The sequence below is a fragment of the Gadus morhua genome, chromosome 7 (genome assembly GCF_902167405.1).
Source record: "Gadus morhua chromosome 7, gadMor3.0, whole genome shotgun sequence".
NCBI lineage: Eukaryota > Metazoa > Chordata > Actinopteri > Gadiformes > Gadidae > Gadus > Gadus morhua.
Genome location: NC_044054.1, coordinates 22,415,801 through 22,550,800, shown reverse-complemented (window position 1 = coordinate 22,550,800; position 135,000 = coordinate 22,415,801). Strand labels below are relative to the sequence as shown.

Genomic DNA, 135,000 nt, shown 5'->3' with positions numbered 1-135,000 from the left:
GGATACAAGGTTGGTTATATATTGATCCTTTAGGGCTTTATTTTGTGATGGTTAATACAAGTACTCTTGAACTGTGTATCCTCCTTGTGAACAGGAGGAGACATATGAGGAACGTTGCACAGTGTGCAATAAAAACACAACATATTACTAAAGAATCAGGTTTGGCACAGTGGAAGAGCAATATGATTTATTTAGCAAGTGCCTCCTTTTTAATGACAGGGACAGCAGGAAAAGAACCGGAAGCATCTAATCCCCCTTGTATATCGGCCTTTTGGCCTGTATATGTCTGCCTGGACAGTTATCATGCAGTATGTCACCTTATCCATCCATCCATCTTTTATACTGTTTGTCCAGATAAGGGTTGAGTTTGACGATAGACCAATTCAGGTATAGCCTTTACATTCACAGTCACAAAAGTCATGGTATAATACGGGTGTCTTTTATTTTATTCTAGAATGGTCTGTTTTCAATTAACAAACACATAGGTAGACATTGACAGATTGCTGATGCAGATTGCTGATGTTTCCCCAAAGCCTTAGAAATCTTTTTTCACTGTAGCTTATTTTTCACTTTTTAAAGAAGTGTTGGAGACAATGTAATCGTTAAGACATTTCACCCAAGTATCTTTTCAGAGATGCATGTACATTTTATTTTATAAACACAAGATGTAGTTGTTCTTTGAAAAAAACTGTTCACGGAATTGTCTGTGGTGAGTCAAAAAAACTAAAAATCAGCTGAAATACCAAATCTTACCTTGGTCTGATATCTGATTCCAGGCAGCCCGTTTCAAATGTACAGAAAAAAAACTGATATATATCCTAGAGACTGTTATTTTCCAAAATGCGAATCACCATTGCCAAATAATTATCTCAGAGATGTTTTTTTTGGTCCCCAGTAAAGTATCCAAGGATCTCTCCCAACACCGGAGCCCTGTATTATTTGCTGCTTTTTAACCATTGTTTTCCGTGGTTTTCTTATTCAGATGAAAGAGGCTGAGCTTTCAAGTACAGAACGCAAGCAACAGCGGGTGTCATGGAAAGATGAGTGTAGCATCAACACATGTGAGGCACAACATGAAGGCCACAAAGAGGAGGAGTAGGGGAGCTATGAGAGATATTAAAAGCACCCCCTGACTGAAAGGACGATGGGTAGTTTGTCATCTGCGTGAAATTATTCTGCCCAGCCGGTGATGAAAAGATCATTAATGGAGGGGGGGGAGGAGGTAGAGAAAAGGGTTACAGAAAGAGCGCCCTGCGGACAATGGCAGGAACTTATGGATTTCATAGGTAACCCCATCAGAAGCACTGGGAATTGATGCAACCAAAAGAAAATCGCTGATGGATTTTCATAAAGCCACGTTTGTAAGCTCATAAGCAAACACTCCACTATGCCCCGACAGGCAAACAGGAGGAAAATCTACTCAAAAAAACAACCAAAGAATGCTGCACTGAAGTGAGTCAGAAAAGGTGTCTTTTCATTTGGAGTACACCACACAAAACCCAGCGTGAGGTGATGGATGGATGTGCTGGTGTGCATCCATTTGACCCATATGGTGCGAGTGTCACTCCTTCACAGAGGCTGGTCCTCCCCCTCCTTTGAGTTGGTGTCATATTAGAGTTCACCGTTTGCTGTTGCCGTGCCGTGCTCCGTCTAATGGAATGGGACCCGGAAGGCCATAGTGATTGCAACAGACCCCTGCATGTCCCTCACTACCAACAGGGGAACGAGGCAACACAGAAAGGTTGAATTGATGAAGACGAGCACCTGGATTAGGACTCATCCAGCCCTGAATCAGATCTTTCCAATATGGAACAACAAATCTTTAGCAAAAATCTCTTCCTCCTGGATTCTAAATAACGGGAGGATAAAAAAAGAAGTATTTCTGCAACTGTCCACACCGCTCAAACGTCCCAACAGAAACTATCCGTGTTATGATTAGAGCGTGTCTGTAAGCAGGTCAGCTGCTAGCAGAGAGGAAGCTACAGAGAGTCTCTTCCGCGTGGTAGGTATTCTGGCGGGAAGGAAGCAAGGATGCTTACCACACACGTCGTCCTCAACGGGGGAATCCACAACATTGTTCTTGTCACCGGCTGGCTCCCTGGGGGTTTCCCTGGGCTTGTGCTCCCATCGACGCTGTAATCTCCGCTGGGGACTAGTGGTGCGGGTGGGGGTGCGGGTGGCGGTGCGGGTGGCGGTGCGGGTGCGGGTGGGGGGGACAGGCCCCAAAGTGAGAAGTTGCTGCGTATCGTAGAATGTTGTGCTGCTTTTACTACTGTCCGTCGGGGGATGCACCCCCTTGGAATAAACAAGACCCAAACAACCGGGCATTATCATATGTGTCAGAAGTGATTGTGTGTCAGGCACGTACATCCACACTTCACGTCTGGGGTTTCCCAGAGTTCAGACCAGGGGCTTGCTTGAAACTCTTCACAAATAGAGTTTCAAGTTCAAGTTATACATTGTAAAATTGCTCACGTAACATGATATTCACTTCCATGGCACACAGATAGGTAGCACACGTGTGCAGTTTTATTTTTTGTTCTTCAGCATAAAAAAGACATCTACTGTTAGATGAGGCTGCCTCAAGCTTGACCTTGACAACACTGAAACTGCCTTTTCTTTGTTTGTTTCCACCCTTGGCAAGATCTTTATATGACCGCCAGCCACTCCGGTACTATCAGCCCCAGCACAGAACCAAGAATTATGGTGGTGTGTTTGTGTGTGTGTGTGTGTGTGTGTGTGTGTGTGTGTGTGTGTGTGTGTGTGTGTGTGTGTGTGTGTGTGTGTGTGTGTGTGTGTGTGTGTGTGTGTGTGTGTGTGTGTGTGTGTGTTTTTCTGTGTATGTCTGTCTGTGTGTGTGTATGTTTGTATGAGTGTCTGCATGTGTGTGTGAGTGTATACGTGTGTGTGTGTGTGTGTGTGTGTGTGTGTGTGTGTGTGTGTGTGTGTGTGTGCGTGTGCGTGTGCAATCGTTCATATAGTAGACACATTTGTGAGGTTACAGTTACAGTTAGAGGCTGATGCTTTTAGCTTTAGGTTCCTTTAGTGGTCAAACATTGTGTTTTACACAACGTCCTCGCCTGCAAATCCATCAATAAGTACTTTTGTTGTTGTTGTTATAATTTTATGTTTATTTTTTTGCGGGGGGAGATTTTATCTCTCTGTGGTAAATGTCAACCATGGCCCACATTGTTCACATAAATGCAGTTGTAAGCAGTACTCTGCCCTATTTATGTATGCAGATTCAAATGCTGCTGACACAAACAGCAGTCATTCTCAGTCCCACGGCGATAAAGTGATGTTTTTTTTGTGTGTTTTTTTTGGGGGAGGGGGGGGTTGTTTTCTTTGACATCAGCGCTTGTTTTATTTCACAGGATGTAATTGTGAGGCTGCAGTGAGACAAGGGGAGAGAGTCAAGTCAGCTGTGGAGGCCCATAAGTGTGTGTGTGTGTGTGTGTGTGTGTGTGTGTGTGTGTGTGTGTGTGTGTGTGTGTGTGTGTGTGTGTGTGTGTGTGTGTGTGTGTGTGTGTGTGTGTGTGTGTGTGTGTGTGTGTGTGTGTGTGTGGTGTGACAAGGGGCTTAGACCAAACAGCCTATTCAGACTGCAATACATCTCTGCTCGAATGCTGCTGACTTACAGATAATACCAGATCACTTGTGTTAGGTATACCGAGTACAACCTCCATGTCAATATTTGCAATTGATTGTGTGATCCATTGCATTATCAGAGAAACCTATGCATCTGATATTGAGTATTCTCTTCGATTACTCTCAGATGCTATGAATAAATCCAAATTTTCAGTGTACAAACCCAATCAAAAGTAAGAGCAGGCCAGATTTGGAATATAAAGAAATGAAGAAAGAAATTATGCTATGAAGTTTATAGCACCACTTTCCTCTAAGTTGTAAGTGAGTTGGAAATTGGTAACCCTTAACAATAAGGTTTAATTAACAATGAATTACCATTAGTTAATGCAGTAATAAGTATTAACTAAAAGTCATATGGTAAAAGTTAATGGTATTCATGTTTACTCATGGTAGTTATGTTATCTAAGGTATTCATTTATTCATTATTTAATAGGGTTAGGGTTAACTCCAGCCCCTGTGTACTATATAATAACCAATGTTAATTCCAAGCTCATTAATGTTCCCTTATTGTAAAGTGCTACTTTATTAAAAAAAAACATGCAAAAAAAAAGAATAGGATGCTTGATATTTCATTACCTCAAATTCATACTTAACAAAAATGGTAAGCCAATTACCCATTGAACCAGTGCTGAATAAATTATAATTACATAAGCCTGATGAAGTGGTGTCAGTCCATTAGTGTCTGTACGGTCAGGAAGGAAGCTCAAACCACCACTGTCTCCTTGGTGCTCCAACAAACATCAGTGAAACAAAATGGCTACACTTGCAAAGCAGCTAAAAGCTAATGTGGCAGAGAGGGCTACAGATTGAGTACAAACCACCTTTTCTCTCTTTCCAGTTTAAATCCCCCACTTGTCATACTTTTTTCTTTGTTTAATAAGGTTGTTATTTTTAATCCTTATTTTCAATCCTAATGCAATCACACATTTCTCCTCAGTAATAATACGCAGAGCAGGCTTTTTTATGACCGAGCAATAAAAAAATGTAATCCCCTATTTCATCAGCAAGAATCATCTTTCAGGAATATTTAAAGGTGCTTAAATCCTATATTAACATTGATCATATTTAGATAAGCTTGCATGTTTTGCAACTGTGCAGGGAGATGTGTTATTCCCCAACTGCACATGCACATCAATCAGTGAATTGAATCGGCGGTATGAATCTGGAGATCATTTCCATATTAATCTTCTGAACCAAAACCGAATCAGTGTTTCAAAGTTATTTCCATATTTTGTGCGTGTCTCATCTAATTGCAGGGATATACTTTACATGCTGCACGCCAAAGGGATTATTCACAACATTTACAAACACCAGGCCAGTGTTGTATTGGAAATGTCTAGATTCTACCTGACAATACTGTTGAAAAGACATCAATATCCATGATGTGTATTCTCTAGCCTTGCCATTGGGTTGTTGGATTAGCCAGTAGTAGGCTATAGCAGTAGGAATAGTCACGGTGGTGTATTAGCAGTTTCTGTAATAACAACAGCAGTGGAGCTAGTACTGTAGCAGTTTAGTACAGCTTATCCTACTTTACTGTGCTTTTAGCTGCAGCAGCAGTAGTAGTATACGTTGTAGTACTAGCAGTAGTATAAGTAGCTTAGGAGTATGTAATACCTCAGAGGGCTGTGAGGAGACACACACTCAATATGTGTCAGAGAGTCTGGGGACCCTCTAATGAGAGCAGTGTGTTTGTGCGTGTGTGCTGTTTGTGTAGGTGTGTGTCTCTGTGTGTGCTCACATGTGCGTGGGTGTATGTGTGTGTACGTGTGCGCATGAGCGGGGGTGGGCCGGGGGTGGGGTTGCTCCCCCAGGGGGATGAAGGAAGTTGGAAGGAGATAAATATGAGTAGAAGTGTGTGAGGAAGAGGGTGGGAGGGTGGGTGGGTAGGTAGGGGGGGTGGAGTGGAAGAAGAACGACGGAGATGCACATCCGTTCAAGAGACACAGATGGAGGGTGGCCTGCAGCCCCCTGACTGGAGAGAGAGGGAGAAGGAGGGGGGAGGGAGGGAGGGAGGGAGGGGGACAGAGCGCCAGCAGAGGGGGAGAGAATGAGAGAGGAGAGGGGGGGAGAGAGAGAGAGTAGGAAGGAGAAAAGAAAACGAGAGAGAGCCCAAGAAAGGGAAGAGGAGGAGTTAGCTAATGCTACTTGTCGAAGATATCACACCCTGATTGATATGGGAAATACTATTTGTTTATATCTTCTATCAGTTTGTGTGTGTCTGTGTATGTGTTTGTGCGTGCGTGTGTGTGTGTGTGTGTGCGTGTCTGTGTGTATGAGTGCGTATCTGTGTGTATGAGTGCGTGTCTGTGTGTGTGTGTCTGTGTGTCTGTATTTGTCTGTGTGTGTGTGTGCTTATGTGTGTATGTGTGTGTGTACCTGAGCATTTGTGTATTTTTAGCGTCCCAGTCACTTTGGGCCAAAATACTCGGGTGTTTGCTTAATTAAATGGGTTGTTGTTTTTTACGGCATGTGTGCATGTTTTAAATTTGGACTTAAAAGACTATACTGTAATTCCCCCTGATTCCTTTAAAGTCCAGCCATGTCGCTCTGAATATTTTAACTGCTCCCATAGCCAGACGGTTGAGGTACTCATATAGTTGCTGATATTTAGAATTAACTTGGACATTTCACGTTTCATGAATTATTAATATTTATGTTTTATTGGTGCTCTTAGAAACTTGGAAAAGACTCAGAATCCGTTCAAATCTTTCACAAATGAAAACAATTTGAACTGTTTATTTTTACATACATTTATAAACAGTTTGGTGTACAACTTTTACATGTGACAAGATTGAAGGTAATAACAAAATTGCAATTTTCTTTTTTTAACCATTAAGGTTGAATAAGTGGAAAGATAGATGGTACATTTGTCAGACATCTCAAAATGTTGATCCCAGTGGTCACGAAAAAAATATCTTGTTTACTTTACATCGCAGAACTATTCAATGGCCAACTGTCATTGACCTTTGACCTGTCTATCGGAGACTAACATAAAAAAAAAGCTGTTAGAGGACTGAGAGCTCATGATTACAACTAACAACAATAAAAGAGAAGGCCATTTTATTCTAAAGAGCCAAGTCTTGCAGCCACTTTGTCAAATGACTAATGGGGAGAGGATATTTTTTCAAGCCTAGCACTTAGGGTGTATTTTGATGTTCGAGATGGATTGACTGCTGAATATATTTATTCTGTGCCCAGTGTCAGAATCTGTGGCTATGTGTTATGGTTATTGCGGAGGGTTGAATAGTGCGTCTTCACACGCTTCATGAAGATGGGTAAATTAGGCCAATTATTGATCTCCTTTTACTTCCATTCAATTATTTTAACGCTGCCAATTAACTTGATGAATAGCACTAATCAATGAATATTGCTTTCATGTGTCTTTTGTACTTTTGTGTTCGGTATGTAGTGGAATGGGCGTTGATTGAGGTTGGAAGGAGGGTTGTGATGGTGGCTCGTGGTCAGTGGTAATGGGGTAGTGCTGGCTGGAGGTGGTGCTGTGTGGGGATGGTGGTGGTGGTGGTAGGGGTGTTAGTGAAATAATGATGGTGGTGATGAAGGTGGTGGTGGTGGTGGTTGTGATGGGTGGGGTTAGGTGGAAGTGGGGGTGGGGGTGGAGCTGGGGCTGGCACGGGGGGGGGGGGGGGGTGCTGGTGCTGGCTATGGTGGATGTGGTTGTGATGGGTGGTGCTGTGTGGTGCTAGTGGTGGTGGTGCTGGGGCAGGATATTCCCAATGCAAAGCTCACATTTTTTGTGATACCTTGCCCATTAAACTCCTGCGGTTGGTGGATTAAAAAGAAGGGTGGGGGATCCACAGCGGGAAAAGCGTCTTGGCACAGTGAACAGATATTCATGGCTCCAGCTGATGCCTGTGCTGGTCCCTTGTTTCCTTGATTTAATTAGGACTTGCCCATCTGAACAACTGAAACGACTATTAGTCGATTGGCAGAGAGGTCGGCAACAATCTGTGGGGAGTTGTGTGTGCAAGATCCAATATGATTTAGATAGGAGTTCCCGGCTGGGGGCTCTGGAAGGCTCGCAAAAGGAAGCCTTCCCTTAGGTGGGGTGTGATGCACATCTTGGTTTGCATCTTAATATTCTTTAAGCACTCATGAATAGTGTGCTTCACAATGAGTCTATTTGGATCGGTGTTGCATCCAACCTATGTCAGCAGATGTTATAGCCGTAGTCTCCCTCTCTCTCTCTCTCTCTCTCACTCTCTCTCTCTCTCTCTCTCTCTCTCTCTCTCTCTCTCACTCTCACTCTCACTCTCTCTCTCATCCTTTCTCTCTCTCTCTGTGCATAAGAATGCGCATAAGCATGCATGTCTGAATTTATGCAAGCTATGTATGCATGCTACGTGCATAAATAGATGATGACAAGGCCCGTAAAGTTTCTTCATGATGTGTGGAAGATGAATGGAACAATACACCGTTCCGAACGATAAGAGAACCATCACCGAACATAAAGGTGCACCAGGAAAATAGCAAAAAAGCACTGCGCAAATTATTCATGTTTGAAATGTTAACACTGAACCACTGAACTGGATCACAGAAGCATCCACGTTGGAGGCTCTGCATATGTGGGGTCCTATTGATAGACAGGACTGTTAAAGAGGACTGTTGTTGGACTGACTGGGTAGAGGGACCCTTTGAGGGGATATCATTGTTAATATTAAGATTTTAATAGTGAATTGGGAAAAAAATATGTTTGTCATACAATCTTCATCCATATTAAAACAGTACCAGACTACCTGAGGGAAGTTTTTTGGATAGCCCTTTATCACAGTTAGTCTCACAGGGCTTCACACATGATACCAGATGCCCTAACCCTAAGCTATTTTAAGGGCAAGAAACCTTTCGAAACACAGAAGAGGTGAGAACCCTCCTTTCAGGGACGGTTAGACGTGCAATAGGTGCCGACTAGACAGACACATGAAGGTAGCATAAAACAAAGCACGCATAAAGGTTATGTAATCTTCGACTGGACCCTTTTTGTTCTTTCCTTTGCAGTCCTGTTACCGAACATGTGTAGTTCGCATCCTGTGGTTGAGTCTTCGTCAAAGGAGGCTTGACAAAGGCAGAAATATTATTGAATGCTTGATGTTTGCCCGCTGGACTTTCATCCATGATGACCAAAGGTCAAGGCAAATCTGAATTCTAATTGTCAAAGAAATTGGAAAACTTTTAGGTTCTCTTACTTTTTATTTTCTATGCTGAATTGTAAGGCTTTAGAGGTAAAATAATGAATGAGCTGAGTGGAGCAGACGTTGGCTCTAGGTGAGATGGAACATGGTGGTCATGTAGAGCACTGTGTTCCTGTGAATGCAAGCCAGCTCCTTCCTGTATCTATTCATATTAGTCGTTTTCACACTGCTTAAAAGTGCTTGATTGCAATACACGTGTGTTTCATGAATTAATTCATCTTACATACTGACATCTAGTAAAAAGGCTTGTGTACCGAGAGGGTAAAGTGGTGTAAACCAGAAGGCTTCGTTTTCTTCAAAAGTTATTTAAAAGATGTTTTCTTGTTACCCTCTTGCTACATTAGTTTACACTGAAAGCACGTTTGTTATCATGATTACACCCTCTTAAAAATCCCAATTACTTCTGCCTCACTAACGAGCAAGGGAAGGGAACCCATGTAGTTTTAGGCGAGCGTTGCATCCACAAGACTTCAGCATGAGATTGCCATCTAGTGTTCGTGAACCAATTGGAGAGAAAAGGTTCAAATAGAGCTTGGAGAGGTGAGAATAAACTAGAAGCTGCATGCTGTCTGTATCTGTGGTCTCAAGGCATCTGTATCTGTGTTTTCTCTCTGTTAACTACGGTACTACCTTCACATTTACATTTAGAGAATTTAGCGGTCTTTTTTTTTTTTCAAAGGGGCTTACAATACGTACATTTGTCAGAAGAATCTAACCATGAGGTTTACTTTTCAACGTCTGCCACGACAATGTATGTCATTTGACCATGGTGGCACAAGTAAAATAATACTTTTTGATGCAGTTGGTTATCTAGTGGCTGGATTAAAAATTATTTCAATTGTGTTTACTGCTACAAAAAGGATTTGGTTTCTCAGATGTTCTTTCGTATAGCAAATGTCAAAAGGAGATGGAGATATTTGCCTAAAACTACTTTGCTTTACTGTTTCCCAAAGTGTACTTGCTTCTTGTTTGAAAAAAAAACAATTAAGTGCTTTGCAGTGTAGACTGAGTCTGAGCCAAGCTGTCTTTTTCCATTCAAGCTCTCAATGTCGTTTTATGGTTTTTAACCTTTAGGGGGCAGGATACGCATCATAAAGCTGATTATTGTGGACTTTTAAAACCCTTCAATGAAACCTTCATCACTGCTGTTAGTCCAGAAAACGATGGCTTAAACTTTAACCCTACGCCAAAGAAAAGCACTATCAAACTGTTGTGGGCCATCCATAACATACATTTGAGAACATAACTTTTCTTGATTCATTTCATTCTTAAAGGTTTGAGATTGTTTGCCAAGGTTTTATCTGATAATATGGATTATCTCTTTCTTGGTATACACCATTAACATTGCTTTCGCTATATGTGCTCCCCAGAATAAAGAGCTGTGATTGCAAATCTCTTCCAAGTCACTTAGTAGAATAATAGCCTAATGTATTTTGGGATATATAACACAGTTGCACTTTAAATCTATTCAATTAAATGTAAAAATCTATTCAATTAAATCTACCCCTTTATGCCGGAAAAAAGCCTATAGCCCACTACTGGTTGTGGGCAGTGTTTTGTCTAAACAAATGAGACGCTTTCTACAGCTTTCCCTTTCATTTTACACAGAACCATCCTGCTTGGATTCCCCTCCCTGTGAATCAAGAAGTAGGCCCAAGCTTTGATTTGAAAAATGTCAATTAAACATTCATTAAAAACAGTACTAAAACACTGGTCCTCACCGCTCCACAGTGCTATTATTATTCGCGTGGAGGCGACCTGCCATGGGAGCGCCTTAAATTGGCGTCACGCGGCGCATGTAGGCACCAGCCGCTGTCCAACGTTAGCGTGTGCTAATGCAGAGGCAAATGATTGGTGTTTGGCCGCAGACCCCCCGCCAGAGAGCATTTAGCGGGACATTTTTATTCATCTATGGGGTTTCTTTATTACAAGCGCTCCCTTGTCTCATTATAAACAGAGCCAGCTTGCAAGACATAACTTGGAAATAATACCCGGTGCCACAGAGGAAAAGTTTGGACCTTGGACTCAGAACTTTCATTCATGGCTCATTAGCTGAAATTTGATTGAGTTTGACCACGTTGGAAGTACAGAAGAACAGAAAGGCAGCGCTGTATTCCTAGTGGTCGGACTGGGATTAAAGCATCAATGTCTCAGTGGGACTCCCTTCTGAGGAGAATGCAGTGTATATAGACTACATTGTAATCAACTGCCAATGTATGTCATTCTCCATGGTGGAAAATCAATTTTTTTGTCAGACATTTACACATAAATCAAAAAGTAGATACAGCCTCAAATTCATATTCCCATTGTACGGTGCTAATGGTATTGCACTTTTTGATTTACTGTATATTGGACAGGTAGAAAATTACATTTACGCATGCAGGCTTAGAAATTACATTTGATCTGGCAATGGGAAAGCTATTTTGCCTGACTGCCTGAGGTGAAGCGCACACACTTTGATTTGATACTAAAAATGAGGTGTGTTAAACTTATGCACACTAAACATCCCTGTGTACAAAATGTGATTTGAATTATTTTAATACAAAACAATGATGTTTTTTTCGCCCCACTGGAAAAGGCTTCCAGCAGGGGATTGCAACACTTGAAAGAAACAAAAGAGAGAAAGAAAGAAAAAGAGAGACAAAGAGAAAGAGACAGAGAGACAGAGAGAGTCAGAGACACTAAGAGAGAAAGAGAGAGACAGCAAGAGAGAGACGGACAGACCGACGAAAAAATGACCATGAAAGACACGAACAAAGAAAGATGAAGAGACAGAAAGGAAAAAGAAATAAACACAGGTGAATCCAAAAATATATCGTAACAGATGAACGGGAGTGATTAGTTAATTGTATTGAATCTGCATGATCCTGTTCGAGGGGCACTCATTATCCATCAAGGAAGCAAAGTCAATGTGAAGCAGAGAAAGTGAGTGATTTATCAGTCAAAACAGTCTGCAGTGCCAACCATTTCTGGGCTTGTTGCATTTGCATGGGATTAGCATTTTCAGAGGCAAGCTTTTGCCGGGATCTAGTTTGGACCCTCAAACACACTCATACATCTATAAAAATTGTAGCGAAAGACTTGTAAGACATGGGTGGGGTGGGGGGGGGGGGGGGGGGGGGGGTTAGAGCCGTTGTCTAATATTCTTTGTGTATAGATTACTTGTTAAGAGCATAACATGTTGTTGTTGTTCTTCACTGTATTCTCGAATTGCAGAATACATTAAACTGCAACAAGATTATTCTAGGCTGTGGATGTTGTGTGAGTGCGGTTAGAAAGGGGTAGATGCATGATTTTATTGAGTGGCTTAGTAACATGTGAGCAAACTGTAAGAAGACCTGTATCTTCACGAGGGACAATGTATGGTGTTTGAATAATATGGAAATTACACAAGATATCGTGGTGAGTTGAGAGCTTTTACTGGAAAACTCTAACTGATGTTGGGATGAAGTCATTATGTATGCGCTCCTCACATCGGATGGGCCTAAAGTTGCTGAAGGTACGATTGGAGAGCAGAAAAGAGCACAAGTTGAGCAAGATAAAGGAAACTATAAACAGCTGATATCTCCTCCCCCTTCCTTCATACGTTTCTACTACACGAATGAGTGTAGTAGAATGAGTGTAGAAAGTGTTAGAATCAATTAATAGGCGAGTTTCAGATCGTCTGCATTTGCGCGCATGCATGCTCGAGACTTGAGAACATCCGCCGGAACTAGTCAAAAATGAGTCAAGTTCCCACAACGTCAAGTCCGTCAAGTTCTTGTTGTTTGAACAAGCATAGTTTGGGAGAGGGCAAGCATCTTTGAAAGGAGATATGTCATTTCAAACTTGGGAAATTCCACGTGGTAATTCCAACCAGCCATAGCAACATTTTGATATGTTGAGAGGAGTGTCTTATGTCCGCACTTATTCGATAGCAAATGGCCAGAAAAGCAGGCGGAAGTTGTTTTCCTGAGAGTTATCACAGGTATTTCTGAAGTTTTTCATCCCAGAATGCATTCTGACGCATGGCAAACAAAGACGCATGCCTCATCAAAAACAAGCCTATTCATTCAAATGGGATTCCCCCGTACTAATCCCAGAAGAGAATCCAAGATTGGTCAGAAGGACCCCGGAGTGGTCTAAAAAAAAGAAATGGGCTCGTAGAGGAAGGAGCAATCCAATCAAAACGTGTATTCTCACAGTGTGTTCCACTCTTTATAGCTGACGGATGGCTTTGCCATTTCAAACAGATTACTCTCGAATATTAGGCTACCTCTCAAATCTTACCAAAAGCACCTTTATAAATTCACCAGGCTTATCTTCCCCAAGTTGCCTTTTCTTTTAGTTTTGTCTTTGCTAGCGCTTACAAAAACAACGTCTTTCCTTGCCTTGGCAGCCAGTTGCCATGGCTAGTGAGTGTCCATAGCTGCCAGAGGCTCCATGTTAATTGAATGTCTGCTTCTTCATGGGCTCTTCGGGTAATGAGGCTTACTTACACAAGCTCCACCTGTGTTTGTCAATCTCGTTGCGCACACCTGCTGCTGGTGGCGCTGAGTGCTAGCCCGCGCCCCCGAAGCCTCAAATCCGGCAGAACAGCGTCTCCAAGTAACAATAGTAGCGTGCTCACATTTTAATTGGCTTGGCTGCTATTTTTTCCGAGGCTAGATATTTTTGATTGGTGACAAAAAAAAGTTTCAATTTTGTGTAGGAGTTAAGAGGAGTGTGCTTTATAAAAGTCAACCTTTTATGTCATTCGGCATAATATACTTTTTACTTTTTTACTTTTTACTTGCATATAACAATTGTGTCGGTGTGAGCCAAACAATTCCCATTGAAGAACTTGTTATTCAAACGTTGTTTCTGCTTGACATTTCTCTATTGCTTTATCAAAAAAATGTGAACTGTGTCTCTTTCTGTACGCCTGCACAGAATTAGAGGCATACCTTAATGTGCCCCTATAATAGTTTTTTTTACTACACATTTACTAGAAATAATCCAATTTATCCGCTACACTTGCACATAGACTTAATGCATGCAACAAAATAAGTGGGCCAAGCAATGAAAAGCAAGCTATATCTTCAAATTTTCACTGGCCAGTTCTTCTTTGGCTTATCTTTGTGTTTTACAGTGAGTTTAACCTTATGCTCCACCACACTTACCTAATTCCTGGAGAAACTTCGGAGTTAAGATGGCGGTTCCCGTTGTAATTGAGCAAAAGGATTCCTACGTCGGTGACGTGACCTGTCTACAAACGTGAGTGGTACTTCAGAGTAGAACCCAGTCACCGTTAATAACACTTGAAGGAATAGGGTTCCTTGAAATGTCTCGCAATGGGAATTAAAGAGCTTCTCCCCCCCTACCCCTGCCCCCCATACGAATCCAATTACTCCCAATTAGACCAGAGTACCTGTAATTCCTCCCTGTTGGCTATGACTGCGGGAGGCGGTTCAAGAGAGTTGTTCAACCTGATAAACTCTCATTTCGATGATTGAGGCGCTACCGGGGATTTTAATTTCTTCTCTTTTCCTTCAGTCGAGAAAACACAAGGTGAAATCCAAATGATAAGAAATCAAGGATGGCTTATAAAAAAAAGAGGAATGGACAAGACCGCAGCCGTGCGGAAGCATGTGGTTTGGCTAACCGTGGGTTTGTGCCATGTATCTATTTCAATAGATTCCTTGAGGCAGAGTTCCGCTGTGAACGTTGATGTTGTTTCACACGTCAATGTATTTGTGTTGTTTGTTTGTTTGTGTGCGTGCGTCATGCATGTGCGTGCCATACCCCGCCCCCTTGTCCCACCAACAAAAAATGTCTACAAATATATGCGCTTGATGTGTTAATCCAAGCAACGTAGAGATTGGGTTTTTTTATGCATTGAATTATTACTAATATTTAGCAGGTCAGGTCCTGCAACCTGCTCAATTGCCACCAATAAGGTAGAATGCAGACATCGTGCTTCAAACCAGGAACCTTTCGGCATGGAGTCAAACACTCCAACCCCTAGGCTATCCTACTCCCTGGGTTGCATTGTGCAGGCAGTCCATCTCTCACCAACGCACACATACAAAGTACCATTCAATATTTTGTTTGTAGGGTGACAGCCTTCTCCTCTGGTCGGCCCCTCTCAATCGTTCTGATCTCATCCATATTAATAGGCCTGACTGCTGAAGGCTGGAGCGCTTGTGACGATGTCATTACCTTCGCCTCAGCCCCTCCACAGCAGCCCAACTGGGGCCCGCCAAACTGTGTTTCCCTTATTCACGTGCATGTGCTCCATGGCTCAGGAAGCGTTCCATCCCCAGAGGACCCTCTTCGGAGGTATTCCAGAGTCTCCATGGAACACAACAAGCGTGCCAAACGTTGCATTCATGCTAGCACTTTCTTTGTGTCGCTTTGAGAAAAGTGGCCTCGGGGTTAAAGGTAATTTATGCAGACATGAAATGGCCATTTGCAAACATATCTGCTGGAGAAAGAAATGGTTCAAACTGTGTGTGCATATAGCCAGAGGTATAGTGGGGTGCTTTTACCATGTTGGGTGGGGTGGGGGGGGGGGGGGGGGGGGGGGGGGGTGATGTTATCATAACTTAGTGAAGTCAAGTATAGCAATCCTGCAACTTATTATGTAGTTAGACTTCACTTTCGTCTAGGTTGCTTTGAAGTCACTTTAAAACAGATTCTCCGACTACTTTTTAACCTTTATTTGAAGTTATTTTCAGGACGCTTTCAATTTAGACTTAAATAAGTATCATTAATGGATCGCCACATATATTTAGCAGACACTCATTACTGTATGGCATTGCTTTTTCCTTGACAACACTTAATCAAAGAAAGTATGGGCTTTGAATCAAACCACATCCGTTAATCTTTTACTTTATATGCAACTTGATAATTACAATTTTTAAATGAAATCATTGTCACAAACACATGTGACAATGTGTGTGTGTGTGTGTGTGTGTGTGTGTGTGTGTGTGTGTGCGAGCGTGTGTGTGTGTGTGTGTGTGTGTGTGTGTGTGTGTGTGTGTGTGTGTGTGTGTGTGTGTGTGTGTGTGTGTGCATTTGTGTGTGTGTGTGTGTGTGTGTGTGTGTGTGTGTGTGTGCATTTGTGTGTATGTGTGTGTGTGTGCGTTTGTGTCTGTGTGTGTTTGTGTGTGGGTGTGAGTGTGTGTGTGTGTGTGTGTGCATTTGTGGGTGTGTGTGTATGTGTGTGTGCGCGCATGTGCATGTGTGTGTGTGTACGTGTGTTTGTGATTGCGTGTGTCTGCGTGTATGTTGGTGTGGGATCGAGGGGGTTCCCTGCCCCACTGCGCTCCTAAATGTCTTTGCATATCTGCTGAACGAAGAAGTTAATTGGAGTTCCTGTTCTTTGCTCTTGGCCAATGCATTTGTAATTCCATCTGACTGCTGCTCTTAAATCAATATTCTGTTTAAGTTGCTTTCTCCATTCTACTGCATCAGTGAATTGCGTTGGAGTGATTAGCTTTTTACTGTCCAAATGATGAATTGTGTTTGGCAGCATTGGCTGTACAATGCTCTAAAAATTATATTGGCAATTTGGGATTTCTTTAAACGGCCAACATTGGGATGGTGACTGTAATCAAACTGTTAATGCTGTTAATAACACACAGATTACATAAAACTCTAAATACTTCTGTAAACTGAACGCAATTGGTGCCTTCTGTGCAATAGTCTGTTGTTGAATTACAGTGTTTCTTTTTATCCTTCTCAAGAAATGGGTAAGGAGCACAGACAAGAAATAAGTAATGAGCCAAGAGCTCATTTGTGAAGCTCTTCCACGGACATACACATTAGACTTTGCATGAACATCACCAACGCTCAAAATATACATACAACTCAACCGGTAATTTAGATTCCAAATTAATTAAGTTTATCCAACGGAATTATAACATGCATGTATAATGTACTTGCATTGCAAATGGCAGATTAGTCAACCCAGACGAGTTTGCAGGGTAAAGGATCATTTTCTCGCCTACTCCCCGAAGGAAGCAACTTAAAATCGTGTGTGCATGCTGCCATCTGGTGGCAGATGAAGTTTTTGCAGTAAGATGTCAAAGAGCAGTGTTGATAAGCAATAATGCAGGGAGGGAGGGTTTTATATTGGGACAAAAAAAGATAGGCTCTCGCATAAAAAAAAAAATGAATTGGATTAAGTTAAATTAATTAAGGGACTTGTCGTCTTCTATAGCATTTACAATACAATGAATTGAGAAAAAGGCTCATTATCCTGAGTCTAAAATGATGTTGGAAATTATATAAGAGAATAGCTTATCTTTGCTAATTGCCTCAGAAGGAGTACTTTTCCTCTTTGTAACACATGCTTTGCATACTTCCTCCTCGCACCTTGCTGATGCTGCTGGTGTCATAATTCATCATAACATATAAATGGAAAATAGGAGCAGAATATTGTGACTATATGCCAACTTGGGAGTATACATAGCAACAGAAAACATTTTTCACGACATGTTTGTCAAGAATCTCGTTAAATTAATCAGGGACCAGATGTTGATGTGTTTAGCTTATATTCAAGTCCGTAAACAAAACATACACAAAAGTGTTACTGGCATTTCGATGTGAATCGAGGTCATGTGATTCACTGACTTACTGCTGAGCCCATTCTCACCTGGCAACTATGATTATGAACTTAGTTAATCGTAATAAACAATAATAATAAATTATAACTAAATAATGAAAAGCTAATAAAAGTCAAAGAGTAGAGACTTCATCTGATCAAACAGTAAGCACACTAGAATCAAAACTATTGAAATGGGGTTAAATGTAACTCTGAACTCCAGGGCTCTCTGTTCCTCAGTCAGAGAGCTAAACATGGTTCAATGAATTGCAATCACTTTGGCCAAAGTGGGGAGATGGAATTGGAATAATAAAGAGGATAGCAGTCCTTTCAGGAAGACTTGAAAACGGTACTTTAAACTCCTTTATAAACACCAATCATCTTTGTTCAACTATAATGTTAAATAACCCATATTGTTTAAGTGAAAAGTATAGGCAGTAGGGGGAGAATACCCATCAGAATAAAAAATATTTAAGGAAATGTTATTTAGGAAGGCAAGCATTTAACTAATAGTAGCCTTCTGTGCTCCATGTCTGGTTCTGGCTAAATATAACTGCATAGGTGCTTCAAGCAAGGGGGGGCATGGGACACATGAAGTAGGCTATAGGTCTGGAAGGGCTTCTACAGCTGTATCATCACTAAAGAAATGGTTTTGCTATCAAGACAATGCAGTCAATCCTTTGGCTTTAATAACGTCAGAAGAGACCTCCCCCTATAACAGAAATGCCCTTTGGTTCAAGACATGCTTGAGTCATTTAAATGATATTCATAACACCGGAATTACTCCTTGAACGCCAGCAGCCGTTAATTAGCATCCATGTGCTAACAATGAAGATCCTCGTGTTTGTCGTTGGGAAGACAGTGGTGGTAATGATAGGCTATCAGAGCTGGTGGGGAGTTGGTGGGGAGGAGAGCCACATTGTATTAGGACGCGGGACTACAATATACCCCTCACGTTGACACAAAGCCCCCCCTGCCAAACAACCAGAAATGGGCTTAGACAGGAGCGAAATACTGCTAATTATTTTGAACCATGTTTTTTATTCCTGGGGATTTCCAGACACTACATCAGAGGCTCTGACTGAGAATAATGTGACTCACACATGGATGCATAACTTCGTGTTACTTCTTTGGGAAGGCCATTTGTAAGAATAGAGTTATACCGGGAACATATCAGTGATTCAGATATTAGTGATTAACCAAAACTTTTGAGTCACCATCTTCATAAACCACCACTGACATGAAGATAATCCACGTTGATCATTTATTTTATCTAAAAAACTAAGGGTTCCATAAAGAAATGTACAGCAGTATAAAACTGAGAATACAAATGAATGGGTAAAGTAACAATACAATATTTTTATTGTTCAATTGTTGGGCCAAACAAAATATATTATATATATATATATTACCAGGAATAAAATTAAATCAGAAAAAACAAATCACTAACATTTATTTTTATTTGCTCACTTCTTTATGATCATCCACATACTCATAGTCATATCCTACTTATACTTAACCGGTAGGCCTATCTCCAGTTTCCCGGTTCAGCTGTCAAACCTGGAATCATCCACAGCGACCAATCGCCCCTTCCCGGGATACTGCGTATGAGCTGCCCTGACCAATCACATCGTTCATATCAAGAGTTATCGCTGGAAAACTCCATGGTATCCAAACCCTGATTGGCTCCGCCCACCCTTAAGGACGAGATAAAAATCATACACGTTTCCGTTAAACCCTTTAATCTTAGAATTTTCAAATGTTTATCACAAACTGTGTCTACGTTTACTGTCCAAGCTTAAGGTGGAGACATATTTTGATTAAGAGAGTAACTGCCTTCGCATGTAGCTGGCGACCAGACACTGTTCCCATCCCTCCCCGCCCTTTGTTCTGTCTAGTCAGTGGGTTGAGTCAAACATTGGCTTTTTGACTCACAAATCAAAGCAGTGTTTCTAATAACACAAGCGAATGGCTTCTACAGCAGTTATTTAAATCATTAACATCTAACTGTCCATTGCAGGATATACATCGGAAAAGTTCGGTTCCATAACGTCACCGGTACTGGGTTGGACTTTTAAACGTGGATTGGACCCGTGTGCAGTGTTGTCTAGTTTTCTACATAGTGGTCAATACATTTTTCCCCCTTTTAGAATACACCTCATAGCAACGAAATGACAGACAGACAGACAGGCGATCTGTGAAGTCGATCGCTGACAGACGCTGGTGTTCGCATCATCCACCTCACTGATCCCCACTCTCGCTTTCCAGTTTCTCGGCTCAGCATCCATATTTGCATCCCAGGGAGTGGCTCAATCCACCCGAACCCATTTCCTGCAGGAAAATTTAAAGTTCACCGGTTTCGGACAACCACAGACGCTCTGTTTTCTTGATCCGTAGAGGTGAGTGTTTAACGTTTTTCTTTGCATGAGATATTATCTGTGTGTTGAATTGAAGGGCAGTCTCTGGACCACGTTGCCGCAGTAGCTACAACAATGGATCAAACTAGCGTTGTGATCAATTGTTGAGGTGCGCATTATCCTCCCAATGCCCTGTATCCACTCCGAATGAAATGCGTTCCCTTATTCTAATCTATTGCTGAATGCAATATTAGAGATGCTAACAGCAATGGGTCCTACATTCCTGTTTCCAGTTATGTTACCGGCATGTCGGATCCTTTTAAGATAGATAAGGATAGGACTGATGCTTTCTATATGGGCACTGCTCAGCTTTATTATAGGATATCAATTGATTCAGTGTAACAACAACAAAGCATGGATGATAATGCAAGGATATTTTGGTGTTTGCCTGAATAGGGCCTCTGTTGTGTTTTGCAACATGCTGCTTATAACATCAAATACAATACAAGGCCTTTTGGGTCTTTGGTTATAATTGGGGTACGGCCATTTAGGCATAGGCCTACGCAGGGTTTCATTCATGAAATTAACCTGTTAAATACACTAAATATCGACCAGCAGTGGCTTGAATAGATAACGATAATGATGATATCATTATATGCACTTCACTAATCACTAATTTGATTATTACCTATCATGAAATTATTTATTGTTTAAAATAATATGATATTACAAAGCAAGATAATGAGTATGTCATACATAGGTTATACATAGTAGCAGAACAGGCTGGATGAATGATTAGCTTAAAAAAATTATAAAAACACTGTTTAAATGTGGAAACACTTCCAGCAGAACTCAGGGATAATAATTAGGTTCAACTCACACTTTTAATCTGGATCATTACTTGTATTACTGATTTGTGAGAGGCTAATCTTAAATAAGCCTGGTTTAAGAGCACTGTGTAGTTCTAGATGGCATGGAACTAATCTCTAAGGGGCCCAAAGAGACAGGGGTTCTGATAGTCTGTAGGGTCTTCTCAGGGGCCCAAAGAGACAGGGGTTCTGATAGTCTGTAGGGTCTTCTCAGGGGCCCAGAGAGAAAGGGGTTCTCAAATGATGAACTGTCTAAATTCACTGACCCATCTTGTTTACGCTACAATAGCAACACAGAAAGGTAACACAACTGGTGTGTATAATACTTATTTATCAGGGTCAAAGGCTGAGGCACTTTGTTTCTGGTTTAAAACTGTAGAACAGCTAAACTCAAGAAGGACAAAAAAGTATAAGGCTGGTGCGATGAAAAATATATGTGCCATTTTGTAGAAGCTTTTTCCCAAAAGCCTTTTAAAGTACATTGAGTGGCCTCTCCAAGCATGGGAGGCCCCAGTGGGAAAGAATTCCCAAACTCTCCCAGTCTTCTGCCTGCTCTTCCAGTTGATCTAGATAGAGACCAAACAACCAAAGAGCAACAATGTGAATCTCTTGCAGACCAGTATCATCCTTCTAGCAATAAGCATATATGCAAACCATTTGGTGCAAAAACATGTATAACAAGCAAGAGGCGGACGTGTTAACATGGTCTTCCATGATCACAAGTCCAACACACCAAATATTCATCGTGGATCAACAATGTTTTCTTCTCCTCATATACCCAGATGTAACTACGGTGGCCTGAATGTCATTTCTCTCTGTTCCTTACACCTGTGTGTGTGTGTGTGTGTGTGTGTGTGTGTGTGTGTGTGTGTGTGTGTGTGTGTGTGTGTGTGTGTGTGTGTGTGTGTGTGTGTGTGTGTGTGTGTGTGTGTGTGTGTGTGTGTGTGTGCGCGCGCGTGTGTGTGTGTGTGTGTGTGTGTGTGTGTGTGTGTGTGTCTATGCCTCCAACCTCTCCCACTCCCAACAGCTAAAACATGGAAACAGACGGACGCCATTCCCACATCTAGTGCCTGGGATCCACGCGCCTTACAACAGGGATACCAGCTCGGCCTCGGCCTTAGCCCAAAACACCCCGCCAGTCTCCCTCCGACTGTCGTTTAGAATGAATATGCTCAAATCCAGCGGGCTGAAAATCCCTGGCAGGGGGCCAAAGCATTCCGGCCCAGTGGGGAGGACGTCAGCCGGAGCAGTGTCCGGCCCCGTCATCCCTAAAGACAGTAAGCTAGCGCTTCCCTCTTTACAATATAAAATACCCGTGACGTTATCTTGTGTTACGAAACCATACCATCAGCGTATTGGGGAACAAAAACAAAAACGTTCCGTTTCCGTTGAGCCAGGCTGTGACGACTCCCCAGTGTGAACGCATAAATAAATGGAAAGTTAATGTTGGTTGCAAACCCATCCCGTGCATGCAATGAGGCGCACAGCTGTATATAGTATACTATACTGCCAGACCCACTGCATAGTGTAGTGTGAGGCAGGATGGGGAAGTGGTAAGGTGTTCGACTCCAAGGCGAAAGGTTCTTGGTTTTAATCCCAATCTACCTGTAGATATCCCTGAGCAGTATACCTAACCTCTACCTGCTCCATAATGACTTCTGTCTACAAAGGTAATAACTAAATAGCAACTGTAAAAATAATGTAAAGAGTACTCTCTTAAAATCAATTGTTCTAATCGAGGAAGTTTATTATCAAGGTTCCTCTATTAAAACAGTAGATTTGAATCAAGCAAATGTAATTATAAACTTCCTCTCTGCAAGTCCACTGTTTTAATTGAGGACGTGTATTATTAAGGCTATCCATTTTAGGCCCGATAGCACAAGCCTATTTTAGATTGCAAACAACAATATTGTTTTGTGTTAATACACTTAAAGCTGGAATGCTTTCAATCGGCCTCTGTTTACAAAACTGTATTTTTTGGAAAACACTCACAGCTGGGATTTACCGAAGAACTCTGCTTTATATCTGCAGAAAGGGCAGATAGTCTATGCTCCTGTGGTTCTACAGGGTTAACGTTTGTACATGAATGCAATTCACAAACATAACTTTGAATTCTATAAACATGTCTTTTGCAGTGTACTACAACTCATTGCTGACGATTTAAATCTATTTTCTTTTATCAAAAAAATCCCTGATGTAGTTACATTTCTCTATCTATATATATCTTGAGTATAAACTAAAAATGTACTTAACAGTAGAATACAAGCTAAATTGTAAATTAGTTATTATGTTTCCTGAGTGACTTCGTTTTTGTAATAAGTAATCAACCTGATAAGAAAAGCTAAACATTCACCCCCCACTGAAGGAGACCTGCTTTTTCAATGTAAAACAAATATTCCCATGAACTTCCGTGACACTGTCCCGGCCCCGCCAGCCCCACCACCTCCGCCTCACCACCACCCATTTCCGTCTGGCCAGCTTGACGTGGGCGGCGGCAGTGCACTGAGTTGCAGCGGTGGGTGTCACGCTGGAAGACCGCTGCAGCCTTCTCCACTTTCTTGCCAGCTGTTTCAGATCCATCGAGGAAGTTGTGAAATAGTTTGAGCTCCCCTTCCCCCCAAGCCCCCACTTCCACCCACTGTTCCCGCGCCCTGAGCATCTCAATGTATGGAGAACTGAAATAACATACAGTCATCCTCCTTCCACCTTCAGTAATTTGCATTGCACAGAAGTCACCTTGCTCCAATCATTGGCCCATGCCCTCTTTGGTCTTTATGTCTACCTGCCATAAACACACTTGCCAGCTGTACCGTGATCAGCAGTATTAGCAAGAGAGATCTCATAGGGTGAGCTAAGGGGCATTCAAACACATCCTTGAAACAGGATGATTAATTGTATGTTGATTATATGTGGGAAAAAGGTTGAGATTTCCCTTGGAATGTTTTAATTTAGCTATCTCTTCAGAAAATAAATAAGACAAAGTCATTATTTTTCATATAAATGAAAGGGTGTTAACTCCTATTATTCTCACAAATGCAGGAGCAGGGAGCCTTGCCCTATTAAGGAAAATTCGTCAAATTATGTGTTGTTTTACTCCTTCTCTGGCCTAAGGCACACTTATTAAGATTTAGTGTTATTTAAACATTAATGCAAATTTCAGGTTATGGCAGTCAGTCTGTAGTGTCAAGTTCTACCTATAAGAGTTAAGCGTGACCTCTTTGTTCCTTAAAGCTGTTGAAAACCCAAATGTCGATGGTGAGCTACAACCTCACCCCCGTCAGTACCATATGGATCAAGCAGCCTCCATTTTTAGTTAGCAGGCAATGTGAAGAGAAAGTCCAGTCTCTCTTTCTTTCTCTCTCTCTCTCTCTCTCTCTCTCTCTCTCTCTCTCTCTCTCTCTCTCTCTCTCTCTCTCTCTCTCTCTCTCTCTCTCTGCAACAGATGTGTATGAATGTACTGTGGGTAATAAAGATAGGGTGAAGAAGGGGAGACCCCCAGGGGAGGGAGGAACTGGAGGGGAGAGGGAGAGTTGAGGGGCAGGCTAGGGCTCCCAGGAGCTGTGCGGAGCCCATTGTGCACATCCCATGAATGGTTGGATTGAGCCGGCGGTGGTGATGGTGGTGGTGGTGGTGGTGGTGGAGGGAGGCGGCAGCAGCAGGGGCCACAATGGTGAAAGTGAGGGCTGTGTTCCCGGGCCTTCCTGCACTTCTGCCAGGGTGTCTTTTGCCCTCAGCACCCAGCCCCCACCCCCCTTCATCACCACCACCACCACCCCTCCCTTTCTTGTTCCCTGTCGCCCCAGCAACACCGATCACGGGTCTTGCTTAGTTGTAGATTTTTCTTCAGCACCGGCACACTGATGATGTGCTGCCAAAAAATAGGCTTTTCTGGTCCTTTTGTCCATCCTTCTTATTGAAGTTACCCTAGTTGCCGATGCAAAGTGTATATATGTGAGACAACCAAGAGAGCTAGCTAGCATTGTTGTTGCTTAAAAGCCCACGATAACCTCTATAAACTGTTGTTTTGCACATTCAAACTTTTCTTCTTTAAAACCCCCCACCACTCTCACAACCTTTCAGTACTTCATAAGCTGTCGATGGACTGCAATACATGGAAGCCCATTCACTTCCAAAGGCAACACATTACACAATGACATTTATTTCCTGCTATTAGTGAACATACATAAAAAAGGAACTGCATCCCCCCCATATCTTAAATCATGTTGGCATAATCGCAAAACCTGCAGTTCTAAACAGGAAGTTAGATAACTACATTTTCTGGTGGTGTTTTTGTATTTGTTGTTGTTGTTGTTGAATACATGCATAGTATCAGGATGTGGAAATGAGATAACAAGGCAAAGAAAATGTTTTTTTTATAAGTTGTCATGAATTTCTCTTCATGTTGACCCAGTCTCACAGCCCCTGCATATGGGAGCAATCAATGCATGAGACAGAGACGGATTCTGGGCCCATTCTCAGTGTGCCAGCTAGACCGTTCTGGCATTGAACTCCACCAGAACCGGAAACCCACCCACACATGCACACAGACCAACCAAGCTCCATTTCCCGGCAGTATGGCCTAGTATAGCAGCGGGAGGCGCTGTGTGTGCTGTGGTCACCCTGCCTGGCCTTCAACAGTGTAAAACCAGTGGCGAGGCAGCCTGTCAACACCACGTCAAAGACAGCTCTGTCACTCGTCTCAGAAGCCCGGGTCGGGTTTACATCACAGCACAGCACAACAACACTCACACACACACACGCACTCACACACACACACACACACACACACACACACACACACACACACACACACACACACACACACACACACACACACACACACACACACACACACAGGGAGAGACACACGGCGTAGATCTCTGACCCACTTTAGCAGAAGGGTGAGTGGCGCCGGATAATCTGGCCTGAGCTCCGCCATTGTGCTGAATGCCATCACATAAACTTTGGAGCAGATAGATGGGTTGTTCTGAGGGGGCGGTCCACATAGGCTTGGAGTTCGGAAGGGGACACAGGGATTCAGTACATGACCTGTTTTTTACAAAGTCGTTTGAACAGAGTTTGGAGTTTGGAGACACGATAGCTGTTGTGTTACGCTATTTTTTATGTTTTTTTGTTAACAGAAACGATCAATTTAAATTCAATCTGTTCATTGCTTTGGCATTGGGTGCATTAAGTTTCTCCTATTTAAACAACGATGCCAACCAATGACCTCCCTCCATCTCTCTCTCCTCCGTCTCCCTCCGTCCCTCTCTCTCTGCCCGCAGACGTCCCTCTGAAGCCCATCACCCCCACCAAGCTGTCGGAGGTGGGCGACGACGTGCTGGGGGACTACGTGGTGGGCGAGCAGGTGTGGGTGAACGGCATCAAGCTGGGCGTCATCGCCTACCTGGGCGAGACCCAGTTCGCCCCGGGCCAGTGGGCCGGCGTGGTCCTCAACGACCTGGTGGGGAAGAACGACGGCACGGTGGGCGGCGTGCGCTACTTCGAGTGCCAGGCCCAGCAGGGCATCTTCACGCGGCCCTCCAAGCTCACCCGGCAGCAGGTGGGAGACAGCAGCGACAGCCACTCCACCGACTCCCAGGTGGCGCAGGGTCACAGCACGCCTCACGGGGGCGGCGGCGGCGGCGGTAACGGCGGGGGGGGCGGCGGCGGGGGAGGGGGGATGGGTCCGGGAGGCCAGCGCATCGTGGTGCCCCTCAGGGAGGGCCTGCTGAACAGCGTCGCCAAGACGGGCAACGAGTCGGGGTCCAACATGTCCGACAGCGGCTCGGTGAAGAAGGGCGGCGATAAGGACCTGCGAGTGGGAGACCGTGTTCTGGTGAGTGGCAGGGGAGGGGGCTTGCTACAGGAAGGGATGGGGGATATGGAACTAGGGTGATGCCTGAAACAGACGACTGGGTTCTACTTCCCGAATGTCAGATATTACCTCTGGGCGTCCATGAACACAATTTGCAACCCCTACCTGCTCCTATTATGTATCTGAATTCAAGTCTCTTTTGAAAGAGGTGTCTGCTAAATGACTGTTTAGTAAACAGTGATCTAAAAACACTAGGAAAACAAATCAAGACTTAAGAGATAGCCCTAGAGCTTAACGACTTCAAAGAAGATTCCTTTTTATGTGATTCAGTTGATATTTTAACTTATGCACTGAGACCATTAATTGATGGCTATAAATCTTCTGCTCGGATGGCCTACGGCAAGGCTGGTCGCTTGTCTCGCGAGGCTTCTATAACCTTGGTAAGGTTGGACGGGGAGCTGTGGGGTCGTTATTGTTGTAGTGAGGGCAATCAGCGCACTAAAAATAGCAAAGAATAAATCACTACTATTCTGAATTACAATTCAGATCCAGCGGATGGCTATCTATGCTATCGTTTGGATTTGTGATTTTGCTAGATTGAAGAGGCAGGGCCAGTAAACCAACCATAACATGATCTTCCCTTTAGCTTTATGTACAGACTAACATTATGCAAAGTCAGCTTCGTTTTCTAACCTGGCTTCAGGCATTTGTCTAAGTTTCAAAACTGCTGAAATCTCCCCAAAATCAATCTTCCCTGGCACTAGCATTCTCCTGTTATCCGAGCTGCGCATGCTGCTGATTCCTCATCCTGTCTATGCGTACCACTGGAAGGGCATGTCATTCTGGCCATAGTTTGGTAAAATGATCCCTTCCTCTTTTTGTGCATTTTCGCACCCATCCCCAGTGGCGCTCTTGAGTTCATTCTCCCCTGTGGTTTATTGGCCATTGGGTCGTGTTGCCTTCTGTTTATTGCTGCATGGGCACCAGGGACCCGACTACACCGACCCTGGGTATTGGCGAATGGGTGGCGGCGGCAGCCCTGTCAATTTCTCTCCTACTGGTCAATATTGTAAATCACCCTGGATTACTTTTAGCACTTAGGAAGGGAGAAGCAGGCCTGACATTGATCAGCGCTATGCGTCTTTCACCATAAGCCGCTTCCCAATGTAATCTATCTCTCTCGCTCTCTCTCTCTCTCTCTCCTCTCTCTCTCTCTCTCTCTCTCTCTCTCTCTCTCTCTCTCTCTCTCTCTCTCTCTCTCTCTCTCTCTCTCTCTCTCTGTCTCTCCACCTATCTCTCTCTCTCTCTCTCTCTCTCTCTCGCTCTCTCTCTGTCGATTCCCCCATCTCTCTCTCTCTTTTTTTCTTTCTTTCTTTCTTTCTTTCTTTCTTTCTTTCTTTCTCTCTCTTTCTCTCTCTCTCTCTCTCTCTCTCTCTCTCTCTCTCTCTCTCTGTGTCTCTCTCTCTCTCTCTCTCTCTCTCTCTCTCTCTCTGTCTCTGTCTCTGTCTCTCTCTCTCTCTCTCTCTCTCTCTCTCTCTCTCTCTCTCTCTCTCTCTCTCTCTCTCTCTCTCTCTCTCTCTCTCTCTCTCTCTCTCTGTGTCTCTCTCTCTCTCTCTCTCTCTCTCTCTCTCTCTCTCTCTCTCTCTCTCTCTCTCTCTCTCTCTCTCTCTCTCTCTCTCTGTGTCTCTCTCTCTCTCTCTCTCTCTCTCTCTGTCTCTGTCTCTCTCTCTCTCTCTCTCTCTCTCTCTCTCTCTCTCTCTCTCTCTCTCTCTCTCTCTCTCTCTGTGTCTCTCTCTCTCTCTCTCTCTCTCTCTCTCTCTCTCTCTCTCTCTCTCTCTCTCTCTCTCTCTCTCTCTCTCTCTGGGGCGGGCAAACACAGGGCCCGCTTCCAGTGTTTTGAAAAGGAATCTTGAGTTGGATTTACTTTCATTAAAATTACATTAATTAAAGGCAGGGAGGCAAACAGGGCATGCTTCCAGTGTCAGGAATAGTGTTTTGGAAGGGGAAGAGGAATCTTGAGTAAGCTTAGTTTCATTAAAATGATGTTAATTAAAGTATCTCTTAATCCAGAGAGATAAAAAGAGGAAAGTATTTTAGCTGCAAGACAATCAGTTGGTTGAGGCTTTTTGTTTTTTTTCAGTGGCGCCCCAAGGTAGAATGGCTTTCTACTATGGCTTACCGAAGTTACAACGTCTATGTCCAATTACTTGCCAGAAAAACGAATCACCAGGTCAGAACAGAAAGGGCTAGGTCATGTATTTCCAAGTCACGAAAACCCCATACATCAGAGAATAGTGGAAAAGTGGAGAGGTTGCACAGAGCATAATATATCGTAATACAAATGAACAAGCCTCATCTTAAGAATGAATTAATCTGACTGCAATATAAACAGTTTTAATTGGTATCCAAATAACCAGAGCGCTTGACAACCAGTTAAATCGGGTCCTAAAATGTAATCCGCAGAAGGTGTAGATCATGGGGCTGTGATTATCTGAAGTTATTCATCATGAAAACATGTACAATCAAACCTCAGTGGCAAAACCTGTGACTTCTTGTGCCTCATTTGCCAGCCACAATTGTGGCATTCGTCTGATGTTTTTCTTTATTGCTTGGCTTGAATGTGTCCTCGCAGTTTGACCACAGGGTTCAAAGACAGAGTGAGAGAGATGGATACAGAAGAGAGAGGGAGAGAGATTTTGCTTTTGGATGTGTTGCATATGGATTATATGTTAATTAACTGTAGCACCCGTGTCGTCTTAATAGTCTTAACAGTCACGTTGAGAGGTGGACGGTAGGCCTATCTGCCTACTTCACTCAGCTGCTGTTCAAGCAACATGATTCTCTGTTTCTCCTAAAATCTTCACCCACTGCTCCGCCTAAATAAACCCAATCAGCACCACAGTTTAGAAGACGCAAGTATTTATTTCAGATCAGGCTCCCACTGGCTTTAGATGTTTTTTATTAAACTGTTTGCGACAGTAATGTCTGACAATTAAGGGCTTTTTCCTGTCGTTCAGAAAGAGCCTTTGCACTTGGGTTTATTATTTGTCATTTCACTTCGAGTGAAGTTCCACCACCTTAAACCAATGTATGATCGTTTAGGGAGTCCTACTGGACATCCGTCTTTTTCTTTAATACCCAATGGGTTCAATGCAGTAATGTCATTCTCTGCTGTTTCACATTGTTGATGGAATACGGTTAAGTTGTTTGAAAGAAATGTAACAAATCTTTTTATTGTTATTGTGGTTACCGCAGGAGCAGTGGTTTAAAAAGAAATCTTGAGAGCGAGGGAGCGTGGAAGAGAAAGAGGGGGATACAGGGGAGAGGGTGAGAGAGCATGAACAGGCACCGATGAGACGGGTTCCTCTGGTTTTGAAGGGTGGGAACAACAAACCACATCACATGGGCCGTCTCTTAATAGAGACATACATCACAATGTAAAACCGCTTTTACATAACCATATACATGTGGTGATTTGGAACTCCCACCACTACTGAGGGGACCATGGTAGATCACAGTCTTTGATGAATAGAAGCTATGACTGCGTTTCTGAAGCTTATGGTGGCAACAAACACACACACACACACAAACACGTCAGGAATAAAACACTCAGAATTATCACTTGCTGGTTGAGGTTTAATACTGTATTTGCTTACTAAAATGCTGTTGCATTTTCATCTTATTGAACATTTAAAATAATTAATGAGCATAACTTGAATTGCTTTTTTAAATCTTACCTTTAACACTGAGTGGTTACCTTCAAGATATATATTGGCATATCCATGTAATATAATGGATTTCAAAGGCACACAAGATTGTGTTGTGAGAAACGCTGTCTAGCGTGTCTCTTGTGGCTTGGTAAAAAGTGTTTCCATGCAACATCACACTGTTTGCGGTTTAGAAACTCGACAGCGTAGCAAATGAGGGACAGGATGTTTGTACGATGGTCGATTTAAACAGCTCTTTCTTTTTTTCACTTGTCACAGTCGCACATGTGCTGACCATGTGTCACGGGATGAGAGGCATTCGCTCGCTGGTCATGGTGATACAGCACTATGAGGACGACAGGAAACAGGAAATCCTTGAGATGTATTGTAAACAAAGAGCGAACCGACGTGTCTTGATGGACTGTTTGGTCTAGTTTGGTCCCGATATATAGTCTACATCGTCTTGTTTGTGTCAAAGCTGGAGATTTAGGAAAGAATATGCTGGAACCTTTTTGTCATTTGTAGCAGTATTTGTAGCAGACGTTAAAGTCTGTTGGAGAGTTGTTTTGTTCATTTTCAAAGGATACAGCAATGCTGTATCCTTTGACAAAGACTTCTGTTTCCCAAGTGTTTTTCTTACATAAGTGCATGAATTGGAAGATATTCCATCACATGACAAGCAAAAGGCTATTTTTCCTCCAACTCTGGACATGAGGTGGAGGAGGAGGAGATTGACTGGGAGTAGTTAGTTCCTTACAGGTACAAGCTTCAACCTGTCAAGACCATGACTTTAAAAGACTATATTAACTGTGGACACTATTGACAACGCTGAAAGGTAGTATACTAAAAACCAGTGAGGATCCACTCCATCCCTATGATAATTAATCCAATAGCAAATAGCTGATTAAGTACTTCTCTGAATACAGATTGAGTACAGTAATCACTTTTGTTAAATGGGGATTTTCCCTACAAGTCACCGTGAAATTTGCTCAATATTCTTGGAAATGACCATAACTTGATGAACAGGATGATTTCACCGAACATGGTAGCCAGCTATGTGTTTGCGCAGACAAACACATAGCTGGCTACCATGTTCGGTTATTTTAGCAGCAAGACTAAAATCCAATCTTGAAGAATCTTCAAGGCATTCCTCTTATCTTTTGTTCCACGCTAAACCCGTCATCACATGTTCCCCTGTACTGCCAGAGGGTCGACGACAGCTCTCATGCTCTTCTGTGTAGAACATTTCAAGACAATTCTCAATGTGCAGCTCTTTTATTTTACATATTGATGATATTAGAGATGACAGCTCCACTGGTTTTGCTTTCTTAGGAAGGTTGGTTGTTCCGAAGATGTTGGGATTTCCCTTAACACTTGAGATGACTAAATGATGTGTGTGTATGGTCTCAATTTAATGTTATAGATCTTTTTCTTTTCTTTTTTTTGCAACATAAATGTTTTTCGGAGGAACAGATCTATTATAGTTTGATTAATTTTTTTCCAGGGGTCTTCCTAATCAGCTGACAAATAGCCCCAATCCTTTTCAGATGTTTATACTGTTCACTTTATGAATTATGGATGATCAGTTAACCCCAACAGCTGTTATCCCTGTCCCCCACCGGCTCCAGTCCGTTTCCTCCAGATTGTGCTGTCAGCAGAGCGCTGATAGGTGTGGCCGGTGTGTGTGTTCAGGTGGGCGGCACCAAGATGGGCGCAGTGCGCTACATCGGCGAGACAGACTTTGCCAAGGGGGAGTGGTGCGGCGTGGAGCTGGACGAGCCCCTGGGGAAGAACGACGGTGCAGTCGCCGGGACCAGGTACGCGGACGACAGTGGCACATAGCGATATGCATTCCAGCAGGAATGAACTGGGAATTAGTCAGATGAATGTTATTGCTGTTGAATGCTTGCTGACATGAATCATGTGTCATTCATCATTAGATTGAAAGGACTATCTCTGCACCTTCTTTTCTCATCGTCTGTGAATACGTTTGACATCTTTAATCCACTTAACGTAAAAAGGAAATCCTCATCGCGTGATTTATATCGATGGAGCGTTAACTGCTGACAGTGTTAGTATGTTGTATGCTGAATCACTAGAAGACACTCATTTCCTTAGTTGTTAAACAACTGCCTTAGCAGCATTTTCTGTCAGCAGTTACTATTTACAACAGCAAACGGCAATACCTATTCTAAAATGGACACCACACGTACGTCATACACGTTCATGATAACTTCGTTATTATTTGCTGACAATACAACTTTCATCCGTGTCAAGAGCTGTGGAAAAAAACAGAAACAGCTCATGTCGATCAAGTAGTTACACTTGGCAGATGGCAGGCGACCCATGGGGATTAACTTACTGAACAAAACTTAAACAAGACCAATACCTTTTGTTGTTCTGACGAAAAGCTCAGACCTCACTTAAATTCCTGTCTATATACACTCTATCTCAAACAGGTACTTCCAGTGCCTTCCCAAATTCGGGCTGTTTGCCCCCGTCCACAAGGTGATCCGCATCGGCTTCCCCTCCACCAGTCCAGCCAAGGCCAAGAAGAGCAAGCGCATGGCCATGGGGGTGTCCTCCCTGGCCCACAGCCCCAGCAGCTCGTCCATCAGCTCGGTCAGCTCCGTGGCCAGCTCCGTAGGGGGGAGGCCCAGCCGTGCCGGACTGGTAAGCATAGTCAAGCCCTCATCTGGTTTTGTTTTGAGCCTGTGGGATCAATATTAGATGGACTGCGTTCATATAGCGCTTTTCTAACCTGTGGCCACTTTATAATTAGGCCCTAACATTCACCCATTCATAAACTGACAGCGAGGTCAAACATGCATGGCAACAGCTAGCTGGTTTCATTTCAGGGCATTTGGGTGTCTTGCTCAGAGACACTGAGCTTTGCTTCGACTCACAAGTCTCTAAACGCCTCGCTCAACTGCTTAAACTTAGTGGAAATGATCAGAGAGTTAAAAAAAACTCTGCATTGCAGAACCCATCGATATGAAGGGTGGCCCTTCATATCATGGCAGAAGTCGTGTGTGATTGTAAATACTTGTCATAGCAAAAACGTCTTTCTAGTCCTGGGTAAATTATATTGAAGTCTAATCAAATATTGTACCGTTTCCCAGTAAATCCATGTTCAGTGTTTTAAAAAGCTTCCAGTGGTAACAAGGTGATTCTATACCTCCAAGTTGTTTCACTGCAGAGGGGAGCTCGGGTGAGAGCATCATTTCAAGTAAGGTGTAATTTCTGTCAAACGTAATCGCGGGTGAGTCTGTTAGCTGCGCTATCTTGCTCATAGAAATTCTCAGACATTTGATAGGTGGCAGGGTCTCCGATCATCTGGTAACGCTAGACTACAATTTAGTCTGAACCGGAGAGTGAACCAGCAGCTTTCCTATTGACAGACAGCCTGCTCTACTTCCTGAGCCACTGTCTCCCCACGTCCAACAACCTGTACTCATGGGGAAGTGGAGAATGTTAACAGCGCGTGAGGCTTGGGCTGGTTTTAAACTAATCCATGCCCATTGTTAAAACAATGTTGCCAAAGGATGCCAGGTGTGAGGGAATATATGGTCCGGGCTGATTTGCAGCCATTTTTCTTATATGCCAAGGCTGGTAAAACAACAGTCCTATCTTGAATGCATTTTGGATCCATCGCAATGAGAGTACTACAGTGCACACTTACAGATTGAACTGATTCACTTACCTCTCAATATGGCTTCTCAAATTTGATCTTTGTTTAAGGGTTGTTCTTGGACAGCCATACCTCGGTAGAGGTAGCTATGCCTCAGATAATTATGGAGTAATATGGCATCTGTTTTGCTGCCTATCAGACCAGTGTCCAATACCTGTATACATATGTCTTAGCTCTATAAGGTAAATCGATTGATTTACCTTATATTTGGTGCACAAATAATGAATTCTCAGTATGTATTCAGTGTGTTTGGTAGAAGCATTTAAGAAATACAAAGAAAAATGCCAACCATAGATGTGTGCAGTAATGAATGAAAGTAATGAATTAAGAAATGTAGTCTGTTGTTGACATGCTAAAACAGTTAAGATAACATCAACGACTACTAGGTAATTTTTAGTGCACTTGTGTTTAATAGTTGGTTGTTGTTGTGTTAGAAACAAGAGGAGAACGGCTCCTTAGCTTGTAGCATGCAGGGATCCTCAAGATTGGTTTCAAAGCCGCGATGGCTTCATTTCATTTTGAGGTTTCCAGGCCACACAGGCGTCAGAAAAGCCCAGTTCCCCGGTCCCTCGGTGCTGCTGGGCTAGAGAGCCCTCCTGTGTTCCCTGAACCCAGCCGCTCTATTCAATCATAGCCCGGGCGGGACGGAAGTAAAACCCACCATTTGCAAATCATGTGCCATTGAATTGAAACGATCTAAAAGGTCTGCTACTAGAGTACCCTCTAGTGGCCAAGAACTGAAATACATCATCCGTCAATCCATCCTTTTGCTACCTTGTACAGCCCTCCCAGTCCACTTCTCATTACAACACAGCTCACTTTTCCCCTCTCTTCCACCCACCACCACCAACCAACCTCTCTCTTTCAAGCTAGTGCGCACTCCTTTCCGGCGGCTAATGCGGACAATGCTATGCTGCTGTATGGGAGACTAATAACAGCATCATTATCTCTTTCAGGGTTTTCCATCTAGATTAGGGTGAATAGATAATATGTCTGGGCTCTCCTGATTGATTGAGTTTACCGTTATATTTGCTGCACAAATAAAATATTCTCAGTGTGTATTTAGTGTGTTTGAGAAATGCAAATCAAAGATGTGTGCGGTTATGTGTCTGGAGATACAATGTTATTGTTGTTGACATGTTTAAAATGCTTTATATGTCAACAGTTAACAGACAACATTTACTATTACTAGGTAATAAAAGGAGAACGGCTCCTTAGCTTGTAGCATGCAGGGATCCTCAAGGTTGGTTGCAGAGCTGCGATGGCTTCATTTCTTTTTGAGGTTTCCAGGCCATACAGGCGTCAGAAAAGCCCAGTTCCCTGGTCCCTCGGTGCTGCTGGGCTAGAGAGCCCTCCTGTGTTCCCTGAACTCAGCCGATCTTTTCAAACATAGCCCAGGGGGGACGGAAGTGAAAACCCACCATTTGCAAATACTTTGCCATTGAATTCAACGGATTGAAATAGTCTACTACTGGAGTACCCTCTAGTGGCCAAGAATAGAACACCCTCTTATCTCATCCAACCATTGACACCCTGTACAGCAATCCCCGGGCCACCTCTAATTGCAAATCCACAGTCACTTTCTTTTGGCCCCAATGTTGTATTGCACTTCACTTTGGTTATTTTCCGCCCCTCTGGTCCTCCTCCACCCACCAACACCAACCGACCAACCGTTTTTTCAACCCGGACTGCGCTCTCTTCCTATACTTTGCTGCTGTATGGGAGATGAATAAAAGCAGCAATGCGTCTTTCAGCATTTTTCTTCCAAACCTAGCTGAATCAATAATAATATCCCGGCGCTCCTGATCGATTGATCTCATACGTGGTTCACAGACTATATACTTTGCGCCACCACCACCACCCACCGACCTCATTTAACCCTGGTGCTACTTCCCCTCCCTCAGCTGACGGAGACGTCGTCCCGCTACGCCCGCAAGATCTCGGGCACCACGGCGCTGCAGGAGGCCCTGAAGGAGAAGCAGCAGCACATTGAGCAGCTCCTGGCCGAGCGAGACCTGGAGCGGGGCGAGGTGGCCAAGGCCACCAGCCACATCTGCCAGGTGGAGAAGGAGATGGGAGTCCTCAAGAACCAGCACGCGCAGGTAGGCCCCTTCTGTGGTGTGTGGCGTTCACTATGAAATAGCAAGCAGTGACGTAGGTCCTGATGTATTTACCTGAGGCAGTGAAGTCATCATTACGCATGGGCGTAGGCGTTGATTTCGCTGGGGACGCTGGGGACAAGTACCTGATTCATTTTATACCCAGCGTTAAAACCGAAAACTTGAGTTGGAAACGCTTTCTTCATAAAACGTGTCAAACATCACAGTTTTTTGAATACATTTCATTCATTAGTAAGCTACATGGGTATGCCGCCTTTCAGAACCTTTCATTACCTGGCACTAAAGAGAAAAAAAAGAGTGCATCCTTATTGTACCCAGCACTTCTGAAAATGCACCGAATGCGTCTCTGTCCCCAGCTCATTTCAAACCAAACTGACGCCCATGCTCATGGGCAATGATATTTCAATTTTAGCTCTCAGTTTTACTTATGGGATTTAGGGGTCACAGCATCATCAGGCTTATTGGTTTTGTTTGCACTTGGCTAATTAACATCAGACTTGATGGTAAAATAAGGGACCCTTAGGCTATGTACGGACTTAAATTATTCCTTGACTGTAGTTTAGTTTTATTTTGCTTCTGGAGGGTCTGGTATTCTAAGGGTTTGAATATTGAATGCCATTTGATGTTGAAAAAGAGGTAGATATCGAAAAGTCCCCTAGCGGCCATCATAACAGAATGGGGTAGGTTCCACCGATGTAAAGCACCAAGATGGCCGCTAGGTGATTCAGGCCCACTGAGGATCGCATCACGGCCGAGTTCTGATTGATTTAAAGCCGTCCTCTCCAGTGCCTGGAGAGCAACAGCAGGCAAGTGAAGGCTAGACTGGAGCTAATGAGCTGATTAGCGGACCTCTTTTTTACTCAGACCGCCTGAAGGTTTGTTATTCTCTCAGAACTTTGAGCAGCTTTGAGAAACATCGTCTTCAAACAATCATGTCCTTGCACTAACGAATGCATGTTTTTCTTGTTGTTGTTTTAAACACAGTATGTCTCAGAGAATGAGAGTACCATGCAGCAGGTGAAAAACATGCTAGCCGGCACGCAAAAAGACAAAGTGGAACTGGCCAATCAGCTTGAAGAAGAGAAAAGGTATGCAAGTCACATCCCCTTGGCAACTTCTAGACCGTATATGTTGTTGGCATAGTTACTAGTGTAAGGTTTACCCTTTTTTTTGTTTAGGTCACCTGTCTGACAATTTAAATAGATATATTGTACACATGTTAGACGATGAGATGCACGTCATGCTTTGTGCTAACTACAATATGTTGTTTTGTTTCAATAATTACAATATTCCGTACAAAGGTTGCATTGACAGTGTCATGACAGTGAAGAGGCCAGGAGGTAGACAGGAAGTGGGAAGCTATTCTGTAACCTCACCATGACTTCCTGTCCTCACAGGAAGGTGGAGGACCTCCAGTTCAGAGTGGAGGAGGAGTCCATTACAAAAGGAGATCTGGAGGTATTCTGTCAGCACACACAAACACGAGACACCCGTTTGATCATCCCGGGTGGATTCATGAGAGACAACACAATATTGATGGGCAGACATGGTCTGACTGATAAAAACAACGGAAGAATCTGATAAATATTTGTTTCACCATGTGACACAATGGGTGCGTTCCCATCCAGTCTCTCACATATTTATCTGAAATTCATTGGCCAACATTTGTTCCGGCTGTATCTCATTGGGCAATTTATGTCCAACTTTTTTGTAAACAAGCACAAGTTAGCTTGTGCTTGGTATACTTTGTGTGTGCGCCGTATTGTACCGTGTGTTGTATTTGCGTACTGTTTCCGATATGCAAGCAATGTTGACTTATGAAGGAGGATAAAACAGATAATTGGCAAAGCACCCTAATAGGATGAGGCACGCTATATTTACAATTCAAATTCTATCTGATGGGAAAGGCAGACTCAAGTTCCTATTGGTTGATCATCGTGCCATGGCGCCGTGGCAAAGTGCTATATTCTGTTGGTCTGACAGTATCGATGACATGGGTAAGTACAATCTTAACAAGGAGGACTCTGTTTCATCTTGATTGAGAGGGATTCTGACCTAAATCCTCAATCCAAATCCCTTCCCCGACCACCATCCTCCACCCACTCACTATAGTGATCATCGGGTCTTCACTGGCAGTTCAAAGCCCTGAATGATCCAACATCAACAGCTACGCTGTAGCTGATAATTTAACCCACTGGCAAGTTTTTTCTTTCAATTACCCTGTGGTCTGTATCATTTCTAATTTCTATTTCCAATCCCATGGGATGAAAGGTCTGACAAGAACACAGGAGAAACACGATAAAACCAATTTGGATGTATGCATGTATTTCTTACTGGAACTCACTTATTCCTTTAACTTGGAAGACATTATACATTTGTTTTGAGTAGAGGTAACGCACAACCACATACCCAAGGACATATTCCTACTTTTATCCGATTACAATATCATGGGATTTTCTTCCCTTTTGAACTTTTTTCCCCATGGGATATCTCCTCTATCTGTATTCCGGGTTTCTTGCCCTGCGGTTTTTTGGGTCCTCTTTACCTCTCATACTCCCTCCACCTTTCCCTTTCTCTATTTCTATCCCCCTCTCTCTGTAGACTCAGACCAAACTGGAGCACGCACGCATACGTCAGCTGGAGCAGAGCCTGATGCTTGAGAAATCAAGAGCAGGGGCGCTCCAGAAAGATTTAGAAACCAACAGGGTAAAACCCCCGAGAAGCCCGGTGCTTGTAGCCTCGTTCGACCAGAACATCCTGTTGTTTGGTTGCTTTTTTTGTCGTGCCGTTTCGCACCCATTTTTCGGTTGCATTCGTGGCTACATCATTTCCGAGTGATCATGCACCGCTCTTTTTATTTATCGTTGTACTTTCCCATTTCATTTGCCCCGATTGTTATTGTCTCAGTCTTCAAACGTGTGTTTAAGCATGGAGTAGGATGTCTGTGTAGACCTTGTACAGAATGAAACAACAATATTAATCGTGTCGTTTTTCAAGATTTGAGTTTAAAATCGCTCATGGCAATCAATATTCGTCCATACTTGGTTGGCACATGTGGACTTAGGTGACTCTCCCTTCCTCTGACATTCTAAATCATCCCTCTGTTGAACTCTGCAGACATACAAATGTAAGTTAAAGGAAAAAAGGTCCAAAAGTAAAAAATATGTAAAGTTGAATTCAAATACGGTTTAAACGGCCGTGCCTTGATCATCAACCATGGCACCCAAAGGTTGAGAGATCTCGGAACAATCGACACGTCTATCCAAATCCGTACAAAACAAAAAGGTCTGCTTTTGCCAACAGGGAAGGCCCAGCCATGATGCAGTGGCCTTGAGGTTGGGTAAGAGAACCAAGGTGAAAAAAAAACCTACGCCGTGGCATTGATTCTCTGCTGACTTATCTCATGTCTTGACTTCAAACTGCCCTGCGACGTCGTCAAGGATGTCATACCTTTCGTAGACCTTTCATCTTTTTCTCTCTATCGCGTGTTGGTCCACAATCTGATGCCGCCAGACTCGATCAACACCGCAACACTGCAATGTTGTACACTTTGTGCCCTGGTGGTTTAAATAACATCTACACTCCTTTCTCCTCTCTTTTTCCCTTTCTCTGACATTTGAGTGATTGGTATATATTTTAGGTTGTTTGGTAGTGCCTGTCCATATGTAGTTGGCAGAATTATGCCACAATATTTGATCTTTGCTTGTTTGAGTCTTTCTCCTTTGTTTTATTTCCTTTTCGCTTGGCAGTTGCTAGGCAATACGAATGGCTTGTGCTATCCACAATTCCTGTTTAATAGGCCCGACAAATCTTTGATACAGTGGCACATTGGTTTGTCTTTTAGCTTTGTACTTGCAAAATGCATAATAGATTGACCTTAAAGAAAGACAAAATGTAATCTGATGGTAAAAAACGTTGTTCCTTGGAATTTGAGATATTGTTATAAATAAAAATGTTTTTGCTTAATACATATTTAGTACAGCGGGAGCTAAAACAGAAAACAATCTGCCACTGTTCCGATATTTTGGGGTTGTTACTGATGATGACTCTCTTGGACTGTGGGATTTTCATGATTTATCCACCAGAACATCTCTAAAGTATCAATGTTCTGCTGCTCTTTTTGCTCAAAATACCTCAAAATATGTCAGGGTGTTTCTGCTTTGATCGTGTCACCCTAGCTAGTGTGGCACCAATTCCCCATACCGCCTTTGAACAGGAGGCAGACTATCTCTGCCCCCCCCCCCCCCTCTCCCCTGATACTAGAGTCTTCTCATCATGACGGATCCCCTTGTCTCTCTATCCAGCAAACAACGGTGGAGGAGAAGAGCCGCATCGTGCAGCTGGAGGAGGAGCTGACACTGAGGCAGGCCGAGGTGGCCCAGCTCCAGGCTCAGCAGCTCTCCACCGGCGAAGACGGCCAGGGCGGTCAGCAGGACTTCCAGGCGCTGACGGCCACTCAGCCGGAGGCCGTCCTCCGGGAACAGCTGCTGTCGGCGGGCCGTGAGCGCCTCAAGGAGAGCAGTGAGCTCAAGCAGAAGCACGAGGAGGCTCTGGCCGCCGGCCGGCAGGAGATGGAGACGATGAGGGCGCTGGTGGAGCGGCAGAACCAGGAGATCGGCCTGCTGAAGCAGAAGGTCCAAAAGGCCACCAGGGAGAACATGGAGATGATGGACAGCTGGAAGGTAACATGTGATTTATTTTTTTCATGTAAAAAAAGTATAGCTACCACTGTGTAGAAAGCAGGTCTAAAAAGGGCAGTTTTGTGTCTGCTGAAATCCAAACATCAAATCCTTGTGAAACTGACCTCTCCCATGACTGACAGGTGAAGCTAGAGACCATGGTCAGTGACCACCAGCGCTCCTACGAGGAGCTGAAAGCCACGTTGAGCGGCGACCGGGCCACCCCAGCCGGCCAAGAGCAGGACCCGCAGGAGCTCAGGGCCTCCCTGGAGAGCCTGAAGATGGAGCACATGCTGGAGGTGGAGAACCTCAAGGCCAAGCACAAGATCCAGGCGGCCATCCTGACCAAGGAGCACGAGACCCTCAGCGTGAGGCTGCAGGAGGCCCGGGAGCAGCTGGCCCAGGGCGCGCCCGCCGACACAAGGGGCCTGAGGGAGACCGCGGAGGAGCTCAGCGCCGCCAACGAGAAGCTGCAGAAGGCGGACGACCGGCTGGCGGCGCTGGAGGAGCTCCGGGCGGAGCAGGAGAGGAGCGGCCAGGATCTGAGAGAGAGGCTGGAGCTGTCAGAGAAAAAGATGAGCGATTACAAAGCCCTGCAGAAGGCTCAGATAGAGAGCCGGGAGGAGATCCAGAAGCTGGAGGAGAAGCTCAGGGTGATGGCCAACAGACTCCAGGCCATCCAGACGGACCGCTTCATGTCCCACGATGCCAACGTGGGTACAAGGGGGATAGTCGTGTCTAGATGTTCACATGCTCTCTCAGCTATGGGAAGAGAACATACCCATGTCTGTGCCATTATATAGACAACTGCACTTTCCGCCCTCAAAAGTTGCTTAATTTCTTCTACCATAATGTCATTCATTCCTGTTTAGGTTATAGAGGACAACGCGCTCTCTGATGAAAAGACACGAAGACAGAATATTGAAGGTACTTTGTATTTTATTTATAGAATATAATCAAATATCCTATTTACGGAAAAAGACAAACGGCAAAAAAAAAACTTTTTTTTATTTCAGAAACAATGGAGAAGCTGGTGAAAAGAGAAAAAGAGGTCTCCACTCTCAGTACGCACGTGGATGCGCTGAAATCACAGATCTCGGGTAAACTGAATTCATGTCCAAGTTTGTAATAACCAAATATACAACATCATGTAACATCATAATTATAATGATCACTTATTGGTCGTGTTATCTAGGCTAGCATGACTATTATGATTTATTTGTTTGGGAGTTTATTTCACAATGATTCTGAAATGTTTAGCGAGTGATTGATTTTTATCTTTGCATCTTGAGTGTTGGTTGTAATGTTTAACATCTCATGTAAAACCATGTAAAACAGTGACCATAAACAATGACACTTTTATGGTGTGCCCTTCACATCAGCTCTGGAGGGCAAGGTGCGCTTGGGGGAGAAGAGAGCCGACGCCCTTGCCAGGGACAAGCTGCGCCTGGAGGCGGACCTTGAGTCCATGACCAAAAAGTCCCATGATGCATCTGGGCAGCTGGTTTTCATAAGCCAGGAGCTACTGAAAAAGGAGAGGTGAGCTGCTCAGGCCAACCCATATGTACAAATTTATCTAATTGGACAGCCCCTTTAATTTAGGAATGATGCCTAGATACTCTGCAGCATGTGCTCATTATTTAACACCTAATTTAAAACCAATTTTACAAAAATGAAAACCCACTTTGATTGGTGTGCATCCATATACAGACCCACATAATTTCACGTCATTTTCCAATAGACCAACACATCAAGTGCTGCCATGTCCATTAATGAATAACTATTATATTACAGTTTTTCTCAGTCGCTTTGGTACATTTCTCAGATCAGAATTGAAATTCTCAAAACTACCTGTTCAATCTTCACATCATTGTGTCAATGGTGCACATCAAAAAAGCAGTTTCTCCTTCCTTTGAACAAGTTGCAAAGGCACATGTACATTCATGCAAATGATTATGTACAATTCTCTGCTCTTTCTACATTATCAATTGCTTATGTCATGTTGATCAAAATGTATTGTAATGGGTCTCTATTGAATAGTCTCACCCCCACAACATTTAGGCATTCCGGTAGTTTATTGCATAAGTCTTTACATGCAAAATGGTTGAACAAGTTGTCATAATATGTCAAGCATATTTCTATACATTTCCATTAGACTTATTTTCGAAATCTGTCCTGAATTGGTAAATTGCTACCAGGTGAATCTTGGCTTTGGTGGACCTCCTGAACCATGAACTGTTAAGTATATATATAGCTGGAGCACAACACAATGTTACATTGTCTGACAATGGAAGGACAAGGAATTGGACAGGGTCAACAGCCAGAGAGAAGAAGAAGAGGAAGAGGAGTGAGGCTGGCTGAAAATTTGTGGCCCAACAGACAGGAATGTCAGGACGTGTAGGAAGACTGCACTGTAATTCCTACAGCAATGCATGCACAGTTTACCCTAAGGAGATTTTCCTACGTTCACATTTCTAGCAATGACATGGTCTGTCAACAAATTACAGTACAAACAGTCAAAGCGTAAATGTGAATCTTCTTGTCCAGTCTCTTGCAATCAATCTCCCACATGCAATAACTGTGTAACTGTCTAACGGTGTAACTTACAATTTACAATAATTGTCTTCAAAACTTTAGCCATAGTTTACATCGGAACATCCCTCCAGAGTACACTGTTGTATTGACAACATGACTAAGCAATTTGACTGTCTTATCTGTACACAATGACACAAGGACTTGTCATTGTGATGGCACTGACATGTTCATTGACACAGATATTTACTTTTGAGAAACTAACTAAGGATTTTGAGCAAGAGACTGGCTTTTTCATGAAATCCATGGTGTTTTGCTATTTGTACAAATTGTTTTGAGAAATGCACCTACTGTTTTGCAAATTTCAATTCTGATCTGAGAAATGTACCAAAACGACTGTAAAACTGTTAAATTTGAAGAAGCAAAGGCATGCGTCTATTTCTGGTCTTCGTCAATATTGACAATATTTAAGAATAGTTGAAGTTTAAGTTCAGTCTTAATAAATATAAATATTGATTGTGGTAATTTAAGTTTTTTAGGTATAGCTAAAATGTTAAGGAAACCTTGGACCCTACTCACATTGCCCACAAGGGTACGCGTACCGTTGGTTGGGAACCCCTTTATCAACCATGGTCTTTCTCTTTTATTCCCCACCAGGAGTCTGAACGAGCTGCGTGTGCTACTGCTGGACTCCCACCGCCACTCGCGGGACATGGAGAGAGACCTGGAGCGGGACCTGGGCCGGGAGGTCCACAAGGCAGAGTGGAGGGTGAAGGAGCAGAAGCTCCAAGAGGACATCAAGACTCTGCGTGACAAGCTGCTCCTACTGGTGAAGAGGGTGTGGTTGTAGGGGGGAGTGCTAGGATTGTTTCGAAGGTCCACAGTGTCCTTGATGGTTTTAACCAAATCCTCGAGTGAGGCCTGGGGAACAGCGTCTTGTCTCTGGTGAACAAACGAGTTTGAGTTCATCGATATGAGGGGGTTATATTTGAAGCCCGGGATCGACTCAACTTGCTGGCTTTCCCTGTGGTTGCTCTTAAATCAGACAAAATACAATATCTGTAGTCCATGCATGCAACTACAGATATTGTGTTGAATAGTCTTCAATTGGGATCTATAAAATATAACGCAACCAAACACCCCCCCCAGGGTCGGGAGCGTTCCTCCCCGGACCACCGGAGGTTCTCCATGCTGGACCCCTCCACCTTGGACTCTGAGGTGACGCGGCTGCGCCAGAGGCTGCTGAGCACAGAGGACGCCCTGAGGAACGCCATGGAGCACAACCAGCACGTGGACCAGCTGGTGCAGGCCATGGGCAGACACCCCGACAAAAGCCCCGTAAGACATTGAAGTTGCCATAATACCGGTGGTGTCTAAAACGACATCACCCAAGATAAGCTAGGGTATGAAGGAACAGCTCCAATGGTACACAGAAAAACAAAACCATTGGTATCTTTCCACTTATTTGCATTAACTCCAAGAAGTAGCTCCTAGTTTTAATTATTGTCCGATACTTAAATAGTGCTGGTATTTTATCAGCAGGGAAATTATATTCTTGACAAATTCTATGAAGTTTGGTTATAACTGTTCCAGTGTCCATTCTAACATATATAATTTTTCAACGATTAACAGGTTCATGGGGCAAATTCAGCTAATGGCATTCATCAGCAAGAGGCCGACCTGACCCAAGATGTTTGTATTTCTTTATTATTGTCATTTATCATGGCTGTTAATAATACATGATTACATTCATGCAGAGTTTCTACCTCTTACATCACTCTTTCTTTCCCAGGAACATGCCAGGATGAGAGAAGCTTGAATTGGGTCACACAGAGGTACATTTCCAACATGAGAAAGTAAAGACAATTTGATGTTCAGCCTAATGCTGTGATGGACTCCTGAAGAACTCTTCTTCCGTTTGCAGTTAATACCAAAACAATGATCCTTCTAAACTGAATTTATCTGTTACTGGAAACACCTATTAGCCAATCGCAGACAGAGTCAGCTCAATGTACTATGAAATGTGGATGGTAAATGGACTTCAAGGTGACATGGTATTATCGTTTCAAAATAAAAAAATTGGTATGGGATAGTTTGTGATAGACAGCTTGGATCCATGTGTGTTTCCGAGGGAAACCAACCCTAAACTCCTGAATCTTGAATCTTGTATCCTGAGTTTGAGGACAGTTGGTGGACAATTGGTGGACAGCGACCGAGAAGAACCTAAGGGGTCCGATGCACCCCGCCTCTTTTATTTATTGCTCATACTTTGCTACTATGCCTTGTAACAATGCTCTGTCAAGTCAGTGGTGTTTGGCCAGCGAGACCCCCCCCCCCTCCAACAAGTGGCTTAATCTGAGGACTGAAAATAAATGGATGTTAATTAAATCGAGAGCCCTGCTGTGTTTCCAATGTCCACTTGTGTCAATGGAATGACTAACGAGTCATTTTGTAATGAAGCCTTCCATAAAAACTCAATCAACTACCATTATACCTCTTGCCTCCAGTGATGTTCTCCTACTTTCCCCCGTGTTCCTGTTCATATGACTCCCTTCATACCCCCTTGTGTGATTAAATATGATGCTGAACATTGTGCACATCAAGGCCTTTCTTTTGCGGTAGAGATACAAAAGGGCTTAAAGTAGAAGGAAAACAATGGGAGTTCTTCACCTTGGCTATTATTTTCCAACATGCTACCAAAACCTAAATACTGTAAGTCTTCCAAATGTTGTAATTTCAAAATCACCGCTCAACGAGGATAGGCGACTGACGCTAAGTGGTCCCTTCTGGGAGCCATTGATACAAATTCTTATCAGTATTGGGACTTCGGTCAGCTAATGTTCTGGTTTTTCATTGAATACTTTATAAGATATTCTCCAATGGAAGATTTATACCCTTGATTATTGCTGCAACGGTTTCAGAGATTGAGTCATTAAATATTAACAATGTGGGCAAAGTGTTTTGGTGCTTTATTTCACAGTTTGTCAGTGCATTATTTTTCTCAAACTTTATTCTAATTAAAGCCCAGTCATATTTACATTTTTGACTATGAATTAACTTTATTTTTATTAATAAGGTTCCTTCTTTCTAACAGTCAAATTCATCAAACACAGTATCAGTAGAGGTCAAAGGCATGTGTAGTAAAATCGGGACAAGAAACAATTAATCACAAACAATACAAATTATTCTAGAGATTTAACCAGCCTCTATAAAAGTAAAACCTATCACTATCTTATACATTCACCAAGAACCTTTTCTTCATCAAACACTTTTTGATGAAGAAATTTTTTACCAGATCCTTCCACATTTATAGCGCCTACATTCAGCAAGGAGAACATTAAGTAATGGTCCGTCTTCCAAACCCTAATTATTATACACAAGCACAGTGGTCCCCTTTGAAGTGTTTTAAGCACATTTGGTAGAGTTTTACATCTCTCTTAAAGTGAAAACACATAATTCTCCCCTCACCAACTAACATTTGGATTGTTGTTATCAGCTTGTTTTTCCCAACCACTATACAGAGTTAGACGAATCATCCTAGTCAGTACATGGCTTTCAGGAGACCTCTACTGGGAGGGTTTTGAAATGCAAATAAAGGTTTGGGTTATAATCAATTCAATGTGGGTCTTCGGTGAAGAAACTGGATAGGAGAGAGGCAAGTTATATGAGACTGGACGTTGGATTATAGGTTCATAAATGTTGGAACATGACGTCCTACTTGATGAAATTATAAATATCCTTACTATGCATGCCAAAATGGGTTAATTAATTTTAGTTGACATTGCGTAGGTAGATGTATGTTAATTTAACGCTAAGAGGTAGGCTATAGTATAAAGTTCATAATTAGCCTTTCAGTAAGATCAATTCTACTAATCAAGTGGTCAATTCAGAGAATGTCGGAATGGGATAAGCATCTAAAGAATATTGTCCCACCACTACTTCAGAGATAACGATAGAATTTGTATTAGTTTTGTAAATATAAATAAGTAGGCCTACTTTATTACACATGTATGACCAGCAAACATAGTCAAAGGCGTTTCTGTTTCTAACAAATAAACAATGACCATAGTGTCAGACGATCAGGTGGAACACTGTATTGGCCTCATCTATATAAGAGTGAAACTGTTTAAAATATGCATTCATATGCATCTTTCCATACTTTCAAAGATCTAGTTAATCTTTAAAACATTGCTTTTTACAATTCTAAGACAAGAATGACATTAGGTAATTTGATTACTTTAAAGAGAGAGAGAGAGAGCGAGAGAGAGCGAGAGAGAGAGAGAGAGAGAGAGAGAGAGAGAGAGAGAGAGAGAGAGAGAGAGAGAGAGAGAGAGAGAGAGAGCGTGCGTGCGTGCGTGCGTGTTATTGTGAGATTTGCGTGCCAAGTATTTACACACTATTAGTTGACAAAAGATCTTCACTATTTCTGACTTTTTCTGTTTGATACCTCAATAGGTCCGCATGTTTATAACCGGCTATTTTCGTTTATAACTATAACGAATGCGATGCGGTCATAGTGCATTGTACAATGTAAACGCCACACATCATAATAAACCTGTTTTTGTTTTTTTTACATTACATTAAGGTCAAGTTAAATGTGAGCTTTGTTAATTACATCACGTCTTCAGCCCATTCCAGGTAAATTCCCTCCATTGTTTTCTTTCCCTTCCAGAGGTGCCCTAATCCTATATGTAAATCGCAGCCAATAGATGATGTTGTTGAGTTGGGCTGGGATTAGCAAAAGCGAATGAGTTTCAATTTTACTGGATTACAGAACAAAGAAAGGGGAAAGGATAGACTGCTGCTGTTTCAAAAAAAGAAACTGAAATATACAAATAAACAAACTGGCCTGTGACCGAGTGTGTTGTTGTGATGCCTCAGATTACGGTGTTTGAGCGGACGGCGGCAGTACATTGTAGATGGGAATAGTGAGCGTTTCTGATGGATTAAAACGGGGAATAAACCTATTCCGGGATTGACAGTAGCGACGGAGATATTGAATCGTTAATTGAGGTAAGGTTTTTAAGAATTCATTATGTCAACCAACATGCCAATAGTATGTCTTTGTGGAGCACGTGACTTTTCACGGTTGTTCATTTTGAAATTACAGATTATAACCCAATTCGACAGCGGGGAGGAGATGAAAGCGGAGTGCTAACGTCTGCTAGCATGGAGGCTAACGCAAAGAGGGGCTAACCAGTTAAGATGGCTAGTTAGATAAACGTTCTGAGGAGCCCGTTAATTAGCCTACGTGATTAAACACGCATACTAATTAAGGGAATGACAATGTTCATGACTTTTGCCACCGCGCACAGTCCGTTTGACCCCTCGCTAGTGGACTCACCAGCAATACTATGTTTTGTTTGCAATTCATTTGTCTGTCATGGAAGCTAGCTTTAGCTCGTTTAGCTTTGCGGTAAAGCTCCGAGAGGTAGCGTTATTATCCATGCATGGCTAAACCGCTGGTACAACAAAGCTGGCCGTCGCTGTCATGGTGCTTGCTCTTCTAACGGCAAGCTATCTAGTAGGAGAAAATAACAAATTAGCCACTACAATACTGTAAACCCACCCTCTCTGGAAATACACAGAACCTCATAGTAAATATAACTCTATCTCAGCAGTTTAGTAAGCACAGACCACACACACCAGTATTACTTCGTAATAACTTGGCCAGCATTACAAACTTCAATAGGCTTGTAGAATATAGGGGTTTATTGAAATGAGCGGTTCCTAATGAGATTATCCATGTGTCCTCCGTGGACGTAAACTCTACCTGCAGCTCTCCTGTTTGTATTAAAGGGAAGATGTTAGCCACACATTCGTACACCTGTAAAGTTTCCAAGGAGGCAGTTATTCAATGTAGGCAAGCCTAAGCCTATATATAATTGAATAATTATTTAGTTCATATTAAGATATTGATAGCAAAGTGAAGGGAGCTCACAGCCCATAGCCAACCGAAATACGCAGTGTTACAATGTATCTTCAAACTAGGTGGACGTGATTGATAAAGCACTTATTTTCTATTGTTCATTTATGCCTCGGACATAAAGCCTTACTGGGAATTGGGACTGTTACGCTGTATCACAGATTTTGTCAACTGTCTTGTATATTCTCAAGTCATGTCTAACCTCTTTGACCCTCTGAAGATGTCCATCATTATTGGTTCACTTCCAGACGCTTTGTCTTAGTCCCTTTCAATTCCTGCCCCGACTATTACTCATCGATCAAGTACTATTCCTATTTTCACACACACACACACACACACACACACACACACACACACACACACACACACACACACACACACACACACACACACACACACACACACACACACACACATACACACACACAGTTGTTTAAGATTAGTCAGTCTGGGTTGTTTTCAAGTTGTGAAAATAAACCTCCTGCTTTCGATGTTTGCTTTCTTAAATGTTTTGATAAACGAGTCAGGCAGCACACATGGAACTAGGTTGCTGCTGATTTTAACAGCCCAAACATGTGGTATAACCTAGTATATATCTACATGCTCACATTCTTGTTTTCTTATGAAAGGTATACAAGCCTATGGAACATTCAATTGCATGATGGATGGTCAACGTTGGCACATTCAAGATTACATGAGCTATTTTAGTCATGGTCGCTGCATACTTCCGCTGCCCTTATTCAACCCAAATTCCAATGCTTCTAATCTTGAGAGACATTATAAATATCTATTCTTGATACAAATATAGATATACAAAAATACTATTGCCTAACATATGAATCGATCAGCAGCAATGCAATTTTACCATCTGTTCTTAAAGCCAAATAGTCCCCACAATCATTTTCAGATTTAGTGTCAAACTGAACAGCAATAAAGACCATACCAGCACAAAACATTGCCAAAGCTTCGGTGTGTTTTGTGGCTCATTTGATTTTAATAAACCCTAACCACAGCTGGGAATGCATGTACAAGCTCTCCAGATGCTGATAGTCACAGACTATTCAGAGACACCCTGACCTTCCCTCTATTCCCCTATTTGTTGGTCAAATATTGACATCACCCTAACCCTCAATGAGTCGATATGCAAGCACACATGTGTGCATGCATAATCTTGCGATGGTGCCATGAATCATTTTTCACCTTTTGCCTCTCTAAGCAGCAGTGGTTTAAATGGTTTTCCCTGGTTATTGTATGCATGTTTTAACCACAAGCATTCGGCAACCGCAGCACTTTTAATAGACAAGTGTCTTAATATTAGGAAACCAATGACCAGATGCCAAAGCTTCATTCTAAGTTGTTATCACTCGTTTAACGTCTGGAAGATTTTCTTTTAAGGGGATTTCTTCATAAATAATTGGTAGCAACATCTCTGTTATCATGCTACACATTGAATCCTGTCGGGGAAAAGTCCCACTCTGCCAGGCTTTATTGCCTTCCTTTCAGGGTGGATTTATTTTTCTCCAAACCTAAAGCAGGATTTGCAGATCATTGAACATCATGCTTTATGCGGGTGATGCAAAAATCGTTGAGTTATATAAATGGTAGCTGTTCTTTCATTCTCATTGACAACATTTTAGTAGATGAGATTTTATAGACAGAAAGTCTTTCACGTGGCAGGATCGGTAGAACGATTATCACAAGCTATTTTCCGCCCCTTGGATATGGTTATTACACTGACACTACTAGAAGTTTGGAAAGAGTCTGTCAGGAAACAATTTCTTATACTGCCATACTGTTACAGTTGGGACATTTTTCATCTACAGGAGAAGGGATCTATTGGTAGGCCTTTGCTTGGTCTTGCCTGGGGGTAGATGTATCAAAGGAGATTTTCTACCTCTAGATAACATTTGTGACTTTGCATTTTCTGCTCCTAGGATTTGTATAGTGGTTTGAGGACTAAGGGGGTGGTTTTGAGAAACATCGTTGCCAACCGTTCTTTGAAACCTACGCCTTTTCTGACCATCTCAATTGTTTTCCGATATTTTCTGTATGCCAATGATGTTCAAACAGAATGTTGTTTACAGAACGTCACACAACCTATCTTTGGCCAGTGATAAATCAATGAAGGCAGACTTTCAACAACCGGCAGGGAACGAGTGACTTGTTTGTGAGCCTTACTATTCTCAGGATCAGATTATATGGGTTTGATAAAATAGTATTTTTAATCAGCCAAATTTCTGAAGTCACAAGTGTTTTCCAACATGGATATTTACACCACCATGCAGAGCCTGGTTGATATAGAAAATGTACTTTTTAATTAAATTAAATTAAACTAAGCTGGAACCCAACAGGGGTCCGTTTCAATTCCATGGCACGACTATTGCTGTGAACGGTATTACTGATGCATTATTTAACTTTATTTTTTATACCTGATGGAAGTATGTTTTCTTACCCTATAGAGTTTTATACTTTCTTAATGCATAATTATTAAAAAATATAAATATTTTTTCTTTTATTATTTTATTTTTCTAATATATATATATATATGTTTTCATACATTGGTAGTCAAGGCGGGGCCCTATTGTTGTTAAGGCGGCCTTAACCATACAGTGCTGGGGAAACACTGATTTTAGACCATTCAAGACCCCTTCTGTCATAAACAGGCTGACGACGACATGCACGCATGCCTCTCATCTCTGCTTCCCTTGTTGCTCCCTTTGCTTTCAGTACATGAGTGGAAGGAGGAGGCCGTCTATTTCAAGGCCGTCATCATTTAAGAGAGGGGGGCTAATGTTTACCGTGGCCCCCAGGGAAGGTGGATTTAGACGGGCAAACCGACCTGGCATGTTGCAACCGGTGCAGATGAGTCCCTCCCTCTCTTCTCCATTAAGTCTGTGGATTTTGGTGCTCGCTGGAGGCTAACATAATGGCTCCTAGTGTCTGAAGAGATTAAAGGCCAGACCTGCATTGTTCGAATGCCCAGAGATTAGTTTCCAAGGTGACGGATTTCAGTTGCCATGAGAAAACACTGCCTGGTTTTAGGATGGCACCCTTTTTTTTTTTTTTTCCCTCCCATTACCTTTTTTTATTTTCTGTCTTTTACTATTTACAATTATCAATCTTATTTGTTCATTAATAGACAGTGCTGTGTATTCTTCACATATCCCTTATTAAACTGGTTAATGATATGTCCTCGCCTACAGTGGTTCCACTAGGTTTCAGTATTGTGGTCATCCTTGTTCAATGCCCGTCTCTGCCCCAAATCATGGCTGCTGCAACAACCCAATTCCCCTAAAGGGATTATTGAATTGCAACCTAATGTAATTTAATCTAATCTAATCTCGGTGGTCAGCAGTGCTCTGTAATAGGAGTCATCCGGATACATGGCTGTTCAAGCCAAAAGGCAGATGGGCTTTTTAGCACATTGGATAAATATTGTATTTGTTATTCCTTTGAGAGGTAGGCCTAACTTTTTACAATGTGTGTCCCTTCTCAGAGGAGGAAATCAAGGATAAAGAGAGTGAATCTGGTTTTGCTTTTTATTCAAATTTTTGGAGATAGTATTTGCATTTCATGTAACCTGCTTGATGCGGTCTTGGCTATTTTCTTAAATAAGGCTGTTCATCACATAAACCTCTTATTTGAGCAAATTGCCCAGCCATGTTTATTTTAATTGTTGACTTTATTTATGTATTTCCATGGTATCTAGCTAGGTTCAATCAGTCCTTTCAGATTAGAGTCGATTATTGGGAATCGGATACGTTTTTTTTATTTTATTAAAATGGGACAACAGCAAAGAATAAAGCTACAGGAATATAGAATTAGATAAGATTGTCCTTGGAAGTTAAACCGGTTAAATCTGGGTTGAACATGCAAAGAAAAGTGAGTTGGCTGTATATGTGTTATGCTTCTCTGTAGTAGTATACCTAGAAAAAACACTATAATACTATAACACTACTATTATAATACTCCAACTATAAGTGTGGTTAGCCATTCTTTACATGTGTGCTTATTTACTTTAAATTCTCCTTAATTTGAATATAGAATTCACAAGAAAGAAAACATGAAAACTGTGGCCATGTTTGACGGGCGCCTGCCTGAATATAAACCGCGCCAGAACCCAGTGTTTGTCACCCGCTCACAGGACCACTTGCTATAACATGTTTTTTTCCCTGCCTTTCATAATCAGATTTTTGGACTGGCCATAATAGTCCCACTGTCCTGCACCGTTTCCACCAGATATTTTCATCATATCAACATAAGACGTGCCAGCATCACTACACTAATCCACCAGTATCACTAATCAACCCACATCTTGTTTTCTCTGTCTGTCTGTCTGTCTGTCCGTCTGTATGTCTTGTCTGCAGCGGCATGGCTCAGATACGAAAGTCTGCATGTGAAGGTGTCAGGACAAACTTCCGGGCGGACCATGCTGGCCCGCTGGTCTCCACCAGACAGGAGATCCTCACCAGTCTGGTGTCCGCCCTGGACTCTGTGGTACGTAAACGACGCATCCCTGTTTCAATAGGCAACAACTTTAATCGTCGCATACTGCAATTATGGTCATCGTCTTCGTCCCAACGTCAGTATTCAGCCATGCCGTTCAATGAAGACTATGACCGTAATTCTATTTTGGAGATTTATTGAGGATGAGTTCATAATTTGTAGCTGCAATGACTGTATAGCCTATGAGTGAGCAGGTTTGATTTCTGATAAACTTTCAGCATACACAGCCAACCATGCACATGCTCTCATTGGGATATGTGGGTTACTCTAAAATGTCATAAAATATAGTCCTTTTAGCTTTGTTATATAGATGTAAATTATGTTATTTGGCTTATATTTTCCAGCTCCACCAAGTACAACTGCTAGACTAGGCAGCTGCAAAGGTTCTAGCTCAGCCTGTTATCAAATCCATGCTTGTTTCGATGACTATCATCAGGGCCAAGGACCAGACCTCCAAGTGTACTATCTGGAGACTATGTGTTCCCCCAAACCCATAAACCTACAAATGCTAGAAGTAGCGTTTAGCTTGTTAGGGCTGAGAGCTCACTTCATAAATCGCCAAGCTCCCAGCTCCTAGCTAGGGAGTATGAGATACTAGCTAGAAGAGGGAAGCGCCCCGCTTTCCCCCAGCTATAAATGGAGAGCTTTCCACTCATAAACGCCTGGAGGCATTTGTGTGTGTTATCATGTACCGCCAGAATGCTTTTTAACCAATGGAAAGTTTGAACCGTTTTAAAACACTGACAAAGATATAATGCTAAACTAGATAACATGTCAGTTATTTGTGGTTAATATTTCATTTGAAGTTCACATTATTGTATTCTGAAAGTATAGTTTTAACCCATTATCTAGCCTTAATTTTGCTAATTGCAAGAATCTTGGTGTCAACGGTCAAGTAAGTGTTAGATTCTTCACAGTTGATCAAAAAAAGATGACCCACTTGTGTTATAAGCATCCTAATAGACTCCTTGGTTTCTGTGACGTTTGACTAGTTTTTATGTAAATAAATGGCTGTCCTGTCTTTACAGTGCCTGGCCATGTCCAAGCTGAACGCAGAAGTGGCGTGTGTCACCGTGCACGAGGACAGTGTGATCGCCGTGGGCACGGAAAAGGGCAGGGTGTTCCTCAACTCTCGACGGGAAATCCAGACAGACTTCTTCAAGTTTTGCCGTAAGATCTTAATATTTAAACTTTTTTTTAAATTTATTTTAAAATTAATTTAAACTGGTTAATTTTAGACTATGGAGGAAACGCTGGTTCACATGATAGAAATTAATACGTGTATGCATGGCTAGCATTTCTATTTATGGAAATGATGTGCTGTGCAAACAGTGCTCACTTTCAATCTGCATCCCTTCGTGAAATTAGTTTTCCAAACTAATAAATGATGGGATGCTTGAAGACACAACACATTATCATGGTTTTGGCAACAAATAAACTCCACGCATAGGTGCATTGTGAGTTGGAAAAGTTAACAATATCCTGAGATTTACAATCATATCCCCATAAAATGGTAGTTGAAATCGTCCACAAATGCATCAAAGTGCAGAAACATTATGTGCCCGTGGAGGTACAAAGCAACTAGATTGCCTGTGACGTGATTATTTCTCTAAAGGGAAGACATTAATATTCTTCAAAAGAGGGGACTCTTTTATTATTAAAACTAATAAAAATAATTTCTTAGATATTTTTAGTTAGTAGGGCTCTACAAATTGGCCCAAAAATTTGGAAGATTTTTCCCTCTTAAAAAAACACTTAAGGTTGGATCCATTTGAATATAATCTTTTTACTACTAAGCCCATAAGAGGGCAAACCAATACAAGAGACAACTTGTATCTATATTGGTTTCAACATGAACATGTCTTTTAAAGATCTTCATACCTACACACAAAATAAACAAATAAATAGTGTCCTATACTGTTGCTGTTAATTTAATTTAAAGGCATCTTTCAATGCCTCTGTCTCTGTGTGCGAACCATAGTTGGTGCTGGAGTGAGACCTGAGAACGGGAGTGAGACCAAATAAATGATTTGTTATTGATATCCTCAAGGACAAATTTGTACTGTAATTCCAAAAACTTTTTTTGATTGCTATGAATGCAAATACCCTCTCCCTGCTGCGGAGTCGCGTTGTGAACTCTCTCCATCTTCACCACATGGTTGTTGAATTATGCGCTTGTTTCAGCTTGACATACATTTAATTTTGAATCAATGAAAGTAACGCAGTCTGACTCTTGTCCGTCATGCAGTGCATTCGGTGCATCGGCCAAGGCAGACGCAAACCATGTCATCTTTTTTTCTTTCTCTTTGTATAACATCAGGCGTGCCATGTTTGCAAAGTGCCACGCACGCGCCAGCCAACACACACATCAAAGTCCAGGAGGGTGATGTGAGCAAGAGTCTGGAGGGCGAGACCCTGAAGCAGAGGCCCAGCCACACGTCTCTCTCGGAACCCCAGTCCAACATCTTTGTCCTGATCAAGATGGTGGAGGAAGTCTTCACCGTGCTTTACAGTAAGAAGAGGCCGTGAAGCCTCTTTATTAGGAATAGTGTTATAACATTACCATGATAATTTAGTTTTCTCTTTCAAATAAATACGACAACAAAGAGTATATTTATGAGCACTTTGTGCCGAAAACAGGATATTGTAATGATCCGAAACGAGCATAGAATGGGAAAAGATTAAAAGACAATGAAAAAGGTGTTGGGGCAACATCGGTGGAATGAGTGTGAGTAAGGAGTATGAAAACAATAGAATACCAGACCATACCACAGCTAACATGGCAAAAAGCTGATCTCCTCCTCACCAAACCACAGCAGGCCTAAGAGAAAACTCTCTTTCTGGTATCAAAGTTTTGAGTGTCGACCTTGGCTGGATATACAAGGACCGTAATGCTGCAGGGGCACAGAGGCCCCTAGGAGAAGCTCTGAGGGGAAGAGGGGGATGAGATCTGAAAAATCATTTTCAACTGTGAACCTCAGAAGTGACTGACAGCGCTTCTGAAGATTCTACAACAGTGATATGATATTATCATAATTCCAAGCATGGGGTAGAAGCTGAGCTAATTACCCGGGTTTTTATTGAACCTCTCTTTTGAAGTTGATAGTCACATATGGATACCCACTGCCTCTCCTGCCCCACCATTGTGAATGTGCTCCGTCTAAAGGGAATGATTGAATACTTCAAGCTTATTATTATCAAGCATTCTGAAATAAGCAGATACCTTTAATATTGAAAAGAAAACCAACTACTAACGCTACAGAGGATAATGCGCCGAAATACTTTATTATTATTTTTTCCAATGTACAAAAATCCCCATCAACAAACGTTGATTCCTCCGTATCCCAAAAGACAGTTTTCGGCAGAACTCCTCCAGGTCAGAGCCTAAGGGGTTGCCCTGTTCTGAGAGGGACAGTGGTAGTATTAAGTAGTAGTAGGCGGTCCGCTTCACCGTGACGTCTCCCTGGTCCCTGCAGGCGAGGCCGTTGGACAAAGCAGCCTGGTCCCGGTGCCTTACGAGTGGATCCAGAAAGAGCCCGGCTGCGTGGTGGCCCACGGGCTGCCGGAGGGGGTCTGCCTGAAGAAGCCCTCGGAGTACGACACCAAGACCCTCATGAAGATCCTGGAGCAGAGCCACCGCATCCACTTCTCCGTCAAGCGGTGAGTCTCACGAAACCGCGCGTCAGTGTAACGGCGGGATCGGTTTTAGCTGTGCTGTTCAATGGTGAATTTGAGTGGGAAAAAAATTGCTGATATTGTGTTCCACAGCGCAGAGTGAGTGTTGCTGTTCACAACTGTTTTGAATCGGGCAACGCTGGGATTTCGCTGAGCGTCTGCAGCTGTGTACGCCACCGGAAGAGTCAAAGATTGACAATTTCTGTTGAGTTTGTCGACCGATTTTTAAGTCTTTTGTTAAACGACCTGTGGAAGACACCTTACGATAATTCTTTATTCGTAGCTTACACTGTAACCCCCCGGTTGAAAGACTCCCCGCAATGGCAGCCCTAGTAGCTCCTCTATAACACATACAATGTGACTGGCTCATTAAGGATGAATTACATGAGCTCAATAGCCTCTCTTCATGGCTAATGCAGCCACCGAAACATCCATTTGTTTTATTAAGCCGTAAAAAGAAGAACTTCTGTCCCATTTTGAGAAGATGAAGGCTCCATCTCGCCATTAGCATCACAGATGTCACACGTTCCCTCCCCTACAAACCTAATGTGTTCTTTTCCGACACTGTGGGTAATAGAGTTTAATGTGATTAGGCCGCATTCGACACACTGGCTTTCACAAGGATGCAAAGTCACTCATTACCACCAAGCGAAAAACACTGAAGACAATGTGTGTTGTTTTCAGTGTACTATAGTGTTAGTTCATTATAATGTAGTAGTAAATAGTCTACTATTTAGTCTTCCCTTTGGTTTATAAACCAAGGAAACAGGATTTACAATTTTTAAGATGGGTGGGTAGGATAAACATTTTGCATTCGATTTATTTTCTCTTTTTTTTCTCACTTCCTAAAATGTTAGTAGTATTATGTATTCATTGCGTTTGGTGTTATTAAAGCCATTTTGTCCTTCTAGACAAAATCTATAATTTTTCTACCGGCAATGGCGCTGTGGTATTTCAATCTAGTTTAAAGGGTAAAAATTTGCTATGGCTTCATTATTTGAAGCAGCATGTTGTGAAGGCTAATTCAATCGGGTTCGAGGCTGAATAACTAACACGTTCTCTTTTACATAAATTACATAATTGAGAGCCGGCTAGCACACAGAAAATATAGACAGTGCAGGAAGAAGAGATATATAAGTGACCCTTCCCCTCAAAGACAAAGAGGAGTTAGGGGCAAAAGCAGGAAAGCTATGCCTGGTAAATTGGCTAAAATTAACTTAACTGGAGGCTTTATTCATGGTCTCTCTCTGTGTCTCTCTCGGTCTCCATCTCTCTCCCCGTCTATCTAATAATTAGGTTGTCTGGGCCCCTGCGTATGATGAGCTGTTGATGGAGAAGATAATTGTTTTGATTAGATGAGATAAAACATTCAGATCCCCCTGAGGGGTGGGGGGGGGCGGGTTGAGGGAGGGGGCAGCAGTGGGATATTGATGCACAGGACAAGGTGATATCATTATCCAAGGACACTAGATTATACATCCCGGGCAAGAAGACAAAACCAATTTAATATCAAGCCATGGCTGCTCCATGTTGGAAAAGGGACGGTGATTATGCTGCACGCATTTGCTATCGCAAGTTGGAATCAACCGATCAATCTCTACTCCGTAGCCTGTTAATACATCTTTAGAGAAAGGATCCCATGAAGAACTGTTCCAAAGAAACAACAACGAGTCCCTCAGGGTTTGGATATGAAGGTAATCGGGCTGTGCGCTCTCGTTATAAATGGACACTCACCGCTAGGCGTTCTATTCCATGCAAGGGCAGCTCTCGTACAACACAAGGGAGCTCCACTTCAGGGAAACCAGAAGGAACCCACAATAAGGTTGGATGTGCTCTTGCTCAATGTTTTTTCTGTATTTCCACAGACCGTCGGCGGACTCGCCGCGGGAGTCCAGGCCCGCCGCAGACCTCAACCACAGCCCCTCCCCGGCCAAGCTGTCGCCGGGCGCCCATGGCAACGCCGCCAAACCCCAGCCGCCCCAGGGACCCTCCACGTCCTCCAGCCCCCCCTCCTCTTCCTCTTCCTCCTCCATCACCGCCAGCAACTCGGTGCTTTCCAGCTTCCTGTACGGCATGCCCATGTCCTCCAAGCCCCACCCCCTGGACAGCAACCTGGACATCAAGCCCGTCTGTCTCCTCAACCTGGGCAAGGAACGGGCCGGCGCCATGGCGACCGGGGGTGACATAGGCGCATCGGCCAGGGACGGTTATTGCCAGGGTGAGTGGAAACACTGTAGTGTGTGAAGGCTATTACTCACCTGAAATTCTGTTCCCAAGCCAGAGGGTCTATATAAATGTTTGTGTGTTTTCAGAAGAGATGATCGGAGTGCCCAATGACCTAGGACAGAGCCCACCCGGTGTCCACATCTCCAAGAGACTGCTGTTCTCCATAGTGCATGAGAAATCAGGTGAGAAGAATGGGCCGGTTTTCCAAAGGAATATTTGACGATATCCGCTATATGTATGTATGGGTGTGGGTGTGGTTGGGTGTGTGTCAGTGTGTGTGTGTGTATATTAAACTTTCAGTCCAATCTTCCTGAAAAGTTTGGACTGAAAAAATTAACGATAAACCACCTTCACAAGCCAAAGGAATATACTAACCTCTAAACTATTGAGGGGTAAGCTGTTTAAATGTCAAGGCTAATCTTTTAATACGATTAGACACAATTCTTAGAAAGAATGAGTAGATGGGAGAAGATTAATCCAGAATCGCATTACACGCAGCCATTTTATGCCAATATAGACAACGCTTTCCCCATGTATGGCCCTAGTGATTTAAACCAAGAAACTTTCGCCCCCAGAGAGAAATCTCTCATTAAGTTTGTCTCGTATAGGTATGTTTTATTAGACGGCCCTCCCACCCACTTAAAGGATTTACGAACCATTCCTCCGGATTCGCTTATTAACTGTGCTGCTCTACTCTTCAGAAAAGTGGGACTCGTTCATACGGGAAACGGAGGACATCAACACACTGAGGGAATGCGTCCAGATCTTGTTCAACAGCAGATATGGTGAGCACGTCTTCCACAATTGTATAGCTTCCATAGGTCGCCTGCATCATAGACTATAGGTAAGAACTGTCGGGACCGGGCTCCCATGGGATTCAATAATTTCAATCCCAGGGGCAGGGTCCAAACTCTTTAGCTGCCAGAGTGGAGAACTCTACTGGCCTAGCATTGTTCTAAAGTGCAAACGTGACATTATTTTACCTGCAAAATAGTCAATTAATTGTCATTTAATATTGGACTCTCTGCAAGCATGTCTACTTTCCTAGTGTCAGCAGAAGTGTATTCGTCTTGCAGTCACACAGTCCTGGACTGTCACTGAAGCAATGGCCACAATACTCTTCGTCCCTTTAAAGCCTGTTGCTCGTCCCTCGGGCTCTCTCTCTCTCTCTCCCGATCCAGCGGAGGCCCTGGGTCTGGACCACATGGTGCCCGTGCCGTACCGAAAGATTGCGTGCGACCCCGGGGCGGTGGAGATCTTCGGCATCCCGGACCAAATCCCCTTCAAGAGACCGTGCACGTACGGCGTTCCCAAGCTGAAGCGCATCCTGGACGAACGGCACGCCATCCGCTTCGTGGTCAAACGGTAACGCTTGGACCCTAGTAGTCGTCCACTACTTCAGCAGTATGAGCGTGGACGTGTTCCTAATAATCCCGGTTCACCTCGCAGGAATAGAGCTCTGTGAGACCATTTGCAATGTGTCCCGTAATTCATTACCCGACCACTCCCAATACACTCTCGAGTGCCATTTCTATTCCTGAGCAAAGCGTGCACAGCTTATTAGATGGATTATAGTGGAAAGTGAAAAGGCATCTGTTATCATATTTCCTGAAGAGATAGTCTGCACAATTGATGCAATCAGTTTCTTTGTTACTACTCTGCCCGTTCGCTGCTATATGGGATGATTACAATTAACGGAAATGTGGTTGCTGCTGTGCTGTCTCGTTAGTGTTAGTTATTGTTAATAGGCCACCAATACTGATGGTAATCGGGGGCATTTAACACAGACCTAAACTGTTGCTGTAAGGTTTCTCCCTGTAATTGAATGGCCAGCCCTCTTTCTGTCTTAAGTTAAATCTAGCTCAATTTCCCACATTGCCGTACTGAGATTGAGGCACTATTGTTTACCTACTACTTATGGTAGTGATTACAGCCGCAATGTTGGCCTATGGTGTAGCATTGTCGATAGCTGCAATGCTACTTTAGTAACCTAAACACACACTCAATGTACAATTAGATAAACATTAGCTGTTACTGGGCCTTTAATTCCAAAGATTGCGGTAAAAAGTGTTGCCACAGAAGGAAAAATACTTCTTTATTATCTTCCAAAGGTGTGCAGTTAGGGAAATACTACTTTAGTTTATTTTGAATGCAGCCAAATGTCCAGAGAACCAAGGTTGTGCCCACAATTACTAATAACTATTTGATTTGATTTTTTTCTTCCAGAATGTTTGATGAAAGGATTTTCACAGGTAAGGCTACATTTAATTAACAATTATGCAACATGTATCCAGCATATTAAGAGAAAGTTGCATGTTTTTCCCCTGGGCTTTGAATCCCCGAGGTTGTTACATCATGTAGCAGGGACAGAAGCTTGCAATAGTTGCAATTGGCAGAGCAATATGATGTTACTCAAAACGGACCAGCTATCCACCTACATACGGGTTGTTAAAACAGTTGCTTTGTCTAGGCTATGCTTAAAAGTCTGTCTGTGCTGAACAAACGAGGTGTCAAGTATGCTGCATAAATAGAGTTTAAGCAACACAGGAAACTAACTTCGGCCCGCATATTGGTTTCTTTCTCCTCAAAGAATAATTCAAATGCCCATTCAATTTGTCAATGTTTGCCCAGTTCTGCAGTCCCACAGAAAGCCGCAGATGTGTTTCTCAAACTGGCCCTGAACTCATTATCACTCGGGACTGAATCATAGAAAAGGTGTTATTAAAACAGGACCTTGCGTGGTGGCCAGACAATCGTTCTATTCAAAAGAAATGGGTTTTCTTTGTTAGTCATTTGCTATTCACGGAGTCGACCAATAACAACACAAAAATTACTTTTGATTAACTTTGTTCCCCCTCTCGGTCCAACCTGACCGTACGCCCATCAGAGAATAATGTAAACACACTAACAAAGGGACTGTGAGCTCGCACGTAATCTCCTGTAGAATAATTTGGAGGTCTAAGGGCGCCTCACTTTTTTCTGCAACCGTAGATATGCTAGAGGTTTTATGTTGTGTGTAAAAAACACTCCACTGGCACACAACCCGTCCACCAATAGATAAAAAAGGACCCGTAAATCCTAATGGGAAAACAAGAACGGGTTTATGAGGGGAAAAGATGAAAAACATTTTAACATAGTGTAAAAACCTTCCTTTGCGTGAAGAATTACATAGCTGATAAAAACTCAACCAACTTTTGACATGCCGTCTCGGGAAGCCTCTATGCAAGAGTGCCCTGAAAATGACATGTTGTTGACATTAACATTCAAGTGAATGGCCACACAGCAGTGTGTGTGTGTGTGTGTGTGTGTGTGTGTGTGTGTGTGTGTGTGTGTGTGTGTGTGTGTGTGTGTGTGTGTGTGTGTGTGTGTGTGTGTGTGTGTGTGTGTGTGTGTGTGTGTGTGTGTGTGTGTTGGCTGAGGCTGTCAACTGCTCAACTCGAGCTACTGATCAATTACAGGGCTGCATTTGTGCTGAAAGAACTACAAGCCCCTCGGTCAACTGACTTATTCCTCCGCTTTCCGTCTTCTTCGTTATTTGTGGGGTTTGTTTAAAAAAAAAAAAAAACACAAAGCTGCCGGCAAGATGGCCAAGGAGGACGGGCGCCACGACCTGAGCTCCATGTGCTCCTCGCTCGAGGACGGCCTCCCGGACAGCTTGTGTCTCCCGCACATCCCCGCCGTCGCGTCCTCCTCCTCCTCCCTGGAGCTCATCAGCAACCCTCATGGCAGCAGCAGGTACACACGCACACGCAAACACACACACACACACACACACACACACATGCAAAAACACACACCACACACACATGCACACGCACACACCCGCCAGGCTTGTCTGTTCACAGTAACATGATCTTTTGTTTTTGTTTTTGGTGCAGATCAACCAGTGCCTGTGGCAGTCCCTTTGTCGATTGTGAGGCCGGTGAGTGCAACGAAACACAAATAATGACTTGGTCTCACTTTTTCCTTTGCATCCCATAGGCCAGGGCATTGAAATTCAATCTCGCCAACACAACACCTGGATATCTAAACATAGGCACCCTACACAAACAACCTCTCTTTATTTGGAACCAACGCCGGAGGCCTGCTATTGGCATTGGTAGCGGGCCTATTAGCAAGCCAGACTCAGATGAGCTGTTTGACCTCTTGTGCCACCTGTTTATTTTGCCTCTGCCGCCTGTCCTCCAGGTCCTTCGGGAGAGTGCCTTCCCTTGAAGAGGATCAAAACTGAGCCCTCTGAAGAGGACATCATTCAGGTGACGGTGGCAGGTACGGGAAGGTGCTTCTCATTCCAGCCACGGTGACAACACTTGAAGTGTTGCTATTTCACTGTGGTAAAGGATTCTGTGGTTGACATAATTCGGGGTCACAGGGTTAGTTTTGACACAATGAACAAACTGTAAACACTTCTCTCTAGCCGGCTCCTGAGGCAGTTGGAAAGTTGACAATAATTGCAGAACAGAAAAATGTTTGGCATAATGCTATGATATCATTAGACCGGCATCATAGGGGTCAACTACATAATTTCTTGGATAAGCTTATTATAACTCTTATATGGTTCAGTGAGTTCATTTGTTTCTGAAAAACAACAAAAAAAATTACGAGATCACTGGTTCACCCCGTTGCAGAGCTGAGCAGCATGGAGTAGTTTGGAAAGTCTTGAGACGTATGCCAACGGCCAATAAATCAGTGGCCTACCGTACTGCAGGGGTTGTCATAGCGTAGCATTGCATAACAAATGTTGTGCTATGCATAACACATTCTGGGATATTCTCTGCAGTCTCCTCAATCCCCGGGGGAGCCCCTCAACCCTGGGCTCAACTCCACAGGATGGCCACCAAACAACCGCTAATTGCCGTAGCTGTAGGCAATTGACTCTAATTGGTGCCAGGTGATGACAATCCGAACTAGGGCAAATGAAATTGTTCGGCAATAATTGAATCACAACCCACAACTGCATTTCTCCCTGTATCACCCGAAATGTTGTGTGATCCCTGCAGACGTGCAACAGTGTTCCACCCGAGTGTTGATGCGTGATTTGATTCGTAGGGAGTTAAACGGCTTGGTGTTATGAGGGGAAGAAGGGCGGAAACCACATTTCTGAGGGTGTCATCTTGGGCCATTGCCGCTTTACCGTCGCTCCTTGTGTCCTGGTGTACTCCTCTTATCTTCTATCTTGTCTATGTCCTTCTGGCCAGATGCCGGTGCCGGCAGCAGCAGCGGCGGTGGTGGTGGGGAGGAGCCCAGCGAGGTGCCCCCCGAGCCCCAGGCAGAGACCCCGGTCGCAGCCGTGTGCCCGGCCACCACTTCTCCCCCCTCTGCGCCCTTCCACCCTCACCCCCACCCTCTCTTCCATCACCAACTCCCAGAGAACCACGCAGGTAACCCACACTTGCGCCCCCGAACCGTGCCCCCACCCGACCCAACTTCCACCTCACACACTCTCTTCCTGTAACGCTCCCCAACACAATCCCCCGCCGCCACCACCACCACCACTACTCCAACCGCCACCACCACCACCACCACCAGGCCGCTCTGGGGCCCCCCTGCTCCCGCTCGCCATCCGCTTCGGGGCTGACATGTCGCGGCCACACGTATGGAACCACTTCTTAGGCACTACCTCCTCCCCTACACCTTGTCACGCCCCCAGCTCTGCCCCACTTCTCCACTGCAGCTCCCACTCCCTTCTCCTCCCAGCACCGCTCCCCGTAGCCGAGTAGTGCCTAGCCTCCCAGAACAGTAGCGTCTTCCCCCCTCGCCCGGACCCACCAGCAAGCGCCTCTCATCCTCGCTCTGCTCTCACCCTGGAAAAAAGGCACGTGCATTTTATGCAACGGTGATCCAGGGCTTAAATCGGGTCATTCGAAATCCAAAGATCAACAGAATTATGACTCACCGGTGCGAAAGTCAAGTCATAATCCAGGGAAATCTCTCTATTTGCAGTAGAGACTATTATGCGTGTTTCCAGAGGGGGAGCAGAGCCTTCCTTCTCCTCCCGTCCTGGACCTGAGGCTCCTGTTGAATAATTCTGTGCACCCAATCGGTCCCTTCAGATTCCCTTGTTTAAATCCTGACCCCTAGCTCCTGGCTAAATGTGTGTGAGTCATTTAAATGGCTCAGTGGCTCTCTCTTAATTAAGCCTACCAAGAGTGTTTGAGAAGATCGCCTTGCTTAAATAAGGCATATTTATCCAGAAAAGCACAATTAAGTGGGGATATATTGCATTTAATTGGGGTATATATTGCATTTTTAGTGCGGCAATAGATCAGGGTAGCTCCTGCGATGGGACTGCATGGAAAACATTGAATTGTTTAGCCAAGGACCTTTCCTCAAATGCTCTAGTTCTTTGGAAGTGACTCAGTTGTATTTTCCTTTTATTAATTTGCTTCTGCTATCCTTTTAAGTTTTCTTTTTCTTTCACAAATGACCACTAAAGGAGTGAAGTAAAGGTGAGTTTGGTGTATGTAGAAAAGTTAGCGACCTTTTTAGATATTCTCTTAGTTATAAACAGTAAAAAGAGAAACAATTCAATATTTCACAGACATGCATCGATCAGAATATGTCTGTGGCCAAGCATCCCCCCCATGGCAATAAGCTGGAACCCTGCCCTCGTGTGTTTTCAATTAGCCAAGCGCTGAGTTTTTTTTGCGGGGTGAGATATCATCTGAATCACAAGATTCATATCTCCATGCTCAAAAAAAAGCCTCATCTGGCAAGGTTATCGCCCGCCGCTACCGGTCGACGCCTGGCAAGCCCTTAAGCTTTTCCTGGAAGTTTCTGTTAAACATTAGCTAAAGCTAAAGAGGCTTATAGGAGGGCCTGTGCCAAGTTATTGCAGTGGGGGCTTTCATGAGCGCAACTTTGAGGAATGTTTGGATCCCCTCGTCTCTGCACCGGGATGGGAACTTTAGAACCCACGCAAACAGTTTTTTATTGATGCAACTTAAGGAAATAGTTCATTTTATAATTCCCTATTTCAGACCATCGAGCCATGATGGCCTCTTTATCCGCGGTGGAGGCTTTGAAGGGGTCGGGAATGGGGAGTGTAGCCAGTGTCCAATGAGTGTTTTTGCTTTCATCTTTCAGCTGAAGATATGTCCCCTAAAGCAGGCCCCTACGGCACCGGAAGACTCTCTGAAGGTACTTCACATCCTTCACAAGAAGATCTGGTTCCTTCCTGATCGCACCAATAGATCAATAAGAGTGTCTGTCCTCGTTCTACAATGTGTGTGTTTGGTCTCATTTGTTTTTCACTTATTGTTCCCCGATAGGGAATATTGTGGAGGACATTGGTGAAATGATTCTCCAGCTCCGGAAACAAGTTGAGAGCCTTTTCAGCATCAAGTACGGTAAGGTTGTTTTAGCAAAGGGAAGGCTTATCCCCAATATGTACGCACCTGTCGTCCTGGAGACTGAAGAACTCGCAACTTTCCCTTTAATGCACTTTGTAATGGATTGAGCACAATCAGTGTATTCAATCAAGTATTTTAACAACCCTTGTCTTTGATGATTAGGGATATTGGATGTGTCATTTGAAAGTTGAAACAATATTCAGTGTTTTATTACCATTCCAGCATGAAGTTTTCAAACGGCGTAGCAAACGAAAAGCAACACGAATCTTAGCGGGGAGAGTGACATATATTTGAATACTGTCAGAATATGTATCTTAACTGCGTGTGCGTGTTCCTAATGGGAGGGAGCTGTTTGAAATTCAAACAGTGCTCATCCTGCCCCAGTGCTTTGAGTTAGGGATTCACAGCCGGGTCCCACTGGGGTTGAAGCGCTGATGTCCTTGGCTGTCTGGGCGGCGCCGGTGCCCTCATTGCTGCCGCGCTGCGTGCTTTCATAGCGCGCCCCGATTCAGAATAGAAAGAAGTACCTGTTGATGGTCACTGGGAGGGATGTTGTTGCCGTTGAGCAAGTGTTTACAAAAGATGTTGGAGGTTTGGCCTTCCTCTGCTGTGATTCTGTGGTTAAGCAAATCATTAAAAAACGATCTTTGCACCACACAACCAATGTGTACTGAAGTACCTGTGTTTCATTGACAATTAAGGTAAGGACAGGGAGAATGTAAGGGGGGGGCGGCGGGGTGAATTAAGATTACGTTGCTGTAGAGCTGGAGCTGGAAACTTGAGACAGAATACGGACAGATAACTCTGCTCTGTACCGCGTGCAGTGCTCTCATGTACTTATCTTAACCGCACAACCTGGTATTCTTGAATCGATGGTTTCCTAAGATCCCAGCCTCTTAGTGCGTATCTCAGAATAAAACGCATCAGTGTGCTTGTCCTGCACTTATGGCCCGCCTTGACCTAAGTGCACATGAAGCGCACTGTGCGCACTTTTATACTTTTTTATATGGACCGGTTGCTCTGATGAGCATTGAGATTAATGCGTCACAGTCTGGTTACGCTAGGGTAGACGATTTATCTTGGAGGATTTTCTTTGGTCATATTTGTTGAAATTCTCTTTGCATCCCAACAGCAATCCAAAAAACAGAATCTCGGACAAAAAATAATTATCTGCATCTGTGGCTGTGGCTGTCGCTCAGATTCATCAAGTAGAGACTTTCAAAGTTGAGCTTACTCTGGCCGGGATCTCCGCATTGCCTACCCTAGCCTTAAGTGTGGATGAGAGAGCCTGGGCTGTAGACCGATAAACCCTATCCCTCCCTTCCTCTCTGTCCTCCTGCCCCTCCAGCTGAGGCGCTGGGCCTGCCCGAGCCGGCCAAGGTGCCCTACTCCAAGTTCCAGATGTACCCGCAGGACCTGTACGTCACCGGCATGCCAGAGGGCGTCACCTTCCGGAGGCCCAACTGCTTCGGGGCGGCCAAGCTGCGCAAGGTCCTGGCCGTCGGCAGTCAGATCCAGTTCATCATCCGGAGGTAAGAAGGAGACCAGCAGGATTATGTCTTAGTGAGCTGAGACGGTAGAAAGAGAGAACAGCGCCACCCACTGGATGGATGGGCTATACTATAGCTTTAAAAAAAAAAAAAATGGTTTGTTTTGTGAGGATTTGAATTGTGTTGCTTTGCATTCTGCTTCCTTTTACTGCAGGCCTGAACTGCTGACAGAGCTCGTTAAACAGGAGATGCCCCCCATTCCTCTCTGTGATGCAGGTAGCTTTTTTTACTTGCCTGTGATACGAGTATATTTTGTGTGTGTGTGTGTGTGTGTGTGTGTGTGTGTGTGTGTGTGTGTGTGTGTGTGTGTGTGTGTGTGTGTGTGTGTGTGTGTGTGTGTGTGTGTGTGTGTGTGTGTGTGTGTGTGTGTGTGTGTGTGTACAGAGTTGGATGCTAGTTTTATGAAGCAAATATCACTGGCCTCTGCTTGCTCAAGCATAGCAGGCATTTTTCAGCTTTCATTATGGTGAAGTTTGATATAGGGATTAGGCATTTTAAAATGTTAAGATAGCACTCAACAAAGGTTGGGGAGAAATTGAATCTGCCAAATACCTTTTTGAATGCCCTTTAGAAGTGCCAATTTCTTGGCCTTAAAGCCTGTGTTTATTAAGATAATTTATAACGGGTATCATTTCAGGTTGCCTTTTATCGTATTACCAAGTTTGATAGTGTCACTGAAATAAGGAAAACTCAGATCTCGGATATTTCTGGAAAACTAATATCAATAAACAAACATTGTTTTCGTTCCATGCAGACTTGGATAACAAGGATGCCTTAACATCGGATGATATGATCCCTTTATCTAAGAGACCTGGCTACACAGGTAACCACCACCTACCCACACAGAAAAACATGTCTGACTCATTGTCAACAAGTAACCTTGGATTAAAGCAAATAGATAACAAAAACATAGCAAATAGAAAATACAAATGTAGTGTTTTCTTTCAGTTTTGTAAAGAACTGAAAGAAAAACCAATTTTGTTTCAGTTTGTGCCAAATTTATAATATTTAGGAAGAAAGAATATCCACTCTCTGTGAGATTCCCAGAAAACCTTTATATTCATCATCTGAGGGGGGTTTTCATAAAAAAATATGCACAAGCATTTGCACATACACATGTCAGTAAAAGGTATATCACGCAAGCCCAGTGAAGCACTTAAGGAAGCCACGGCAGCTGAGGCTTGCTCTAATAGCGGATGTGGCACTTAAACCATAGCACATACGACAATGAACGACAATGAAAGAAAAGAGTCAATACCACAAAAACATATTTTTGGAGAGGCTACAGAGACAAAATTGGGTAACGGTGCAGAAAGAAAGTTTTTAAAAGGAATGGAAATGGAAACTATCCCGAATACATTATTAATCTTGTGATACCAGCCCTCGTGTTTTTGACGCATTACATAAGATGTGTGTGCCACTCATTTAGGCCAACGGTTAAGCCGTTATGGAGGTAGTTAGTATCAACCAATGCTATTAAGATGTATTGGATACAAGCCCACCGTCTCATCCAACTCTCTCTGTCTCTCTCTCTGACTCACAGAGTGCATGGAGGGCAAGCTCTCCCGGGCCGACCTGGCCAACACGCTGCGGGAGCAGGTGCAGGACATGTTCAACCGGAAGTACGGCGAGGCGCTGGGCATCAAGTACCCGGTGCAAGTGCCTTACAAGCGGATCAAGAGCAACCCGGGCTCGGTGCTCATCGAGGGCCTCCCGCCGGGCATCCCCTTCCGCAAGCCCTGCACCTTCGGCTCGCAAAACCTGGAGCGGATCCTGGCCGTGGCCGACAAGATCTGCTTCACCATCACCAGGTGAGACTTGTGGCTTTAAAGGGACGCCTCGGTGTGTCCGTGAATACACTCAGATGTCGTGTCGGAGGATGAACGTGACGCACCGACCACAATGCTACAGCCAGTATGGTCTTCTTTTTGAATTAAGTTCTTGGTCAGAAAATGTGGCATCCGATCACCTTACAGTGCAGAAGTCCTCGTAGCTTGTCCAATCAAAATAGACTAACTGGGATCCTCTCTAAAATATATATTGTAGTCCTCTGCTTTTCTTGGGGTAATTCAGTGACCTCAACCTGGCAACCCGGGTGAGCTTTGAGTCTGGGGAGGGGAGGCCGGGCGGCGACACTCTCCAATGTTGTGAATTCCAACTGCATTACCCATTTTAGACTGTTTCAATGTTCCATATTGTAAGAATGAATCAATAGGGGTGTTTGTATCGCAGTAGGAATTTACCATCATTTCAATGTCGTAACAATTTATCTGGATCATTTATCGTACTTGTTTCATTTGCACTGCTGATGATGCCTGGTAATAAAAAAGCCACCATTAAACCTTTTTATTTGCTTATGCTCAGCATGTCTTTATTTTTTTTGCAGACCTTTCCAAGGACTCATTCCAAAACCTGGTGAGTAAAGTCTCAAGAAAATGTCAGTTCTTTGCCCTGTACCTATAAGCCTCCATAAAACTTTACCCTTTGATATGAACAAACCTTCATTTGTATTTCTTTCACAGCACCAAGGCGTGTCACCTTACTCAAGAAGGCCTTCGGCTCCATAAGCGGTAAAGACTGGATTAACACCAACGTTGTTCTTGACTTTGTGTAACGGCACCAGGCTGTTAGGGTTAGGCCATCACTATGCAGTGTGTACGGTGCCACTAAGCTGTGCTCTTCATCCCACAGACGACGAAGACATCAACCGCATGGGGGAGAAAGTTATGCTTCGAGAGCAGGTCAAGGAGCTGTTCAACAGGAAATACGGTGGGCACAACTGGAACAACCTCTCTCAGTGTGAAAGCAGCTTAATGCATCAATGCACTTTGGCTGGGGGTTGTGTAGCATGGTTTTATCAAAGCTCATCGCTACGGTGTGGACACCATTAATGTCAATATAATATCAGCTCCCAAGGTTATTATTATTAACGGTAAGAGCCCACAAGCTTTCAAAAAATCCCTGTGGTGAATACAGGTTTATTTTGGTTTGAGAGACGGATGCGTGTATACGATCACACAGCATACATTGTCTTAATTAACAACTTCAAACGCACCTTGGGATGCTGAAGAAACTGATCTTGGCAGATTCCCCCCCCCCCCCCAGTAATATTCAAAAAGTTACTTGATTCAAGCAGCCTCAAATGGTGATGGACGCGCAAACGCAAGTTAGAAAGAAAGACGAGAAATGGCCTGATAAGTCACGTAGTTCGCTGCTCCTCCAGAAGATGTGATATTATGTGATGCTGAGTGTTTGAAACGTGTGATGTCGGTGGGTTCAGGTGAGGCTTTGGGTCTGGACCAGCCCGTGGTGGTGCCGTACAAGCTGATCCGAGCCAGCCCGGAGTCGGTGGAGGTCAGCGGCCTGCCCGAGGGCGTCCCCTTCAGGAACCCCAACAACTACGACCTGCTCTGCCTCGAGAAGATCCTCCAAGCCTCCGACCAAGTCAGTGTCGACATCAAGAGCCAGCTACAGTGAGTGGACTCACCATCGGAGTAACATTGACTATGCACTCTTCTTTATTTCTCTTGCCAGGATTAAAATATAAACGTTGAAATTCAAAGTTTATATTTTTTGTTTTACCTATTTTTCACCACATCTACTGGCAGGGCTCACACCCAGAGAACTCAACTTGAATTCTCTGGGTGTGAGCCCTGCCTGTAGATGTGGCAGAAAAAACTGAAAAGGGTCACAATCTGAGCTCTCTTGTATTCCCCTCACGCAGGCCTTTTGCAGAAATATGTACCGAAGCTTGCAACACAGGTGCGTAACCTTGGGCTGCCTTTGGGGGTCTGTTTTGAACAAATGAAATGAAACATTAAGTGCTTAGAAAGGCCTGCCTTTATGTGCCTTTTATGTTTTGGTTTTGATCTCAGAGGGGACAGAGGTCTCCATTAATCGACGCAAACGCAAGCGGGTCCAGGAGTGCAACAGACTCCCTGAATCATCCAACACGGGAGTATCGCCTAATCAGATTCCAGTAATGGTGGGTATTTTACAATCATATATAAGCATGCCCGCTGAGTCAAAGAGTTCTGATGTCCAGAGCGCTGCTGATTAAAAGAAACCAAAATGATGAGGACCTTTTGTGACATCCGTTTCCAAACCATCATCTCAAATAGAAACTGACACCCGGTTTGCGATTGCGATGCGATTGCTAAAAGCCCCATCGAAGTTATCAGCATCACTCACGTGGTTTTCTCTCTTCCAGCAATGGCCCATGTACATGGTAGACTACAGCGGAGTGAATGTGCAGGTTCCAGGGAAAGTCAAGTACTGACGGAGTTAAGCTTTCCGTGACGTCCAAGGGACGGAGATGAAGAAACGACCCTGGTATTTATTGCTATTCCACAGGGAACATTAACACTTTGCCTGAGTGCCGCTGCTGAAAAGTTCTCTACCAAAAAAGAAAAACCCACAAAAAAAAACTACTCCCCCCCCCCACCCACCTCGTAGGAATGAAGAACTATGGAATGTATTTTGAATCAGTCAACAGCAAGCCGGCTCACTGGATGGCTTCAGTACTGCCGAAAAGCTAGCTAGCAAAGAGACGGCTATCAAATGTTTTCTACCTGAGACAAGAGGGAGAAGAAAAAGAGGATTGATGCGACCGTGTCATTGGTTTTGAAAAAGCTCCATGTAATTTCTTACTAACAATGCATTTCCCCTTTGCATTTAACTGAGTGTCCATCCGCGTGGGTGACGTCGTGGATCCCGTGTGGATCCGTCTTTTGCTTTGCAACACTTTACTGACAAAAAAAAGGCAAGTCTTTGATAACAATCTGGTTCCACTGATTATGATATTTGTATTTTTTATTTATTATATTTATTATGGAAAAAAATTTATGTGCAGGGATGTAAAATACAAGAATACCAAGTTCTTACTGAACGGCCAATGACACTAAACGGCAGAGGTGCTACATAGCGTAGCGTAGGCGTTAAGAGGTGACTACCGATCACACAGCCGGCATTGAAGTGTCTTAACCGGGCCCACACAAGCCATCAGGAGTTCAAGGACACAGGATGATAAACATGAACATTTCGCCTATCAGCCTTTGTAAAACATTTGTGGAAAGATTATCCAGATGGTTGGAATTGCAGTAGTAGCCGTGCCCACGATAAACCTTTTGGTTTTTAAGAAAAGAAATGTTTAAAAAAAAAAAAGATATAGCCGCCTCACTTTTTCATTTTTGTTAGTAGCACATTTACAGTATGTAAAAATAACTCATGTAAGTCAAACTGAATGTAACATGTAAAGGAAATGAATGGTATGTGTATTTCTGCAATTGACCGTCTCTGGACTAACAATATTTAATAATGCTGTACCTTAATGCCAATTAGGCCTTTTAAATAAAATGTGTTGCCTTGGACCTTTTGCGTGTTTGTAAACCATGACACAACCTTGTTAGAGCTGCCCACAACAAAGAATGTATGCACTCAAACCCCATTATGACCCCTAGTATACCCCATTACCATTATTATTTAGCATGTAAACATTATTTGGGTTTTTGTCGGGTGGAGTAATCACTGGAAATGTTCCACATCGAGGTATTTTTGTGTAACTCACCTTTCAGGAACACACCCAGGCATCAGGAGTTTGTGTGACATTTTTAGCCATGTGAGCTTGGTTGTTTCTGGTTACTTTTTTAATTTACTTTCCCTTTACAAAACTCATATCTTACCTATAGGTGCAAGACAACTATATGTCATTCCTAACAAAGGACCGAAATACCTAAATTTGACCTACAGAATTTGATTAACTGGGTTCCGAGCCTCCCAGCTCCCCTTCGATCTAGCCAACCATGGAGAGTATAGACATGAGGGTTGCACCAATACACATATTTGCCAACGCAGAGAACCGATCCCATATGCCAATAGGTTTCTTTCGATTTAAAAGCTTAAAAGGCTGGCCCATTTCTGAACTCCATCAAAAAAGAATGGACAGTATTTTATGCTATAAATGTTTATCAAAACAAAAAACAAAAAAAAACGATCTGTTGAATTGAAAATAAACTTCTACAAAATATAAACCCCATTGTATTATCTTTTTTGGTTTCGCAATAAGAAAAGAATGAGATAAAGATATCCAGTATCGGATAAGTGCATCTCTATTTAACACAACTTCAGTATTGTGTAATAGATCTGCACTATCTGGGCTTCTTTCCATAAAAGGTATGTTAAAAGATGGGAAAGCTGTTTTTTTTTATATGCCTCAATACTTGTTAAGCATGATATTCTTTGATTACTTGGTTATGCAACCGTCTTAAAAAATAGATTTTTAAAGGAAGTTGCCTTTACCTGCCAGAAGGGGGCGCTAAACGGAGTCGACCTCATAAGGGTCACCAGAAGATCCAGAGGAGTCGACCCCACCGTCGGACACCATCAACTTTTCATACACCAGCATTTACAATTTAAAAAAAATCCACAAAGAAATATATATTTTAAAAGTAAAATATCTTTAAAAAATGGAATAGTAGCAGGTAAGTGTAAAATAAAAGACTCCTCATTCAACATTATGCGGACCAGCATGAGACCAGTTTGGCAAAATTGTTCTGGTACAAATTGTAGTTGGACCAGCAAGTGCTTCAATTATTCCCTTAGAAAAAGGGAAACCTTACTTGCAGGAATGGACAATTTTTTTTATGAAATTACGTTTTTGAAATTTTGTAACACTACAAGAAGCAAAAAGAATGTGTTTGTGGACACAAGTGTGTACTCACTGATAAAAGTGAATAACACAGGCAGACTTAAAAGGTAGGATATGTGATTTGAGAGCCAGAGAAAGCTAGATTTCAAAGGTAAATTAATCCATACAAGATTTCTTTCCTGTGTTGATTCTATTTTAAAAGTATTTTCCAGTCAGTGTTGATTTCCAGCAATCAAATTAAATGGTATTCAGTTCTTGACCAGTAAGTGAGCAAAAGTAGTCCTGAATGAAGTTCTCCAGAATCAGACCCAGTCAGTTCTATAAACGACATCAATTTGGGATGGAGCGAGACCAAACAGCGACTTTCTAATTTAAAAAAAACAGTTTTTACAGTTTACGTTCTTTATTGCAGAAATCAATTTTTACCCCTAAAATCATACTTGGTTTGCATACATCTCAAGACTCAGTTTGACAATGCTGCAATGTGTCACAGGCAGGATTAACACAGGCTAACAATCAGATGAGCAGGCAGCAGTGGGCCAGCCGTGAACAAGACATTGGTGTTCAATATACATTTGCTTTTTGTCTGAGTAAGAGCTTTTTTTTGTCTTGATTGTCACAACGTGTCGTTCACATAGCCGAGGCTCTGTCGATACAACTGACGTTTCGTCCCATCTGGTCCCCTCGGACTAAAACACAGTCCACGTGTCTGGGCAGAACCCATTAATTGTGAATGGCAACTCTGCCAGATATTGGTTTTACAGAAAGAATAACCCCCATAATGTCATCAATGAGTGATTAATCACACAATAGTGAGAACAATACATAATTAATGCATTTTCCTCTAGTGGTATTTGTGTAGTACATGATCAATTTTCATAATTTATTTGTCTTTTTTCTTTTTATCAAAGGCTTGTTTTAACTGGGGTTAACATTTACAACAAAGATATTGCCTTGACAATTAATTAGGCATATATAAACATACGCTCATTACTTAATAGATTTTTCTGTGTGCCCTTGCACTAAACACAAAGGTTTAAACAAAATACTCCATTTCTTTTTCATTGCATAAATGACCTATTAAGAAACCCCCAAACCATTCAAAGAAAAGCTAACCATGTTACTTAGTTGCACTGCGAGAACTAAAGTGCTCAATGAGATCTTTTAATCTCCCACATAAGCTGCCATTTTCATGACGCCGGTATACACGAGAGACTCTCGATGAAAAAAAAAAAAAAAACGGACAAGATAATAAATCCTAAATATCCTCCGTAGCCAGTAGCATTGAATGCATCCACGTTTACCTTTTTCCTCTTTTTCCACACTTGGTGGAGTACAAGAAAAACTGAAATATAGATAACCAAGGGTTGGTGCTCCATGAGGATCTCTCGCCGTTCACTGTTCTGGGGGGGAATCAAGACTTCGGGAGGGGGGGGGGGGGGAGGTTTGACCACCGTCGTCTGGTAGCTCACAACAGGATCCTCCAGAAGATTTTGCGTAGTCTGCAGAGCCTTAACTCGCCTTTCCTAACAATGACAACAACAGACTATAACGCAGTTTAAACCCGACGGCTCCGTGCCGTTGGATGGTCATCGAAGCCACTTCATTCGTTTTGCCGTTTATTGAGGTTGAACCCGGGAAACAGTCAACAGTGATCAGGGGTCGGGGGAGGGAGCGGTTCAGTCTTAGTGGTCCACGAATGGAGAAGGAGAGGGGGTGGGGGGGCTGGGGGTGCGGCGGGTCCTTCCGGACCTAGCTGCCGCCCGGGTGTTTGAGGGAAGCCTCGTTGACGCCCTGAGAGGCCAGCTCCGAGAGCACGTTGTCCAGGTAGTTGGGGTCCGGGTAGCCGTGGCCCGACAGGTTGGACATCATCTCCGTCTTGTGGTGGATCTCGTTCCACACCACCGTGTCGGGCTCGCCTGTGGTGCTCGACGTGCCCACCGTGAAGATCAGCCGCCGCATCCACGCCACCTTTAGCAGCTCCAGCACCTGGCGTTTATAAGACACACACAGAGACGTTGGATTACATTTTTTTTTGGTTCACCGGGTAGAGTGCGTACCATTAAAGCCCAGTCCTGAGCAGTCCTTAAAAAATAAATAAAAAATGGTGGACCAAACAAAACTTTCATCCGCCCACCTAGGCACATTTCAAAAAATAAAAATATAAACCCTTTAGACAGATGAGTTTGAAAAAGCGCCAGTGCTCGGCAGGGAAAACGACTTCTCATTCGGCGAGATGAGGCCGCTGAGCCTCAGAGCGCGAGTGAAGTGGATGCGCGCTCCGGCGAGGCGTGGAGCCGCAGCGTGTCTTTTGTCGCGCTCACCAGATTGAATTCAAGAGAGCGGCGTGTTTAGGAGCGGCACCGGGGGGGGGCCAGTCACTCCCCGTCCCCGCGCCCCCCTGAAATAGACTCGGCTCGCGACAACACCGCCCACGTAATAATCCATTCCGACGGGGTGATCGTCGTCCGACAGCGGCTACGCCGTCCGGCTTCTCTGTTCTTTAATCTCAACAAACAACAACAAGAACTCAGGGGGGGTAAATAAATAAACAAAAGAAAAAGGTAGGAACCACTTTATCCGGGCGGTGCATCTCCTGGTAGCGAGCTGACAGATGGAAGTAGTTCAGACCCAGCAGAGAGACTCCAGACTCCGGGGGGGGGGGGGGGGGGGCTGCGTCTAAACGAGCCCCATCAATTCACACCTGTGGCCAGCGGCCCAACCGCCGTGGCTCACGCCGCTTCGAGTGGAAAACACAAAACACAGATCGGTGTGCGTTACGGGAGGGTGAGTGCATTGGAGGGCCGGGGGCCGGGGAGGGGTCCACCTGGGTGAGCTCTGATTGAAAGACTGATTTGGCGGAATGAGGGGCCCCTCGTTGCATACACCTCACGCAGAACAGAAACAAAAGAGGTGTGGAAAACAGATGGGCTGGCTAGGTGGACGGTGACGGCGAGGGCCATGCTCAGAAAACAAATGATGCTTCTTCTCTCACCCACGGGGGGGGGTGGGGGGGTGAGAGAAGAAGCATCATTTCGGAGGCCATTAGCCTGTGCGAGAGAGGGTGCGTTCAGCAGCGTTTATCAATGGCGTTGTTGTGAAGGCCTCGTTATTAACCCCGCTGGTTACATGCTGGACTGCGGGCCGCTCCACCACAACATTTACATGCGGTCGTTTACCAGATGTGGACGTACAAGCTAGGGCTGGGAACAAGGAAAGGACAAGGCGGGAGATTCAGGTGAGGAAGGACACAGTGTACTTTAGAAGGTTTTTTAGTATAAAAATAATATCGATATTATCAACACCGGTCTGCACTGGCTAAATGGTATATATGCTCACTGATCATTGTTTCTGTTGTTCTGTGCTTGTCCCTCCCTCTATGTGTATTTTATGGACCGACTCCGATAGTAAACCTATATCCTTCACATAAAAACAAACCTTTTCGTGTGCATGTGTTGCTTTTTCAAAGGGGGTATTTTTGTATTTTCTTTTTAAAAAGGTATTTTATTTTCATTTTGGGATTTGGGCTCTTCTTGACCCGCTGCTTCATGTGGGCGGAGCGGTAGTGAATCTTGTCTGGAGCTTTCCCCCCGGGGCGGCTGCAGCCTCAGTCCTTAAGGGACCCTTAAGATGGAGAGCCGTGGGAGACGGGCGCACCGCTGGGGCCTCGGAGCGAAGGCACGCGCACCGGGCACCGCGAGGGGGGCGGACAGCACCCACAGGGTTGCTAGGTGACAAAGGGACAATAAATAACCTAGACCTGCACACCGTAAGATACAGTTTTTCACACGAGCACGCTGTGAAAGGCCCGCGGTGTCGCTCGGCACCGCGCTGAGCTGTAGAAATGAACAGAGTTGGGGGGGGGGGGGGGGGCTCCCTTAAAGTACCCCAACAGCCCCGATGGGTCCTGTTTGAATGGAGAGTAATGGTCTGTGTTTATAAGCTGAACACAACCGCCACCAACTTTTTAAAATGGGAAATTCCGAATCAGATCTGCCTTTCATGACTGACGCTCGGCCTCTAGTGAACCGCACCACCACTCTTTGTGGTTGGAGTACTTGAGGTTGCTCGGATCACAGCCGGTCACTTGCTTGTCGACTTGTCTCGGCAGCTTACTGCACCATAATACAAACTGGCAAAAGCTAGTTCTTCTTAATGCACTGTGGGGACTGGGGAGTGTGCTTGGACATCAGTTCCTTCCCTTTCCCCAGGAAGAACATCCCGTTTCTCATAGAACTGAACTCCGCCCATAGGCTGAGCAGTGCAATGGAGAAGGTCGGGAGGGTCTTGTGTCCTCTGTTTTAGTGTGTCGCGGTGACTGAGACTGCATGTCTGGTCTGTTGCCGGCATCCTGACCAGCTGCATCACTGTGTGGTATGGGAGCTGCACTGCATCCAACGGCAAGACCCTGCAGCGCAGAGTGGAGGCTGCTGCTCGGATCATCGGTGTCCCACTCATCAACGGAACCCGCCTCTCCCGCAGAGCAGCCAGCATTGTGGGGGACCCCAGCCACCCCTCACACAGCCTCTGGGAGACAGTACCGCAGCCTCCGTGCCGGCTCCACCAGACTTTTTCACCAGGCTGTAAGGAAACTTATCTCTCTCCCTTCCCTCTGCCCCCACAAACCCCCTCCCATCTGCCCCCAAGAACACTGGACCATTTACTTTTTTAATTGTATTGTATATATACAGTGTTGTTTAACAGCTTTGTTTGCCTACCTTTGAACTATTCAGAATTTTTTTTGCACAATTTAAAATGTATTTTTTCGAAATATTACTTATATAATTTCATTTTACATAATTTTATCCTTTTCTACTTATTGCACTATGGGTCAGAGACAAATGCAATTTAGATTCCTATATTTGTCTTGTACATATTTTGGAATTTACAATAAAGCTGACTTTGACTTTGCAGTGACTGGATGTCTGGTCTAATGCGGTGACTTTGACTGGATGTCGGGTCTGTTGCGATGACTGACTGGATGTATGGTCTGTTGCAGTGATTGACTGGATGTCGGGTCTGTTGCGATGACTGACTGGATGTATGGTCTGTTGCAGTGATTGACTGGATGCCTGGACCCCCCTGACTGTAACAAGCCTGCTCACTGGCAGCACCTCATCACCATAGATTTTTTTAATGAATAAAGATCTTTGCTTGCATTACTATGCATTTCAATTCTGGCAGCCTTTGCACTCCTAACCAATCCCTGGAGGGAGGGATCTCGACACCCGTGCTCCTCCTTAAGATCTCTTCCTTGCTAATTAAGGGAGTTCTTCCTTGCCCTCTGGGGGGCTAGGGTCAAGGAGTGTCATTAATGTATGGGCTCTTAAGCCCTTTGAGACCGTGATTAAGGGCTATGCAAATAAAATGTAATTGAAATGAAAAAATGAATGTAGCATGTGTGCAGGGAAAACAATATAACCCTTTCAGACAGTGTAAACTGGTTTCTTGTAGTTCTAACAAAATTAAAAAGAGGGTTATTTACACGATTGTGATGATTAATTACCATAAGTTAAACAGGCTTAAAGGATGCTGCAGTCAGGGCTTTGACAACAGCAGCAGCAGACGGCGAGAGGTAATTGCACATTCATACTTAGTTACGCCTTTCTGCAAGCGTGAACAATTCAACAGCAATTTAAATCCCCCCCCCCCCCCACAGCCCCTCCCAAGGTTTTATTGATATATTGCTGTACGTTTAAATTGGCCAAAGACGTTTTTGCATTGTGTGTATATGTGTGTGTGTTTGCACGTTGCCAACCCTGAGATGACACGGGGAGACTGATCGATCGACCCACCCAGCAGAAGATAAAGTACAGCAAAGTAAAGAAAGTATTTTCTTTACAACAAACTGCACTTAAAACTGTGCCCTTGAGGGAAGTGAAACTCTCCCACTCAAAGATAATGAAGATTCAGCGATTCCATCGGTAATCTCCCTGATTATACACGTGATACCATCTTGTGCAGAGGTATAATATAAGATAATTGATTTTGGGCCGATATTAGGGCTGCTCGATTATGGGAAAAATCATAATCAAGAGTCACGACTATTTTGGTCAATATTGAAATCACGATTATTCAAACGATTATTTTTGAATTTGAAAACATGGATTTCAGTGTTTCCCCTAGGATGGAGTTGCAGCAGCGGAGGTGAAATGTTACGTTTTTCGCGCGCAATCTTTTTTGTGTGCTCGCAAAGCGCACCCTGCCGGGAGGTTTCTATGTGTCTGCTGGCAACATACATACAGTACATTTGTGCACAGTACTGAGCAGGGGAAATAAGAGGAGATTGTACATATTACAAGCATAATCTTTAAAACCATTTTTTACATTTATTTACCGGTAACAAAAACATATTTTATATCAACAACCACCCTATGCATGAAAATCCCATAACCCAAATACTACAACAATCGAAAAGGTCTGTGCCTCAAACCAATGCATCTTTCCACTCCCTCCCCTCTCCCCATCACAAATGTTGTAGTAGGAGCATAAGTAGGCCATGCCTCTATTGAACAAGTTTTGGGGCTCTAGAGTCAATAATGGCGACGCTACTGAAAATGTTGCTAAAAAAGATGTATATTGACATTTTTGCTCAAAAGAAATTTCTTAAAAATAAGTACGGTAGATATATTTTTCAAAACATAAGGTTGCAGTAAGACCATAAAGAGCCCATGCATATGGAAAACGTTTTAGGGATCTAGAGTCAATAATGGCAACGCAATTGAAATTGTTCCCAAATAAAAAAATCGTAAAAAATAAGAGATATATTTTTCAAAACTAAAGGTTGTAGTAGGACGATGAAGAGGCCATGCCTCTATGGAACAAGTTTTGGGGCTCTAGAGTCAATAATGGCGACGCTATTGAAATTTCATTTCGTTTTCAGTTTTGCACTTTGCAAACGGTCCCTAAGCTCGCGGCTGAAAGCCGACTGCTCGTAGAAGCCAATGCAATTCAGTTTTGCACTTTGCAGACGGTCCCTAAGCTCGCGGCTGAAAGCCGACTGCTCGTAGAAGCTAATGCAATTCACCGTTCGCTAAAGACGGCTCGTTTGGAGGAAAACAATGTTGTAGCTGGTTCTCTGGGTTACTACACTCAATTGTGTCGCAACGATGTTTCACTGATGATCTATTTAACCGCAAACACCGAATCTGCGGAAGTTCCTCCGTTAATATGAAGCTCTCCTCAAGTTAAAAAAAAAGAAATTCAGCAGCGGCGGTACGTTGCATATAGGGGAAACACTGGATTTATTCAGCACGTCTCTCCCAGAAAAAACTTTGCAACAGATCTTTGACATTTTCCCTTAAAAGAATACACAAAATGGTCAAAAAGAAAATGTTCCAATCTAAAATTGTATATACAGATATGTATCCAGCTGTTCTGCCCTTTCCCTAAAACATAAAAAAAAAAATATATATATTTTTTTTTAACGAAAAACTCGATTATTATCGAAATCGCGATCAAAAATCGATTAATCGCCCAGCCCTAGCCGATATGCAACCTAGACAATGTATACCCATGCTGGAGCAAAGACCTCACTAAACCATCTGCAAACATTAGCCAGCGTCCCCAAGCTTCAGTCTACCTGGGTACATCCTTGGGCAGGAGGCCTTACCCCTAGTTTCTCTGTGGTGACACGTAGCTGTATACACTGAGGTTCAACTTGGAATTAAGCCTCATGTAGGAATCTCATAGGACACCTGGGCTTTCAGAAAACGCTAAACCAGAAGTTCCACTGACATTTCCGTGCCATGATGGATGAAATAGGCAAAGAAGTTGTCATTCTCATGTCCGAATAGAGATGATGATCCTCAAAAGAGATGCGTTGCTTTTGGATAAGAGCGTTTGCTAAATGCCCTAAATGTAAATCGATATCATGGTCATCATTTTACCCATAAATATTGTCTAATAAACATTTTATAATTGTAAGGGTGGCTATCGCCTGCTCCACAGTCTGAACACCACGGTACTAAACTAGGCACGGGTCAAACTGCTGAAACACTTTAAAACCCACACAACCCCGGGGGTCCCGGACAGTTTACCTTGCGGCCCTTGTCGTTGTCCGGGAGGAAGCAGAAGCGCGGGAAGCCCCTGCAGGTGTACGGCTGGCCAGGGTTGGGGTGCTCCGGGCCCTGGGGGTGGGGGGGGAGACATGCATTAGCTGCATTTCTTGGGAGCGATGGAAGACCGAGTAGCTCTGAGGCCTGTCTCAGCTAATTACACCATGCACACCAGCTGGCATCACGTCCGCTCCCAACACACACACACACACACACACACACACACACACACACACACACACACACACACACACACACACACACACACACACACACACACACACACACACACACACACACACACACACACACACACACACACACACACACACACCTTCTTGTGGCGTGCATGTTCAGTTTTTGTTGTTTTCGCGACACAAAAGCGCATCTGTGAGGTGTCGGCATCCATATGCTCGGAAAAACGCTTCTCTAATGCATTAATTCATACATATTGACTACATTACCGCAGAGATTACAGATATTAATGGAAAGGCAAAACCTGGCTATTAGGGTTTGCCAAACACATAGGAATAGGCATCATTATGAGGTCCGTGAAGAGATTATATTTAGCCATTAAATTATAGACTACATTAAAAGGATACTTTTGCTGGTATGAAGGGGATATGGATTAAGAGTAACATCTGAAGACAATTGCAGCCAAAGAGAAGGGCTGCTTACTTTACAACTAGAACTGTTTGCCACTTTCGAACGTGAAAAAGCCAGTGTATGTATATATTACTAGTCAAAAGTTGTTGTTTTTTTAAATGTTGCATATTCAAGTGACATGCATTATAAACTGTTCATCCAACTATGTGGTGATGTGAGCATCGATGGCCTCTAACTCGAAGAGCAATGTTTATTTATAATAAGTCCTTCTACGCCTTACACAATGCATTTCTCTAAACTACCATTTCAACGGCAACAAGAGATAATACAGGGGGAGCAGGGAGAGCTTGGAGGCACCTGGAGGCCCGGCAGAATGCTGTAGATGATCTGGATGGTGCCGCAGTCGGGGTGGCCTGGCAGGGCCTGGCCGATGCTGTAAATCTCCATCTTGCCCTTGGGCTGAGTGCCCGTCTTCTCGCCGTAAATCGTCTTACATGAGGGACACTGGAGGCTGCCGTCCTACGGGGCCAAACATGAGGCAGGGGAAATAAATACCATGCAACCAGATGGAAGACAATTTGGCTACCATCTTGGAAAAATAAATAAATAGGTATTTATATCAATAACAATATTTCATCTCAATTGGAGTAACCTGATTAAATAAAGGAACAAATAATTGTAATATTATTAAGTTAGTAAATATTTAAGTAATTCTCAAAGGGGAACTTTGGCTGAGAGAAAAGGTAATAAATAATATTGAAACCCTTGACCACTTCAACCGGCTGATACAGAAAGAGAGAGAGAGAAACAGAGCGCGAGAGACATACAGAGCGAGAGCGAGAGAGAGAGAGAGAGAGAGAGAGAGAGAGAGAGAGAGAGAGAGAGAGAGAGAGAGAGAGAAACAGAGCGCGAGAGACATACAGAGCGAGAGCGAGAGAGAGAGAAACAGAGCGAGAGACATACAGAGCGAGAGCGAGAGAGAGAGAGAGAGAGAGAGAGAGAAACAGAGCGAGAGACATACAGAGCGAGAGCGAGAGCGAGAGAGAGAGAGAGAGAGAAACAGAGCGCGAGAGACATACAGAGCGAGTGCGAGAGGGAGAGAAACAGAGCGAGAGACATACAGAGCGAGAGCGAGAGAGAGAGAAACAGAGCGAGAGACATACAGAGCGAGAGCGAGAGAGAGAGATTGATTGAGACGGACAGAGAGGCAGAGACGGAGAGAGGGAGGAAGGTCTGGTCTGCAGCCATGCACAGCTGGCATGCCTGAAACTTGTTTATATTTTGTTGGGGTAATCCTTTGACACGGTTCTGGGAGCACCAACTGGCAAGTTTGGACCACGTTGGCACAGGTTCTGAGCATCGACTGTGGGCTTAACATTGGATCGGGAAATACTTTGAAGCCACTTTCACGAGGTAATGTTTTTTTTATAAAATTAAAATCAACTCTAACTAAGGACAAACCGTTCATAAAATAAAATAAAATTCAAGAACTCCTTCAAAAGGACTAAAACAAAGAGACAAAGAGTGACATCGAGAGAAGTGAACACACAATTGTTCCTCCCTGGCCTCAATCTGGTGGTCAAATTAAAAGATTCTACAAGATCAGCAGTCCTAGTTAGGGGGAGACGGCACAGAGCATGGCCAGGATACCAAAACCTAAATGGGCAGAGTTACGCCTGGCTGTTCTGTTGTGTTTCTGAGGTATTCTACCGAAAAAGAGAAACTCATCTGAGTGACAGGAAGAAGCTTTCAGAAGTGGATTTTATCTAGTGCATTTCTACAGTGGCAAGAAGACAAGGTGTCGATTTAAAACCCTACAGACCCTTTGCCTAAGAAGCTCAGTGTTCAGACAGAATAAGACGATAACAGATCCATGCCTGAAGCAACCCGATTGGTTGAAACAGATATGAAACAAATAAAAACAAATATGCCTTGCTCCCCCTAGATTTTTAGGGTGCGTCCCATTTCTACCCCTTACCCCTCCCCCTTACCCCTCCCCCTTGGTTTGAAGGGGTAAGGGTGTCCCAATTCTCATTTTGGTTAAGGGGTAGGGCGAAGACAAAAGGCTACGTAGCCCTTGAAACGAAGCGAAAACGTAGCTTGAAACGAAAAAGCTCATCTCCAAGCGGAATTTACAAAATTCATCTAAAAGTCTGAATTGTGAGATTAAAGTTGACCCAATGTGACCGTACTATCAATAATCCATGCACCGTCAAACCGTCTAACCGTCTAAAAAAAAAAAACTACAAACGGCGGCTGCGTCCACACCTTGGTTCCATTGTTGTACATGGCCAGCATGCAGAGCATGTGCAGGGCATGTCCGCACGTGATGAACTTGCCCACGGTCTCGGGCAGGATGCACGGGCCGCCGCCCTCTGATGACACCGCCTCATAGCTGGAGGGGCTGGACAGATGGTCCATGCAGATAATGCAGTCCTGCATGGGAATGGGAAATGGGGGCGGGGAGGTAGGGGGTGTTATTTTGTTACGGACCGGTCAGGTCACGTTTCCCATCTCGACCCCAGAGTCCTGTTCTTTTTTCCGAATAAACACATCAGGTAGAAGAGCGCAAATAGAATCCTACTGGGGGCGCAATACGTGCGCTTCAGAAATGTTTGACCTGTCTTTCGGAAGAAATTATCTCAGTAGTCAGAGAAAAGTTTATATCGGAAAGGAATGTGTCGGCTGTTTTTTTTTATAATCACATTATTATCTCAGAATTCATGAGTATCATGAATTCATGAGATATCTTAAAAAACCCGAGAGCAGCCTTCATTCAATTGAGAGCTTGATTTCAAACAGAAAGGGAAGCTTGGAGGCAAACATATCCTGCCTGTTTGGTTTAATCCAGTTTTAGTTTGATTGGTGTTTGAAGCATTGGGAGATATTTGTGTCTTTAAGTCAGTCCATCCAGACATCTCGTTAATTCGGAAAAGCCATTTCTTTTCACCATGAATACTTTTCTCAAAGTTCTGAGATAATCATCTCGTTATTCAGAAAGCAGAAGCAGATTTTTTTTTTCTTGGAAAGCTTTCTCAGAGTTCTGAGATAATAATCTTGTTAATAAAAAAAACAGGCCCTTTTCGTTTTCTCAAGGAAATGCAGGACTCTCGGTCTAATCCAATGCTGGAAGCAGAAATATGAAAACTGTGTATAGAGAGTGATCGATTATTTTGAAAAATTGAGGTGAAAAGTAGAGATGTCCGATATTATCGGCCCACCGATATTATCGGCCCGATATTAGCATAAAAATGTAATATCTGTCAATATCGGTATCTGATTTTTTTTGCCTTAAAACCGTTTTTTTTTTTTTTTTTTTTTTATAGCTCAAATAAATGTTTTCAAAATTGTGCAGTACAGTGCACATTGTAATTGACTCATATTTGTGCATTTATTCAATTAAGGTTATTGAGTTTTAGTTAAAGAAACATACTGCTATGTTGCACATAGTTGTTCAGGTACAATGTTTTATCATTTGTGAAGTCAAGTTTGCCCTATTTGTTGTGGGCATTGTCAAGATTATCTCAGGGAGAGTGTAATCCAAACTGTTGTCTGAGACCATTAAAAAAATTAAAATAAACATGGCACTTTTCCCTTAAATTAAGTTGAAGTATTTTTCTTATTTTGCACAGACAATGTTAACATTTGGAAAGCCTTGTTGCATTCAAGAATGCAACCAGTGGGGCATCACAATAACATTAAGCATGTTGTGTTAATTCCACAACAGGAGATATGTAATGTTACCTAAATTAGGTTTGAGGAAAAATAACCCAAATATCGACATCGGTATCGGCTGATATCGGAATCGAAAATTTAGAGTTGGACAATATCGCATATCGGATATCGGCAAAAAAGCCAATATCGGACATCCCTAGTGAAAAGGTCTACCTCGTCGGGGGCCAGGGGTAGGTGCTCCATGTATCGTTGAATGACGTCTTCTGGTCTGGAGGCTGATGGAGGAACACAGGAGTGGAGGGTAAAGGAGACAGAATCAACAGGGAACAGAATGGGCTGGATCAAAACAACATCAACCCCCAATGTAAAGGTGGTTTTCAGTGAGACATCCGTAGGGTGGAAAAACACCAAAAAAAAACGAAAGGGTTTTATGAGACTCTGCCGAGATGGGATGGGATGAGGTGAGGTGGATTAGTGAAGGGATTTTCCTTCACGTAGGGATTGAGGGGACAGAACGAAAATAAACAAACATCTCTTTCAGGCCTACTCTGTTTACGCAAGAAACAGCATGTGGATGGTCAAGCGTTGTGAGTAGAAGAATACATGGCTGATTGGCAAATTGCACAGTGGAACAGAGTAGGGTCCTCCAAGCAGAAGTGAAACATGCAGGGAAGGCGCTGAGTCTACCACATGTGCTGGCAGAACTACTGCTAGTGCCAGCGATGGTTACAGGAGCGAAGAGATTCCAGACATGCCATATCAGGTCTCCCCCTAGTGCTGCATATCTTATGGTGATTCTCACGCTCTCCTTCCTTCAGTCTCTCTCGCTCTCTCTCAGTCTCTCTCCTTACACTAAAGCGAGTGTGAATCGACTTTAAAATCCTGTGATTTGATCCCGACTAGTTTAATGACTTGTTTACACACAGCATGCACACTTGGGGAGCCCGATGAATTATTTATACAAATCTTAAGAAACATGCAAATATTCCTAAAAAGGAGATTGAAAAAAATAAATGTGTGCTTATAAATATGCGGAGACAAGGAAAGACAAATTCATCCAATCACGATTGATAAATTACTTAAACGTTAAGACGTGTACCGAAACTTATATTTAAACAAATTTCTCCCACATTTTATAAAGTGAGTCATATTATCAGTTTTTAATCGAGACAGGAAATGACCATCCTAGAAAAACATATTTACTCTGCCTCAGAGAGTGCAACTACTCTCTAGACAGACACATACTCCAATGGTGTTATGTTTGTGTTAATTTGGCGATTCTCTGTGAAGGACTTGAGAGTTGGAGACAATTATAGCCCATCCTATTAGCCTGGACAATGAAAACTCATATACTGCATTAATACAAAGAAAAGAGACGGAAACCCTATTGGCCGTGGTCAGGGGACCACGGCCAATAGCCGATAAACTCAAACAACCCCTCCAACCCTTTTCCGCTCCGCTAGAAAAGACATTAATGCTGGAACATCTTTCCTGGGCTGCTGGACGGCCTGCTCTCAATGCGGGAATGCGCTGCTGCGGCAGAACTCAAAGTGGAGCAAAAGCAGACGGATGCAAATTGTAGCAATGGGAATGGTGATGGTGATGATGATGATGATGATGATGGGCGGCCCCCCATAAGGCAAATGGCGGAGGGTGGCAGAGAGCGCAGGCGGACAGACGGGCAGGCGGTCGGATCTGCGGTGGTAATGGGAGGGAGGGGGGGGGGGGGGGAGGAGGGAGGGTGCGGGGGGAGAAGGAGAGGGTGGGGGTGTTGTTGGCCGTCAGTAGCTACCTCTCCTGTGCTGCCTCTTTGCTCTCCTAACTGAACTGCTGCTGCTGCTGCTGGTGGTGCCGCTGCTACCACCCCCACCACCACCACCACCGCCGCCGCCGCCGCCACCACCACCACCGCCGCCGCCACTGGTGCTGTGGGCCTTGCTAGGCCTGCTGCTGCTGGTGGTGCTGGCGGTGCTGCTGCTGCCGCCTGGGGGCAGGAGGGGCGGAGGAAGAGGAAGGAGCGCGGGTGGCTGCGGCTGTATCTGCTGCTGCTGCTGCGGCTGCTGCTGCTGCTGCGGCTGCTGTTGGTGATGGAGGGGGGCGCCGGTGAAGTGCACGCCCAGGCCCACTGCGGACATCAAAATGGAGGCCATGCCTGGAGTGGAGCAGGGTGGGATGATGGGGTGGGGGGAGTGGGTTAGGGAGGAGGGGGTCGGTGTTGTTAGGGGAGGGGGGGGGAGGGGAGGAGGGTTTAGGGTGCAGGATAGAGGGGAAGGAAAGGGAAGGAGGCAAGGGTGTGGAGGAGCCAGTGGAGGTATGCAAAGGAGGAGGAAGAAATCAAAAAGGTATGAGATATGTAGGAGTCTTTTGGAGGAAAGCGGTAGCGTGGGGGAGGGGGGAAGGGAGGGCAGTTCCTCAACTGCCACACGGGACTGTATGTTTGAGTCAGCGAGACGGGTTGTCTGATGTTCCCTCTGAGATGAGATGTCATTCCACCTCACACGGAATCTTCATTTTCCTTTTAATGACTTTAATTAACTATTTATTTGGTCAGACTAAATAAATGGAGGATTAAATACAATATAAACTAAAACTTTTCTGAATAAACATTTCATGCACTTGATAAATTAATAATGTGAACTTCAGTCAGTCAATATCTTCAAAGCCCAAAAACACACTGTACATTTTCTTTGTTATTGTGGACCACTCCAAACTATGGTGTCCCGAGACTTCCATTGCTGTCCAAAAAACCAAATACAAGAGACATCCTTGCAATTGAGTCATCCAGCAATGCAGAGGGGGAAAAAAACAGCAAGCCCTGCATCACTGGGTCTCCACAGCTATTTAGCAGGGAGAAAGAGGGAGAAAAGAGTACCGGAACACTATGGCATAGACAACAATGGAAGTCGACGGCACAGAAGGAACACATCCATCTGCCGTCGGCTAGACAGACTGGGACTTGTGCGCAGGAAGTAACACTGTCTGCTGACTGCTTGCGCTCCTTTCACTGGGGATGTCGGCATTAAGGAGGGAAAAAAAACAGGAACGAGTCGCAGCGGCTTTGTTCTTTGAGCATAAAAAGGTCAACAGAACTGAATTCCACGTGGGAGATGTTCAATGTCCCCCTCAGGGGAAGTTCTGTTGTCACTTGTACCATTATAGCAAGCGCTTGTTCCTGTAATAGACGATGGAGTACTTAACAAGTCCTGTGTCACACGTTAAAAATATGCTGCTGTCACAACATTAGCTTTTGTACTCACTTCATTGTGCGAGCCTGATAAAGCCAAAGACGGGGTCACCATTCAATAGTAATAATAGTCTGGGCCAAAGCCTGCCACAATTAAATCAGCGTTGACTATATATATTTGTTATACAATATTGGTTCACATCTAAACAAATTACACCAGGCGGATTTAAGCTCAATGTGATATTAGTTATGGATTCCGAAAGAACAATGGCTTTGTTCGATGAATCCATTTAAGTGCAGTGACAATAAAAAGTAAGCGCTTACCCACTGCTAGCAGTTCATTTGAAATCCTTTAAACATATCCTATTTGTCGGGTAAACCAAAAATCCACCACCCCCTCCGTGAAAAAAATAATACTAAAGCTGCTTAGGAAACAAACAAACAAACATTCATCTGTGAAGCTATTCTATCCCATTTGAGTGTGGGCGAGCAAGCTCCATATGTACGTACAGGCGATGGCGTTTTAAAAAGTGCTGAATGCAGACAAACCCCTTGTTATTGTTCAGCAGTATATGCATCAACTGCAAGGGTAGCCCGGGCAGTAGAACCACCTGAACTGGTTTGTTATTGGCATCTCCAACAAGACACACAAATCTTCTAAATGAACAGAAACTAAACTTAATGTAACTTTGCCTTCATAGCTAAACTTGATGGCAACCCGTACATGGCGTCTCTTCAGGGGCCAAACGCTACTCCTATGCAGGCTGACTGATTAAGAAAAAGAGTTAGCCCCCAGCAAAGCATAAACCCAGATCATGAAGCTGTAAGCTAGCCGAAGGGGGGGGGTGGGGGGGGGGGTGGCTGACAGCGGGCCCTGCGGCACAGAATAGGGGAAGCGGGATTTGGGACGGATGGCCCGCGACCTCTTTACCTGCTAGGGCGGAGGTCATGCTGGTGGATCCGCTCAGCTGGACAGGGATTGCAGGGACACTGCAGGAAAGGGAAGAAAAGAAGGGGGAAATAACTCAAATCATCAGATGCACAAGGTAAACAACCCCTGCTAAGTCGCACGGTAAGGCCTCAGAGTTTGAAGCGGGCATCAGCTTCGGTGGCTTAACCCGACGACCGTTTAAAATGTTTAAATGAAAGCGCCGTTGTCTCGTCGTTCGTCGGTTCATTCCCCATGTACCTGCGTCGTTCTTACGCTCGCGGCCTCATCCCCGTGACACCACGAAACCGCTTAACGATGCAAACCGCTTAGCCGCCCTGTGTAATTAATTCGACAAGCGGTATTATATTCTTTTTCTTTTGCTCTAAAAATCGGTTGAAAGAACAAAAAAACAACCTGGCGATACAAACACTTTGCCATGAATACCAAATCAAAGTAATCCCAGAGTTCGACCCGTGTTTGAAACATCCCACCTGGCGGCTCTTCTGCGGTGACAGAGCGCTCCTTTCCCCACTAGCTGTGTCCCATGAACCATTAAGGCTACGCCTGCCCTCGGGGAATCGTCCAGATCGATCAGCTGCCAACAGTTCAAGCACTCCAGGTGTCTCCATCCCCATTGAAGTTGTCACGTTAAGCGGAAGGCAATCCCCATAAACCTTTGATTACATAGCAGCAGACAGGCTTACTGCTATGTTAGCCGTTTCATGAAAGCGTGGTGCTAAATTTGAAATGTGCAACAGATGCAGCATCTGCTATCTCGCACGCAGTCCAGAACCCCGGGTTTACATTCTTAAGGGCAACGATCAGCCAACGTGGCAATTCATTGATGCGTGGAAAATTACAAAGAACACAAGATCAGTTTAAACAGCTTGTTTCTTCGCCCACGATAGAGAGTGACAGACAGAGACAGAGGGAGAGAGAGGAGAGAGAGAGAGACACAGACAAAGACGTGCACCGAAGGACAAAGCAATGCCTGCATGACGATAAAAAAAGTGCTCACATTCTATACATTGCTATGCAGTGTATTTTCTATTTTTGCAAATCAGAACACATGAAACAACCCAACAAAAGATGTTTGCGTCTAGAAACCCGAACGGTGATACAATCAGACATCAATCAAAGGGCCCAGCAATACAATTGCAACATTTCCCAGATAGCATAGACACTTCTGAAGGAAACAGGAAAAGCACCAGACAATACGATGAGCACATTTGGTGTTCCCAAATGTGAAATGCATGTCCTTTTTACCTCACTACACAGCTGCTCAAAGCATCAGCAGAGAATGCTTTTAGCATCGAAATTAAGCTTTTGATGAGTGCTAGCCTAAAACCACTCTCTAAATAGACATGTTTTAAGTTCACATCGCAGGCATTATGATGCACCGAGAGCGAGCAGGGATGAATAATATGCCCGTCTACGACATGAAGCAAGCTAAGCACAGCAAAGGGAATGTTCGCAGCGCTGCTGCAATCACAACAGATGTTCTGTTTAATTGTTCATGCTTAATTTCCCCCTGTGTTGCAGGGGGACTGTTAGCCCTAGCATGTGATGTGCTGGTGTATTGTGTATTGTACACACACATTACTATAAACTTTATAAAAAAGGAAAGCTTCGACGATGAGAAGATTGGTTGTTGACTTTTTGCTAAAAGCACTTTGGTCGTCAACATGAACTGTTGGGACTTTCATGACTTTCAAGTCGTGAACTGAAATCCAATCTTGGACATCATCTTCCTTGTTATTGTTCCAAAAAGCACTGTGTCTGGCTCTGATTAGTTGAGCTACACACTCTGAGAAGACCTTGTTGCAACACACATTCGATGGTTTGTTCTGAAGCAAGTTACAACCGAACATAAAATGTACTGTATGCGCTGGGGAAACATCCAGAGGATATTTCATCACAACGAGGAAACTTGACTCACAAGAAATGTTTCATATTTCTGCACAACTCAATTCCTGACATGAGACGGTAAGACGCAGGCAAATGAGGAAATATAGTCCCCCTTACCGGAGCCACTATCTGGTATCCAGTTTGTATCTTGTACAGACTGCACTCATTTAATTTAACATGCATTTCAGCAGAGCTCTCCAGTACTCACTTGTGGAAAGATTGGGCTCAATGTGCAAATGCCCACTCAGGTTTCAACAAGAGTTCCTCTCACAGCCAAACATTAAAAGCATTCACTCGACAACACAACGCTGAAACAACACAATGGGATGACCAGAAGCGCGACACCCTACCTCAATCCATTTACACTTCCGGAGTTGCTTTGCATCGGCCCAGAGGCCTGTGCGCCGGTGGACGGCGGAGGCCAGGGGCTGCCCCAGGACAAGCCCCCGACGGAGAGGGGTCTCCTCGGGTAGGGGGAGTAGACGGAGGCCGGGTGCGCCGCCACGGCCCTCCCGGGCCCCTGGAGGCTGGGCCGGTTGAGCTGGTTGGAGGACAGGGAGTGGCGGGAGCGGCTGGGCATCGGCCCGGTGCTGCTGTGGCTCAAGCACTGGTGGCAGGAGCAGGCGGGCCCCGAGGGGCCGGCCGCGTGGCCGGCGGAGGCCAGCGGGTACGGCAGGCTGCACTGGCGCCGCACCTGCCGCCTGAAGCCGCTGGCCTTGTTGACCTGGGCCAGCGACGTGAGGTCCACGATGTAGTTGTAGCCGTGCAGGCCGAGGTCGGCCGTGCCCTGCCGGGCCTGGTAGCTGTGCTCCAGCAGGATGGAGGTGCGCGTCTCGTACGGCGTCCAGCCACCCTCGTCGTTGGCCCACTCCCAGTAGACGCCGCTGCCCAGCCCGGAGGACTGGGGGAACAGGGAGCGCCGCACAGAGCGCGTTTTCCCTGGAGGAAACACGACACAATTCTGGTGATTTGTGGGGTTTTTCTTCCTTATAAACAGCAACTCAGGCATGTTTCATAGGAGGGTTTTATGGATAAGTGTTCACTTAGTTATGCATGGGTATCAACCTATGACCTGCACAGATGTCTCACAGCAGTACATGCCTCACAAAAGAAAAAGGGATATCAATCTAACAATTTACACAGAAAAGTGAATCTTACAGTTTGGTTGCTGAACTAATTATTTGTAACATAATCAAACACAATACAATGGTGACTCAGTGTTAGGGTTGGGTTTTTTACAAACTGGGAACATTGTCATTTCCTGTGACGTCTGACTAGTTTCACATTTTTAAATAGATAGTGAAACCATGTTGTTTGGTTCTTTTAAAAAAAAGCTGTAATGTGACCCAATTTCTCCAGGGATCAATTAATTCTGTTATACCATATCGACCCTTGACTAGGGCCTGCTCATGAAAGTCTAGGAAATTAGATACATATGCATTATTGTTGACATCTAATTAAAGTCAATGACACAACGTTTCCGTGAATAATTTATGGTTATCCAAAAAGTCTTTAGAATCACAGATGCAACATTCACACACGACATTGTCGGCTCTATTATTAGGCCTCCATGCCCTGTTGACTCCTGTTTTGAGCACAGTCATGCTGAATCGGTCAACACACAAATGTCTAGGCTATGATACAGTTGGAAACTAAGTTAAATAATAAGGCTTTATTTATTAAGCATTTTATTAAATACACAGTCACAAAGCGCTTCACATTCATAGATAAATTATGAAAATAAGTTACAAAAGAAAACACAGCACAATGTGAGACAGAACAAACAAAAACAACAAAGACATAACAAACATACAATATAGGCCAATAAATAATTAAAGTAACCAGCTAAATAATTCAAATGGATTGAATGCTACACTAAGTTGTTATTATCCCCAAAAACAAAAAGACAGTGGTAACAGACTGTCCATAAGGACCCCAAGGTCGATGTTTGAATAGATAACGTTGACTGATCACCGATCACCTTACTGGTAAGATTAACCCCCAGCGAAACCACTTCCCACATAAGGCCTGTTAGCTACTTAGTGGACCTCTGCGAGGCACTACCGGATTGAACATGCAAACACAGTATGCAAATGAGCATCTGACACCAGCCGTCTTACCTGTGTCTTGCCGAAATTGCTTCAAGCTGGGTACGTCTATGAGATAGGGTGACAGCGTAGGGTCTGACTGTCCGAGACAGATGCTGGTGGGGCTGGGGCCCCCTCCGCTCGGGCCCTGTCTGGGGGTCAGACTCCGCTCGATGTGTCCGCTCACCTGGCCGCTGTACGGCCGCCAGTGGCCCAGATCATCCTGCCATTCCCACACCGCTATCATGGGCTGGGACTGTCCCACCGTCCCAGCGGGCGAGGCTGACACAGAGGGCCCACTTCGGGACCCGTTGACTCGAACACATGATCCAGAGACAATAGCCATATTCACACTTGCTTGCTTAACGTTTGATAACAATAACTCACTCCAATAACGAGCTAGTTACCTCCGTTGCCACGACAAAGTCTAGCGATAATAGCTGCTAGCTAGCACAGCTAGCTCGGCTCGTTAAAAATAGCCATTCTAAATTCATTTGCATGCGTCTGTGGCGATGGCAGTGTCCACAACAAACAACACACGGACACAATGAACATCCAAAGGCATGTTGACTAATGACCGTAATACGTTTACAGGCAGCCCAGCTGTAGTAAGGTTGGAAGTTGATAGGTTGTTGCCAATGTTCTTCTTCCTGCTCTTGTTATTCTTCTTCTTCGTTTTCCTTTCCTGTCGCATCCTTCTTCTCCCCAGCAGTGGAGCTGGCTGCGTGCATATTGCTGCCCTCGACTGGAGATGAAATGCTATGACGCGCCACTGTGATAGTAGCATTCCATACAGTAAAGTATCTATGGTCTGAATGGCACTTCAAAAATAATAATTTGCATTGCTTATTGGTCCTACAAAAGTTTTGTTTTATAATGCAATGCATGATATTAATGAATGCAACATTTGCTTTATTCGAAGGAATACAGAATGAATTAAGAAGCAATACATAATGAACAAGGATTTATGTTATTATCTATTGATTATTATTTCATTATTAATCATTATTCATTATTCCTTGAAATACTTTGAAAACTTGAATTTTTTAATTCAACTGTAAGTTAGAAGTCAATAAGTTAGAAACAACACATTGTTGTTTGAAAAAAGAACAAACAATACCCTCAGACAATAGCAAAGGATGGAATGCATAAATTGCTTTCTAGATCTACAAATCTGTTACAATTAACTGAAGACCTTTACATAAAATAATACATTATTTTTTCCAGCTTCATGCCTTGATGAATACATTATGCCCCATATGATTTCAAATGATGTACGCATTGTAAATGAACTGTACTAATGTGCCACAGGGTTATCCCAGCACGATCCAGTCTTCTCTACACGCACCGGAGGATAGTGAACTGCTTTTGTGGGTATCAAATATTCCTCTGATAGTGCCTTTGAGTGTGTAATAAATAATTTGATCAATTGTTTTAATAATGAAAAAAACTGGTTTTGTAGGACATGTTTGTTTTCTAACCGATCTTCAGAAACATGATTCCTTATTTAATAGATGTCAGCATCAATCTATCATGTGACGTTGAGCTGCTGCAGGTGAAAACATCTCCCTGTGTTAGAGGAATACAGGCAATGACTGACAGACCAAGCGCAAACCACTATCTGCTTCATATAGATACAAATGCATATATACTGTATGTATATATATATATATATATATATACATATATATATATATATATATATATATATATACATATATATATGCATTTATAAATATTCAATGTAGAGCTATTGTATTGCTATATGCAATAGCTATTGTGACTATTCTTCAGCATTACAAATATCTGTTGTTATAAGGCAAAACTTTTCCAAATAAAATGACAAAGAGATGCAATAAGATAAACATGCATTGATAGTATATAGTATTATGTATGCTGCTCATACCAATGTTGGCCCAAAAAAGAAATGTAATAGTTTTTCATAGTAATCAACCCTTTCTAAAAGAGAAAGGTTATTCGTAAAATTTTGTAGAGCATTCTCCGCATTTTATAAAGCAGCACAAGTTGGAATCTGAAATTGAAACGCATTGAAGCCTTGAACATCATGAAAGCCTTTGTAATTCAAAATTTATATATTTATTTTCAAGTCTTTTTATACTGATGATAGGTCATTTTTGACATTCTAATCCCATTGCACACAGCCTTCCCAACATCTTTGCTTCCACTATCACGCTTCCTCCTTTTAGATCCTCTAAAGGAGAAATTCACTTTTCACTTTTTGGAAATCAGGCTGAATATCTCAATCGACAGTGATGCAAAGTTATCAAAGCAAATGGCTTTTAGTAGTCACTGCTGCAACAAACCAAAGATACACACGCACACACACGTGCATGCTTACTAACACACACACACAGACGTGCACACACACACACTCACACAAATACACATTCTTAGAGTGTCAGAGTGTTGTGTGCTGAAAAATAATAATAATTACAAATAAATAAAAAAAAACATGATGGTGGGCTTGATGTGTACCTACATCCTAAAGTGTAGTAGGACTAAATAACGCTTACAAGCCACAGTGTATTTGAAGTATGGGCAAGAAAAGTACCCTAATTCAACTCTTTCTAGGACATTTGAAACGCACTTCCAGAGTGGCGTTACAACCGACAAATGTTCCAACATAAACAATTCTGAAACTTTATCTGTTCACATTAAAGCCTCCAGCTTTGCTTAAAAAATAGCTTGGACATAAAACAAGAGAGAGACAAAGCGAGAGCTATGTGATGAGTGGAAACAAAAAAGCACAACCAAGATCAACTTGCCATGGTTGATATAGCCTAAAGCCACCATACCGTCAAACTCACCTAAAGTCCCTGAGGGGAACATTAAGCTCAGTAAAACCACTCAGCTTAGCAGGAAACATGAGAGGAATCTGCAGGGGAGCAATGTACAGAATATATAGGGAGAAGAAAACTGGAATCAATAAACATACCAGTCAAACAAGTAATAGGTGAATCAAACCTATCACCTTTCTGCTGGAATTGACTGTTACCATGGCTCCTCCTATCTATAAAATAAAATAAAATAAAATAAATACATTTTCTACAAATACAGGACACTGTCAGGCTTGGACCCACAGCCAATGAGGCATCTCGGTGTGTCTCTTCTTTGAGAACACCCTGTTTCTCCTCTCAACATGTTTATTTGCTGGAATTGTCTTCAAGAAAAATAAAGAAGTAGTATGCAAAGTACTTTTAGTATTATACTCTCCTAGAATGGTAAACAACAGTAATCAATACCAAATCTATGAAGTAGGATAGTATTCAAACCAAAAGTCATGAAAGCATAGTGTAGTGTGGTCAACTTACTAAGTTTGATATGATTCTCCTTAAGTGTACTTAAAAACTAAGGGGCCTAGACTTCAAATTAAGTGCAATTAATATTTAACTGCACTTCATATTTAAGTACTCATATTTTGTTAAAGTAAACTTATCTTTCGGATTGCTTCCAGTCTAGTATGTACCTTATAAGACAGGGCCTCAGAATGAATATGCTCAGCCTTTGGGGGTTAAAGCTTATGCCAGGCCAATATTTGACCAATGCAGATTCCAGCCAGGCTGCAGTACAGTTGAACACTTTATAATCTTTTTAATCTCTCACAGATCAACCGAGGGACCGTGGGAGTTTGCTCACCCAGACGAGGCGTGTGTGTGATGGGTAGATCAGTACATTTGGAGAACGATTTAACACGTCATGCAGTGATTTGACTTCAAAACCAACATCATGTGGGATGGACGGCGTGACTGCTCAAAGCCGGGGGGGGGGGCCCTGTGTGACCAGTGTTCCCTAGACTGGATGGCTGTGTTGGTGATGGTGGAAGTTATGGAGGATCACAGGGGGAGTGCTAGTTTTCTCAACAGGTTTAAATTTACATTTAGGGCATTTAGCAGACGCATTTATCCAAAGCGCCTAACAGCCTTTCTACCATTCCTACCTCCTGGTCTTAGCCATCCCCACTCTTCTCCTCCCCCCCCCATCCTCCTCCTCCTCCTCCTCCTCCTCCTCCTCCTCCTCCTCCTCCTCCTCCCCCTCCCCCTCCTCCTCCTCCTCCTCCTCCCCCTCCTCCTCCTCCTCCTCCTCCCCCCCATCCTCCTCCTCCTCCTCTGCTTGCGGCTGTTCTTACCCTTGGCGATAGGGTGAGGTGCTTAGTGGTGCATGTGGACCTCAGAGTTTGAGCCTCCGCTGCTGGATGCTGACTGGCTGCTGGCTGGCTGCTGGCTGGCTGCTGGCTGGCTGCTGGCTGGCTGCTGGCTGGCTGCTGGCTGGCTGCTGGCTGGGTGCTGCCTGCATTCTGGCCAGGTGCTTGCTGGGTACTGGCTGAGTGCTGGCTGGGTGCTGGCCGGGCAGCTTTCTCTTGTGGTGGATCATCAGGCATGGCCTCCTGGGACCAGACCCCCCTGGACTCACACTGAGTGAAATGTATATCCTCCAGGAAGAGCTATGGAAAATAATGCATGGAATTCTCTTGCTGTTCTCTTGTTAAAATTGCGCAGCTACTAGTTTGAATATATAAAAAGGTTGACCAAGACAGATCATTGTTTTATCATCGCACATTAGAAGGTTCTGTCTGTTCTTTTAGAAGCTGGGGAATAATTGTTGTTATTTTTATTAAGCCTTGCATTGGAACTTATTGAATCAATTACAGCTACACTGCAACCAATATGCTTAATAAAACCAAAATATTGACTCAATCATTATATTTATGCAATTGCTTTATTTAATCCTGAGAAAAGTCTAAGGTCTTCATCAATTTTCTTTTTCTTTTTATGATGCCTGACAATACTAAAGAAGGCCTTTTCATTAATGACAAACTCACCTATTCAAAGTCCCTGGGGGCAACAATAAGCTCAGGAAAGCCGCCCAGCTTAACATGAGACGGTCTGCAGTGGAGCAATGTACAGAATAAATAGGCAGAAACAAATATAAAATAACTGGAATTAATAAGCATACCAGACAAACAAGCAATAGTTGAATCAAACCTAGCATCTTTTTGCTGGAATGGACTCTTTCCTAGAATCTACACTGAAGGCAATATGATTAATAAAACCAAAATATTGACTCATCATTCTTTTTATGCATTTACTTTATTTTATCCTGAGAAAAGGCTTTCATCATTAGCAATTAATTTAATGATGGCAGACAAAACCAAAGAAGGCATTTCCATTAATGACACAAGACAAACTCAAAGTTATGACAATATTCTTCTAATTTTACCATGACCTCAAAGCAGTCTTTTGATTGTGAAATCAACACGACAAAAGCATCTGAACAGTAATTAATAACCCAAATTAAAGTCAGGTGTTCTGGATGATTCTATTCTCTGTGAACACTATTCACGCAGCGAGATGAGTGCGCCCAAGTAGGTCCACACGTCAGCGAGAGTTATAAAGACATGAAAACATCTTGTTGAACCTCTAGCTTTTTCAAGCTAGAGGTTAAACTTTCACTTTCATATGGAATCTGTCATTTTTTTATAGCTGAATATATTGCATAGCTCCTATATCTTTATATTGTATTATAATCCTTCTTTGTAACTGCGGCAGCGCAGCAAGGCCATATTCAGTCCTCTTCTAAACCAGTGCTGGTAATTCCCCCTGTACTCTATTCACTCACAACAACAAGTTGAACCATACGGGCATAGGGGAGAAAGATGCTTGTTGCTATCCTAGTCTTAATATAATTTCATGGCCTAGGGGGTCTGTGTACCCCTAGTTATACAGAGCTAAAAGAAATCTGCAAACATCCGATGGGAAAGCCTTGACCCCGTATTAGCCAGTTCAGCTGGAAATGATCTTTGATCCGCAGCACACATGCTGTAATAAAGAGAGGGAGTGGAGAGCTCCGGGCAGGGTTCGGCGCCCTAGATCATGTGATTTTAATTGACTGCTGTAAGCTCTCCTCGGGGCAACTTGTGCTGATCACCGACCCTAGATCCTATGCTTCCAATAAGATATTTATGGTTGATAATATTCACACCCCATCATTCCCCCATGTGCAGTCATCCTTGGGCTATTAGACATGATATCCTCTTTGAACGGTGCTACTAAGCAGCAGCAACTGTCAAACATAATGACGTTCAGGGATAAATATAAACTTGGTTTATTCGCTGCTCCTTATATCAGTTCAACATCCGTACATTGTTCAGGAGTCTTCGTCCATACTTTGCCAGGCTGCAAAACCATCTTTAATGCTTGTTTGAATATGCGTTGTGTTGAATGGAGCTATGGCTATAACTTATTTGGTAGTTCACTGAGTAGCATCCCACTAGAATATAAAATCTCATGCAGTGCACGTTATGCAATAGCTCACATTAAGCATTGAAAGGCTGTAGGATAACCAAGTGAGTCAACTGTTTGTACCCCTGGTCAAATAGTCCTGCCCTACTTATAATGCATAGGACACATATATTAGATGTAACATTTAATATTGCTCCTCCTCCTCTAACGCCTCCACAACACTAATATTTTGCCAATAAATACCACAACCTAATCATATGACTTTCACACCACAGACCTCGATAGAAACATCCCACGTTTCTTCCTTCAAGACAATGTCATGTTCCTTATGTGCTATTAGTCATTTGATCATATATATATACCTTGGATATATGAGTTTTTATGAGATATTAGTCTGAAAGCTATATTGTAATTGGTACATCTATTTCTATCACTGTTGGGGATTAATATCTTAAGTTAGCCGACACCTCAACAGCAGACAATCGGTTGAAAAACTAGGACACAGACATGGCTACACATACAGGCCCACATACGCACACGCACCCACACATGCACCCACCCACACACACACACACACACACACACACACACACACACACACACACACACACACACACACACACACACACACACACACACACACACACACACACACACATATATAAATATCTTCAAATGGAGATTGCAATTCAGGAAATCGACATTTGCGCACTAATCTCGGTATTCCAAAAGCTGACTCCAGACATTTCTTTTTTTGCCTTTAAGTACCTCCTTGTTTCAAAGAAGGAGCACAGCAGAGTGCATGTCTGTTGTTACACCGGGCCCATTCTCTACAGCCCAAAAGAAACGGCACTGCAAAGCCAGAGGGGGAAGAGACGAAGGGGCCTAAATCCAGACACATGAAATGGATTTTACACAGTGGATACCAAATTTCGTGTTGTCCTGCATTTACTTTTTCCTTAGGGGTTCTGTCAGGATAAATAAGGCATTAATGTGTTTATTTTGGGTCTGTTTTCAGTTACACTGTATGCTGTATGTTTGAGATGCAATCATGTATTACTCTTCAAACAAGTGAATGAAAAACTTGGATCTTATTTTGTTCACAAGCAAATTCAGTGAAATAAAATCTCCTCATTCCCCCTAAATACAGGGTACTTCAGCAGAGGATGCAAATAGGTAACAACGTCAAATTACTTCTTGTCAACGTATACGTACATTTATATATATATATATATATATATATATATATATATATATATATATATACTGTATATATATATATAAATATATAGATAGATAGATATATATACTTACCAACTAAATGGAGAAAAAAAAAGAAGAGGAAAACTGGACTTTGAAAGGGTGAAGGCAGGAGATGGTTTCCAATTAGGACAAAGGGTACGGAAGAAGGCTGGTTGGCTTTTCATTCAAGATAATGGGGGTGGAAGACACAGTCGTAAGAGAATCATCCCACTGATCAGACAATGTGAAGAGAAGGTTCTCTCTCTCTCTCTCTCTCTCTCTCTCTCTCTCTCTCTCTCTCTCTCTCTCTCTCTCTCTCTCTCTCTCTCTCTCTCTCTCTCTCTCTCTCTCTCTCTCTCTCTCTCTCTCTCTGTTAATTGTTGTTGTGTAGTTTATAGGAGAAAACCAGCACAGAATGTTCTTGTTATTCTAATATTTCTACTGCAGTAATTAACAGTAAGGGCCTCGGGGGAAGACACAGGTGTAGCTCATTAGCATTCATTAAGTGGGTGTTCCATTTAATTTATGGCGCATAACACATCGGACTCTAGTCTCTGGTATTCCCACAATGAGACTAGTAATGGGGCTTATCTCAGCCATGGTTGAGAAGGAATTAGGGGAAAGGAACTTTGGCTTTGACTCCCTAAAGTACATAAACCACGACACGTAGGAGAAAGGGAAGTTGCCCGCAAATGTCTCCCACTTGAGCTTCCCACTGCCGAGGGACCACCGCCTCGGCGCTGCCCGCTGCCTGCTACAGGAGACGGGTGTTCCCTCAGCACCGAGGCTCCGGGAGACAACCGCGGTCAACAATCCCTTTCTCCTCCATGTCGTGGTTCAGTCTACTTCAGATTGATGTGGACGTGGAAGAACAACACAGTCGTTTGAGATTCATAATATCGTCTGGAGGCTCACACAGCTTTTGGCCGTGATAATATATATTATATGATATAGATATCTATGTATAATATGATGACTATGATCTAGAATATTTACAGAACACGGCCAAAGGCTGTGTGCGCCTCGTCATTGCGATACATCCACTGTAAACAGAGCACATGGTACCGTGGCCGCAAGCTGCTCAGGGCCACACCCCTACCCTCCTCCTTGACCCGCCTCTCTCCTCCTCATTTGCATTAAAGCTACAGACACCGAAACGGCGCATTTGGGTAAAGCTCAATGTGCGACTGGCTCGTAGTGGCTGTAATTCTGCACAACAGCTGAATTTCGGGAACGACTTCAAATACTGTGTTTGGGGCTCACTAATATCTACATTAAAGAATCCATAAAGTAGCATGCCATGGGACCTTTAAATATTTGTCCACTGCATGTGTACCTATAGGAGGCTAATGGTACGTTAATATCGTGTGAATGGAAGACAGAGCGGGGGGGGAGATCATTGCAGCTTATGAGTTTGTATCAGTGCTTTTGAGACCATCTAGTTCAAAATAACAGATATAAGCTGTTGCTTTTTTCTTCCATGGGCATCTTTGAATAGTGTGTAAACAAGAACAGTTGGATATAAACAGCGCTTTTGGAAAGATATCAAATTCCTAGGTGTAATCAACAGGTTGTGTGTTGGCATGAATGGTATTTATGTCAGAAAATGGAAATTACGGTAACTCTCATATTGGCTGAAAGCAGAATAATACCGAAGTTGAAAATGCTAAAATCGGCATTCCGAATGCTAGAGAAAATCCAATTTGAGGTAGGTCACCTACCCAGCAATCGAGAAGCCGAGCATCGCGTTAACAGCGAGGGAATTGGATGCACACAGGTCAATATCCTGGGTGATGTTATTGGAAAAGAATGAGTTGCACTTAAGCTCTGGCCCAGAAGTTTGACAATGCTAAAGCCAAACTTCTAGAGGGAGACTTCAGAGCGCCAGAGACGGAAAACAGAAAATGTGAGGGGCGGGGTTGCGCTGTGTTTCCAGTTTGGTTATGGATATATTCTTCAGAAGATAAACTCATTCACTGTGCTGGAGAGGAAGGTTTCAGTAGATGCACTACACGTCCGGACAGGACGTTTTATTCTTCATTTTAGTTTACCAGTACTGGCCAAGGAGGGATACCAACAATGGGAAGAGGATGCTATCGTTTTAGTTATCAGTCTTCTTCAGGACCCAAGATTAATGGTCGGCCATATGATGTTAGTTATGGTTCTGCCGGGCAGGTATTATCCAGTAGAGACCCATTCCGTGTTACATGCAGCCTTAGATCCCTGCCCCCAGCAAGATGATTGGTTAAATAAATCAGAAGCCAAAGAAAACCGAAACCCTATTTGCCCAGATTTGATCTTGTCTGCCATGAGACATTAGTAGTTCATCCTTTGCTAGCAGTGTGTGTGTGTGTGTGTGTGCATCATTGGAAACCCATTAATACCAATATGATACCGTGTCACAGAATACTAGAAACGACAGCTTAGAGTTAGGGAGCCAAACTACGAGACATAATGAGGACTTATTCGATAAACGACTCGTCCTCTCCAGAGATGAAGGGTGGATCTGCGATTTCCCCGACAGCATGTTCTTGGGGTGGACCACATTGTGTGTTGAAGTGGATCGGTTACTGATAAGCGATTCAGACCCAGTTGACCGCATGTGTCGATCTGAAAGGCGTCGTGCAGTGAGGACGGTCTAAACGGAGAACTCCTCTCTCGGAAGACAGGGAGACTAGTGCTGCATCGATGACCCCTGTCATTACCTCGGAAACTTTAGCCAGTGGAGGGGCAAGCAGAATCACCAACCATTAAGGCAATGGAGGCATGGCCAAGCAGACAACTTGTCATGCTGGAGTACATGTGCGTGTGGTTCATGTAAAAAGATATATATATATTGCCCCCCCTTCGATAATTTGTTTCTTCCATTTGCTGGTGGTGAAGATAGCAGTCTGGGCGCCATATCGCAATCTAGGGTGTTATGATGAGCCACATCCCGCATTCTAACATATTTCTAAATATATTTTTCCATGCGGTGGTATACAGCTCACTCTCAAACAGCTGAGGGCTTTGAAGATTTGTCAGTATCAATCTTCCATCTGCTATGCATCCTATTTAGGTTAAGGTGTTAATGCAAAATTATGTGGATCTCGTTGACAGCTTCACCACGAGCTGCATACATACGCAGCTCTGTTGACGTTTCTGCATCGGATAGGCCGACAGGTGGACGGATAAACAGGCAGACGGATAAACAGGGATGCACACGAAACAGGCAGACAGACACATGATAGGCAGACAGGCAGATAGACAGAAATAACGGTGAATAGAGACAGATAAATTGGTGGACAGATGGCGCGACAGAGACAGACAGGACACAGGCAGCGAGAGCGACACAGACAGACAGACAAACCGACGGATAGGATGAACAGACAGACAGGATATACAGGCAGAATGACAACACAGGCAATCAGATAGAACACAGGTAGACAGACACACACAGAAATATACAGCCAGAGGAATTGGCAGTTACCGATAAGAGACAGACGGGAGGATAAAGAGGGCAGGCAGACAGACAGACGGACAGACACATGAAGACAGGTAGATGGGCAGATTCAAAGGCAGGGGTAGCGAACATTCTTAGAGCCAGGGCTTTATTTAGTCATGAAGTAATCTCTTTCAGAAGGCCTTTTCAATGGATGGTAAAGGCGGCAGGTTAAGGTAAATGGAGGCACATCAAAGAGAACATAGGAGGTGGTTTCCTGCATTGTCTCGGAGACCGCCGGGGAGGCAAAGGAGAAGTGGGAGGAACGCAACGTAGTGGAGGAGATTTTTAGCGTCGGCTTATTGAATGATTTCATTCTGCGCGGAGCAGCTTACCTGGCGCATTTTAAACCCAGGCTGCATCCGGAGATACCCGCGTTTGTCAGATCATTTTGCTTGCATCCCCCTCCCCCCCCCGGTGGCTCTTGAACATAAAAATACATCTGTGTCATGGTCATGTGTGGGGCATTGGATCGGGACCGGCCTCTTATTGGTTTGTCTTTTACCCTGCAGAGGTCAGGGCCCAGATGAAGGGGCAGCAGGATATCTCTCTCTCTCTCTCTCTCTCTCTCTCTCTCTCTCTCTCTCTCTGAGAGTGGCAGCGTCTCCCAGGGTCCGCTGCAAACAGACCCTGACCTGATTGCTGACCCCCCCCACAACGAGGGCCTGCCCTTCCCTGCAGGACCTGACAGACACAGTGAGACACACACAAACGCTGTTCTGCTAATGCTAATTGAGTGACTTTGCATTTTGCCAAGCGCTTGTGTGTGTATTTGTGTGGGTCTACCGTCACATTTAATTTTGTGTCTGTTTGTGTGAGTCACCCATCACATTTTAAAGTCAATTTTATTTGCGGTGCCCTTCAGTCTCAATGGGCTTCACTGGCCATATTTTATGACCCCCCATAACCCATGAACCCCCCAAAGAGCAAGAAAAAACTCATTTAATTATCATGGTAAAAACCTTCCGCATAAAAACGTCTTGGATAACAAATTATTTTTAGTGCAGATACTGCATTTATCTTGTTCAGTAAAATAGAGGTAGACAAAGAAGGCGGACAAAGGACGAAGAGAAACACTGAAAAAAACAGAAGACTTCTGTCCATTCATCCATCCACCCATTTATGTATCCATTCATCTTCTTCTTTTCTGCTTTAAAAGCCATTGGCTTAGGGTAAGATCTTCCTCACTCCCCAAGGCAGTTTTTCGTTTTTAGATGAGTCACCAAAACCTTCCATCGTAGACACTTCCTTAAGAGTCCAGAGAGGACACTGCCCCCGCCAGGATTATTATCCTGTTCAGAGGATACATAAGACCATCTCTCACCTGGACAGCTCCAATAAGGAGGCACTGCCTAACTGATGCAGTTGGTGGGTAATCGACTGCTCTGCTCCTCATTGTTTTTATCCATAGAAACCACTGTGTTGACTTTGAGGTCAATACCTCAGTCATATCACATTAGTAAGTAAGTTGTTTCACTATATTGCTGTTTTTGGCAAACAAAGCTTGAGCAAAATGGCTATCCAGCAGTAGACTCATTTTGTTTTTTTTGGGTTTGATTTACGTTTCTCTTTTAATCTCTCACTCAGTCCTAGGGAGACTACATTCACTTGGTAATGACTAATGGACTTCCAACTAGCATCCGGAATTCGGCCAGGCAAGTAGCACAGAGGTTTTCTCTGTTCTAATTGCCGCAGAAAATGTCCCGTCACTTGCAGAGCAATGCAGAAAATGACAATAACATTTTTGTTCTTCTGACATTTGAAATCTGGAAATTCTGCCATTTCAATGGCTAACTGGATAATATGTCTTAATAGCTTTTATCCGGTGAGGAGAAATAAGTTCCATCCGTCTCTATCTCGTCATGTGGCCCTTCCTCCATCTTTCCCTAAAATCAAACCTCCATCTGTGCTTTCATTCATCACCTGATTTTCTGTAGCATTGATTACTCCCTGCCTTCCCTAGCTTCTTCAGAAAACTATGCAATACCCCAATCGACAATAAGACAATCAATTTAACTCAATCCAATTTAATAAGATCACAATAATGTCCATCGAGGTACCATTCATTTAGTTCATGCTGGGGAATCTGCTAACCATGGGTTGTTATGGCGAAGACCACCATTCTGCTAGCATTTGACAACTATGTAAAAACAGGCATTTCATCTTCAGGAAATCAAATTTGGTTCATGGATCGTGGGAGTCCCAGCCGGCACTATTAAACCATCGCCCTGATCTTAGAGGTGAAATGCATCCTGGCTCGCCTCAGCTGTAGTCAGAGTCTTGGAGGCAGCCATGGTCCTCTTGGCTAGGTTCCCAATCTTCCAATCTTCCTCTTCTCGTGTTAAGGTCCTTTTGAGACACTGCGCTGAACTAAGCCAATAAAGTCTCTGCAGATGGGAGCGTTGGACCCTTGATGTGCGCATCGTCCCCAACTCTCTGCCACAGCGTTGGCAGATGTCAACCATGCCAGCGCATGGCAGAGGAGGATGAAGCCGTCTTTTACATCTCGTAGTTTAGATCTCTGCTGGCAGTCGGGGGCTCGCAGTGGCTTCTTCGGAGGGTGGTTATTATGCAGATGTTACCGGCTCACCGTTTCTCCTCCGAGATGTTGGGAAATCATGAAAATCAAAAATATAAAAGCAATTGAGTGCTGAATTCGCTTCACTTCACATTGCAGGAGAGAGAGTACATTGAAAAGACGATAAATAAAAGATATGGCTGTAGGGCTCTGTGTTTGTGAGTGATGCGGAAGGGGCCTGTGGGAGTGAACCCTGGCACATATAGAAGAGATACAGCTTTGCAGAGCAGCATGTCATGCACTTGTTTAGGTTTCTTAACAGCGTAACCTTTTTCTGCTTCAGAAGTGGTGCCAGGGTTTCAAACCGCTGAACGTACTTTATATAAAACATTGTACAAATGTGAACTGGTTAACCGCCATGCTTCACGTCCTGCTGTGTAGGTGTGTACAGTATTCTATGCAAATTGAACTTGAGTATAATTTATACCCTTGTGTCTCTCCAAGGGAGTGTGTGAGTGCTAAGGGAGTAGGAAGAAAGACCCGCTCCTCTGCTTGCGTCACATATGCTTAAGGCCAGCTGTCATGAGCAATGTATCTCATGGCATCTCCTCCAAACCCTCAAATCATTAGTTGGACTGCTGTGGAGAGGGATGAAGAAGAACAGTTGAACAGGTGATCCAGTAGTAAAACCCGATCTCAATTACAACCACAGGTTAGTGCAGACCTTGACTCCGATTGCCACAAGCAAACACCTGCCATTTGCACTTCTTTTTGTCAAACGGTAGCCGCGGGCGCAGCCACCTGCTCCCTCACTTTGAATCGACTGTAGTTTTTCATTAAAAAAAACGTGCATTCTGTAAATAGCCATGGCTCCTACAACACTGGCAGCAAAAACCCACATTATGATCAGATCCCAGTGGGATGTATTGTGAAGAATCCACAAGATGAAGAGGGAATTCTGTGGACGGTTGGTTGCGTTCGGCACAAAGCACGGATCTCTCCAGAGTGCCTGCGTCACCCGTGGGGTTAGGGTTTAAGATGCTCTGTGGGCCACAAAGAGCTTCTTGTGCCACTTTAAAATGCATGTTAGGCTCAGTCTTTTCTTACAAGAGGATCTAGTGTAACGAAGCTCCGCAATATTGCAGAGAGGTGGCATGAGAGTGTGGTAGTGGCTGAGAGAGACCAAAGTGCAGAGAGTGTTGTAGTGGCTAAGACTCGAGGCTAAAGGTTCTTGGGTTGAACCCCAAAGCTTCCTGAGCAACATGCCTAACACCTTACCGGCTAATGAAATGTATCTACAAGCCCCTGTCTCTACGGATAAATGCAGGTAGCAAAAGACTCAATAGCAAAGCCATTTTCGTAGGAAGACGTATGCTGTAAGTTGGTGAATGGAGAGACAGAGGCAAAATAGTTCTGTCAAGCGTAAGTGCCCTGAAATGTGTTTATGGTGGAGCTATTTTCAAACAGTGTTTGAAAGAGGCGGCGCCACGCACACGCAAACACACGCACACACACACCAGGAGCCTTTCTAGCGACGCCTCTTCCATGACTATAAATCGTGTTATTCCATGCAACGGTGACGTTCCGTTCAAATCCATTACTCTTCTATGCAGATTTTCCTGGTTGAATTCCCTGTATGCTTATAGTATATGTATACAAATTGTTATGTCAGAATCATTTTTTTGGAATAACCAAGTTCAGTGGGGAGACTTCTATGGGTTGTCCGTGGATTTTATGGTTCGATCCGTCTTCGGCGTCACAGATGGTCCAAAACATTATGCAACACATGGGTAACTTCGCCTGACACTACTAATGTCCTTCAAGGAAAATTGGATTTAATATAAAGAGGAAAAAATACTTTGCATCATAAAAGTTGAAAGTTCTGCAGCCCACAACTTTATAATTTATTTGTGGAGGAATTGGTGTTAACATGAGAGTTCTGTAGGTTCATGACTGCAGGATATTTGATTTGCCCTTTTACTGCTCTCTCCCATCAAATGTTGAAAGGAGACAAAATTTTATATATTTGACCGCGGGGCATAGTATTTATTTGGGTATATAACGTGTCTTTAGACCATTTAATACTTTTCAGTTTTGACCTCGTTCTCACTGCCAGTAAAAGTGTCCCAGATCCTGAATCCAGACTTCATTGGCCTCTGTGTTTCCTTGCGATAGTATGCAGCTTGGGGTGTCTTTGTTATTGTTATTTGACGTGCGCAAGTCAGTTTGGATTGTGACCAGTTCAAACAGCCAACAAAAAACATGGATCTGAGCAATCAATCCGAATTGAGCATTAAATTTACAATTCAGACAGACTAGCCAACACATGAGCTCTCAAACATAGGACAAATCAAAACACAGATGGCAAGTTTTCCACGGTTAGAAATCGAGTCAATGTAACAAGAGGATAGCGCAGGAAAAAAAAGACCACACAGTTTGTGTATTTCACTTTTGTATTGTACATATTATAGGAGAAATACAAGGGTTTGTTTGCATTTTTTAAAGAGAATACAGGAAATGTAACAGTGCTCTGTACAGGGACATATCGTCTGTGTGGTGGTGTTGGGGGTGGAAGTTCGTAGGAGCCGGGACGCGTGAGCTGTGCATCTTCTCCACCTGCGAGGACCGTGGGTGGGGTAAAGTGGTGGGTGGGCCAGGGTAGGGTGTGGGTCCGGTGGTGGTGGTAAATTTTAAGGTGTTCACTCACATGTTGCAAGAATACATAGTCTCTAGTAGCAGCTTGAAGAAAATACCTAAGTTATTTTATGCGCACTCCCACAACGGTGGCGTTACAAAAAAATAAAATGCATATACATATATACAAGAGGGAATGTGGAACCGATTGAAAAGATAAAAACCAAACCCACAACATGAGCGATTTATCCTAGCGACTGTGATCTGAATGCACCGACTGATGCGACGAGGACCGGACGATAACATCTGCCATTTTTAGAAAGGAGGAGAATAAGCTGCTATTAGAAACCAAAAGCGGATGTGGAGCAGTGAGTAGGCAGGGTAAACATCGCTCAGGTTCTGCTGAGAAACCTACATTCATCCTGAGATGCTACTGCAGCCATGGAAATGTTGTCCTTTTAAAAGAACACCTAAATAGCGGTGGTCTGAAGGGAGGGGGGCCTGTGAGGGTGAATACTAATTTTGCATCTGTGGTGATGGTGGTGGTGGTGGTAATGGAGGTGGAGAGGGGTGGGGATGTTTGGAAGGGGTGGAGCTCGGGCCGTCCAAAGAAAAATGCCTGGATTGGGATGTTCATGTCGACACGGAATGTTTGCATACTATACACAACACACGGATTAGGTCATAGTTGGGGATCAATCACGTGGAATGTAAATAGAGCATGCAGTAATGGTAAAGATTAACACCTCAGATCCTTCCTATGAGCCAGGCAAGGTATATACACACAGGTGGCTGGTCGGTAGCGCTTGCCTTGATTGTTAAATAAATCTTATTTCAACATTCAGATACCACCATAGCTTCAAAATAAAAGCGCTCTTAAGCATATGAATGAAAAAGATCATTGTAAACAAACGTTAATGTTTTCAATTAGTGTAATTCCCTTTCTAGGTGTTAAATATTGACATTTGTCAAATTAAGAGAATAAAAAATATCCCAATTTTCTTATTTTTTCTTCAATTGAGCTTCAAGAATTTCTTAAAGAAATCGAAACAAATATAATCTTAACAAAACCCCCAACAGTTATTAAAGTAAACGGAAGCGATTAAAGAATGGTATAATGATCTCACTAGTAGACGCTCCCGTTGTGGATTAGGTCTTAAAATACTATCTAGCTACCTAGCGTGATAGCTTGTTATCTTAAAAAAATTAAAGCACATGGAATCAATTCCACACGCCCATAAGAAACACAACAAAAATACAAAACATATTCCAAGCCCTTAGATGCAGTGCAGCAGTTATTTTTCTTAATCTTAAAATAAACACATTGTCGTCGACAAAATTAGGGTAATTTCTGGCTGTTTAGCAGGGAGTTAACACTACACTAACGGAGGTCAACTGCAATTAAACCGCTACAAAAGGGGGCTGCTCTATGGGCCAATTCAAACCACCATATTTACTACACTTTTTCGGATACTTCTCGTCGTCTTTGAGAGTGACCTTTACGATAATGTTGGAAAGGGCTTAACACACACACACACACACACACACACACACACACACACACACACACACACACACACACACACACACACACACACACACACACACACACACACACACACACACGTTCAACATAAACCTACACAAAAAACAATATCCATCAACACTGAAGTGTTTGTAAGCCTTCAGTCTACCATTTGTGAAGCATAGACAACTCAATAGCTTTCCTGTCGAAGTAAAAGTTTCATCACGGCTGGCTCGGCCTCAGACAGAGATGAGCTGTCTCCAGCAATGAGAGCTGAAATACTGGCCGACTCTCAGAGACATCTAATCGTAGCTTGTTGACCTTACACACTGGGTTCCCCCAAATTGGTCCAAAGGCCAATTGGGCCATTTCATACATACCTTCAGAGAAGTAAAGAGAAAAAAAATTCTTCCTTGGGCGGATGATTGCTTGAATCTTTTATAATGAATATATCCAAATCCCATTCATGCAACCCATTTTCTTTTGGCTTGTTGTGGTCGTTTGTAATGTTTATTTCTTTCAGCCGGCTGTCTGAGGCTGAGGCTCAGCGATAATTGGATGTCGAAATGAAAGCAGAATCACTCCTAGAACAACATAGCAGGCGGGCGTCAAGATGTGGATTTGAGATGTTGCAGACGGTCCTTTCTTCTGTAGACTGCTGGCTGGTATGGTATATACACATACGTGGAAAAATGCATGTATGTATGAATGTATGTATGCATGTATGTATGAATATATGAATGCATGCATGTTTGTATGTATGGATTATTGTATGTATGAATGCATGTATGTATGTATGAATGCATGTATGCATGTATATATGAATGAATACATGATGTACGTACGTATGCATGAATGTGTTTATGTAGGCCTAACACGGCATGCACGTGACTCATGATAACATGTTTCACCTCAGTAATGCGTAAGAAGGATTACATAGTTACAATCCCGACATTTACAAATTTGGAAGTAACAAAAAGATAAAGCGTCAATTCTTGATTGTGCCGATCTCCTTACATGCAGAGAATGTCGGAGACGGTCACGTCGTACAAACTTTTTCCATGTTTCCCATAAGATGTAGCGTCAGCAGTAGTATGTTACAAGGTCGCTACTACACCGTTTATAATAATAATAACAATAATAATAATAATAGTGAGTAGGAATGAGCCGACAGGGAGAGTACCTCCACATAAGGAGTGTTAACTGTGACCTGTTGTATAAGGCATCAGCTGGGGTGAGGATAGGAATGACTGAAGGGCACTGCACTTGACTACTCGTGGAAATGTTAACAACTCAAAGGGGAGGGGGTGAACGAACTCCAATACAAATCACAGAATTTGTTCCAGCCAGAACATTGATGGAGGAAATCGTTTTTGCCGTGACAGGAAATATCTTTCCTCAATTCGGCAAGAATGACAAAAAAAATATACGACTAACAGTAATGCATCTTTCTGAGTCCTTTATAGGTACGTGTTCATCAAAGGCCTCTTCGTCTTTTGGTCTAAGAGCTCTGATACAGTAGTATCAGAACAAGATCTTGAACTGTAAGTCGAGCACTCTTAAACTCTCCTGTGTGTATCAAGCTCCCCATCCTCCTTCAAAGTAAGAGTTCAGCCTCTCTTGTCAAATCGGCGCTGAATCCAGTGCTATCCATGCCAATATTGTATTTTAATGGGTAGCTTTGAAACATAATGTGTCATATCCTTGCTACATGAAATGAATCTTCTCCTGAAAAGCCGTATTTTATTTGTTGATGCATCCTCTGGAGTGGTCTTTGGCTTTCCTTGAACTACATGTTTTTTTCCATCTTGAAAAAAAGTGAGCGTGTATGGGACACCAGCACTGTGCAACACAAACCCTGCAGAAACCAACAGAACAGAAAAAAACTAAACAAAACATGGGGCCGCTTGTGAAACCGTATCAAGTCCTTACCAAGACAAGTACTTCCTCCCCCCCCCCCCCCCCCCCCCCCGGATAAGGCTCCCCTCCAGCCCTTCCCCCCCGTTTGACCTGGCGCCGACCTCACGCAATCTCCTTTATTCTGCGCATGTAGTCGTGCAGTTCGGCCGGGTCCTGGAAGCCCATGTCCTGGCACACCCACTGGATGTCCTCCTCGTCGGCGATGGGGATGGAGTTGTAGGGCAGCTCCTCGGTGGGCAGTGTGCTGAACGTGGTGAACTTGACCCGCTTCCTCTTGGAGGTGGGCGACCCCGCCTCCTCGCCCGCCTCCGCCTTGGACGAGCCCCCGGAGCTGCCGTCCCCCCGGCCGTGCACCTGGCTCTGCACGCTGGTCTGCGAGCTGCCGCTGCTGTGGTGGTCGCCGTGGCAACAGGTGGGCACCCCGCCCCCCTCCAAGGGGTTGCCGGGGCTCTCGGCCAGCTGGGGCGACAGCTCGCCCCCCTGGGTGCGCAGGGGCTGCCCGTTGCCCAGGAACACCCAGTGGTGGGAGTGGTCCATGTTGGCCTGGCCCTCGGGCGGGATGCGCTTGTGGCGGTACTTGAGCACGAACACGATGCAGTTGATGAGGAACACCAGGATGGCCAGGCAGAACACCCCCAGCAGCGCGTACATGCCGATCTCCAGGTCCGACATGTTGCGCGACGGGTGGAGGAAGCCGTCGTCGTCCTCGTCGTCCTCTTCCTCCTCCTCCTCCTCCTCCTCCTCCACCACCACCCCGGGCGCCCCGCCCTCCGTGGGCCGCTCCCGGTGGCCCACCAGCGTGGGGAAGTTGGTGTAGTCGATGGGCACGCTGGCCGGCTGCTCGTTGGACGCGTCGTACCCTCTCCCGCCCACGTGGGTCTCCACCACGACGGGGGGCCGGCGGGTGACGGAGGAGGCCGTGCCGGCGCCGCCAGGGGCGTCGCCGCCCTCGTCCTCCTCCTCAGAGTCCTCCTCGGGGCCGAAGCGCACCTTGACGGAGACGGCGGCCGCGGCGATGACGCTCTTGCGCTTGGTCTTCTGGCAGGCCTCGCAGATGGTCATCTCCACCCGCAGGGCCTCCCCGGCGCCCTCGCCCTCGGCCACCACCGCCGGCCAGCGGGGGGGCGGCTCCTGCTGCACCGACACCAGCCGCTCGTCCAGGCTGGAGGCGTTCAGGTTGTAGTCCTTGGGGTCGAAGTAGGTGAGGGGCGCGGCCGTGCCGTCGCTGAAGTGCATCCAGACGGACAGGCTGGCTTCCTGCGGAGGAGGGAGAGAAAAGAAAAGCACAGACAACACCCGGTTGGATACGAGCCTGGAGCAGCGGTTTTGATGTTTTTCTCTTGCAAACGCTCAATGCAACCTTCTTTCTTTCTTATTCGGCTAAATAAATAAAGGAACACGACACAGCGGGGGCCCCGGTCCGACAGATGATGAATGGGGTTCTCGTTGTGTTTCTCCCGCTTTGCTCCTCGTTTTATTTTATTTTTTTCTCGTTCAAACAAATTGGCTTCCGCCCCCATCAGGGGCCCTGCATGGGATTTGAATATCTGCGCCAAATTGGGCCTTTGAAGCTGTGGCCTTGCTCTAATCCCTAAATCTCCGAAACGTCTCTCAACATCTAAAGTACTCTAAAACACAAGACTAAACACGCATACATTGAGCATCCCACACGTCCCCCCCCCCCCCCCTGGTCACCTACCCACCCAAATAAACAATTAGACTCACCACTGGAAAGACCTGCTCTAATAAGTGCACACATTAAAGCAGTGAGAAGGAACGGGGGGGGGGGATTGACCACAACAAACACCCAGAAGTCCACCAGACGCGCAGCCTCCCAACACATTGCTGTACGGTACAGGCCAGACGCACCACTCCCTACTCCCTACTTCAAGTCACTCTAGGCTAGCCTGTCTCAAATAGTGGAAAATAGCCATTCTTTGTCTCTTTTTCTCTCTCTTTCTTGTGTGTGGTAGTAGTGTTGCCATTTGTAAGGGTCCAAGCCCACAGGCCAGTGATACCTGTAGACGGGCAGAGTGGGACCGGACCCATGATTAAAGTAATTAGCTACAGATGTGTGCCTTCCCCCGCTTTGACACAGGCACAGAGAGGGTAAAACAGGACTAACAGAGAATTCAATTATATGTTGGAACTGGGCCTTTCGGACTTGGACAGTTCCTAGACGGAAAGCCCCCAGCTCCCGATCTGACACCATATCCACATGCCTGGCTTCTAATACCTTTAACCTTTTCAAAGCATCAAAGTGTTTTTCTGCATTATAATGCTTTGGCACCATCAGTCTACAGATGCACAATTTATTTAAACCTATGACACCAAACTGTAACCTGATCGTGTAGTTATATGCTGTATTAAAAAGTGAATCACATTGTAACAGTGTCATTGAACCCAGTCGACGCACTGTTTCCGACTTGATACTGGCCGACTGACTAAAAACCAACGCTGGCACAAAGCCACGGCCCTTCCTAACGATGTTCAGCAGACAGAGCATGGCATGATGAATCCATGGCTGCATCATCAAGGCGTCCAGTGGCACATGCATCCATGTCTGTAGATTTTTCTTCTGCCCCTTAAAAGGAACTTTCTCTCTGAAGTCGCTTTCTTTTGGGAATGGTCTTCCTAATGCTGTCTCCAAGGGCCCAAAAGTCAACCCCCCCCCCCCCGGCAAGTAACAACGAAAAGACCAGAAAGAAAGACAGAAAGAAAACGATACAGTAAAAAAGCCTTTCCTCTCTCCCGCTAGGCTGTGGGGCCAGTTATTTTGGGGGAAAGGCTCCATCGTCTAGTCAAGTCGGGATGAAGGTGCACTTTGATTCCATCCACATTAAATTAAACATCAATGATTGCGTACTCCAGCATTATAGCCTGTAGCCTATACAAAGCGGCCGCTACAATTCTTTTTAAAGAAACCCATCAAGGGATGGAGAGTGATTTTTGTTGGGTACGGTATATGAGACAACTACTTAAAACGGGGAACTGCGGGGGGCGCAACTTGTTCCATGTTTTGAGGCTGAAACGAGGCTGTATGTGCGCCCGCATGTGCGTGCGTGCGTGCGTGCGTGCGTGCGTGCGTGCGTGCGTGTGATGCACCTGAATTCATTCATAAACTAGGAGCTCTGGTGTCCAGAAGGAAGAGTCATGCGTCCAGTGATGCGGTCTAGCAACAGATGTTCTGTTGTTGTGGGCCCTCTATCATGCATTACATACTGTACTGTAGTAAGTCCGTCCTATAACCTAAGTCTAACTATAAAACCTGTGTGAGCAATGAGCCACTGGCAGATGTCTTCTATCCACCCAGTGTCTTAGTCTCCATCCAAGATAACAGACAGAGAGAAACCAAGACCTCATCACCTGAAGTCTAATCTGGTATCCAGAGCTTGGAACCAAAGACTGCGAGGGCTGAGCTACGCCTTGTTTCCCTGTTTCGTTACGGGGATATTAACATAAATAACTCATTTGTGCCAATGGCTTTAAGAAAGGGAATTTAATTATTGTATTATTATTGTATGGAACTGTATTACTACATTGGCCAGTCTACAGGGTGTTGAATTGAACCTTCACACACACTGTTTTACAGTTCACTTCTTCCTGCCATGTTTGTATTCGCTAATTTCATGCTTTCAGATCCCTGCCTCCAGCGACATGATTGGTTGCATGAATAAATGAATAAAAGGAAGTGAAACCGGCAATTTGACTGATTAATTAATAGCTGTGAATATTAAAAGAACAGCATAGAGACGCAAATGAAAATTGTCAAACAAAAAAATCGTGTTGAAGGTGACTTTTTGACATGACATTTACCACCAACTTGCTACATAATTCCTGAGTAACTCCATTAAACCAGCGAGACATCGTTCAAGTATGTAACTTAGAATAATAGACTGGCACCTGCAAGTCAGCTTTACTGGACTTTGGGAAGATTTGTGTACGGATATGTGTTGATGCAAAGCGTCTTTAATTGTCAACAGCAAAAATATATTACACCCGTACCCATAAAGTTTCTATCCATTCCCAGAGTAACATTTATAAGGGGGACGGGGAGTTTATATATATTTATTTTGTGGGCAACAGAATCAAATGGCTTGAAATAGCTATGGCCTCCTCAGAGAGCTGGGCCGGCATGAGGAGTGGTTGCTTTTTATGGATTGGCCTCGGAGAGCACTTAGGACAATACATTACAATAATTAAATTTCAAGGTGGCCAAGAAGCGGAAAGCAAGAAAAATGTGAATTTAATACAGACCCCCCCCCGCCCCCTCTCTCTTTCTCTCCCCCTCCCTCCCTCGTCAACCCCTCTCTCCTCACTGGAGCTTGGTGGGGTTGTTATTGCCTGGGTTGGCATCTGTCAGGCTAATGGAAATAAGTTAGAAAGAAAACGAGCAGAACCCCCGTCTCCCGCAGTCCAGCAAACAAGCACTCACGCACACACACACATAAGCATGCATGCAGTCAGGCAGGCAGGAACACAAACACACACACACACACACACACACACACACACACACACACACACACACACACACACACACACACACACACACACACACACACACACACACACAAGCAGACAGGGGACCAAGCAAAGTCCATCATAAACACACGCTGATATATGCACACAACAATTACTCGCACACAGACACATGACATACACAAAATCACACACAAACACACACACCTATGTGCCCACGCCAAACAGATCTTTGGGTGAACCGTTGCCAATTAGTTCTTTGTGAGAACTGTAAAAAGCCAGAGTCCCAGGAGTAGCACTAGGAGAGACAGAGAGAGGGAGTGAGCGGGAGAGAGAGAGAGTGAGAGAGAGAGGTTTCTGCTGCCCAAGACATCTCTCAAATCCCCACTATAGCACACAACAGCGCGCTTGGGACCTGTAGTTTGATAAAAAGTACAAGTCTTTTTAGTTTGGGGATCTGAAAGTTTCAGCTACGATAATCATCAAATAACCACACTACTAACTGGTGTGGCGTCCTGCCGGCCACTAGAAAAAAACTCCAACGAGAGACATTACTTCAAGAAAACAACCAGCTGTCCTTTCAGACCGATAAACAAACTAATCCTGCCCACTTTGTCTGTATTATCACTGCTGTGAGAGAGTGTGACATTTAAGGCTGCCTTCAACCGTCATTTTTTTATGACGGTTGAAGACACTGGAGCACAATAATAATAAAAAGTAAGCAAATAAAATAATCATAAGTGGGAATTATAATATTATATCACATACATAATACGTAGATAATACGTGCTTGAAACAGACATTATATCGGAGCCAGTGGACGGGTACTTCGTGGGCGCCGAGAAAGAACACAACCACAAAATAATACAATACCTGCTTGGGCGCAGTGAGGGTCTGGAGGCCCGTTGCCTTGGCGACCATGGTGTGGCTGTTGCCGGGGCTGGGCTGTAGCGTCAGGCTGAGGCCCGCCACGGCGTGCACGCGCAGCTCCGTGATGGACACCTTGTCGTCAGTGACGGAGAACGCCGCCTCCCCCAGGACGGCGTCCACGGCCAGCGGGGACTCCACCTGGAGAGACGGAGGAGGAGAGGATGATGAGCCCGGGGGCGCCACAACGGTGCTCTGTTATTGCCTCTTTACATTTCTTGTTATGAGGGGAAAGTGTCAGAGTGACATTGTTTTGAGTGGGGTGGAGGAGAACAGATTTATCGTCCTTATCAAAAACCATTTTTCAGGGGAGGGGGGAGAGGTTAGGAGAGAGCGGGGGGGGGGAGAGGGGGGGTCTTGGTTGGTTCCGGCCCCCTGCGCAACACCCGGCGTTATTAGCCGGCGTTCCCGGTGAGTCGCAGGTTTAATGGGGCCTGGATGCGTCACGGCCGGGTAAACACAGGTGCAGCTCATATAATGGATGGCGTCTCCGCTCCATTTGTTTATGTCAAATAGTGTTGACAAAAAGAGACGGAGAGTGGTTAGCGTTTAGGCGGCTCGCATGCCGGTGGGCTCCGGCGGATGGGAGAGGTAACGGAGCGACGCGTCGATGCGCTGGTTCCACTCCCTCCTTGTTTACCGGCGGTCCGGAGACCTCCCCCAACACGAAGGGGGCGTCGTCGTCAGTGAGGCGCAGTGTGGTCTACAGCCGTCGTTATATTTAAACGTGGTCATTTTCGGTCACACAACGTGAACGACAAACGCACACAAACAACACTCGATGTTGCCGGCTGTGAGCAGACACTTTATGTGTTCGGTATGCAGTGATTTGGCCCATTGAAGAAAAACGAGGGAGTTCTGATGGTACCAAGCAGCAAGGCCAACATCGTTATCTGCGTAATATGCTTACAACATTAACAAAAGCCACACAAGTCTGTACGTAATCATCTTCACGGCACGATGCGAGAGAGGAAGCCGAGTCGATGCTTCTCTGGTGAGCTTAGATTAAACACACAGCATCAAACAGAACAGCAACAACAAGCAATCAACAATGATCAGGATGAATCAAGCCGGCCGGCTGGTCGTACGCAAAGCCACGCTCCGTATTACCATCTGTCTCTTCTGCCTCGCAGCCGCTGGAGCCGCAGATAAGAGACAGAGTGCCGGGGAACCAGACACGAGGCGCAGCGAGACGACACTCATCTTAAAGTCACCCCTTGCTCTGTGCTACAGCTGCATCTATACACTGGTCCACCCGCCTCTTATGAATCAGGCACTCGGAGAACACGTTGTTTACTCTGCACAGCTCGTAAGAAAACGGAGGTCAGGAGGAACTCGGTACAAAGTTAAGAAGTTGTTGAGTGAAGTACCGCCACATGTTGTTTTGAATGTGGAGAGAGAGAGAATGTGCCCTTCTATTTGATTTGCATATTTCCTCCATACAGACTTTTAAAATCAAAGAGGCGATGACAGTCTCTTTCAGATCTTCATCAAAACAAGAAGCTGAAGAGAAAAACGAACAAAGAGAAAAACGACAACACTAAACATTTCTTCAATTGTTTTGTTCTTTCCAATCTACCGGCTGGATTTTTTAAGTATTGTCTTAAATTATGACATTCATAAATAGGATTTTTTTTTACTACAAGAAACAAAAATGCAATGTTGAGAAAAAAGGGATGGCGGAGAAATATGTGAACCGAAGAGACCTTTATTTATCTGCGATCTTCTTTACACATGCGTCCTTCTCTTGCTTGGCTGTCATTATATAAAGCTCTCTGTCATGGCGGGAGTATTCGGACACATGTATACCGTATACTGACTGGCTTAAGAGGATTATTCAGCAGAAAGATCACACACTAGATAAATGAAGATCGATATTCGCCGCATTGACATTTGACACACACTGGGGTTGATGTAACAGACCACGTCTTGAGGTATCTCTGTATGCAGTGTGTCCTGATCTGACACATTACCGTACACACCTGCACACTGCTGTTGAGCACAGCTGTCACCTGACAGTAGGAGCAGTGTGATGACTGACATTTTGGCATTGGACATGAAATGTGACAAGGCCTTTACATGACAGGTAGGGGTGTTGAGTTCCTCTGCCGCAGTGATGTGCGTTGAGGCGAAAATAAATAAATAACTTCAAGCTCAAAGTAGGGTAAGCGTTGACATCACACAATCGTCCCTGAGAAAGAGAGAGAGAGAGAGAGAGGGGGGGGGGGGCGGAGCCTGCGACCAAACCCTATCAATTACTAAACGTCAAATCTTTCAAGAAGGACGATTGTGATATTCCATTCGTAGGACTCGGGATTATCTCGCTCAGCCGAGATCAAGGCGTCGCCGCCTTGTATATTTAACGGAGAGACTGCGCCGTGGAACCAAAGCATTAGCTAACCGCTCCTCCTGAATGCAGCCCTAAGGTTCCCCTAGCCCGTCTCTACTCTTGACAAATCTCGCTCAGCCACCACACAGCATTTCAATTTCAATCAACGCCGCCATTACTTTGTACGCTCAGCATGCGCGCACACACACACACACGGCGCACCGCGCACCAGCCTGCCAATCTCCTTTTATTACAGGCTCTCCTCCCCCATCACACTCTCGTTGTTTTCCACGGGAGGCATCCGCGGAAGCACTATGGAATTGGTTCTCCATTTTCATTATTCCCCGTGTGTGCGTGGGTATCTATGTGTGCTTAGCGTGTGTGTGTGTGTGTGTGTGTAGGCTGTGAGTGCATTAGGGCTGAGGGGCTTGAAGACGCAGAAAATTCATCACCTGAAGATCCTTGCCCACATTAACGATGCAAAAGGGGGAATGTGTGTGTGTGTGTGTGTGTGTGTGTGTGTGTGTGTGTGTGTGTGTGTGTGTGTGTGTGTGTGTGTGTGTGTGTGTGTGTGTGTGTGTGTGTGTGTGCCGAGGGGGTTTGTAGGGGAGGGGAGTAGAGTGCACTTCTATAATAACTTGTGTTTATTATGCTTATTGTGTTATTTGTTATATATATAATGTAATTTGGGGATGTGTGTTTGACTGTGTGGCTGTGTGTGTGTGTGCGCAGTAATGCACAGCGGTTCCTCACGGTATGAGAGAGCCCTCCCAACATCACTCCCCCCGTGCTCCGCAGTGTGGGGCTGGAGATTATCCTTAGGGGATCCCAATGATGTGGCCCATTTCACCTCGCCTCGTCATAACACCAAAGAGGCATTACCAAAACATCTGTAAAAGACGTTATTAAACAGATGCAGAGACGTTGCTCGGCACAGAATGTACGGTATGCCTGGTTGCCATAGCATCACGTATGGTCCTCTGTATTAGTAGTGCGTGCTTATTCATTTCTGTTTGCAATCAGGGGCTCTGTTTTCATGTGTATTTTGTACTGACTACATCAATACTGGCTCCATAAAGGAGAGTTATAGCTGAATGGCTGCATGAATTAGCATACGCAGGAGCACACACACACACACACACACACACACACACACACACACACACACACACACACACACACACACACACACACACACACACACACCCCCACCCATCCACCCACACCCACACATGGAGCGTTTGGCCTTCTCTTAGGAAAATTATGAAAAGGCGTAGCAAAGATGTCAAATGCTGACATTCAACTGTTCAACATTTCTTCCATAACTGTCAATCTGGAGCAACCATATGTATATAATTTCTGTAGTCTAAGCATTTACGGACGAGAAGGAGAGGCTGAGCTTGTGTAGAATACGTAGATATGACTAAATGACATTCATATTGTTGGTAGTATTCCTAGAACTAGCACTTTGAGTGTGCCTCATGTATGAAAAGTGCTGTATAAATAAAGTTGCCTTGCCTTGCCTAGGACTCACCATTAATACTGCTCCAAGTGATGTACAAGTCATGGTCAATCTAAATGATGAATCACATTTTTATGTGATTGATCATTCTCTCTCTCTCTCTCTCTCTCTCTCTCTCTCTCTCTCTCTCTCCCTCCCTCCCTCACTCTCTCCCCCTCTCTCTCTCTCTCTCTCTTTCCCCCTCCCTCCCTCCCTCCCCCTCCCTCCCTCCCTCTCACACACACACGAGTGGAAGACCCACAACCGCGGGGTCATTGAGTATTATAGCAGCTTGCTGTTCATACCAGGCCGGGCGCCACCAGGGGTCTTAAGGGGTCTTGGGCACCACAGTTTGAGTCATGAATACCCTTATGCTACAAATGTCCCAATATTGCAATACTTAGGGTAAAAGATACATTGATCATCCCTGTGCACGGCAGCTAAGACCTACGGTAAATGATGATGCCCAAACCAGCGTTCTCAAGTCATTGTCGCTTCACTGTTCAGTTGGTGGCGGCAGCGGCAGTATCGCTAACGACGAGAAGTCCTAGTGGAGCAGGGAGGGACGGGTACTGAAAGCCGGTCCCACTATGGCACAGTTTCCTTTACGACCGCTAGCTAATGGACCGGGTTGCAATGCAGATTTCAGTGCCTCGTTTCGTTGACATGCCCGAGCTGCCGGTTGAAATATCCGTCCTCCGATGCGCCAAAACCGCCACACATGATGCATATTCAGTTTACTGTTGTTGCAATGCTACAGGACTGTCAGGGAGTTGAAATGCAGTAATAATGCAAATGCCAGGGTTCAGTGAAGAAAACCACAATGTTGCATTGTTGGTTTAATGTACATTTCAGCATTAGTATTAAGGTACAATTGGCTGATGTTTTGCCAGACCTGTTAATTTGTGTCTCCCCCTACTTTGATATTAAATAATTCAAAGATTTAAATAATAGTGCTATGTTCTCATGTGACCACTCTGATTAATAAATAAATTATTTGGTTTAGAAACAGTAGCCTATTGTTGCTGTCATTTAGCCACTTTCTGAGGCTATTGCATTGTTGCATCGATGGATTAAATTTTATAAAAAAAACATTGACCCCTCCCAAGATAACAGCCCCCACAGTGACTTCATTCTGGCTGCGCGACTGGGTCGTACTATACGAATAATAGACCCAAAGCAGAGAAAATATTCACATGTTTCAACCGTTAAGTAGTAGTTTTGTACCTGCATGTTCATCCACAAAGGCACTTGCTGTAAGTCTGCAAGGAAATCCGGAGTCTGCTTGCAGGGTAATAATAATAATAAAACATTGGAATTTCTGTTGTACTTTGGGGTTCATCTTGTCTTGCACCCAGACGTGGTTATGGACAGGAGAAGAGCACTCACCTTGAATAAAGATGAAGCAGAACAAGGCTGTGAATATGGGTGGCGAATTTGAGCACAACGGTTATTTGCTCTAGGTTCCCCCACTCATAAATCAAAGAGGCACTTTAATCCACCATAGGATTTTCATTTTTTTTGTTTTGTGTTTTCATTTCATTTCTTCCTGAGTCGTTATCTACACAAGGGGCAGAGTGGGCTCAAGCTCCAGCACATCTGGCTGTTTATTTTTAAATAGGCATATTCTTCTTACATGGTGTAGTTCCTCCGGTAACATTAATCACCATACATGACATACTGACAACATGGTGTCTACAGGGAGTAACGCCACAGACAGGTCTTCTATGCTCGATTATGTAGAGAGAACAACATGGGGTCTACAGGGAGAAACGCCACAGACAGGTCTTCTCTGCTTGGTTATACAGAGAGAACAACATGGGGTCTACAGGGAGAAACGCCACAGACAGGTCTTCTCTGCTTGGTTATACAGAGAGAACAACATGGTGTCTACAGGGAGAAACGCCACAGACAGGTCTTCTCTGCTTGGTTATACAGAGAGAACAACATGGTGTCTGTCTACAGGGAGAAACGCCACAGACAGGTCTTCTCTGCTTGGTTATATAGAGAGAACAACATGGTGGTCTACAGGGAGAAACACCACAGACAGAGTCTTCTCTGCTCGGTTATATTGAGTGGCAGGTCTCACTTTCAATTGTCAAACATGTCAATACAGTAAGGTACATAAACAGAATATTTACAAACAACCTATACAGGGAGAACAGAAGACACCATTGCCAAATATACTGAACTCGAAGATGAAACCTGTCTTTAGAGAAGATGTCATGGCAGAGTAAACTTTTGCAACATTTGCTATGAAGGTATAACAAATGTCATCCATGACCTGCATGTCGGTACACAAGTACAGATTACATCAGCGAAGTGGATCAAACATTGATCCCAATTGTATTTTTGTGGAATTCTTCACTAGATAGATAGACACTTTATTGATCCCTTGGGAATGCTCCTTCAGGGAAATTCTAAACTATTTGGGTATGTGCAAAATATTTGGGAGAAATACAGTATGTCGATCAACGGCTTATTTTTTAGTTAAATTACATCCCCTATTATTGCCCCAATCAATTCATCAATAATGAAGATGATAAAAAAAATGATGATGAGATGATAATAAAATAGAAGAAATTAACAAAATGATAGCAAATCGTCAGCTCCATAACTGATTGCCTTTATAATATTTCCAGACATTGTTATATCTAGTCTTAACTTAATCTAATGTCATACACATGTGAGGGTGCTTCTTGTAGCGTGTGTTTGTGTCCATCAACAGGCACCCCGGTGTTAGACACCATAGTGTGGCTCATTGGAGGATTGTTTGGCGAGACCAATCTACAGATATTGGGCCGCACACACCAGAAAGAGAAAAGAAAACTACAAAGCAAGGTTGTTTTTTGTGTTTCTTGTTTGAACAGTCGGATTAATGATTCATGACAGCTTGATGAGAGCTCCCTACCATCATCTCTTGTATGGAGTTTTGCATGATCAAAGCTGCCTTGAATTATGTTTTAGTTTGGCTTTAAACTATCATATAACTATTGTTACGCATATTTATGACTCCCAGAGAAAACCCCCATTCTTACAAGTTTTTAGAAGTCGAAGCAATACCCAAAACTATAACAAACAAGTCTCTAATGTGTTTACATATACTATAGTAGAACAAAAATGGTTCGACATGGATAGACATTTGAATTGCATCTAGTGTCTCACGAATATCGAACAAGAAGATTTCCAGAACTTAGACATCGCTCTAGCCAAACTTCTGGGGAGGGCCGGCCGGAGAACAGGAAGTGCCATGGGCGTCGTCAAGGGGTTTCCAAAGTTGTAACGGATATATTTTTGTGAACGCAATTGTGAGTCGATTTTAACAAATGTATTTCCACAGTGGCCAATACAAGTTTACTACACAGGATGGACATTTTAAACCTTTACAGAAACTTTGCTTTAGGATGTTGTTTTTCGGACAGGATGCTTTAGACTGTCTTCCCACCGGCAACCAGAAAATCTTAAGTAAAAGAGCTGGCTGAGTTTGTGTTCGCTGTTGGCCCAGGAGGGATACCGACCATCAGAAGAGGAGGCTATTGCTGTAGTTATCAGCCCTCTTCTGGATCACTGATTAATGGTGAGCCATATCATGGTGGTTGTGGTTCGACCCTCCAGGCTGTTTTCAGGAGTGATCAATTCCATCTAACTACAGATCCCGGCCCCTAACAACAGGATCTGTTGAAATCCATTTGAATCATGTTCAACGCCTGTTCCCCCAGATTTGAGCCTGTTTTCCATCAGAATTTGGAAGTTCTTCATAAGTCTGATGGCGGACGACTGACAGTCCCCAGAGCCAAGAACGCATGTACTCCTGGTTTTATTATGCACTTTAGAAAAACAAAGCCTACAAATGGCATAACTTAAATTGTGCAGCTTCAATTGGAAAAAAGTTGGGTTCAATTTGTTTCAATCTCCTGTTATACTAACTTTATACAATGATACATCCACCCATTTGTCACACAAAATGCATGGATGTGAATTAATGTGTTCTTTGATTTAATTATTCATTGAATAAAAGAATGAATGAATCTAGGCATAATAAGGAGAAAGAAGAAAGGAAGCTAGGACTAACTGATCATCCAGCCCTGCCTGCGACCACATTAAACAGCCCACCTCTAAACTTTTTCATATTCATGAGCTAGCCCTGGGTGCAATAAGTTATTTAGCTCTCCCTGGAAGAGTCTGGTGGACTCCTCATTTCAATGGTGATCTAAGCACGCCATGGCTCCCTTTCCTGTTGAATATTCTCATTGTCCACAGCATGGCCCCACTCGGGGAGAACTCTTTCAGCATCCACTGAACCAACCACCTCCAGCTTCAATCCAGGCTGATCAGAATGAGGGGATCCAGCGACTGCAGAGTGATCACATATCCATTTCCCCAGTGGCATACAGTTCTACATCCACAAGTTCACAGGTTTTTGTCTAACCCGTGGGATCGCCAGGTCCAGTAGAGCCTACTGCTGTGTGTTCTGCGCAACCTATACAGGGCTTGATGCAAGATGAATAATGTTCAATACAGGTTTCTATACTATTTACTAGGAATGGTTCCTATTGGGGATAGAGGTAGGTTGATGCTAGGTTGATGCTGCATTGAAGCCAATTGCATTTTGCTATTTTGTATCTCCATTAATACTAATACACTGCATGTGTATTAGTGAAATAACTTGTCATGCTGCGACATATGGACTAAGTTTCATTACATAAAAAATTAAATAAAAACTGATGAAACCTTCATCTTAAACAAAATCAATATGGCAACTTGTGCCCGGTGGTGAAATGTGTCTACATCAGCGCCCAGAGTGGGAGAGATACCCTGATGATCAATGGGTTTGGTTCAAGTGATGGATCGGTCACTCCATTCTCCTGCCCGTTTAGTTGTTGACAGGCATATTCGCTGCGACAACTAATGTATTACTCCTGACAGCCAAGCAGAGTGTGATCAGCCGTGGAGAGGACACAGAAGACAAAAGCAAGCCCTAATTGTTTCCTCCTGTTCCTCTGTTAGTGACTGACCGGTAAAGATCAGCCACGTTAAATGTTAAGACAATTACTTTCTTGGCAGAAACACAAAAAAAAGGAGAAGCAAGGGAGGTAGAGTCAGGAACATGACGAGATAATGAAATGTGGAATGTGGAGAGAAGGAGAACAGCGATGTTTGTGTGTTCATTTAATTAAACTACAACAGGAAAATGACCATCACCCTGGAAGCAAACTGACAAGCTGGGCAGATGCAGCCCAGAGTCTTCACAGCCCAGGAGGCTTCCTAATGGCCTCCAGCATTATAGATATATAGGGGCCATGATAGTATACTGGCTAGGCTGCTTGGTGCCTCAAAGGTTACCCCAGTAATTGCGCAGGAACTATGTGGGGCCGAGGCTAATGAAACTGCATCCTGCATTTGAGGAGGGCAACGGCCCTCCCTCCCTCCCCCACCCACCCACCCACCCACCCACCCACCCACCTACACACACCCACACACACACACACACACACACACACACACACACACACACACACACACACACACGAGAACCAAGATTGGTCTCGAGCGCTTTGTCTCGACGGCCCACCCTCCAACACCCCCCCCCCCCACCCTGAGGGATGGGTGAGACCCAGGGCTGCCCTCCCGTTGGCTCCCTGTACCTTGAGTGCAGTGGCGCCCAGCTCCAGTCCCACCAGGACGGTCCGGTCCACCAGCTCGGCGATGCGGGGGTCGGCCACCTTGAGGGAGTCCTGCACCAGGTCGGTGACGTCCACGCGCCAGTCGGGCCCCAGCATGGTGATCACCTGGTCCGTGCCCTCGGCCGACGTGGTGTGGAACTGGGTGAGGACGCGCACCAGCGCCCGCTGGTACTGCAGCGCGCAGCCCCGGCTGACCCGCGGCTCATCGTCCTCCTCGTCGGCGGCCGCGTCGCTGTCCCGGGTGCTCCTGACGCGGCGGGGGGGGGGGGGGGGGGGGAGGTAAACAAACGCATGGGTGAAGATGTCAATGGACCGCATTGATGTAAGGGCTGTGTTTGTGACCCTCTGGCCTCTGGAAGGGCTTCACACGTGGTGGGTCTTTTGAAATTCACGCGTTCATGCTCGGGCGGTGGCGTCGGGCAAGCGAGGCGAACGGGCCAATTGTCAGGACCAGTTAGGGTTCGGTGCCTTGCTCAGGGACACCGTGACACCGCGATCGAACCGGCCGTGACAGCCTGGTTGACACCGCATACAAACACAAAGAGGGTGGTTAAAAATAAAGATCCTAAAAAAATAGCTCAAAATAACTCCAGTCTTGTCGTGTGCCTGCTGTGTTCGACTCCCACAACGAAAGGTACTTGGCACCCCTGCAGCGATCCTTGAGAGTCTCCTACCCACCTCTTTAATGAGATGGATCTGAATTCTCTAGGTAGTGGCTTTGGATAAAAGCATCTGCTAAATGCTTTAATGCTAACGATACCAAATACACATATCCTCAATAGTCCACAGTCACAGAACACAGTCACTGTGTGTATTTCTTAACAATTTGGAGTTTGGAGAAGGTAAACAAGGATATCTACCCCATAGAGAGTAGAAAGTGAGAAACACAAATCCCAACTGAGGGTTTAAACAACACGCTTGGACATAAGTCCTTCTCATGAAGGACGCAAGAACAGGAGGCTGATGGATTTCTCAAGGGCTTTGCCTCGCTCACAGGGGGTTTTGATAGACGGATCATTGTGATAATACTTAAAAGACGCCAACACTCTTTTAGAAGGAGTATAATTTCCAGAACCTTCACACTAGCCATCACTAGCTAACACCGAGCCCTTCCTTGACCGACAACCGACCAATGAGGACGCTCGGCAGCACATTTTTCAAAGGTTACTCTGTTCCAAATCAAGCCCAGCTGTAGGTGTATTTAAGAAGCCATGCTTCAGAAGGCAGGATTAACTGTGTCTCGATAGATGTGCTGACCTGTGAGCTGTTCGGTGAAGTTTGAAGAGAAAACAAGAGACTGCTTGTGACTCTAGACTCTGCCATCAAGGAGGCAGTTTCTTTTCTGTCTCACACGCTCCTACAGCTCAGGTCAGAGAAGACTTAACCCAGGTGCCCTCAGCCTCCCTCTGACCTGAAGTGTAATGTCCATTCTCATTAGGGTCTGAGATCCGTACGGACACACAGTAGGCTTCAGTGAACAAAGACCGATTACACCAATCCCTTTCCCTTTTGTTATTTTTTATTTCCTCCTCTTCTTATTTTTTCGAGCTTCAACTGCAAAGATAACAGCACAAGCCAGTGAACAATATATATATATATAACCTGCTGCACTGTAGCAAGGAAAGGGCCCACGGCAAAGCCAAGGTTACCTGAGACCTAATAAGTGAACGAGGTTATCTTTTGCCATGTTGACATAGCAAGTAGTACTGACGACGGGAGGGGACGGGGAGAAATATAACATATAACGTGAAACTGTGTCAGTGGGGGAGAGAAATGATTGGAAGCAGTGAGAAGAAAATAAGAGGGACGACAATTGTTGCACAACCAGACGGATAGACACTGTGTCTTTTTTTTCTCTCTCCATTTCTTCCAAAAAGTTGGAAGAAAACCAATAAACTGCCCGGCATGATCTTGGTTACAAAAGGTACAACCGGCAGGGGTGAGGAACAGGAAGGCAAAGAAAAGAAAAACGTGGGCCTTGTACATCAGAAATAACACGTCCACCAGCCGGAGATAGGGGCTCCCGGTTAACAAAAGGAAATGATAACGGAACTATTTTGCTGAAGGGGGCTGGGGCCCAGTCTATTCAGTATGCAGGAGCATATCAGCAACTCCACTGTTCTGCGTGAGGCCCCAAAACTAAGAGGAGCTATCTCTCGCCAGCGGTCTTTGACACTGCAAAGTACCACAGGGCAAGGTAAGGGAAAATGATATACTCTCAGCGAGCCCAGACGATGTGCAGCGCGGAGCACACAGTCATTTCTCACCCGGAAAAGTATTACTTTGGCCAAGCTCTCGGCTACGGGCAGCAGTAGAAAAGGCTGGGGAAGCTGGGTAACGGAGCCCTATATATAAGTAACGGCAGGCTCCTGTGTTTATACAATGTAACCCCGTGTCAGAGTCACGCAGAGATGGCGGTGAAAAAGACCCATCGACCTATGGATGTATTGATTGAGAAAACGCTGTGGCTGAGCACTGTTTCAATAGTGCATCAAAAATAAATATTAATATATATTGTTTTTTCTTTATATAATATGTTTATGTGTCTTTCGGCTTATAAGATCTATGGTCATATACGGGGAAATAAAAGAAAAGAAATACACATGAAAACTAACACTATCGTTTCAAATCTGTTCTAAAAAAAAGGGAATTTGTTACGGTAGCCTTCGAGCAAGGCGTCATTGGCTCTTCAGCATGCACAATTGATTTCTGTTGTTGAATCCACTCCAAAACAATCTGCAGGATTGCGTCTGCAAATCCTGCGGCCAAGGCCGTCTGTGATGGCAGTTGGTGGTGTGAATAAGATATTGAACCAACAGGCAAACGTTGATGAAGAGTAGTAGCACTATATTCTCTGTATTCACTTGGAATTGATTCATTTTTGTGTTCTTCAAAGGCAAACATTGAAAAATCACAACACAATACCATTTCATAAAGATAAATAATGGAAAACGACGGTTAGTACATAAACTTCAATGGGACGATTAAGAGCCGAAGGAACTTGGTTTGACCCGAATATTCACAACCTACCAGTAGACATGTCTTACGCGGCTACCTCAACAACCTTGAACGTAATTCCCTGTAATACACTTTTTTCCACCAGATTTTGTCTGACGTCACTAACAAGCCTAACACTTAAAACTAAGATTTGTCTCCTTAAAACTCAGCTCAAAAAAAGAAGAGAAATCGCTGGTCCACATGGAACCCTTCTATTTACGCAAAAAGGGCCGAAAATAGCATGTCCACCCGACTGTTGTGTTTCCATCCCCGGCGTTCAGTGGGAGCATATAAATACCTGTGACTACTGAAGATTCATTTGTCACGAAAATGAATACAGATTGTAACCTTTCCCACAAAAGATATAAGCCCGATGTTATTGGTTGTGATGTGTTTTTTGGTCTCATGGGAAATGGGATTTATATGCTTTGGAATCTCACACATATATTGTGTTGATTCAAAGAGCAGGTAACCTATAGAATAAATACGACACAGCCTTCAAGGTCAAATCACAATGGAAGCATTGAAATACAACTTCACAAATCAACATGTCTGGAGTATTTTCAAACATTTCACTTGGTTTGGTTTTTGCTTGTGTTAGAAGGGATGTGTATGTGTGTATGACACATTTGTTAGAAGGGGCGTACCTGTGTGTTTGTGTGTATGTGTGTGTGCGTATCTGTGGTACCTGTTTGAATGAAAGAAGGTTGTCATGCAATGTCAGTAGTCCAGATGCCCCAATTTGAGAAAGGGTTGTTTTCCCCACCTGGGCCCTGTCTTTGAAAGGTTTCCCGCCTCCTCCATTACCATTCATTCTCCCTAAATATGACAATGATGCATCTGACTGCAATTCATTAGTATGCATGTTGGAGACATCTCATTTCATTTGTATCACCTGCTCTAGTGTCTGCTATCTACTAAACACTATCACTTCAATACGAAGGCTGCATGCTGGGACTTCACTCCTCGAAGCATAGAGCCATCACACGGAAAAATAATATGTAATCTGAGGATCTAATCTCTTCTGCAGATAGAGGTCGGACATAACATTAATAGTTCATGGCAGCTTCATAGCTGTGTGGATACTGCTTTAAACCAACTTTGGATGACTCTTCAACTTGACTGGGGGTTAGAATAATATATCCTTGCCATTTTTCTCATTGCTGTTCAGTTATTCATTTCTGACCTCCTTCTAATCCATATCTGAACTGCGTAAAGGACAAGGCCATATTTTTTTTTCTGTTTCCTTCTGTTTTCTTTATAAATGCAGTCTTGTCCTTTAAGCGCCTGCTACCAATCTCTTGCCGCTACAAAACCCTTTTTGAGAGCCCTCCGCGAGTCAAGTGGGACCTTTAGGAGTAGGCAAACACTAAAATGAAATCATGGGGACAGCACAAGCTATTGCATTGTCGTTTCTGTTTGCTTAAAAAATAGTACATTACATATCTGAAAAGGAGTAGGAAGAATTATCAGCCCATGCCATAGATTGTGAAGTGCATTAACCGTGTGGTTTAATGTTTCTGTTCAATTAGTCAAATGACTCTGCTCACTCGGACATCATTGTATACGGTGAAGGAGCGTTTGAACCAAGCATCAGCATCCATATATCATGACATATATACGACTTTTCTCTGTAGAGAGTTCTAAAGAATGTTCAGTTAATATAATTTTAAAGGGGAATAGGTGGGATAAAAGTGTTTTACTTCTTCCTACTCCTTTTCAGGTATGTAATTAAAAAACTTTCTGTTTACACTTCGAGCAAATGCTTATTATGTGAAATAAAGAAATCCATTAAAATCCGTTGACTGCTCAAACACAGAACATCCTTGACACATGACATTTTACTGAACGAAAGCCACCCAACAGCGGAATAACGAATAAAGAATAAAAAGTAATTCACTGGGTGGACGGTACCAGCCGTTTCAAAATCCAACCCCACTGCATAGACCAACTGCAAATGTCCTTCCTCAC

The 135,000-nt window shown here is 44.0% G+C and overlaps 4 protein-coding genes across 10 annotated transcripts in view; 2 read left to right on the top strand and 2 right to left on the bottom strand.

Annotated features, from left to right (window-relative positions):
* The first annotated feature begins 19,314 nt into the window (after window positions 1-19,314).
* clip2 (CAP-GLY domain containing linker protein 2) lies at window positions 19,315-46,151 on the top strand. 3 transcript variants are annotated; one of them, XM_030362027.1, is made up of 18 exons: window positions 19,315-19,826; window positions 21,681-21,930; window positions 25,939-26,492; window positions 31,871-31,995; window positions 32,638-32,851; window positions 35,774-35,971; window positions 36,974-37,077; window positions 37,387-37,447; window positions 38,591-38,695; window positions 40,294-40,671; window positions 40,812-41,381; window positions 41,541-41,595; window positions 41,685-41,768; window positions 42,051-42,207; window positions 43,858-44,029; window positions 44,350-44,538; window positions 44,833-44,892; window positions 44,993-46,151. In XM_030362027.1, exons 2-18 carry the CDS (start codon window positions 21,816-21,818, stop codon window positions 45,017-45,019), a joined length of 3,168 nt encoding a protein of 1,055 aa, XP_030217887.1. In that variant the 5' UTR covers window positions 19,315-19,826; window positions 21,681-21,815; the 3' UTR covers window positions 45,020-46,151. The 3 variants fall into 3 exon arrangements, with proteins under 3 accessions (XP_030217887.1, XP_030217888.1, XP_030217889.1); XM_030362028.1 differs by lacking the exon at window positions 38,591-38,695 and adding an exon at window positions 39,293-39,343 and having other exon boundaries at window positions 19,317-19,826; XM_030362029.1 differs by lacking the exon at window positions 38,591-38,695 and having other exon boundaries at window positions 19,317-19,826.
* Window positions 46,152-47,921: 1,770 nt separating this feature from the next.
* Window positions 47,922-73,804, top strand: gtf2ird1 (GTF2I repeat domain containing 1). 3 transcript variants are annotated; one of them, XM_030361525.1, is made up of 28 exons: window positions 47,922-48,213; window positions 48,311-48,399; window positions 53,494-53,623; window positions 54,661-54,802; window positions 55,953-56,144; window positions 57,109-57,292; window positions 59,173-59,525; window positions 59,620-59,715; window positions 60,235-60,318; window positions 60,715-60,898; window positions 61,760-61,785; window positions 63,106-63,268; window positions 63,412-63,455; window positions 63,722-63,802; window positions 64,732-64,914; window positions 66,620-66,673; window positions 66,805-66,882; window positions 68,234-68,417; window positions 68,590-68,651; window positions 69,190-69,258; window positions 69,979-70,246; window positions 70,822-70,850; window positions 70,958-71,005; window positions 71,127-71,204; window positions 71,716-71,908; window positions 72,160-72,197; window positions 72,311-72,420; window positions 72,646-73,804. In XM_030361525.1, exons 3-28 carry the CDS (start codon window positions 53,498-53,500, stop codon window positions 72,712-72,714), a joined length of 3,138 nt encoding a protein of 1,045 aa, XP_030217385.1. In that variant the 5' UTR covers window positions 47,922-48,213; window positions 48,311-48,399; window positions 53,494-53,497; the 3' UTR covers window positions 72,715-73,804. The 3 variants fall into 3 exon arrangements, with proteins under 3 accessions (XP_030217385.1, XP_030217386.1, XP_030217384.1); XM_030361526.1 differs by lacking the exon at window positions 48,311-48,399 and having other exon boundaries at window positions 59,623-59,715; XM_030361524.1 differs by lacking the exon at window positions 48,311-48,399.
* A 1,661-nt stretch (window positions 73,805-75,465) lies between these two features.
* dtx2 (deltex 2, E3 ubiquitin ligase) lies at window positions 75,466-96,237 on the bottom strand. 2 transcript variants are annotated; one of them, XM_030361364.1, is made up of 9 exons: window positions 95,563-96,237; window positions 93,793-94,381; window positions 91,535-91,593; window positions 89,212-89,571; window positions 87,633-87,694; window positions 86,013-86,180; window positions 84,102-84,263; window positions 83,121-83,210; window positions 75,466-77,070 (listed from the first exon to the last, which is right to left on the bottom strand). In XM_030361364.1, the coding sequence occupies exons 1-9, from the start codon at window positions 95,873-95,875 to the stop codon at window positions 76,834-76,836; spliced, it is 2,040 nt and encodes a 679-aa protein (XP_030217224.1). In that variant the 5' UTR covers window positions 95,876-96,237; the 3' UTR covers window positions 75,466-76,833. The 2 variants fall into 2 exon arrangements, with proteins under 2 accessions (XP_030217224.1, XP_030217225.1); XM_030361365.1 differs by lacking the exon at window positions 89,212-89,571 and having other exon boundaries at window positions 95,563-96,232.
* Window positions 96,238-111,469: 15,232 nt separating this feature from the next.
* Window positions 111,470-135,000, bottom strand: part of tmem132e (transmembrane protein 132E) — a 258,574-nt gene continuing 235,043 nt past the window's right edge. For both annotated transcript variants that reach the window (XM_030360179.1, XM_030360178.1), the window contains exons 7-9: window positions 129,994-130,279; window positions 120,465-120,659; window positions 111,470-116,366 (exon numbers count right to left, since the gene is read on the bottom strand). In XM_030360179.1, coding sequence (XP_030216039.1) covers window positions 115,212-116,366; window positions 120,465-120,659; window positions 129,994-130,279 — 1,636 coding nt within the window. In that variant the 3' untranslated portion in view covers window positions 111,470-115,211. The remainder of the gene's footprint in view (window positions 116,367-120,464; window positions 120,660-129,993; window positions 130,280-135,000) is intronic.

What these genes read in the sequence shown, in the direction of transcription:
- clip2 (XM_030362027.1), top strand. Translation starts at nt 21,816, where the DNA reads ATGAATATGCTCAAATCCAGCGGGCTGAAAATCCCTGGCAGGGGGCCA. An exon ending in TTACAAAAGGAGATCTGGAG is followed by an intron (nt 37,448 to 38,590) that starts GTATTCTGTCAG and finishes CTCTCTCTGTAG; the next exon opens with ACTCAGACCAAACTGGAGCA. An exon ending in GACACCCCGACAAAAGCCCC is followed by an intron (nt 44,539 to 44,832) that starts GTAAGACATTGA and finishes AACGATTAACAG; the next exon opens with GTTCATGGGGCAAATTCAGC.
- dtx2 (XM_030361364.1), bottom strand. Translation starts at nt 95,875, where the DNA reads ATGGCTATTGTCTCTGGATCATGTGTTCGAGTCAACGGGTCCCGAAGT. An exon ending in CATGACCTCCGCCCTAGCAG is followed by an intron (nt 89,572 to 91,534) that starts GTAAAGAGGTCG and finishes GCTCCACTCCAG; the next exon opens with GCATGGCCTCCATTTTGATG. An exon ending in TACCCCTGGCCCCCGACGAG is followed by an intron (nt 86,181 to 87,632) that starts GTAGACCTTTTC and finishes ATTCCCATGCAG; the next exon opens with GACTGCATTATCTGCATGGA.
- gtf2ird1 (XM_030361524.1), top strand. Translation starts at nt 53,498, where the DNA reads ATGGCTCAGATACGAAAGTCTGCATGTGAAGGTGTCAGGACAAACTTC. An exon ending in ATCCACTTCTCCGTCAAGCG is followed by an intron (nt 57,293 to 59,172) that starts GTGAGTCTCACG and finishes GTATTTCCACAG; the next exon opens with ACCGTCGGCGGACTCGCCGC. An exon ending in ATCTGCTTCACCATCACCAG is followed by an intron (nt 70,247 to 70,821) that starts GTGAGACTTGTG and finishes TTTTTTTTGCAG; the next exon opens with ACCTTTCCAAGGACTCATTC.